The sequence below is a fragment of the Phoenix dactylifera genome, chromosome 2, assembly GCF_051530095.1.
Source record: "Phoenix dactylifera cultivar Ajwa chromosome 2, Ajwa_hap1_PhDact_Kaust_v1.1, whole genome shotgun sequence".
Classification (NCBI taxonomy): domain Eukaryota; kingdom Viridiplantae; phylum Streptophyta; class Magnoliopsida; order Arecales; family Arecaceae; genus Phoenix; species Phoenix dactylifera.
This window is the reverse complement of record NC_143191.1, coordinates 31,850,728-31,982,107: the sequence shown is the minus strand read 5'-3', so window position 1 is coordinate 31,982,107 and position 131,380 is coordinate 31,850,728. Positions and strand designations below refer to the sequence as shown.

Genomic DNA, 131,380 nt, shown 5'->3' with positions numbered 1-131,380 from the left:
CATGTCGCTCACAATAGGGAGGAGAAGACTCCCAGCCGGAGTCTTCTTTCTCCTCCAATATCGCTGGACTTTGGGAGTCCTAGAGCGATCCAAAGACTAGCCAAAAACTGTAGGAATCATTTGCTTAAGGCCTTCTCCTCTTCCATTGATTTTTACCACCGGAAGCGCTAAAGATCGTCGTCGATTCCAAGCCCTCTTCCTGAGGTTCTTCCTCTAATTTTCACCGAGAATAGTCGCTGGAATGCCTTACCGGACTGAGGTAAGAGTCCTTCATCTTCTTCTCCTCCTTTGATGTTTTGGGCCTTTGTTCCCTTTGGTTTGAGCCGGCAATCGCCAGAACTTCTTCTGAAATAGGGTACTTCTATTTTGGTCTTCTTCCACCAAATTCAGCCGGCCAGCTGCCACCGCCAGCTGCCCGCCACCGCTATCTTGCCGGACCACTATGACCACAACCACCAATCGCCCCCTTTCACTTCTATTTTGCCAAGAAACAAGAAAGAAGAGAAGAAGAAGAAAGAAGAAGAGAAGGAGAGTGAGAACCATCCCTCTCTTTTTTCCTTTCTGTTTCTCTCTCTTCTCCTTGTCTCTCTCTCTACTCCTTGTCTCTCTCTCTCTACTTTATCTCTCTAAAGATCTATGGAACCAATATCAAGTTCTGTCGACCTCTATGAACTCGTGTAGACCCCTTATAAAGGGCCCTGATCCGCCCTAGTGTCTGAGCTGCTTACTGGACTGATCATTCCGATCTTGTTGAATATCCTTGAAACCTTCATTGATGAATCATGTTGATTAATCTTGGCCCTGATTAAGTCCAATTCATGGAGCGAATTGTCTAGACTTGACATACATGAAACCACCATATACCTGATCAAGTTTTCTTGTATTATTTGATTAAAATCATCAATTAGAAATTAACTTCATTGTTAATATTTTAAATAGATTTAGCGGAGTTGTCTAGCGAAGTCTGACGGTCTAAGACAAAAGAGATAAGTAAGCCTTATGCTTCTTACTAGTTTTTTAACTTGTAAATAACCCTAATACTCCTTATTAGAGTTTAAAATTTCACATATTTTCTATGCTGATGATTTGTATGAAAATATGAAGATAGTATGAAATGTTGATGATAATATATTTTCTTAAAATTAAGTATCAAGCATACGATATTATGAAACTCATAATTTATTGCAAAATAATGGTATTGTGAACTATAAACTCTATATTTATGAAATTTATATTTTTGTTATGAAAAGAATAACTTCATAATTATTCTATTGTCAAATACTTATGTATGGGCTGTGAACTCTATAAAGCCATTTAGTATTTTATTCATATATGATTCAAGAACATATGATTTAAGAAATATGACTTAAGAAAAATTATTTTAAAAATTATGGCAAAAAGGCTCTCAAATAGCTATGTATGACCGTTGAAAGTGGGATAGATTGACATCCAATTTTCTATGATCTTGCCAATGGATAATAGTAGTTGGCATATGTAATAACCCCAAAATTTTTTTTATATAAAAATGGATAGACTAATCCTTTAAAATTGATATAAGGGATAAAATTGGGAGGAATCGAAAGATAATGGCATAGTTGTAGATACGTTGAAGTGGTAAGGGTAAAATTGGAAAGGAATCAAAAGTTAATGGCATAACAGTAGATATATTGAAGTGTTAGGGGCAAAATGAAAAATTAATAATATTAAAAAAAGGGTGAATAGTATTTTGATGTGACTTAATTGGGAGGGTTGCACTGTCGGTGGAATGAAACCGAGAGAGAGAGAGTCACAGAGGGGAGAGTCTCAGGCGTGAAACAGAGAGGAAAGAGAGAAAGAAAAAGAGAAGAAGAAGAAGAAGAAAGAAGAAGAGGAAGGGGATTCGAGGAGGAAAGGGATCCCGGTTGCACTTCCAGCTGAAGGGAAAAATGTAGGTCTCCTTTCCCTCTACGCAAGGACCTCGATTTCCAAAAAGAAAAAGGTAAATATCCGTCCCTATCTAGTCTTTTGATGACATTAGGCTATACAAAGGGTGGATATAGTCTAGAGGGGGTCGGATAAGGGTTGTAGAGGCGGTTAAAGAAGGAAGAATCGGATTTTGACAAATTTTTCCGGCACTACGGAAAAACTGTGTCGAAGTCCCAACTTCGGCGAATTATTTAGGAGGACAAACGACCTCCGATAGCAATGCATGTTACCTCTTTGGAATTCTCTATGAGTGTAGAATATTAGGTAAAAATTTCATCAAATTTGGAGTCTGGAAAGTGGATCAAACTAGGGATGAAGTAACCGGCTGTCGGTCCGGATTACTGTTCATCCGGGTGGAAAATAAGGGATTTCATGCCATAATAGGGTATTAAGCCTAGATTAAGCTAAAGGAGACCTTGCACTCGTGCAAGGGAGTCCCTAATACACATAAATGATGAGTTAATTAATAGAAAAAGAAAAAGAGAAAGAAAAGAAAAGATTTAGGAAACGGGGGAGTTGAATCAATTAAAGTTCCCTATATTATAATTGGCACGTAGATTATGGCCCTTGATACAAGACTAAATGTATTGTAAATGCATGTCACAGTTGGGCAAGAAGCTAGGGAACAAGAGGAAGAAGTTCCCCACTGCCTGCTGTAGATTTTTGGAGGCGTATCAGGGCTATGCCGGATTGACAGGTGAGTGGGAGCTTGTACTTTGCACCATGAGCACATTCCTTATTCATTTTCATGAATGTTGCCAAGTATGACTTGATTCCACCTGAGCTTATTGATTAATTGTTGTAGTAGATTCCTCTATAATCTTGATTCTCTATGCTTGATTATTCTGTACATGCATTTGAGGGAACATTGAGAGGAATTACGAGGGGTTGATGAGTAATCAAATTGATTCCGAATTGTGAAATGATTTTTTTTGTAAATTGATTTCATTTCCTCTATTTCAAAGACTTGTGAGTGGTAGCTTTGATTATACTCCTTTATGAGTAATTAAATTGGATCTAAATTGTGAAATGACTTCTTTTGTAGATTGATTTCATTTCCTCTATTTCAAAGACTTGTAGAGCCCTTCTCATGGTATATTGAGTTGCATTGTACTCCCGTGATTCCTCACTCCCAACCCTGATGTTAGTTATAATTGGGTCGTGGCCGAGTGAGTGGTAGTCTTGATTATGCTCCTTTTTAGTAGAGTATTGGGATTGTGCATTATGGCATTTATGCATGGCTTGGCAGTATCTGCAGGACACCTATAGTCGATGGGGTTGAACATCGGCCTTTGTGCACATAGTAGCCTTCTGGGTGGGCGGAGCCCAGTCCCTTCCTAGGGGGGACACGACCCTAGGCGTAGGATCGGCCGGTCCTACGACTTATATTCTGCTTGCCGTTGGGCATAGTAAGACCCCGTGAGGTGCAGTATGGCTTTCCGCGGATGTAGAATTCCCGCGAGGTGCCGTTTAGTATGTAGATGTGAGATGGATTTCTGTTCTGGATACTGGCCGGCATTTACATGATTAGTGTGGTGTCTTATCCTGCATATGCATGTGACAGTGGGGAGTTGTTGCTGGTTCGCCTGGGGTGTAAAACCCACCTTCCGACAGCTGTCTAGCATTTACATTATCGATATGGTGTCTTATCCTGCATATGCATGTGACAGTAGGGAGTTGTTGCTGGTTCGCCTGGAGCGAAAAACCCACCTTCCGACAGCTGTCTAGTGATGATTTCAGCATATTGACACCTGATTTGTATGTTCTAGCATTATGATCTGTTGAGCATATTCATGAGTAGCATATATGTTTACTTGATTATTCCATATATGCTTCAGATGAGTTGATATTGATTGTGGTGATATTGATGATTTACTCCATATTCTCTATGTTGAGATCATGTTCATCTTGTTATTGCTCTTGAGATTTCACCTCGAGCCATGATTATATCTTGTCTCATGTGCATAGTACTCTCTACTCCACTCACTGAGTATTCATATACTCACTCCCCAGTTTGATATTTTTGATTGCAGGGCAGGTATTGTATAGAGAGGAGCAGAATTAGTGGTTGCCTGCTAGCTGTGCCGCTCCATAGTATAGTATAATGTAGATAGAGGTTTATCCCCTTTTGGTGTATTATAAACCTTCTGTTGTATTTAGTGTATAGTTACAGTCATAGATCCTGTTGTGGATATGGGTTTGACCATGGATGGAATGGAAACCGGATTTTTATACAGTTGAGTTATATGCCTGTGATGATGTATTGATATATATTGTCCAGGTTCGTTATGTGACAGGTTATGTGATTGCTGCTCTGACAGGTAGCGTTGTTGTATGTAATGAGATAATCCTGACAGGTCACCATAGAAAAAGTGATCATTTTGTGCATGCATCATGCCAAAATTTGTAGGATTTTTTGATGATTGATAGGTAGTAGGGTTCTACGTGGTGGCTGGTGGCCTTATGCTTACCCGCACCCTAGGACCGTCGCGGCGGCCCGCCGGAAACGGGGCGGGGGTCGTGACAGAGGTGGTATCAGAGCAAAGGTTAAACAAGAGTCTTATCAGAGCAATAGGGTGAGTCAGGATTAAGTATAGGATTATACTATGGAGCATAGGATTTTTCTGTATATTAATTTATGAGTCATTTACAATTCAGTAAAATATATTATGGCTCTGTGTAACGACTGTCCTCTCTTTTTGACTCTTTTAGAGACATATAAAGAATACTTCTAAGGAGAATGGAGCCAGATATAGCATTGGATGCGGGTTCCGCACATGTCGAGCCCCAAAGAGAAAAATCTCCTCCTGCTGATAGACGGAGGGTTGATGATCAAGGAGAGGTAGGAAGTAGAGATGCATTAATGGAACAGTTACTGGCGGAGAATCAGGCTCTGAGGGAGCAGATTGCTCGGGGGAAATCTCCTGCCCCGTCAGTAGTATCCATCCCACCTCCTATAGTTGTGCCAAGAATGATGACCCAAAGATTGATTTAAAGATTGATTTTGATGATCACAAAACCTTGAAGTATAAATACTAACGTTTGTGTTGCAAGGAGAAAGATAGTTATTTTGCAAGAAATATAGCAAGTTGGAAGAACACAAGAAGGCCTCCAAAGCTCTCAAGAAAAGTTGGAAGAAAGCTACAATTTATTGACCCAAGTTTCAAGTTCAAAGGACTCAAGTTAGAAGAGCAAATTCAAAGAAAAATCCAAAAGAATAGTCCTCGAGTCGACTCCTGGATAGTACGAGTCAACTCCAGGGAGTAACAAGGCAGAAACACAGAGAAGCTATTTTGGACCCTGAGAGCCGAGTCGACTCCTGAGGAACTCGAGTCGACTCCGATGGTTGGCAGGTCGACTCCAAAGGAAGCTAGAGTCGACTCCCAGAGGAAAACAAGCAAAAAGTCAGAGAGCCAATTTCAGACACTGAGAGCCGAGTCGACTCCCGCAAAATCCGAGTCGACTCCGAGGCAGCGCAACCCCAAAGACAGAAGACGGCATTTTCGTCTCTGAGAGGCGAGTCGACTCCAAGACAGTTCGAGTCGGCTCCAAGGCAGCGCGACCCCAAAAGACAGAAGACTGTTTTTTGGATACTGAGGGCCGAGTCGACTCCGAGACAGTTCGAGTCGACTCCGAGACAGCACGAGCCAAAAGACAGAAGCTCGGGAGTTCGGACTCTGAGCACCGAGTCGACTCCCAGAATTTTCGAGTCGACTCGAGTAAGCAAAGTTGAAAAATGCATCCATGGATTCCTTGGGATGAGCCGACTCCAAAAGTGCAAGGTCAGCTCCAGATTTTGGCGAGTCGACTCCGGGTTAAGTCGAGTCGACTCCCAGTCGAGAAGACCACTTTAATTCAAATCTGGAACAGTTGCCGAGCCGACTCCAGAAAAGCATGAGTCGACTCCTGCTACAGTCGAGTCAACTCCAGATCGCGCGAGTCGACTCCGATCCCAACGGAAACTTTGTCAGGAGTTGCAGACTGTGGACAACGGCTCTATTTTTGTCTCTAACGGCTAGATTTCTGGTTCCACGACATGTAAAGCTATAAAATCAAGAGGAGAGCTAGGGGAGACGGCATGGAAGTGGGAGAGAACATTTAGGGAAGAGATTTCAAAGAGATTACAAGGGAAATCTCCCATAAGCACAAAAGGGCCATCCAAAGCGAAACAGAGAGAAGAAGAGCATCCAAGTGAATCCCATAGCTTCCTCTCCATCCGTGTGCTGCCTCGGTGATCCTCTACTTCGTGCCAAATCAGAAGAGGGTCAAGTAAAGAAGAAGCCGAGCTCCTTCATCTTCAAAACTCGTTTAAGGGCTTCTCTTTACTCTATTTGTTTATATTGTTATATTTGCTTGTTTAAGAAGCTTTGATTTGTTTTAAACCTTTGTTTTAATATCTTGTAACTTGATTCAATCAAGGGATTGAATCAAGGGGTTAAGGTTTGTTGGTGAGCCAAAGGGGAAAACCAACGGTGTTAGGTTGTGGTTGGTGAGCCTTTGGGAAAACCAACTGGGTTGATTGTGAACCCGAAAAACAATCATTGTAAGGTTATGGTTGGTGAGCCTGTGGGAAAACCAACTGGGTTTGATTGTGAATCCGGAAAAACAATCGGTTGGTTCTAGTCGGTGAGCCTGTGAAAACCGACCGAGTTCGTTGTTATCTCGCAAAACAACAAGTTGGGTTGTGAGCTTGTAAAACAACCGGCTGTAATCTGTAGGATTATAGTGAAATTCCCAAGAGGTCTTGGGGAGTGGATGTAGGTGCTGGGGTGCACCGAACCACTATATGTTTGTTGTGTTTGTGATGCTTTTTGTCATTGTCTATCTTGCTCACTTACTTACCTAGATAAATTGCCTGCTTAACTCTTAACCGTGCATCCTTTAGTTGCAAGCATATTCAATTTACTTAATCAAGTCTCATTCGATAAATCAACCTATTGCTAAGTTTAAATTCCACTGTGCAACTATACAACTTAGCATAATTAATTGAAAAGTGTTAGAAGTAGCTTAAAAGTTTTAAAAGACCCAATTCACCCCCCCCCTCTTGGGTTGTATCTATTGGGCAACAAGTGGTATCAGAGCAGGTGCTCAAATATTATTTGTAGTCTTAACCGACTAGAGCCAAAGATCATGACAACCCCACATAACGTATTACTTGCTGAGGGACTTTCCACAAACAGACCTCCACTGTTTGATGGATCTAACTATATTAAATGGAAAGCTAGAATGAAAATCTTTACTCAATCACAAAACTATGAGTTATGAAATGTCATAACAAATGGCCTACACACACCCACGAAATTAATTGAAAGTATGTTCGATAAAAATTTGGCTGAACTAAATGCTAAGGCTATGAACCTTCTCTACTGTGCATTTAATAAAAATATTTTCAACCAAATTTGTATATGTTCATCTGCCAAACAAATATGGGATACTCTTGAAGCAACTTATGATATTTCCGAAGAACCCCATGTTAGTTTACTTGAGGATAATTGCAAGACTAACATTGAGCATGCAGGAAACACTCTAAATCAGGAAAAAAGATTCAAAAGCTTCCTAAAGACAAAGAAGAAGAGGAAGCTAGAAGAAAGGAAGAAAGAGATAAAAAGGAAGAAAGCCTTGACCAAGAAAGAGTCAAGCAAGAAATTAAAAGTTAGGAGCAACAATGATGATATTAGCTCCGAGGAACTACAAGAGGTAACTAACTCGTGCTTTATGGCACAAGAAGACAAGGTAAAATCTGAATCTACTCTTACCTCAAATGATTTTCAAGAAGAATTCTCTTATGATGAATTATTAAATGCTTTTCATGATTTGTATGGTGAATGTAGAAAATTAGCTGTGAAGAATAAAAATTTAAGAAACTAAATCTGAAAATTTCAAAAGAAAAAAATTCTAATGATGAAATACAAGATAAACTAAATTCTGAAAATAAAATTTTAAGGTTAAATTCAGAACAATTAATTCAGAAAAATCAGAATTTAATTAAAAAAATCAAAACTTAAGTAAAGAAATTAACCAATTGAAGTCTTTTATTAACAAATTTACTGTAAGTTCAGAAAGATTAAAAATGATGTTTGAAAGCCAACATGCTGATTTTGATAAATCAAAATTTGGCTTAACTCCTTCACTTAGCAATGAATCCCTAAAGAAAAATGTTATCAATTCACCAAGCAAACCATTAAATAAGATAACTTATTTCAAACATAAAAAGAATGGGCATAACAACTTTACCTATCGTTCTAACATAATTAAATCAAGTAGTAAAGTTATTACAATTAAACAAATTTGGGTTCCAAAAGGAACTATATGTCCTAACTCTCAAGAACCCAAGCAAGCTTGGGTACCCAAAATGAAAATATGAGGATGTAGATTAAGGTGTGCTAAGATACCCATGAAACAAATAGAACTTTCATACAAATGGGTGCTCTAGACACACATTAAAGAGTGAAACTTAAAATACACTTATGAAAAATAATTAAAAAAATTAATAATAATGAAATCAGTAATCCTTGCATCTCATCATTACTTTTGCTTTAGTATTTGATTAAAATATGAATTGCAAGTATTGATCAATTTTGTGATATAGAAAATACTTTTGAAAATATTATCAAATCACTTCATTTTATAGTATGATTTACTCACTATTGGATAAGTTGCTAAGAATAACTCTATGAATTCTCTATATGCTTGATTGAGAGTTTTTATCCATGGCATTATTGTTTATCGATCATAGATATGAAAATGTGCACTTGGTATACCTTTGAATATATGCACTATGAATACCAAGATTAAAGAAACCATTTTGGATATAAAATCAACTCATGCTAGTATGTACTTAATCTCAAAAGACTTTGCCTTTGGCTTACTTAGAGTATCTTCTGAAAGGTCAAAGTTTACTATGCATGTTAACTAAGGAAACAAACAAAAATCAATTTTTAAATCTAAAAATGTTGTTTCCAATACTAAGTTTTCAAAAGCTTACATTGGTTTTGTTCTTGGCACTTAAATTGAAATATTTTCTGCATTGGCACAAACTCACAAAAAGGAATCAAATGAAAAAGGTTTGCAAACTATGAATCATGGCATAGTGTTGAAAACCAATTTTGTATTAAGTTATGCACAGAAGATAATATTGAATGCAATTGCTTCTGCACCAAGAACACCATAAGTTAAAATAGGATCAATAGAATCCTTGAAGAAATGAAGAAGGCAATGTTGTATGATAGTCTGATTAAAAGCTATCATCATTGCTTGTCATATATATGGTATCTATTAGGTCTATTATTGATGAAAACTCCATTTGATCTTCTGAAAAATAGAAAATGATCTATTGCATATCTTTCATATTTTTCAGTAACTTATGATATGCTTGATATGGTCTTTTGAAAATAATGCCAAATCTGATATAGATATTTTTATCTTTGGATATCATTAATCAAGCAATGCATATAGAACATTCATGAAAAGATTCTAGTTGTAGAAATATGAATTCATTTTATTCTCTATGAGACTAATGATTTATTATCAAGATACTAAAATTAGATTATATATGTATATGGTTAATCTTTTACATATAACAATCTGAAAACTTGTTAATAATTAGAACCAAATTGAGTTTTTCAGAAATGCACTCAATAAAGAAAAATTGATAACTACTAAAAGACTAAATCAAGAAAAGATGAAATAGATCTTGATGAAATTCTTGCATGATTAGAAGTAAAGATCACCATTATCATCTGCTTGCTTTATGAGTTTTATATTCTGTCAAATGAATGTGTAGAATACACTCCTATGTGGTTATTTCATTAAAAAGGGATCTATGTAAAATAACCACCTTATTTGAAAACACTCATTACAAATATGATAAAGCAATTTGTGATTTGGAACAAGCATCAAAAGCATGATAGAATAATTATTTAATAGACCAGACTGTGTGATCATTATGTGCCCTTGTGCAAGACTTCAATCTAACTCTAATGAATCATAATTTATTGATAACAAATGAATCATAATCTGAATTTTGATAGAAACAATTGTTTAAGGCAATTTGATCAAAACTTAGCTAGCATGCCTTATTGATAATTATCTTAAGCAAATAGAATCTAAGCTAAATTGATGTTGAAAATAAGAAATTAATTTGACCTTAACGAATCTTCCTATTGCTTCACATGCTTGTCCTTGAACAGTCTTGGTTAATGAAACTATCTCTTTAGTTCAAGTGACATATGTTTGCTTATATTTAGGCAATCTCTTGAGTAAAGTGACTCAACATTCAATGATTATCATATCTTAGGTTGAGTTACCTAGTTAAGAAATATGTTATATGAATGTTTTGTATCTTGAAGAAACTAATGACTTTCTTTCAAGAAAGAAAAGAATTTTGCTAATAATGCAGGATTCTTGAGCAAGAAAATGAGAGATTTCAACTTGAAGGATATCTCCATGTAAGATACAATAAACATTCTCATGCAAACAAGAGAGAGGACCTTCTTCAGCCAAAAGTTCATACATAAGAAATCTAGTAGGTATTTGACTGAAGAATGCAGAATGGATTGGTAATTCTAGATACCTCTCTCATAAATTAATTGAGCAAAGTCAATAACTTAAATCTTAGTATGGCATGGTTAAAATTTTTAATTATTAATTCCTTGATATCATGTCTATATATATGTATTCATTGACTTATGCTTTCAGAAATTGATTCATGGTTTGCTCAAATTAAAATGCACCTATGCCTATATCATAACCATGAAATACACAAGTATATGCTTAAAATTTTGATGTAAAATGACTTGTGAAAAGTTATGAATCCTTGAGCACAATAAAAATATTGTTTGCATGATATACATCTATATGATACATAAGATTATTTCTTCATTCTGCTCTTTCATGTAAATTACTTGAGAATAACAAAAAGAGAGAGAGATAAAGAAAAGAAAATGGATATTATTCAAGAGATGTAAAATCTAAGCAAAGGCAAATACTCCAATATTAAGGAAAAGAAAAAACAAGCATAATATATTCAGCACTTTTGGAAGGGATAAAATCTGTAATTAATTACACTTAAACAGGAAAAGTTTGAAGTGAACATTTGAACCTTTCTATACTGCTCATCATAGGGATGGTGCCAATGGGGAGGCTAGTGGTAGTACCCGGCACTATTTGACCCAACTATTCGGTGTAGGGCATATTAGGGACGGCACAAGAGGGAGGCTAGTGGTAGTACCTCGTGCCCCTTCCAACTCCACCGGATAGGGAGCAAATAGAGAATAGAGCATAAGAAAGTAAAAATGAATGACAAAGTAAATGAAAGTATATAAGAAGCATCAAGTCAAGCTTTAATCACTTGGAAACACACCTTAAGGATGAAATCAATGCAAGATTATATTTAAATAGGGGGAGTTTATTTGAAAAAGAATTGATTTTGATCCTTGACATGCTTATTCTTAATATTTTAATGCATGACTTAACACGTAATATGTTTTGCATGTGGCATGATGCTTTAAATTACGGACTCTCAATATTGTGTAATGCTCCATGCTTGGATAATTTGATTGAATATTTGAAGTACTATTTTTTTTAAGTAATATTAAAAAAGAAATTTCAGTTTTGTCATTCACGTTTATCTTTGAAAGTTAAATAGATGTGCAAAAAGAAGAAGAGAAGGATATTTCTATTTAGGCAAAATGAATTGATCTTGATCTATCTTTCTACTTGCCTAACTTTGATACATAATGTCCTAATACTTGTTAAAATATCCTCCATCGTGTATCGAAACTCAATATTAAATATAAAGATTCTGAAAGTGCTCTAATGTTATTGAAATATGTGTTTTCAATTATAATGATTTAAGATGAGCTACAGTGTGGAAGATACATATCTCAAATTATGACTTTGAAAGTCTCTATTGAAAATCTTTATGAAATTCAGAATCTGATTTTATATAAAAGCTTAAACTCAATATGATTTCTAAATAAAATCTTAATGAAAGAAAAACAGAATTAATTTTGATGCCTTGGTTGATTGCTCCGATACGCATCCGAAACATATCATTACTTATCTTTAGAGTGTACCAATATTGGTCCAAATGATGTGTCTTTCGATGATCTTAATTGTAAACAAATATTTTTAAATATATGATTTTATTTTGATATTAAAAAGATTTATTGTGCTTCATGTATATATTGCTAGAAAAGAATTTCAGTTTTATTAAAAAGAATTTCAATTTTATTCACGTTTATCATTAAAATCTGAAATTCAACAATAGAAAAGAATGATTAAAGAAGAATGCATCTTTTGAGGGGGAGCTTTAGATATTCAGTATCTTTTTATGGATTGATTTTAATGAACCTCCTTATATTGCAAGACTTGCTTTAATTATATAATGAGTTTATACCTTGAGATGAGTTCTATAAAGGTTGTCTTATCTCAAACATTAAGTCTTATGAAAATAAGCTGAAACTTATAGAAAATATTTTTTTTGAGATTGACAATTTTACTGAACATTATCTTCAAATTCTAAACTCTTAAATGGAATGATCAATTGAGGGGGAGAAAGAAAATCTTAGAAGGAGAGATCTTATGGAACTTAATCGCATAAATCTATAACTAAAGGAGAGAGAAAGCATACTAAATGAAAAGTGATCCTAATACTCTCCAATATGTATCATCTGAAATTTAATCTGAAAATCTTTATGATACACCTTGAGGCTTGTTATTTGGTTAATATATCTTATGCATAAATCATGAACCAAATTGCAATTCAAATAGTTGATCTTAAGAGCCTCTAATTTAATAAAAAAGGGGGAGTATGATATGTTGAATTTGCTTGAGTATCTTTTAGAAAATCTATTTTGAAATTCACTAATGAGTCCTAATTGGCTTGCTCTTTAGAACTTCAAATTTTATGCCAATTCATATTTTTATGTATCAAATTGTGCTTATTTTCTAAAGAAATAAAAGAAAGTCTTTAAATGAGCACTAAGATGTATCAAAAATTGCATATTTTGGTATTTGTGCCCCAATATTCTTATTATCATAAAAGAACTTTGAAGTCATTAAGAATTAATGATCCAATATGATGATATGTTTTTTAAGTATATGAGTTTTGCACTTATACTCTGAAAATTAATTAAATTGCTCTCATATTGATAAAATACTTAATATATTGGGCAAAAGATCTTAAATGAACGAGCTTTCATACTTATTATTGAAGAGAGGTTAGATTTCCATTCGTGCTTTCTTTGAATATCATTCGTGGTACTTCTTGAATTAACTTAAGAAAGATTCCATCTACACTTGAGTTGAAAACTATCCTTGGAATCACATTCGATGTGTTCTACTCTGAAATTATCTTAATTGGCTCTGATCTATGCTCATTAATCTTATTCTAATATTATTGCCTTGAGTTATATGATTCATATCCTTGCAATAATTTGACATGCAAATCAGAGTACAATAAGAAAAAGAAATATTTGAGTAGTCTTATCTTTGTGCTTAATGTTTCACTATCTTTTTGATGTTGTCAAAAAGGGGGAGAAATACCTAACTATATGCTCATAATGCTTTATATTCTGTATGTTCTGAATTGAATACAAACCAGCTTAAATTTAGATATGTTGATTATGTTAAGTTGATTAAATCTAAAGCATTATCATAAAGTATGTTTTAAATATATATGTTTTTTACTTCATGCAACTTAGCTATGCACTACTTCTAGAACACAATATATTTTATATTGCATATACTCCAAGTTTTGTCATCATCAAAAAGGGAGAGACTGATGACCCAAAGATTGATTTAAAGATTGATTTTGATGATCACAAAACCTTGAAGTATAAATACTAACGTTTGTGTTGCAAGGAGAAAGATAGTTATTTTGCAAGGAATATAGCAAGTTGGAAGAACACAAGAAGGCCTCCAAAGCTTTCAAGAAAAGTTGGAAGAAAGCTATGATTTATTGACCCAAGTTTCAAGTTCAAAGGACTCAAGTTGGAAGAGCAAATTCAAAGAAAAATCCAAAAGAATAGTCCTCGAGTCGACTCCTGGATAGTACGAGTCAACTCCAGGGAGTAACAAGGCAGAAACACAGAGAAGCTATTTTGGACCCTGAGAGCCGAGTCGACTCCTGAGGAACTCGAGTCGACTCCGATGGTTGGCAGGTCGACTCCAAAGGAAGCTAGAGTCGACTCCCAGAGGAAAACAAGCAAAAAGTCAGAGAGCCAATTTCAGACACTGAGAGCCGAGTCGACTCCCGCAAAATCCGAGTCGACTCCGAGGCAGCGCAACCCCAAAGACAGAAGACGGCATTTTTGTCTCTGAGAGGCGAGTCGACTCCAAGACAGTTCGAGTCGGCTCCAAGGCAGCGCGACCCCAAAAGACAGAAGACTGTTTTTTGGATACTGAGGGCCGAGTCGACTCCGAGACAGTTCGAGTCGACTCCGAGACAGCACGAGCCAAAAGACAGAAGCTCGGGAGTTCGGACTCTGAGCACCGAGTCGACTCCCAGAATTTCCGAGTCGACTCGAGTAAGCAAAGTTGAAAAATGCATCCATGGATTTCTTGGGATGAGTCGACTCCAAAAGTGCAAGGTCAGCTCCAGATTTTGGCGAGTCGACTCCGGGTTAAGTCGAGTCGACTCCCAGTCGAGAAGACCACTTTAATTCAAATCTGAAACAGTTGCCGAGCCGACTCCAGAAAAGCATGAGTCGACTCCTGCTACAGTCGAGTCGACTCCAGATCGCGCGAGTCGACTCCGATCCCAACGGAAACTTTGTCAGGAGTTGCAGACTGTGGACAACGGCTCTATTTTTGTCTCTAACGGCTAGATTTCTGGTTCCACGACATGTAAAGCTATAAAATCAAGAGGAGAGCTAGGGGAGACGGCATGGAAGTGGGAGAGAACATTTAGGGAAGAGATTTCAAAGAGATTACAAGGGAAATCTCCCATAAGCACAAAAGGGCCATCCAAAGCGAAACAGAGAGAAGAAGAGCATCCAAGTGAATCCCATAGCTTCCTCTCCATCCGTGTGCTGCCTCGGTGATCCTCTACTTCGTGCCAAATCAGAAGAGGATCAAGTAAAGAAGAAGCAGAGCTCCTTCATCTTCAAAACTCGTTTAAGGGCTTCTCTTTACTCTATTTGTTTATATTGTTATATTTGCTTGTTTAAGAAGCTTTAATTTATTTTAAACCTTTGTTTTAATATCTTGTAACTTGATTCAATCAAGGGATTGAATCAAGGGGTTAAGGTTTGTTGGTGAGCCAAAGGGGAAAACCAACGGTGTTAGGTTGTGGTTGGTGAGCCTTTGGGAAAACCAACTGGGTTGATTGTGAACCCGAAAAACAATCGTTGTAAGGTTGTGGTTGGTGAGCCTGTGGAAAAACCAACTGGGTTTGATTGTGAACCCGGAAAAACAATCGGTTGGTTCTAGTCGGTGAGCCTGTGAAAACCGACCGAGTTCGTTGTTATCTCGCAAAACAACAAGTTGGGTTGTGAGCTTGTAAAACAACCGGCTGTAATCTGTAGGATTATAGTGAAATTCCCAAGAGGTCTTGGGGAGTGGATGTAGGTGCTGGGGTGCACCGAACCACTATATGTTTGTTGTGTTTGTGATGCTTTTTGTCATTGTCTATCTTGCTCACTTACTTACCTAGATAAATTGCCTGCTTAACTCTTATCCGCGCATCCTTTAGTTGCAAGCATATTCAATTTACTTAATCAAGTCTCATTCGATAAATCAACCTATTGCTAAGTTTAAATTCCACTGTGCAACTATACAACTTAGCATAATTAATTGAAAAGTGTTAGAAGTAGCTTAAAAGTTTTAAAAGACCCAATTCACCCCCCCTCTTGGGTTGTATCTACTGGGCAACAAAGAAGTTTGGCCAGGCGGGCTCTAGATGATGAGGGGATTACCGTACAGGAATTTCTGAGGCTCAGAACCCCAGAGTTTAAGGGGGAAGAAGGTGAAGATCCTCAGAGATTCCTGGAGGAGACTGAAAAGATGATACGGAGACTGCCCTGTTCTGATGCAAGGGCAATAGAACTTGTAGGGCTCACAATAAAAGAAGATGCCTGGGGCTGGTACCAGAGGCACGTGGAGGACAGATTGTACAGTAGGAATCCTCCAACCTGGGAAGAGTTCAGGCAAGCAGTGATGGATGAGTTTTTGTCTTCGGTTGAGAGGCAGAATCGGGCTCTTCAGTTTGAGAGGCTGAAACAGATGCCCGGAATGAGCGTATCTGAGTACGCTCGTGAGTTCACTAGATTGGGGAAGTATGCTCCTTACATCATCCCCACTGAAGCTGCCAGGATAGAAAGATTCAGGCGGGGTCTGATTTTCCCGCTTTATAATGCAGTACTGGCAGTAGAGGTCCCCTCCTTGTCTAGGCTGATTGATAAAGCAAAACAGTGGGAGATCAGAAACAAAGAGGAAAGGGCTGAAAGAGAACAAAGAAAAATGAGTAAGGGGAAAGGGCAAAGCAGCCGAGGTAGATCTGAGGGAGCAAGTCTTCCGGAGGGCCCGACGGAGCAGTCTGTATGCTCAGCTCCACCTGCCCCACGTAAGAGGAAGTGGAGGAGAAGCGGTCAGTCACAGGATGCTTCTCTACCATCAGCACCTCGTCCTCCGGTCACTATGGCCAGAACTGAATCCAAGTTCCAATCATGGCCAGTGTGTGGCATATGTGGGAAGCAGCACCCTGACAGATGCAGAATGGGTCAGGGAGTGTGCTACAGATGTGGACAGCCGGGTCATTTTGTCAGAGAATGCCCGCAGGGTGCCACCCAGCAGTTTGTGCCTTTAACATCCTACCCTTCTGTGCAGATGGACAGGCCTAGTAGTAGGGGGCCTGTAGGCAGAGGCAGAGGTCAGACACCAGCGTTACAGCAGAGTGCCGGACCATCTCAGCCATTAGCTCCAGTAGGCAGAAGGCAAGGAAGGGTGTTTACGGTAAATCCACAAGAGGCACAGGCATCGAATGCAGCTGTGACAGGTATGCTCCTCATTGATAAGATTAAAGCTAGAGTGTTGTTTGATTCTGGAGCTACCCATTCATTTGTGTCCCCTTATTTTGCTAAAAGGTTAGCTAAGAATAAGATATTGATGCATATTCCCTTAGTTATTAGCACACCTATAGGGGATAGTATAGAAGTGAGATATGTGTATCCTACCTGTGTGGTAGAGGTAGAAGGTAAGACACTCCCAGTCGATTTGATTGAGTTGGCAGTGTTAGACTTTGATGTCATATTGGGCATGGATTGGTTATCAAACAATCGTGCCACCATTAACTGCCAAGAAAAGAGTGTTATCTTCAGACCTTTAGATAAGGAGGAATTTACATATCAAGGGGACAGGAGTGAGATCCCAATGAATTTGGTGTCTGCAGTAAAAGCAAAGAGGCTGCTGAGAAAGGGGTGTCAAGGCTATCTAGCTTATGTGATGGACACCCAGGTAGAGTCTGTGGATCTGCAGCAGATTCCAGTTGTTAGGGAGTATCCTGATGTATTTCCAGGGGAATTACCAGGATTGCCACTTGATAGAGAAATTGAGTTCAGTATTGAACTTCTTCCTGGTACAAACCCTATATCGATTGCTCCCTATCGTATGGCACCTACAGAGCTGAGGGAGTTGAAGGTGCAGTTGCAGGATTTGCTAGACAAGGAGTTTGTTAGGCCTAGTACATCACCATGGGGTGCCCCAGTTCTGTTTGTGAAGAAGAAGGATGGGTCGCTGAGATTATGTATAGATTATAGACAGCTGAATAAAGTGACCATCAAAAATAGATACCCACTCCCCAGGATAGATGACCTGTTTGATCAATTACAAGGGGCTGAGTACTTCTCGAAGATTGATCTGCAGTCTGGGTATCATCAGCTAAATATTAGAAAGGAAGATATATTGAAGACTGCATTCAGAACGAGATATGGGCACTATGAGTTTCTAGTGCTTCCATTTGGGCTGACAAATGCCCCAGCAGCATTCATGGATTTGATGAATAGGGTCTTTAAACCCTATCTTGACAGATTTGTGATAGTCTTTATAGATGATATCCTCATATATTCTAAGAGTCAGGCTGATCATGAAGAGCATTTGAAGATAGCACTACAAACCTTGAGAGAACATGAACTGTATGCCAAACTTACTAAATGTGAGTTCTGCCTACAAGAAGTTGGATTCTTGGGACACATAATATGTAAGGAAGGAATCAGGGTGGATCCCAAGAAGATTGAGGCAGTTATGGATTGGCCGAGACCAACAAATATAACAGAAATCAGGAGCTTTCTGGCTCTGGCTGGGTACTATAGGAAGTTTGTAAAGGACTTTTCAAAAATAGCTACCCCATTAACAAAGCTGACTCGGAAGCAGGTTAAGTTCACTTGGACAGATTCTTGTGAACAGAGCTTCCAGAAGCTGAAAGATTGCCTCACATCAGCTCCAGTTTTGACTCTACCCATAGATACAGGCAGGTTTGTAGTCTACTGTGATGCTTCTAAAGTGGGATTGGGATGTGTGTTGATGCAGAATGGCAAGGTGATTGCATATGCATCCAGACAGCTAAGAAAGCATGAAGTAAACTATCCCACTCATGACTTGAAAATGGCTGCTGTCATATTTGCATTAAAGATATGGAGGCATTATTTATATGGTGAGAAATATGAAATATATACTGATCATAAAAGCCTCCAGTACATACAGCAGCAAAGAGATTTGAATCTCATATAGAGAAGATGGATAGAACTGTTGAAGGATTATGACTGCCAAATCCTGTATCATCCGGGCAAGGCTAATGTTGTAGCAGATACATTGGCCCCTTTGAGATATTAGACAAGGTTGGCACTGTATCTTACAGATTAGCACTGCCTCCAAACCTCAGCCATGTGCATCCAGTATTCCATATATCTATGCTCCGGAAGTATGTGCCAGATCCATCCCATGTGCTGTCAGTGCAGGAAGTTACAGTAGAGGAAGACCTTTCTTATGAAGAACTTCCTGTAGCTATCCTTGATACTCGATCAGGAAGCTAAGAAATAAGGAAATATGTATGGTGAAGGTCCAATGGCACCGGCACAATGTTGAAGAATGCACTTGGGAGTCGGAGCAAAGTATGAAGAGCAAATACCCTCACCTCTTTGAGTAATCAGGTAATTTACTCTTTTAAATTCGAGGACGAATTTTTATATAAGGAGGGGAGGATGTAATAACCCCAAATTTTTTTTATATAAAAAGGGATAGAATAGTCCTTTAAAATTGATATAAGGGGTAAAATTGGGAGGAATCGAAAGATAATGGCATAGTTGTAGATACGTTGAAGTGGTAAGGGTAAAATTGGAAAGGAATCAAAAGTTAATGGCATAACAGTAGATATATTGAAGTGTTAGGGGCAAAATGAAAAATTAATAATATTAAAAAAAAGGGTGAATAGTATTTTGATGTGACTTAATTGGGAGGGTTGTGCTGTCGGTGGAATGAAACCGAGAGAGAGAGAGTCACAGAGGGGGGAGTCTCAGGCGTGAAACAGAGAGGAAAGAAAGAAAGAAAAAGAGAAGAAGAAGAAGAATAAAGAAGAAGAGGAAGGGGATTCGAGGAGGAAAGGGATCCCGGTTGCACTTCCAGCTGAAGGGAAAAACGTAGGTCTCCTTCTCCTCTACGCAAGGACCTCGATTTCCAAAAAGAAAAAGGTAAATATCCGTCCCTATCTAGTCTTTTGATGACATTAGGCTATACAAAGGGTGGATATAGGCTAGAGGGGGTCGGATAAGGGTTGTAGACGCGGTTAAAGGAGGAAGAATCGAATTTTGACAAATTTTTCCGGCACTACGGAAAAATTGTGTCGAAGTTCCAACTTCGGCGAATTATTTAGGGGGTCAAACGACCTCCGATAGCAATGTATTTACCTCTTTGGAATCCTCTATGAGTGTAGAATATTAGGTAAAAATTTCATCAAATTTGGAGTCTGGAAAGTGGATCAAACTCGGGATGAAGTAACCGGCTGTCGGTCCGAGTTACTGTTCATCCGGGTGGAAAATAAGGGATTTCATGCCATAATAGGGTATTAAGCCCAGATTAAGCTAAGGGAGACCTTGTACTCGTGCAAGGAAGTCCCTAATACATACATAAATGATGAGTTAATTAATAGAAAAAGAAAAAGAGAAAGAAAAGAAAAGATTTAGGGAACGGGGGAGTTGAATCAATTAAAGTTCCCTATATTATAATTGGCACGTAGATTATGGCCCTTGATACAAGACTAAATGTATTGTAAATGTATGTCACAGTTGGGCAAGAAGCTAGGGAACAAGAGGAAGAAGTTTCCCACTGCCTGCTGTAGATTTTTGGAGGCGTATCAGGGCTATGCCGGATTGACAGGTGAGTGGGAGCTTGTACTTTGCACCATGAGCACATTCCTTATTCATTTTCATGAATGTTGCCAAGTATGACTTGATTCCACCTGAGCTTATTGATTAATTGTTGTAGTAGATTCCTCTATAATCTTGATTCTCTATGCTTGATTATTCTGTACATGCATTTGAGGGAACATTGAGAGGAATTACGAGGGGTTGATGAGTAATCAAATTGATTCCGAATTGTGAAATGATTTCTTTTGTAAATTGATTTCATTTCCTCTATTTCAAAGACTTGTGAGTGGTAGCTTTGATTATACTCCTTTATGAGTAATTAAATTGGATCTGAATTGTGAAATGACTTCTTTTGTAGATTGATTTCATTTCCTCTATTTCAAAGCCTTGTAGAGCCCTTCTCATGGTATATTGAGTTGCATTGTACTCCCGTGATTCCTCACTCCCAACCCTGATGTTAGTTATAATTGGGTCGTGGCCGAGTGAGTGGTAGTCTTGATTATGCTCCTTTTTAGTACAGTATTGGGAGGGTGCATTATGACATTTATGCATGGCTTGGCAGTATCTGCAGGACACCTATAGTCGATGGGGTTGAACATCGGCCTTTGTGCACATAGTAGCCTTCTGGGTGGGCGGAGCCCAGTCCCTTCCTAGGGGGACACGGCCCTAGGCGTAGGATCGGCCGGTCCTACGACTTATATTCTGCTTACCGTTGGGCATAGTAAGACCCCGCGAGGTGCAGTATGGCTTTCCGCGGATGTAGAATTCCCGCGAGGTGCCGTTTAGTATGTAGATGTGAGATGGATTTCTGTTCTGGATACTGGCCGGCATTTACATGATTAGTGTGGTGTCTTATCCTGCATATGCATGTGACAGTAGAGAGTTGTTGCTGGTTCACCTGGGGCGTAAAACCCACCTTCCGACAGCTGTCTAGCATTTACATTACCGATATGGTGTCTTATCCTGCATATGCATGTGACAGTAGGGAGTTGTTGCTGGTTCGCCTGGGGCGTAAAACCCACCTCCCGATGGCTGTCTAGTGATGATTTCAGCATATTGACACCTGATTTGTATGTTCTAGCATTATGATCTGTTGAGCATATTCATGAGTAGCATATATGTTTACTTGATTATTCCATATATGCTTCAGATGAGTTGATATTGATTGTGGTGATATCGATGATTTACTCCATATTCTTTATGTTGAGATCATGTTCATCTTGTTATTGCTCTTGAGATTTCACCTCGAGCCATGATTATATCTTGTCTCATGTGCATAGTACTCTCTACTCCACTCACTGAGTATTCATATACTCACTCCCCAGTTTGATATTTTTGATTGCAGGGCAGGTATTGTATAGAGAGGAGCAGAATTAGTGGTTGCCTGCTAGCTGTGCCGCTCCATAGTATAGTATAATGTAGATAGAGGTTTATCCCCTTTTGGTGTATTATAAACCTTCTGTTGTATTTAGTGTATAGTTACAGTCATAGATCCTGTTGTGGATATGGGTTTGACCATGGATGGAATGGAAACCAGATTTTTATACAGTTGAGTTATATGCCTGTGATGATGTATTGATATATATTGTCCAGGTTCGTTATGTGACAGGTTATGTGATTGCTGCTCTGACAGGTAGCGTTGTTGTATGTAATGAGATAATCCTGACAGGTCACCATAGAAAAAGTGATCATTTTGTGCATGCATCATGCCAAAATTTTCAGAATTTTTTGATGATTGATAGGTAGTAGGGTTCTACGTGGTGGCTGGTGGCCTTATGCCTACCCGCACCCTAGGACCGTCGCGGCGGCCCGCCGGAAACGGGGCAGGGGTCGTGACAGCATATGACCCTACTAGCAGATACGACATACGATCCTGCGAATGGATAGTAGTAGTCGGCATATAACCCTGCCAGCGAATAATAGTAGTCGACATATGACCCTACCAATTGATAATAGTAGTTGGTGTTTGTCGATTACGGCTCTGTCACTGGTATAATAGTGATCTTAATGTTTAGTCTAAGAAAAGTAATTTGATCAATGATATGGTTAAATGGTAAATAAATGACTTTATGACTTACTTTATTATATTGACATTATGAAATATTCTGTCTTGCAATAATTATTATTTTCATATTATGATGTATTGATTATGCAAAACCTTACGCTTGATCCGGTAAGGTAATGAAAGGTTTATTTACTGAGCCATGTCGCTCATGAATCTCTATTATTATTTTTCTCTCCAGACGAACAGGATCAGTAGGAACGAGGGATGATCCAGGCTTGGAGTTCGTGCTAGCAAACTTGGCGATCTATATAGCAGAACTTTAGTTCTTCAGTTGGTGATGAATTTGTAGCTTAGTAATTTCTTAAATTTTGAGAATTATGGATTTGGTATTTATGTTTGGATTTAGAAATTCTGAACTAATAATGGTTGCATTTAATGGATAATGAAATTAGATTTCTATTTATTTTATTTTGTTTGAGATAAATTTGGAAGCTAAATGAAATGTTTAGCTTCATATTATCATGAGTTGTATCCCTCGGTAGTACGGTTATGTCATGCTCCAGATCTGGGGCGTGACAATAGAATGTTCAGAATATGGCAGTTGCATGGTAACAAAATGTGTTTTTAAGGTCGCCAACATAGTTATGTTTGGACGCTAACACCTATCACCATTGCCATGTCACATGCCATGACCATTTTATGTAGCTCAGATGGATCATCACCCTCCTCCCTAATCAACTCCATTGAGTATGTATAACGAAAGGGCATGGGTAAAACAAAACCAACCCGACCTAGTTGTTATAGCTTCTATATCATGAATGTTGCATCACTTATGTTCGATAATTAACAATACACATCATCATACTTCATAAATTTTCGAACACATTTTACGAGCTTCAAATGCATGATATCATCCATGCCCCAATGTCGGACTTTTTAAGCGTATCACTCAGAGATTAAGATGAAAATCCTTAGAATGTAGGTTAGCCTATTCCCCATCCTTTATCCTATATTTATTCCATCCCAAGACCCATTTAGGTTGAAATCGAACCTAGTTTCTTGCCATAACTAGCAATGGTCGTACCACCTGAACCAAGATTCAGCGGTAAAAAACATGGGATTGCCATGCAAGTTGGGCTATCATACAAATATTTCATGACAATTCAAATATCATCATGAGCATGGGAAAGCGGGAAATATAAATGTTTGCGTCCATTTATTTTGAGGTTCGAACAAGAGCGTGTTATTTATTGGATGTATCCGCACTCGTATTATATGAAATATCAGCTGAAACAAAAAATAAAATAAAAAAAAATGAAAACAAAAACAACGAGGCGTCATGCCGCGTGCCCTGTCCAAATATAGGAGGATTAATCGGGACATCAAGTTAAGGCCTTTATCCTCCCGATATTTCTCTTTACACTCTCCGCCCCACGCGCCTTCTTTCGCCAAGGAGATTTCGTTATTTCCGAAAATTTAGGGGCCGAAATCCTTAATAGTGACAGGTAATCGAGCGTGACGGCCTTCGCGAGTCTGCCGCGATCCCTTGCATCCGCAACCCCAGCGCATGCCGTCTTCGAGCGCGGTCTCAGTCCACCGCCCCGCCACTATAAATATTCTCTCATCAGAAGCCGTAAAAATAAAAAGAAAACCTTCGTTTTCTCGTCTCTTCTGCTTCATTTCTTCTTCCTGTGGGTTCATCGGGCGAAGACGGTAATGCCGGGGAACGACTGGATCAATAGCTATCTGGAGGCGATTCTGGACGCGGGGCCGGCGATCGACGCGTCCAAGTCGTCGCTGCTGCTGAGGGAGAGGGGCAGCTTCAGCCCCACTCGCTACTTCGTCGAGGAAGTCATCACTGGCTTCGACGAGACCGATCTCTACAAGACATGGGTTCGGGTACTGCTTCTGATTCTAATAATCTATTGGGTTTGGGTTTTTTTTATAATCTTCTTGATCGAAAATTTTTATTAGATTTATGAAGTGATCTTGTTTTCTTTTCCTCTGTTTTCTTTAATCTTTTTTTTTGTTTGTTTTTTCGTCTGGGTAGGCGGCGGCGATGAGGAGTCCTCAGGAGAGGAACACGAGGCTGGAGAACATGTGCTGGAGGATTTGGAATCTGGCCCGAAAGAAGAAGCAGGTGTCTTATTTTTGTTCTGTTCTGGGATTAAAAATGATTCCGTTTTTGCTCTGTTTGTTGTTTTATCTTTATGTTGGATAAATTCTATGTTTTTATGCGTTGTTTCTAATTTTTTGTTCCGGGGGTTAGATCGAGACTTGGATTATCTGTTTGGTTGATGTTGGTTTTGTCGGTCTATTTTCGTGTTCGATATATCAATTGATTTTTGTAGTGTGAGTTTCTGATGGTTTTATGAAGACTCGCATGGTCTCTTTGATCGCCCGGCCCTAAAGGAAGTTGGTGATCCAATCTAAACCTTTTTCTCCAAGAGGCGGGATATTTGTTTAGGTGGCATCTGTGCTTCGATGTTTGCATGGGTGCTTGGAAGCGTACGAGGCAAAAAATTTCTGTCTTATTACTTTGTTATTAGTATAGACAGTGACTATGTGATCTCTCTCTCTCTCTCTCTCTAGTGGGAAGTATTGCCACATTTTTAGCTGGTGCGTAGACATTGAAATTCAAAGGTGGTTTGTTTTGATGTTGTTGTCAGTGCTGGACCATAAAGACAACTGCAACTAGTTGGGAAAAACCTGGATGGTTATGGCTATGTTGTTAATACAGCATGGCAATGTTGACATAAGAGAAACATGTTGTATTAGTAGTCTAGCTATTGCACTGGCGTTCAAAACAATTCAAGAAAACAATTACAAGAATAGAGATTTCATTGAAAAAATTCCTTTATTCTGTCTTCCACCTTTTATTCAACTGGACTAAGCAACCTTAATCATGACTCGTACAAGAATCAATCCTTTTATTCAACTGGACTAAGCAACCTTAATCATGACTCGTACAAGAATCAATTTTGTTAGCCAACTTTCCTGAGAGAGTACAAAGTAGATGCTAAAATGGTACTATCTAATTAGATCTTTAATTTGACAAATCATCTTTATGTGGAGCATGTGCATTCTACATTTCTCCTTCATTTTTCTAGTTAATTTGAAGCAAGATGTTAGGTATAGATTATGTTAAGATGATCTTAGCGAGTTGTCTTCACTGTGCAGTCTTCATATGTCACATAGGAAATTGGGTGTATTCAGACTTCTTAATACTTGGATATTTGAATTTCTTTTGGCAGTGGATCTATGCCAAGTGTGAGTACCAAGAAAATTTGTCTTTACACTTGCTATAGATAAACCAGTCGAGGAGATATCATGATATGTTATGGTGTCAGTGGTAAGACAAGGTCAGAGTTAAATGCTAAACTACAAGAAATTAGCGGACTGATCATTAAAGTATTTCATCATAGTGTGTTTCTTCTTTTTTCTTATTGATAATTTAAATTCATTTCTTTTTTCTTTCCCAGAAGGATGCTCCTTTAGCAGCAACTTCCACCATGTAAAAGAATATCATAGAATATGACAACAATAAATTAATAAATCAATGTGTCAACTGTCTGTTATGTACTGAGAATTGCAAAGGAAGAAATTAGGAACATGTTGATTGAATGCTTTGCCATATTCATGACTTTGTGTTACTAAAGGTGGTATACTTTAGGTAAATTAAAAGTATATATCATCCTAAACTTGTGAATCTGTGTTTTCTATGCTGAGAAGACATGCTTGTTAATTGTAAATTTGTTGCTTACTATGTTCCATTTTTGGTCGCCTAATGCAGATAGAGGGAGAGGAGGCCCTCCGCATGTCTAAACGCCGTCTCGAACGTGAAAGAGGGCGCAAAGATGTGACTGCTGATATGTCTGAAGACTTATCTGAAGGGGAAAAAGGAGATGTAGTTAGCGATCTATCTGCTCATGGTGATAGCACAAGAGGCAGAATTCCTAGGATCAGTTCTGTTGATGCTATGGAGGCATGGACGAATCAGCTTAAAGAAAGAAGACTTTATATAGTATTGATAAGGCATGGAACTCAACTTAAAGAAGTTATATTTGCATGTTTATATGATGCATTTGCAAACTATATTGGCAGCAAAAATGATATGGGTTCTTTTTTGACACTTAGCATTTTCTAGTATACCTGGATTTTAGCCTTTAAGTGGCAGCACTAAACATGAAACTGACAAAATTTCTTTAGTGTACATAACATTAGAAAAAAATAGAAATTTATATAGGGTTGTCTGAATGCTGCAGTTCTCACAATTTAATTTTTGGAGACTTTTTAAAGGAAAACCTGATTTTGCTTTTTGCCTGTTTTATTGACCCCTCTTTTGTACTTACCATTTGATGGATGTAAGAAATAGATAGTACCAATAAATGCCTAAAAGGAAGATGATGGTGTGGAAGTGGGAGGATCAGATTAAGTAGTTCTCAAGGAGTAGAACTTCTTTACTTAAATGATGAGGAAAAGGGTACTTGTAGATTTTTATGAATGCAGATCAAGGTCCCACAATCTCATTGCTAGATGAGTATGGTACGGTATGCATCCTATACTGAGACAGCTTTCAGCCCTTTTTTTTTACGGTATTGCTCAAAAACCAGGCAGCATAGGTCGGTACTAGGCAATTCTACTCCGTTCAGACTGATTCGCATCGATTCCCATACTGAATCAGCAAAACTGACCTAGTTTTACGCTGGTTTCATGCGGTACACTCCGAACCAGCTGGTTCGGATATAGATAATAGTTTTTCTTTTGTGCATCTCTTTAGAGATTTTTAGCTTAGTATCAGATGGGATGGGGTCAACAATCAATATGATGTGGGGAGTATGTGTAACAAAAAATTTAGGTACTTCATAATTAGTTTTGATATGATATTTATGCTTGAGTTGGCTTCTTTATGTCATAGGTAAATGCTTGTGTGGGTATATTTGTATGTGTTTGTGCGTGTGCACATGCACAGACACGTAACATAATATGACCTGGTATTTTCAGAAGAAAGGGCAATCTTCTTTCAATATATATTTTACCAGAGGTCCAGCAGTTAAAACTTGAAATTATTTGAGAAAATATTGAAGTAGAAGCATCAATTAATTTATTGATAATAATAGTAACAGCAACAATATGATCACATCATCATTGTCATCATCAACATTATAATAATCTTTAAATGTGTAACCTGGATTTGATTCTGTGTCCTCAAATTTGTAAATATTATCAAGGAACTGAAATATGCAATGGGTATTTAAAACAAAAAAAAAAAGATAATACCTTTGGCTTGTGTCGATTCTTCACACACGTTCTTGTTTCTGACAGATATTATTTTCTCTTCATGCAGCATTCATGGTCTGATACGTGGTGAAAATATGGAGCTTGGTCGCGATTCTGATACCGGTGGTCAGGTAGCTCGGCCATGATATTTACCTTGAAATCCATAATGATTGTCCTTCTGAGATCCATTACATAAAAAGAAAATTTTATAACTCTCCCCTTTTAGATAGGAAGACCTGTTGATACTGTTTCCTTTTCTGTGGTATTTAAAATTTAGTGGGTGTTGTAAACTTTTGAAATGACCTGATGTTTTTTGTATTATGTTAGGTCAAATATGTTGTAGAACTTGCAAGGGCTTTAGGGTCCATGCCTGGAGTTTATCGGGTTGATTTGCTGACCAGGCAAATATCAGCACCAGATGTTGATTGGAGTTATGGAGAACCAACAGAGATGCTGTCTCCAAGAAACTCTGAAAATTTTATACATGAAATAGGAGAGAGTGGTGGCGCTTATATCATCCGCATTCCTTTTGGACCAAAAGATAAATATATTCCTAAAGAACTTCTTTGGCCACATATTCAAGAATTTGTTGATGGTGCACTTGTCCACATTATGCAGATGTCCAAAGTTCTAGGAGAACAAATTGGTGGTAGACAGCCAGTATGGCCTGTTGTTATTCACGGACATTATGCTGATGCAGGCGACTCTGCTGCCCTGTTGTCTGGGGCATTAAATGTCCCTATGTTATTCACTGGACACTCTCTTGGGAGAGACAAGTTAGAACAACTTCTGAAACAAGGGCGACAAACAAGGGAAGAAATTAATGCGACATACAAAATAATGCGTAGGATTGAGGCTGAGGAACTAGCTCTTGATGCCTCTGAGATTGTTATCACAAGCACTAGACAAGAGATCGAACAGCAGTGGCAATTGTATGATGGTTTTGATGTGATTGTTGAGCGCAAACTGAGAGCTAGAATTAAGCGTGGTGTGAGTTGTCATGGCCGTTATATGCCTCGTATGGTTGTAAGTATATTACATTTCTTAGTTCGTCTCTCTTTTAGAAGTTTCTAAATGTATTTATTTGTAAGTTTTCACTTTATGCATTTGATTTTACTGTTAAATTGTAGGTCATTTGTTGTTTAGTTCCAATAAATAATCTGTTTGCTCTTTTGCAGATAATTCCTCCTGGAATGGAGTTCAATCATATTATTGTACATGATGGTGATATGGATGGTGAAGTTGAAGGAAATGAGGATAATTCAGCATCTCCAGATCCACCGATTTGGTCTGAGGTCCAGAAATTTACTTCAGAGTCCTTGATCATGAAACTAATATAATGCATCTTCTTTCTATCATAACAGTGACAGAAATATTACTCTCTAATTTAAGTTATTTAAGCCACCATCCCCTCCCCAGGGATAAAAAAATTTAATTTACTCTGGTTTGCTTTTGCTTGCTACTTTTCAGCTTGGTATTTTTTACCTTTGGCAGATAATGCGGTTCTTTACCAACCCTCGCAAACCTATGATCCTTGCTCTTGCTCGACCAGACCCTAAGAAGAACATCACAACACTCGTGAAGGCTTTTGGTGAATGCCGCCCGTTGAGGGAACTCGCAAACCTTGTAAGTGGAAGTTAAAGCTCTTAGTATAGCTATTTATTTTAGCTAGAGTTGTGTAATTAGCCTAATTTTGTCAGTTTATCTATTATGATGATTTGTCCATAGAAGTTACAAATAATTTCATATTTTGATTTTTAGTTGCTTTCTGATATTTTTGTAAATTTATATTTTGCAGACATTGATAATGGGTAATCGTGATGCTATTGATGAAATGTCAAGTACAAATGCTGTTGTTCTGACTTCAGCACTCAAATTAATTGACAAGTATGATCTATACGGGCAAGTGGCATATCCTAAGCATCACAAGCAATCTGAAGTCCCTGACATTTATCGTTTGGCAGCGAAGACGAAGGTATGCTTCTTATGTCAGTCAATTATCAAAATTTAGTGGTCCTTTGACAAGTAAGCTTCTCATTGTGTGTGTGTGTGAGAGAGAGGGAGGGAAGGAGGGAGACTGCATGAATTGATGCAGGCTGTGTCACCTCTAATTTTTTTATCTTGGGTGTGTGTCACCAATTGAACCATAGGAGGCAATATGTTTTTGTGCAGCTGCATGCATCAGTGTCTAATTGTCTATTGACAAATAATGTGGGGTTGCCATCACAGCCCATAGGAGGTATTATTGAAAGCCTGGAATGTTTCATTTGAATGATTGTATAACTATAAGCTATTAATTTTCATTTTTATCGGATGTAAGGAGAATAATGATCCGATCGGGGAGAAGGAAGATTTTCTTTAACTCGCTCAACTTGAATCTTTCAAAAATTACTGGAAGAAGATAGAAGTATTGCGAAAGTAGGGTTTAAAGTTTTTTTTTCTTTCATTGATGATGATAAAAATTAAGGTGCATAGCCTCTATTTATAATGGTGAGGTCCGTCCTTACACAATTTAGGTCGGATTTCTCTTCTTAATCCTAGTAGGACTCTCTTTTCTAAAATAGACATCATTAGTAGAAATCTTCTAAAAAAAGCTATAACTCTTGAAGAGGTAGATCTCGACTTCTATATCAACCCTACCTTCTGTCACTTTGTCTGATTATTTTCGGATAGAGAGCTACATCCGGTCAAAGTCTTACCTAAAAAGAAAACTTTCAGTTTGACTAACTCGTTTCAGCCCTAGACGATGGAATTTGGGCTCGATCGCTAGGGACGCCATCTCCTATAGGACATGGCGTCATATCGTAGATCTCAAAGAACTGTCCTATTTTTTTAAAAAAAAGATTATCTTAATTGGACGTCATATGACTAAGTTATGGCCTCCGAAAGTTTGGCCTACGACTCGACTTCTCGATGTGGCAGATCTTGCTCCTGGACCCTGTCCAGCCCTACTCGTAGTGGTTAAAGTAGTCCACATCGAGTCAAATGATCTTCTTGAATATCTATAATGGTCAAAGTAGTCCAAGTCAAGTCTGGTGATCCTTCTGAATATTTGTAGTGGCCAAAATATTCCACATTAAGTTTGGTTATCCTCTTAAATACTTGTAGTGGCCAAAGTCATCTACATCAGGATTAGTGATCCTATTGAATAGGCCAAAGTGGTCCATATCGAGTCCGACAGATTCTCCTGGATCACATAAAAAGAAAAAAGAGGAAGAGACATTGCTATTTTATGGGAGACAGAGGGAGAGAAAATTGTGAAATTTGCCCTTCTCTACCAGCTGGTCCTCTGATATGGCATTATCTTGTAGCCAGACCTGAAATAAACATATAATCAATGCACATAGTAAGTGCCTACCATATAGAATGGTTCTAGGTTCTTGAACTAGACATATTCTTAAATTTTGAAGACTCATGCTCTTCATGCTTAAACTTGTGAGGCATTATACTGTGTAAGACTGCCCTAATGTTGACCAATTATATGCAACATGTCATCTTTTTTTTGTTTTGTTTTGCCAGAAGAGTTTAAAGAAATTATATTTTTTATGTTTGTGTAAGATCTATACTAAAATCATTTCTTATTTTTCTTGTTTTATTCTTTAGAATTATGCAATATATTTCCATTTGTAACTTAGTTTGGATAATGCAAATAGTGCTTTCCATGTAAGTGCTCTAGAAGTCCTTATTAATAACTGATTGTTGTTGCCTAAATCAACTTAAGAGTCATGGAGCATCTTTTGATTGTCATGATGGAGTTGTAGATTGTTGTCTCAAAGCGTAACATTGGTTGGGATATCATGCAAAACAAAAGAAGAAAACAATGAAAACTTGTAAACCCATGTAGTTCTGAAAGCTAGCAACCATGCAATCTCACTCACTGCAATGGTCTTCACTTAAGTTGAAGCTGAGTATGTGATATATTGTAAGGTTATTATGATGGCTTAGAACCTAAACCTTACCTTGAACCAACTGGCATCTGGTTGGGAATAAGGGCATCCTGGTTACATATGACTCATGTCAGAAATGAATGCAAGTCCTTTAGAATGCTAACAACATTCATAATATGTCCCCTCCTTTCTAGGTGAGCATATGCTCTTTCTAAGGTTCGCAATATCAATATGTACTACTCAGGACCAGCTGTACCATACTGTACCTGTACTCAATCTATACTTGGTATAAGGGATGTACTGAGTATCTGCATACTAAACCGACCTCTGTACCAAACATACCAATACTATACCAACATGGTACCGGTATAAGGTCTAGCACCAAGATTGCAGACCTTGGCTTATTCACTATAAATCCTTATTACTCTTATTACCAAGTTAGGTTTCTTCAATCGTGCTACACACCATATAGTTTCATTGACCAGACAGATTGATTTTTCTGCAGGGTGTTTTCATCAATCCCGCTTTCATTGAACCATTTGGCCTCACCTTGATAGAGGTTACAATTTGATCTCTTCTATTATTTTAATATATAAATGAATTTCGTTTAACAGCATATCTACATTCTTTGCTGGACCAGGCTGCAGCTTATGGTCTTCCTATTGTGGCTACAAAAAATGGAGGTCCTGTTGATATACATCGGGTTGGTCCATGACTTTTTTCCTTTTTTTTTTATGTACAAAATTTTAGCATCTGTTCTCTTACATTTGGTGAAACATAATTTAGTTCTTTACCTAAGCATTTATACTGAATTTTGCTTCAGGTTCTCGACAATGGTCTCCTTGTTGATCCCCATGATCAGCAAGCTATTGCTGATGCACTTTATAAGCTTGTTTCTGATAAACAGCTTTGGGCACGATGTCGGCAGAATGGGTTGAAAAATATTCACCTATTTTCTTGGCCGGAGCATTGCAAGACCTACTTATCACGGTTAGCTACTTTCAGGCCAAGACATCCTCAATGGAAAAGGAGTGAAGATGGGTTTGAAAATTCAGAATCGGACTCACCGGGCGATTCTTTGAGGGATATTCAAGATATATCTTTGAACTTAAAGCTATCTTTAGATGGTGAAAAGGCTGAAGATAATGGCACCCTAGAATCTGAAGAGAGTTCTGTTAATGAAAACTGTAAACTGGAACGTCTTGTATCAAAACTGTCAAAGAGTGTCATAAGAACCAATCATAAGGACACATCCAGTGAAAATTCTAGTAAGCTACCACTGTTGAGGAGGAGAAAACAAATTTTTGTTATTGCCGTGGATTCTGTTACTCATGCAGATCTTCTTGAGATTATTAAGAGTGTATTTGAGGCTGCACATAAGGACAGGATGTCAAGTTCTGTTGGGTTCTTATTGTCAACATCGCTGACAATATCTGAAATACACTCTATTCTCACCTCCGGAGGCATCCCTGCTACTGATTTTGATGCTTTTATATGCAATAGTGGCAGTGATCTCTATTACTCATTATCAAATTCTGACGAAATTCTTAGCTCTTCCGAGCTTCCTTTTGCAATTGATGAAGATTATCATTCACAGATTGAGTATCGCTGGGGTGGAGAAGGACTGAGAAAGACTTTAGTTCGTTGGGCTGCTTCAATTGTTGAGAAAAAGGGAGAGAGTGAGGAACAAATTGTCATTGAAGATGAACAACGTTCATCTACCTTCTGTCATGCATTTCAAGTGAAAAACCCAGCACTGGTAAGTCTGTTATTTGCATACTAGAGTTCTTTCTGAGAAAAATTGACGCAGATCTTTTAGCAGAATAAACTTGTAATATTATTATTTAGTGTATAACACTGGTATCTTTTAATTTTTCACAGGTTCCTCCTGTGAAGGAGCTTAGGAAGTTGATGAGAATTCAAGCACTCCATTGTGATGTCCTATATAGTCATGATGGTACCAAGTTGCATGTCATTCCTGTTCTGGCTTCTAGATCCCAGGCACTAAGGTATCAATAAAATTTTAACAGTTTATTTTTTTTTAATTTTCTGTTGAATGAAATATCTTTATTTTAATAAGTGTCATAAAATAATTTTTTAGATGTACTGAACCACTGTTAACCAGTGTGCAAACAAGCCAAGTGGATCCAAGTACTAAATTGCTCTGTCTCGGCTGCTCATTATGGAAAGGGCTAATTTGAGCTCAAGCTAAATTTGATGATGGCTGTTAAAAAGCTTGGATATTCGTGAACTGTGAGCTTGTTAATGAGCCCACCCAGATATTCTATTTATGTTTGAACTTGGCTTGTTTCCTCATAGAACAAGCTCAATCAAGCCTGTTACTGTGCCAAGCCTGAGCTGTTCATGAGTAGCTTGGTTCATTTGGTCGCATTTGATGATGCTAACATGTTACAGAAAATGTCATTGATGTGGATGAATTTTTTTTGTGCATAGATGTGCATATAGTTGATAGGGAAGCGTGTAAGAAATTTATTAGCAATAGAGCATTGGGAAAAAATGTATTTATATATTATTGCAATTTTACTGGTCCTTTATTTCTACCCAAGAAGAATGGAGTGCATGCAGATCTGTCTTTCACGTGACTGCATAGGACTACTATAAGCTGTTGATCTGTAGTTAATATTCTACAAATTCTGTTGATCAGTACCAGGTGAAGACCTTTTTTGGCTTGTTATATAGCTTTCTTTGTCCATATTCTCTGCTCTGCACATTTCTCTCTGGCACAACTAAATTTATGAAGCACTTTCGAATTTATCTGCAAGACTGATTTTATTCCCAGGTATTTATATGTTCGGTGGGGTATGGAGCTGTCAAATATGGTGGTATTTGTTGGTGAGAGCGGTGACACAGATTATGAAGGATTACTTGGAGGTGTACATAAAACTATCATACTGAGAGGTGCATCTAACCTTGCTCCAAGTCAGCTTCATGCGGCTAGAAGCTATCCCCTACGAGATGCCGTAGCATTTGACAGCCCTAATGTTGTCCAAACTGAGGGCTGCAGCACCAATGACATACAGTTAGCTCTGAGCCAGCTTGGAGCACTGAAAGAATAGTATGGAGCACTCTTACCATGGAATTACTAGGTAACGAAGTTTATTTTATTCAGCAAGTTGCAGGAATTGTTTCTTTTCTGCTTGACCTGTTAATATATATGTTTGTATTCAGTGCTGGCATTCCATAAAATTTAGTGACTACCCAAACTCAAGGACTTTGTTATGAAATTTTATTCAGTGCTACTGTAGATACCCATCATAGACATGAATTTCTGTCAAGCCAGCTCAAAATCAAACTTCTTGACCTGTTTCTTCTGCTGCTTTCTCTCCTACAGTTCTCCGATGTTTCACCTGAGAGGACCTTTCTGGCTCATGTGTTGCTACCTTTGATGATCTTGCTTCCAGTTTGTAGTCACCTTCTTAATAAAGATCAGAAGAAAATCTCGAGGGTCGTAGCCAAAATGCGAAGAATGCTTCTTCATTGTTGCCTGAAATGTATTTTCAGCTGGGGGTTAAGAGAGTGTTTCCTTGCCTCTCGAGTCAAAATACAAGAGGAGCCTGATGACATTATATAGAAACTTTGGCAGAAACCAAGGCTCTTCTTGTCAGCCTGCATAGAAATCGAAGTTGCCATTATCAGCAATTCCATCTATATACAAGCACCTTGATAATTATTGAAAGCTTCTCTAAGCCAGTTATATAATAATGTACTAGGTGCACTGCTGCTACGTGTTCAGTAAATGATTTCATTTTTTCCTTTATAAATCAACGTTTAACAGCATTATGACTAGCCGAGCTTTTCGAATGTTTGGTTCTAACACTTTGCGACATCAGCAACTGTATGATATTGGCAAATGCAATACTTGAATGACCATGTATGCTTAGCTTTATGCTTATCGCTTTAGCTTCAAAGAGTGAATCCTATAAAATAAGATCTCTTCTTGCTGTTTCTTTTCATATCTTTTCATATGCCATAGGTTTTCCCCTTCTCGATCCTTTGACTCTAACCTATATCGAAGTTTTTCTAATTTCTTGTTGGTTCCTGTATCTAATCGAGGCTATTTTTAACTCTCTTGCTTGTAAGCCTAAGGATCTACTCTAATGTCAAATTATATAGCATTCATGACTTCTAAAAAGTGAGATCAGCACTCCCAATGTCACAACAAACCCGCACAAATAGTATGCACCATGGTTTTCAGATAACTGGTGCTCATGTTCGCATATATAGCCGCATGAGCTGCAGCAGCCCAATGGTTTATTTGTCGACAGGGTTGGACTTTGAGGTCTCCTGTTCTTGAATGGCCATGGTTGAGTGGTTCGAAATGCTAGTCTCTACTCTACAGAATGTCCCTCAGGGTAACACTCAGAAAGTGAGCACAGGGACAAGCGTAATGTACTCCTTTAGATGACCAAGTAACTCTCCAATCAAGTTAAAAGGATGCCCTCATAACTGATAAGTCGGGTTCTAAGAGTCGCGAGCTCGACGAAGTGGGATCTCTAAAACTCTTGCCTTCTGCTCTGTGACCTAGTTAAATTGATGCTGAAGGCGCAGGAATTGCTGTTGAACTCTGCCTTTTTTTCATCAAATCACACATTGGAACAGGAATTAAACATTATTGAACGCTACAGGGATTGCGAATGACTGACAATCATGGAAGACTCGAGCTTGGCTCGATAAGTGGTGCATCTCCTCCAATTAAAAAAATCAAAACGAGCTCAAGCCTCATACTTAAACTTGGTATCGTTGAATTGAATCAGATGGCTTGCAAAAATAAGCATGGCCTCAGGAGGAACTTGGTTGGAAGGAGGTTTAGGCTTGAGAAGTGGAACATTTCTCTCTTGAGAGTTTCCAATGGTTTTAATTCCCATTCAGGAGGAACTTGCCTTCTAAATCCACCAAAGCAAGATTTGGCTCACTTTTTGGCAGCCATAGCTTGATTCTAAAGCAGTGTTTAAATTATTTATCGTGAATGATTCTAGCCTCGAAGGAGTTAGACCCAAAAAAAAATAAAAAAAGAAAAGAGTTTGGCCAAGTCTTGCGCCCCAGCCTACAAACCAAAGTGACAAATTTAGCAACCAAATAGACCAATGTTAGATCCCATAAGATCTGAAGCGTTCAAAACGTAAAAGCGAACTTTTGTAGAATTCTCTCAGGCTACATTTTCTTGTCGAGATTTATCCCGAGATTAACTGAAACAAGTTGTCTGTAGTTAGTTTATACAAAACGTTGGTCATCCGTTTTCAGCATAGATTGCTCGATAAGTAAATGACCACGGTTGCGGTTGGCCATCTGTACCAATGCCTGCTTGCTTCCGTGTTCACGCTGCCTTACATTGTATGTCAAGTCTTTTTTCTTATTAGTGGTAGAAGCACGCATGACATGTTCAAACGACCAGTGTTAAGGAGGCTAACCCTTGCAAGACACTCAATAAGTAATCATCGAGGAATGCACAAAGAGCAGTTTTTAATTGTGCAAGCTTCCAACATTTGATTTCTTAGACTAATAATCAAATAAGTAATATGCAACTAATGGCATCTATTGTAAGCAACCGCAGGAAGTCTAAATTGCAATTCTTTTATTTCCTATTCCTGTTTAGGGGCTTTTGGTGGGAGGAGATAGTGGCCGGCTTAGGTTTTTAGTTTTAAGTGTATCGATTACATCCTAAATTAACCTTAATAATAATCCTAATAACACTAAATGGCAGCCATGGATATCCACCTTATTCTTGGTGTTTGTTGTAGGCATTTTGTTTTTGTCTCTATAGGTTTGGTTCCTTATAGCGGCAGTTTCTTTTTTTCCTTAATTCAGTCTGATTTGTGTAGTGTGTGCGACTGTCAGAAAGTAAGAATTAGTCTGATAACATTCATGATTTACAGCGATATTTCTCCAAAGTGCATCATTAAGGACGACATTTACTAACCATGTCTCAAATTATTAATTATTAAATGATCTTTTCTTATCTTAAAAAATGTTTGAAGAGAGTATCAATTTATCAAGCTACTAAATTTTGTGCCAAATGACCTGAACGAATCATACCTTTACTAAGATTCGAGGGATTAGGGATATTTGGCGAGTGGTCTTTTTTTATCAAAAGAAAGGTGGTCCAAGTTATAATTGTAGCTATATTTGGTGGAGGTTGAGATTCATTTGGATAGTTAATAAGAGAATGCTAGTTCATGACAGATACGAAGAACATATGCATATCTACTATCTCATTGTGTGAGGAACTTTTTTTTTTTTTTTTTTTTGAGAAATCTTGAGGTGCTTCTTTTTTATCGCAATTTTTGTTCACGACTTTCTATTGCAAAAAAGAGTCTTAGAAAGTGTCATCAAGCTTATTCATAGATGTCAAGGGATTACAATCATCTTTCCCAGTAGGCTTAAGTAATATCAACTTCGCAAATCTTTAAGCCTGTCCGTCATACATAACAGTAATGAAAACTGATCACAGACCATTAACCTCCTCTATGTAAAACGCATCAACGTTGGATTGACGACATCCATACTTAGGTGTGTTATTGACATGTGATATGCTTCTATTCCAATGTGTGGGAAATGGTACCAACAAATGTCACAACTATACTACCACATATCATAAATGCATGACTAAGTATAAGCAAGAGATCAGCCTGCAATATAATAGCATGTTGAACACGTAACTATAGTTCTTATTAAGGTCACATTCTGACAAAAAGAAACATAGACAGCTAGCTTATCTAATGTTGCAGCCCCATTGGAGAAGTTGGGTGCAGAAAAGGACGTAGCCAACCAATTTGCCTCGGCATTCCAAGTGAGTTCCAGCCTAGCTATTACTTCTAGCAAGCCAGATTGGACCATTTACAAAGTTTAAAAGGGATGGCAAGTTCCAGCCCGCTGCTCCGCGATGTCTGTAGACTTTTGGATGAGGATGGTCTATCGATGTTTGCAAACTCTTGGACAAGAATGGTCTATCGTGGGCTAGACATGTCTACAGAAAAAAAAAAAAAAAAAAGTGGGGGGCCTTGTCTCAGCAAGTTCTCTTCCCTAAAACCCTTCAGAGATCTCTTAGATCAAATTAAGAATTCTTAATCTCATGTGCTAGGTAAAATCACAAGATTATCATGATTTATTATTACGATCTGAGATAATTTATAATTCTTACCTTTGCTTGCTTTTCTCATCTTGCAAGTACATGTGCTTTGGCCATGACACCTGGTTGGGTGCACGTAGGCCCAAGCTGCAGCAGACATGATTTAGACCTAGTTTGGACTCAGTATGCAGACTTACAGCTGGTCGATTTGGTTTTTCGGGTTGACCTAATTTGGGTACCCAATTATGGGAGGACAAGCTTTCCCAACCCCCAACCATCATTGGTTTAATGCTACCTCAACAACATTGGGTGCTTAATGAATGGAGCCTACAAAAAGAACCAGCTGTGATTGGCGACGTGCAACGCTGCATGGTGCATGCAGTATAGAATATAATTTTTTTTCTACGTCTAGATGTTGCGAGATTGGACAGAATGTTACAAATTAGCTCAATTGTTTTGTTGGAAAAAAGTACAAAAAATAAGAAAAATAAAATTAAGAAAAAGAATTCCTGGTTTTGATATATCCTATAGGACCCCTCTAGAACCGCTACAGGATCATTTTCGAAATAGCATAATATTTGTTATAATGCCCATCATCAACTGCCATTACATGTAATAACAAACAAATATGGCAAAAAGCTCCAAAACACGGGGTTTATACCAATTCAAGGGAGATTATTAGATAAACATAGCAGCATTCATTTGGTTATATCAAATCCTCAAGACAGCACTTTTTTTGATCGACAAGAATATTTGTATTCATAAATTTTATATTTACTTGAACAATCCATTATCCGGTTGTTTATCATGGCAGCATAAAAAAGTTGGCATCTGTCTAAATTTGCATCCACTTCCGACCACGATGCTATCTAATTAAAGTGCTAATGGGATCCAAAAGAAAATGGCATAGCTTCCCCTGTAGCAATTAGATGCAATGAAATTTTGTGATCGAAAATAAAGCTTCTCTGTCTGACGGCAGCACTCTCTCTACAGCAGATTTTTTTTTTTTTTTTGGCTGAAAACGAAAGTACCATACATAACATATACGGATACAGCTAAAAAAACCGAAAAAAAGTACATCACGGAGTGCACGGGGCAACTCCACCTCCTCCACCTAGAGGTGGTCCTCCGAATGGTTGGCAACAAAAGAGACCATCCAATCTGCAGCCCCGTTGGCCTCTCTAAATGCGTGCTTCTCTTAAAGCACCAATCCATCAGAAATCATGGCTCGAATATCTCTCAGCAGCAGGTGGTAATCTCCGACCCCCCGAATACCTGCTGGATCCATTCAATGACTGTCGCAGAGTCGCTCTCCACCAAGATCTCTTCCCTACGCTAGACATGCCGAACGTAGCACAACCTCTCTCAAGCCACTCGCAGCTTCGCCTCAGACACTGAGATATCAAACAAGTGGCAGCTTTCAGCAGTAATTAATCTGAAGTCGGGCCCCTCTCTACAGTTTCAACCACCAGTAGAAGGGTGTTTCTATGGGTGCCATTCCAACTTCTTTGCCGTCTACATCTTGCTTTACTCCGGCCTGCAAGCGAGTGCGGACCCGGCGACTGAGAGGTGAAACCGAGAAATCTGGTCAAAAATTAGTCCGTCCATCCCATAATAAATGAAACAGGTGGGACGCGGTAGTTGGTAGCTGCACTTAAATGACCTAAAAGGACCAAACTGCAACCACCCCAGGCATCCCCTCTAAACTCGTGAACAAAAGGCCTCTCCCTCTCTCGTCCTTGTCCCACATAAAGAATCGCACATGCCACAGCGTTATTAGTACTCCCACCATTCGAGGAGAAGGATAGGGAGGAGTGGAGGAAGGAATAGAGCCATGGAGGGGGAGCCTGAGGTCCAGCGGTTAAGCATGAAGGAAAGGGCGCCGGAGAGGAAGAAGAAAAGAAAGCAGAAGCAGAAGAGGAACAAGTATGGGTTGGTGAGCTACGAGGAGCTGCCAGAGTATATGAAGGAGAACGAGTACATACTGGGCTACTACAGGGCGGAGTGGCCTATAGTTAACGCCCTCCTCAGCCTCTTTTCTTGGCACAATGAGACCCTTAACGTCTGGACGTAAGAGCTCATGGCTCTCCTCTTGGTATTTGATGTTTTTAACTTTGCTTTCGATGAGTCTCCGTAGAGATGGTTTTAACTGGACTACTTGTGGATTTTGTGTTGGTTTAGGCATCTACTCGGGTTCTTTCTGTTCTTGGGATTGACGCTGCAGCATCTGAGACATCATATGCCCCAGGTGGCTGATCTCCTTGGCCATCTTCCTTGGTTAGTTCTTTTTTCTTCTTATCAATTGACAAATTAATAATAATTGTGGACGTGCTTGTGATATAATGCTTAATTAGATCTGCAAGTTTAGTATTCTTTGATTTGTCCTTCTTTATATATATATATATATATATATATATATATATATATATATATATATATATATATATATATATATATATATCGGGAAAAAGCAAGGATTTTTGCATAAAGTTCGGATATCATATTAAGTACCTTTCTCTTTGATAAGTACATGCACATCCCTAGTGAATAATTGGACTATTTGCAAATTAAATTCTTGACATTGACTTCCATCAATTTTTCTTAAATGAAATCTGTTGCTAAAGGGAAGGTAATCAATATGCCTTTTGTTCATCTTCAAAAATATGGACCACGCTCATGGTTGATTTGATGTTGTGGATTAAGTTGGAAAATGTAATACATGAGAATTTAAAGGAAACAGTTTTTGAAAAAAATCTGTTGGAGAGGAATCCAAGGATTATTCCGTATTTTTAATTCAACAAGAATATTAGGGTTGCACTCGGAGGAGGTCTAAGTTTCAAATCCTAGGTATTGCTCAAAAGAAAGAGAATTAGGGCTGCCTTTTCTTTAGGGCTAGTGACAAAAGATATGTTTATAATTATCAAAAAATTGAAGGGCTATGTATATTAAAACGACCTGCTTCTGTTTCTGTTGACGCTAAATTCATTACTTAATCCTGTTCCCTATCTTTTTTTATCTTTTTAATTGTGATATTTTTTCTCTGTGGAGTGTTCTATACTCGAGTGTAATGTATTGTGTTTGTATACGTTGGTGCAGGTCTGTTACAACGACTGCAGTGGAAAACATCTCCAGCAATCTCTTCAGTGTAAGTCATTTCTTTGTCTTTTAACTTTACATTGAAAGAAATATGAGGGAAACGAAAGTGCCCAACCAATGAATAATTTAGAGTCTAAAAGGTTCCCAACCCACAGCAGGTTTGGAGCTTCTCGCAAATTCTGGAAAGATTTTGCATCATGATTATATTAATCTGGAATTGATATAACTTTTTTCTTCCTTTTGAATATAGTTTTTTTTTGCGGAAAACATGCGCAAGGCAACTGCAGCAACAAACAAAACCAACAATGTCCAAATTTTGTTTGTGCTTATTTCATCAATAATTCATCAATAGGTTTTCACAATTCATTAAATATATAGATTGTCTAATTAAGTTCTCGAATAACCTGAGAGTTTAGGAATATTTGGAGAACAATTAATCAGCAAAATGTTCGTGAACACTTCATCTCACTAGAGGAAATATAAAATACTGTAATCATTATGCTGAGCAAGCAAAAGATCTATTTCAGTTCACAAATCACCACATCCAAAGCACTAAGATTACGTAGTTTTGATTGCTATGTCCATCCATTGAGCTAGATTTTAAGTCTTTGGAACCTCTGTGTCCATGAGCATATTTCTAGCCATCATGGCTTACCCATAAAAAAACAACGAAAAAGTACCAAGAAGATCAGAAAATCCAAAACCATCTAAAGTCTCCATGGTTGAAACTTAGCATACATCCTTGTTCATGCACAGATGACCTAATAATCCATGGATGTCCTTGGCAGGGAGCAGCAGCATCCGTCAAGCTGAAGGCAACCATATCCCCCAACATCTCTGCTGCCCCCTCCTCCATGCAGCCTCCTACCGCGAGGTGGCCCTTCTTCGTCTTCCTTGGTGGCTCTATGTTTTGCCTCCTCGTAAGCAGCTGCTGCCACCTCTTCTGCTGCCATTCTCACCGCCTTACCCTCTTCCTCGCCCGCCTCGACTACGTCGGCATCGCTGTCATGATCGCCGCCTCCTTCTTCCCCCCCATTTACTACATCTTCCAGTGCGATCCCCACTGGCAGCTCACCTACCTCACTGCCATCACCGCCATGGGCTTTGTCACGGTCTTCACCCTTCTCTCGCCGCAGTTATCGACCGGAAAGTTTCGTTCCTACCGTGCACTGCTCTTCTTGGCTATGGGCTTCTTCGGCATTGTGCCTGGTGTGCATGCTGCTATCGTGAACTGGGGCGAGCCTCGGCGGAACATCACACTGGCTTATGAGTTGGCCATGGCGTCGTCATACATCATAGGAACCATCTTCTACGTCAGCAGGGTGCCTGAGCGCTGGAAACCGGGCCATTTCGATCTTGCTGGCCAGAGCCACCAGATATTCCATGTGTTTGTGGTCGCTGGTGCATTAGCACATTACGCTGCAGCGCTAATCTTCCTTGAGTGGCGCGACGAGGTGGGGTGTGGAGGAGTTGCGTGATATATGAATTGTTAGCAAGTTGCAAGTTGTGATTATATTAATTTCATGATTGATCGAAGTTATAGGTGGAACAAAAGAGAGAAGGTTGTTGAAACATTTGTGAAAGCTTATACTGGAAATTAAAGATAAATTTGTTTGCATTTCTTCTTGCTGAATCAACATGCAGTTCCTTCGAAATTCTCAAATCAAGCTAACATGCATGCAGAGAGAGGTAAGTGTTTATTAACTTTACCTCTTCCAAAAGGCCAAGATCAAACATTTATCAGAAATGAGGCCATGTATACATGTTTGAGGCCAGGAACAGGCTTAGCCAGGAGATTTTGTGATTTGGTGGTGACTAAGACTTCTTATCCGACAGACCTCTAGATTGCCGATTTCGATTTGTAGCAGGGTTCTTTCTCTTCTGTGCATTCTGTTTTGTTCTGGGACTGGGATTTTGTTGTATTTTCCTGGGTTGAGGTTGTCAGCACCCACCAGCGGAAGTTTTCAGTGGATTTCGCGTCTTTTCTTTTCTTTTCTTTTTTCATGTTTTTTGATGGAAGGGGAGTTTGAAAAGCCACCCAGTTCTATTGATCAAAAGAAAGAATGAAGAGGAAGAGCAAACACAAAGTGTTTCAGGGCAGCTGCAAAGACTGAGAGTACAAAAAAAAAAAAACAGGGCAGCTGGAGTAGATTAACAGAAAAACCCATGTGTGCGGTGCCCATGATTGCCGTGCCAACGAAACAATGGAAACACTGTTTTTTTATAACACAAACAATGGAAACACTTCAGCGGGAAGAAAATCAATGGAAACTCTACTTTTATTTCTCTCTTCCTCTCATCGGACCCGAACTAACAGGGGTGCACCCCCCCCCCCCCCCCCCCCCCCCCCCCCCGAAGTCAAAAAAAAAAAAAAAGGGCTGCTAGCGTAGGATGTGGAGGGGCAGTATTGACGGTGCCTGCACCGGGGCAACTGTCGTCAGGCCCGTTGGGTGGCTCCGGGCTCTGTCCGTCGAGCTCCATTCTGTCAGCTTGGTCACGGACAAACCGACTTAGTAGGCCTTGCCAGATAATTACTTCAATGTTATCATGGAGTTGGTAGCGGTCCTTCGTATCATAGCCGTGGTCTTTGTGGAAGCGGTAGTACCTGTCCAAGTACTTCCGCGACCCGGTCGCATTTTTGGTGGAGGTCGGAGGTAGCTGCGACCCTCGATTTCCATGAGGATCTCTATTCGAGAGGACGTGAAGGAAGTATACTCCACAAAGCTGAGAGAGGCGTACTTACTAGACCTCTAGGAGATCTACTCCTCGATTGGCGGGGCCCCTTGTGGTGCTCCGCAACTTGACCCCGGAGCATATGGACTTGTCGCCCCACTTTCTTGACCTTCCTATCGAGCTCAGCAAAAAATGAGGTTCCTACCGGCTGAAGGCTTTAAACAACCGCAATAAGAGTTTGGACTTGCTAAGCGAGCAGATAAAACTGCTATGGCTGGACCTGAGAGATTTGGTCTGCTGGTGTGGGCACTGCAGGGGGTGGACTTTGAAGGGAGTGGCCGGGCACTGGCGCCTAGCCACTCGATGCGTTCGAAGCTCCGTGACTCCTTAACCTCATGGTCATGACTCAGGTCCTTCCTCTAGTGCCAGAAATGTTGTGGTTCAAATCTAGCCCAAGGGTGACCATGCCGGAGGAGTTGGGGGAGTTGCCGGAGTGTGGAGAAAATCGAGGAGAGCCACCTCGTGCGACCGACAGTGTACCTGCACAAAGCCTCACCAGTGTGTCCGGTGAGGGCCCTCCGACGCTCAAGTTAGTATGGAGCTTTGTAGGTCCAGCCAAAAGTCCCTTAAGCGTTACCTGTTGGGGTTCTTTATAGTTCTGATAGGAGTACTTAGGTGGTGGAGGTATGGCCCGTTTCCATCATGAGAGGGAGTGGTGCGTAGCTTGAGCTTGCTTGTGGCGCACGGTGGAGTCCATCATTGAGAATAGCGAGACGTTAACAGTCGTAGTAGGGTATGACCCTTTCTCATCATGAGTGGGAATGGCGTGCAGCCTGAGCTTACTTGTGGCGCACGGTGGAGTCCGTCCTTGGGCACGCACATGGGTGCGGCCGTTGGTGAGGCCGAGCTCGTCGAGAGGTCACGTCACGCATTTGGCAAGGTCGGCTAGGCGGGTGCTAAGGTCAGCCTAGCATCCCGAGCTCCGAGGTGTGCTCGGTTGAGCGCCCCGAGCTCAAGGGTCGGAGCGTATTACTGGAGAGAGCGCTCGAGCTTCGTCGGACGTGTCGGCAAATAAGGAAGGTGCCCCGAGCTTGGCTGGGGCTTGTCGGCGAATGAGGAGGGCGCCCTGAGCTTGGCCGGGATGCGTCGGCGAATGAGGAGGGCGCGTCAGCGAATATCCGAGGTTGAAAGAGCTTTCGGTGGAGTCTGAGATCGGGCTGATTCTGGGCCGGATCGTGAATATGTCCGATCGGGGCCGAAATTAGGTGCCCTCTTTGTTGTGGGCTGAAAGATTCATTTCGCTCCTCATCAATAGTGATGTGGAAACTTAGGTATTTCTAGTCCCTATTGGAAACAGCACTTTTCGCTTTCTTTTCCCAAATTTCTAGTTTGGATCGGATCGGGCCAGGATGGCAGGATTGCATTCACGCGGCGTTGGCCCGAAGAGAAGGGCTTTCCCCTTCCCTGCACCAGTGACGTCCCTCTTGGCAGCCTTTTATGTATATATATAATATATTTCGTTCTCTTTTTAAGTCCTTTGACCTCTCCTTCTCGAAAGGGGTTTGTAGAAACAAATAAATAAGATAAAGTTCCTGCCCGGAAGCAGGTAAGTCGAGAAGATCTGTTGGTTGCCTTCAGCTGCCTTCTCCTGTAAGTCTTGTCCACCCATTTCCCACAAATACGTCAAAAATCCGCAGTGCATATCAGCTGGCTGACATCAAACCAGCTACTATTTACCCCATGCTATTAACTTGAACATGATCCAAGTGGGCATTTTTTTTTATTTTTTTTTGAATATAACAATAATTCAGTGTCATTCTGGTATTGAACTTTGCAATCTCAACAATTAACATTATTTGAAATAGGTTCGATATTAAAAAACTTCCTAAATGTCTTCCCCATATATATCATGTATTGTTTTTCCTTGTATTTTTTTTTCCTTTCTTGCTCATTCTATGCCTAATAGCCTTTGCTACGAGGAGGAAAGAAAAGCCTACACAAGAAGTGTATTTAGACCTCCTTATCACAAGAAAGGGGTGGCTAATAAACCATGGTCTTAGGACCCAATTGTAATTGTCGCAATAAAATCTATAGTTACCAGCAGTCGATTTAAACAACTTGGGACCGAATCTCACCTCTCACCATAATTTGAGGTATTCGAGAGAAAAAAAATCATCTACCAAGCGAGGAATCGGAACTATTAATATTGCCTTGCTCCCAGTCATCCACCTTATCCTCAACCCAGTTGCTGTTTGACGTTTCTAATTAAATTTTTTTCCCCCACATCCATGGGATACGCATTAACTTCACCTAATTGAGCCCACTTACACGTCACATGCCACTCAACCAGTATCCAGCAATAAACTTTCTAAGCGCGGAATTAGAATAAGAAAAGACAGCATGTTATTCTCGCCAAGATCAACTGGCTACTGCCAAAGTACATACCAAACGCACTCTCGAAAGCTGAAGACGCCAAACACAAACAGCCAAACAACACTCAGACAGACTCAGGTCCAGATACCATAGTTCGCATCCTCACGGTAAACTCAGTTAATCGCCCTGCAACTCATCCGGACCTCGCCGCCGCTCCCTGCCGGCGGCGCCAACCTCCCCATCCTGACCATGGACGCTTTGAAGTCCTCGAAGAAGAGCAGGAGGTCCATAGCATAGGCCTGGACGAGGCTGACGACCTCACCAGCTCCGTTCACCAGCACCTGGTCCGACGGCAGGAGCCCTTCGCCCGAGAGCAAGTTGATGTAGTACTGGTTGTCGAAGGTGGCGGGCGTGGCCAAGTCGAGGTGGGCCAACGTCCCATTGGAGTCCGAGCACAATTGCTGCAGCGATTGGAGGAATTCTCGGTCGACATTGCCGGAGCTGCCGCCGCCTCCGCCGAGGCGGGAGCTGAAGGACGAGCAGCGGGCCTTGCCGATGGTGTGCGCACCTGCGGGGGCTTGCATTAGATCCGGAGCATGCAATTTTTTTTTAAGAGGTGAGAGACGGGGGAATTTTTTTTTTTTTTTTGGCCGTGTACCGGAGAGTGCGGCCATGTCTTTGGGAGAGAGGCCGAGGTTTTGGAACTTTTGGACGAGGGTGGCGACGTCGGAGGTCGGGGCCGGGATGCTGGCGTTGGCGGCCGAACGGCTGGCGGTCAAACCGTCCTTCCTTCCCACCTCCACCTCCCACGTGGGCCCACCTGACTGGTACACGCCGTGTATGATATTAGCATACTAATAATAGTTTAATTCATATGCAGCAAAGTTTTGGGTGGAAGAGAGAAAGAAGCTAGGGCGAGCAAATACAGACTTGAAGGTGAAAGTGTGAAGTTCTGTACCGGTGTGTATTTAGTTTTACGTTGATTATTTACCGGATAGATTTTAGATACTTATATAGAATTAAAAAATTCAAATAATATCTTTTTGCTAGCTATTTTGGATGAGGTTCTGTATGTTTACAAATGATATCAAAGCAAACTCAGCCTATAACTTATGAGGACTAGAAAATACTGCGAGATACTTTTGATTAGATTTGAATGAATTTAAACCTTTAGCTCGATAAGAAAGTCCGAGCTTAAATAGAGAGAATATATAAAGACTTGTGCGGGCGTATATTTAGTCCCACATCGGTTATTCGCGGAGCCAAAAAAAATATCTTTCAGTTAATCATTTTGAGTGAGGTCTTGGGTTGTTAAAAACGAGCTTTGTTGATACCTATAGGTAGGAGCGAACAAGAGTGATCTTCTCCAGTAAAAGAACTAAATGGATAATGTTGCCTGAACAAGAGAGATTTTCTCCAATGCAGGAACTAAATGGATAATGCTGACTATATACAAGAAAAACAAAAATGGTCCTCAAAAGAGGACGTTTAATTTTCTTAATGGTTGAGTTTCTAACAATTTTATTTGGTGATATCGCTGAATTCCTCATAGTTTTCAAGTCGCCAGCAAATAACGTACGCACTTACCAGCACGACAGAGTCTCGAGCTGCAATGGCGAGGATATCAGCACAAGATACTGTCTGAGGACATGCTAGCTCAAGCTCAGACTTGATCCCATCGACCACGTCGAAGCCCCTCAGGGAATTCAAGTTGGGCCCAGCCGTCTTCTCTCCTATAAAAGTTGCTGTATCATCCAGAAGCACCGAAGCATCGCAGCCCTTGATATATATCATTTAAGTCACCAAATCAATCTTTAGTAAAGCACAAGTTTGCATCATTAATTAAACTTATCCTTTAGTTACACTACGTCCGTGGAAGCATGACGACGTGCAGTCACTTACATTAACAAAACAGTCATGGAAGTGAAGTCGGAGGAGGGAAGCAGCCATTCTTGGGTCATTCGCCACTGCTTGTTGTACCCCTGAAAATATGATCTCTTCCGCCTGTGGGCAGCTACTTTGGTACCCATGAAATTGGAGCGATCCAATAGTACCATGGTCGCCGTTGCCACCACTGCCAAAACAATCTTTGGTCAAGGCATTGGGTTTGCTAGCTAGGGTTAGGACCAGGAAAGCACAGGCTAAAACAGAGACCATGTTTTCTTCCAAGGAAAAGACTAGAGCAAAGCAAAGGCAACCAATGCAGAGTTACCAACTCTTTTGGTTATCTTGTGAAGTAGGAGGGTAACAGATCTCTCTTATATATAGGGGAGGGAGGGAGATGACGAGGTCCACAAGATGAGGATCAAGGCTAGTGTGTTTGACATGACCGCGTTAACCTTTTGAAACGATCAAACGGAGGACCATGCAGTATAATCCCATGCACCTACTAAATTGCTAAAAAGGTAATTTGCATATAAATGTTAGTACGTTGGTAGAATATATCGCGCTCGAGCCATTCCGAATGAACCAATCTCTATATATGTGGAAAAAAAATTTATTACTTGCTTAGAAATCGAACTGTATGCTAAATGTAGACCGAAACGAGAGCTTCGACCAAAATTACTGGTGCATTCAAGTATTATCCCCAGTTGTCTTTTATCACTTCACTCTTTTAGAGCTAAGTACGTGAGAAACTGAAACCGATATCCTTCCTATTTTCTGGTGCTTGTCCTGGGAGTTGACGCCTTCAAATAACATCTCAGCTTTTGGGAGGTTGCAGCAAAGCGCGTAGTTGGTGAAACCGTCGTCCGCCCTGAACCAGGACTCAGAGACTCTTTGCTGTAGGAAAAGAGGGGGAGGGGGATCATGTGATCAACTATTTGAAGTAATCCGTGAAAGCTGATGCTGTGAGGAGTGGGAAATCCCCCAACCACGCCTATAAACGTGTGGGGCTTGAAAATAGGGCGAGTGTCAGCACACTGACCTATTGGGTGGTCCAAATTCTATCTACTGTTACTTTTTCCTTTTTCATTTTATGGTGGCTTAAAGATACGTAAATCGAGTATCAATGTTATTAAAGTATATATTCAGAAGATGATGTTCCGACATGTCAAGTTTTCTAAAAGAAGTGACTGAAACCATTAAACTGAAGGTTAGACGTAGGAACCTTTTTGAAGAGCTAGGATGGTATCACCCCATGCGAGCGGGTTGGGGGTGCAGGGTTTTGATTCCGGTTGGAATCAGCCCCCAAACAAATAGGATGTATATGGGAGAGGAAAAAACAGGAATTAAACCCTCCTAATCTAATAATAATAATAAGGCCTTGTGATGCATAAAATAGTCCGGAAGTTAGCAATCATAATGCATGTGAGCAATCAGAAAATTATTGACCTGATCAAAAAGGAATTAGTGAGGTGCAATCCAACTTATTATTAATTAAGCATCTGTGTACTTGTTATATTAGTCACATATATGTCCATATAACAGGATCCTTGCACAAAGGGCAGTGACTGTAAAACTATATAAGAAGGCACAGTAGGCAGTATCAGCACGATATTTTTGGCAGAACATTAAGCAGACCTACAATAAGCTGTAAATCCTCAGGAAAAGGGCAGGCAGCTCGTCCATTCAAAAGACATCAGGATGGAAGCGTCCTGGAATAGAGCTGCTTTGCTGAGCCTGTCTGAGATGCATTGTAAGTGCGTAGTTATTGACCTGCCATGCGACGAGTCATCGATGAGTTTTGCCTGAAGGGCCTTCTCTAGGCAAAAGAAGCATGCCCGCATGAATGGCAAACTTGCTTACCTCTAGTGTTCTCAATTGCTCTTGACACTGGGACACCAGCTGTTTCAGGTGCTGCACCTCTTGGCTTCTCTCATCGTGCTCTTTCTGACGCTCATGCTGAATCGCCACAGCTCGCTTCAGAATAGCACTCTCTCTAAGCAGGACTTCAACTTGCTCCTTCAGCATCATGTTTTCCTATTTCACGTAAAAGAAGTTTTCGGAAGCAAAACTGATATTTGACTATTTAAGAGTTCCTCTGGTTTGGTAAATAGATATTTTGAACAGCTAAAAGAAGAGAGATGTCAACTAGAGCGGAAAAAAAAATCAAGAATATCCTGCCTGCAATCTCTGTAAAGAAGCATAAAAGTACCTTGTGAAACCTCTGCATTGCTTCAGCACCCGCAGCACGGCTGATAATGGACTTCTCGAGAACTTCCAGGACTCTGGAGGTGCGAGCCCTTGCATCATCCATGTCAGTGGCATTCATCATTTCTCTCACAAGCAGTTCAACCCATTCAGAGCCATTAGTTGGAAGACTTTCTGCACCATGGGCATTTTCAGCATCCCCATCTGCACCACTATTGTTCATGATACCTGCAAAGTTTCTCAAGTCCATGTAAGATGAATATATCTCCTATTCATTGGGGGTCTTCGCTTGGTAGCACAGTGACTGACGAGCATATTTGCAATTTCAATGTAATCATATTCCAAATATGCCCAGCAAAGAGCGATAACAAAAAGGACCCATAACATGACCTTCGAGGATAATCTACTGATATAGCATGGTATCAAGAAACAAATATGGTATTATCCTCTTTCAGAAGTTGTCATTGATGAACACGCACCAAAAATCTATCTAAACTTAAAATATCACAGATTTATTCAATGAAACAATATGTGAAATTAGACTTTGACAGTTTTTTCCCTCTATAGCAATGTTACGGAAAGGAAAATGTTTACAACAGCATATACAGTGCAAGAAGATAAGATTAGTTCATATGTAACAATGCAGAGAAAACATAGACCTCCCAAAAAGCTTCAACAAAAAAATACAAGCACATAACCTTGAATGTACTAATAAATAAGTTAAACACATCGACTATTGAGTTTTTGACAACCTATCATAGTGTTTAATTAATGAATGTAAGAAAGAACATAAGAATGGCCGTAAAAAGGCACCGGCCCCCACTGGGATTTTGCTTTCCTTATCTACGCGCGCACTGCGTCAGCACTGGCGAAAAAGAGGTCGGCTTTACAGAATAAGAAGGGGGGACACCAAAGGCCTCTGCCCTTCCATCCCTTGGATAGATAAAGAACATAAGTTAAACACATCGACTATTGAGTTTTTGACAACCTATCATAGTGTTTAATTAATGAATGTAAGAAAGAACATAAGAATATGCGATCATGCATGAATTTCCAGATATAACTATTTCAGATAACTTTACTTTTAAAAAAAATGTTTTAAAAAATCATAAAACAAACCAGAGATTCCAAATGTTTAAAACAAACATGTAAGTTTCTGCATGAAACTATCATTTCCACAATCACAAGTTTTAGAAATGCCAAATAAATAAATAAATAAATGAAAAAAGGAACATGCTGGCTTTATACTACTAAGTGCACTAAAATTGGAATGTCCAGCAATTTATTTTATTTTGCCTTCTTACAACTAAAAATTCAAGCATAAACAGTTAAATAGTCAACCATGCTAGGGCATTTAGATGTTTATCAACCTAACAAAACATGATGTGAAGCCCAGGTAAGCCACCCATAATAAGAAATACCATAATGGTTGGCCAGCACCAAAAATGTCACTAATTTCTTTCTCATGATTAGCCTGTTACTTAGATGCTCTTTAATCGTGAGTAAAGATCATACTATTAAAGCTCCAAACCCAAAACTCAACCATCTATTATTGATCTTGCATCCCGCAAATACAGCTGGCATAATTTGTAAAACACACCACTTAAAAGAACATGAACAGAAAGATCTTACTAGTAAAGTTCAAATTCCAAAACTCCATAGTAAGCTCCTATAATAAGCAATGAATGAATCTTTTCTCCTAAACAAAGTACTCCACCATAACCTCCACCTTCATTGGTAAAAGCTGGACCTCCCAATGCTTAAAATAACCAGGGAAAAAAAACAGAAAAGGAGAAGATGAGTCTGTGCTCCTTTTCTGCTGCCATCATTTTGCAGATACATTCCAGCATCATTTTTCTTTATACCTTTATTGAGAAATAGTACAAATCCCACTCAAGGAAAGATACACAGGATAGATATCGATACACATCAAATCTCCTTCGAAAGGTGATTTAGAAAATAGACACTGCTACCCAGTGTGAAAACAAAGAACATGAAGAACGACAATAGACAACAAAAGATACAAATACAGCAACAAAAAGAAAGAGGTTCTCACTTAAAACCAATAGAACCACCTCCTAGATCCAAGAACAAGAAGTGAACTTAAAATTCACGAATGCACATCAGCAACAATAGCAGGACCTTAGTACATATTTGACATTTAACATATCCTTCTACATCCACTGAGCATCTAAATTCTCTTCTTTTTTCTGCTGTGCATATGCATTTCATGAAGTTTTCCAGATTATATCTGGTCTTGTTCTCCTAATATCTTCTATTTTTCAAAAAAGGGTAAATAATCAAAACTCTAAGGCATTAGCACCACTAGGTAAGAAAAAAGTAGCAGACCACACTACAGGGCAAAGTCAAAAGCCAAAAAGGAAGGACCTAAAGCCTTCCCTGGTATTGTTTGCTTTTGTTTCATGAAAACCACAAGCATCATATAATCACCCAAATATATCAGGACATGAAATTTTCTAGATATCCTTAAAATCTGCATAATCTGCATAATTTGCACATCTATACAACAATGATAACCATATTGAAGTCTCTTATTGCTGAACAAACCAAATGAGGTTTGACATGTCGATCCTTACCTGCTACACAATTGGTGCACATTTCTATCAAGCGAATAGGCTCAAATATAATTAACCAAATCAAATATTGATGCTATTGCAATTAAAAGAGGCTGACAATACTCCAACAATGCTTTAACAAAGACAAGTTTCTATATCAAAGTCATGTGAATTCAGAAAAGACCAAACAAAGAGAAAACTAAAACTCCAACTAAGTTTTCTTTATATAAATTTTAGATGGGGACCTATTTATAGACATCAGGTAGAAACCTGATAGTTGATACACTTTATAAAACATACTTGAGATTTTCGAAATGTTGTCACTAAGCTCATGAAAGAAGACAGCAGCTAATGACTCTTTGACCTGTGCATTCCTCCTCCATCATTTGGTTTTGTTGACCTTCCACTTTTATCCCCCTATGAAGCCTTCAACATCTTCCACATCACTTGACTGCTCATCTACTTGCCTCGAAACAGGATTAACAAGGTTTTCCTTAATGCAATCCCTATTGCACTTTATTCCTATCAGATTTTGTTTTCTTTTGTAGAAATATTGGGAATGGCTAGGTTAATAAATAAGTGGAATACATTGATTGATTGATTGATTGATTACATTCAGGTTTCTTTAAATTCAGTCTGCATTATTAATTATGCTTTTGGTTAAGAAGATTATTGAAGAATAGTTATGATAATACCTTTTTTTCTTCTCTACTTCTACTTTGAAAGTTAACTTGCCATGCAAATATTGAGGGACAGGGCACCCTTATGGAGGCGGAATCTACTAGTGCTTAAAAGGCAGTTTTTTGGTGGCTTCTGCTAATGATTTTATAATTTTCTCCAAGCTTTTCTACAGCACTTTTTGAAACTTAAGGACTCTCGAAGAGTATGCAGGATGAGGGGAACAATCTCTTAATGCAGCCAAAAAAACCCAATCAACTATCTCTTGCATAGGCAGCTTTTAGGGAAACGATTATTGAGTGCATAGTGTACTGTCCCAGCTAATGTAGGCACCATTTAGGGAACCTATTGTTGTAACACTCAAAGCTCAAAGACTTTAATCTCCTTATTGATACTCTCTACAGGAACCATACTGGTTAGAGACAGAACATGTTAAATTTAGCTAAGAGGCTTTCCCTTCAAAAGTTTGTTTCTCCAGTCACCACTGATTTATTGTTTGAGAGCTACTTAGGTGCCCTGATTGATGCTTGATAATTTAGAGAAAGCTGATACGAAAATTATCCATTGAAAAGAGGATAAAAATTCTAGCTTGCCCCAAATTACCTAGGAGCCCCATTGGCTGAGAAAAGGATCTTGGGTCTATAATGTGCAATGGGCATCAATCAGTCAACAGGCTTCAATGACACAAGTAAAAAGAAACGAATCTTACCTCCAATATGGGAACTGATTGGTGAAAAAGACCAGGATTATGCCAAAATTTCTGCGAAACCATGTCCACAAAAGTCTGACCTGGTCTTTGGACCTCTATCCAGGCCGATAATTTCGCGTATGCCACCAATCCGAAAGAAGATAACATTCTTGGGTGTTCGTGACTCTAATGGAATTAAAATGTTAGATCTGCTGCTGAGTCTGCATATTTTCTAACACCTCCATTTGACCAAAGTTATAATCTCTAGAAATTGAGAGGCATTTAGAATATCAAGGTGCCCCCAGAATCTAAACTCTCTAAAAGCTCTGAGTTATGCTGAATAAGAGAATGGGCTTGAAACTATAATATGTGTCATCCTGGATGAGTATTTCAACCAACTTCAATGGGCATGACACTTTAGTAAAATTTTGATGGACAAAATATTATAAAGGACATCAAAAAAGGACATTTGTGTCATTTATCACTAGGGATATTTAATAGATTAAGGTACTTTACTATGGCAAAGATCAGATGATGGAGTATTTGTTGAGCTTATCTTTCTATTGGTAATGGAAATTGAGCTGATGAATTCTCCAAAACTGAAAACACGATATTAGCTGGATTACTATCTAATTCAACTACATTGTTAGTTATGTGGATAGACTGTTGCAGCATCTATTTATAGGAGGTGTAACGACCTACAACCTCACCCAAAGAGGCTAACTATAAGGTGTTATTTGGGTTCTCTGATCCTGTATAAGTACCCAAGACCTTCTCCGCACACAAGTGATGTGGGGTTAAACATATGCTCGAACATGTTCTCACATACTCCACCCACTTAAGCTTTTGCATCCTTGCCAAGCGAAGGATCCAAATTCAATCACAAATTTGATCAAATTCAATCATAAATACCATGATCGACCTATGGTTAGCTCCAAATAGGCTCGTGCTGTAGTGACCCCTAATCTACATAAGCCATGGGTTGGATCCGCTTTGATACTATTTGTAATCACCTAGAATCTCACCCAGAAAGGCTAGCTACAAGGTATTATTTAGACTCTTTAGTTCTATGTAAATATCCAAGATTTTTCCAGCACACAACCAATATAGAATTAAAATATACGCCGCATAGGTTCTCACAGGAGGAGAGGATTGGTAAAGATGCAAATATTTATTCATGCTAGAGAATGCACTGTAAGTGGAAAAACAACAACAACGACGACAAAGAAATTGGGACTTGGGCTCTTATTCTGAATATTGATACAATCTAGATTTATTATATCATTTCAAAAATGAAGTTGCTTCAAAATTTCTAGTATTCTCAAAGAATGTCTCTATATATACCAAAATCTTTTCCTGATAAGTAATGTTAGCTTTAAAAAAGCGAAGGAATGGTCTTGTTGTCAACTTTTATTAGGATATGATTATACAAAGCCTAAAATAAATGAAATTTACAAAATATGAGTTTGTTCCTCTCACAGGACCTGTTTTGGGAAAAGTACGCATCATAAAATTCAAAAATGGAAAAAACAGTTTAATGTACAAAGGGTCTCACACTCTTTTCAATAAACCAGGTCTCGCACTCTTTTTCATAAACCTGCTTTACATAGAATCATGTTCCAAGATTCATCATTGTTGGTATCGGACCCCACAGCAATACCATTCTGGTAAAGTATTTGCCACACCCAATACAGGGTCTGTTTAGCATACCGAGACTTAGTAGACCCTGTACCGAGTCTGGGTTCGGTATTAGTATAGTATGCTAGGCTTGATACAGGGCGGTATGCACTAGTATGGTGAACCTTGCATATTTCTACTTTGTTTTAATAAAATTCACAAGACCACCACTAAAACAAATAAAATAAACATGTTGTTTTCGACTAACAAAACTTGATCGTGAAGATGGCAGCATTCCTTTCACTAGAGGAGAGTTCTATAAACATTAAAGTACACAATAAAGATACTTGCTCAATATTTTCCTTTCAGCAAAAGGTTGAGCAATAGTTAAGTAATTTTATAGTTCAAAATCCAAATATCTTAGCTAACTTAGAGCCTTGTTGAACAAGAAATGAAAAGGAAGCCAGACACATTAAAGATGATGGACAGATCCTGTAGATTTACTAAAAGAATATAGTAATTTAAGCTAAAAATATCATGAGAAAGCAGCTCTATTTCATCGATAGCTAGAACAGGGCAAAAATGGGCAACCAAGTTGAGGTTTTAACACATTTAAACCCAGCCATAGAAGGACTGTAATTTTGTAGCCTTGAAACTGATTATACATGATTGGACTCAAGATCACCAAGGGAATAAAATCACACATTCTAACATGTAACAAGACAAAAGTAAGACATAATGTTGCCTCAAGAGCAATAGAAGCGTAACTACGCAAATATGCACAATAGATTCTTAAGGTTGCTAAATTCAGATCTTGTGTAAATGATCAAAGAAATGGAGCAAACTAAGAAGATCTGCATATAATTCAGAAGGAATATTAAGACAAAGGTTTCTCTTTCCATACAGAGCAACACCAACTTCATGACCCTGATCCTTAACTAACAAAATTACAAACAGCATGGCAGCACTCCATCATCTTCTTAGATGAGGTTTTGGCATCCATTATTTGTGATGAAAGCTGCATTCTTGTCCCCTTTATCAACTAAGTCCTTGGTACTCTAAAATACATAATTTGATTGCCAACCTCCAATGAATCCAATGCATATCTTCCCAAGAACTATGGCCTGCATATTAGAAGAGCTATCACATCTTCCATTCACAGCATAGATGGCTTTTCTTACATGATCTGTTTGTGAGACATCTCCCCCTCGCTTGGCATTTGAAGGCAAAGAACGACAGATTCAAATCAAGGTGATCTTGGCACCAAGTTAAATATTGTAAAGTACAATTCAGGACCAGAGTAACAATTTATGCTTCCAATTGGATCTTGTCTCCTATGAGATGATTTGGATCTAATCTTAAAGTGGATGTTTAACATTCAGATTTTGATAGCGATCTACATGGATAAAGCTTAGGATGAAGGTTTTAACAAGAATTGTGGTCATGATTAGGGCCATGACTAGGATTAACATTCCAAGTGGTGGTTCTCAGCCCTAACCTGCCTGAGGTTAACAAGCATATAGAAAATTAGAACCACAATGAATCTCAGCTGAAACACCCTTCCTATCTATCTGAAGAAAGTAAATTTACAAACTTCAACTCTAAGGAGGGTAGGTTACCATGCTAACATGCTGAGGAATGATCTTGATTTTGTTCATTCGTAAATTAATATTATTCAATTTATAATCCACAAAATCGGTTAATAAAATCCAATCATAAAAAAAAAAACACAAAAAGGGTAATTCTTAGTTCTGTACCTCAACCAAGAAGTTGTTCGAATAATGAGTCAGAAAGGTTAGCGTAAAAATTATGAAAGAAATAGAAATTTTGAAATGATTTTCAAGATTAGATTCAGAATTAGAACTGAGAAAATGTTTGGAAGGAAGTCGATCTAGTTGAAGTTTGGGCTCCAATTCACAGCTAAAGTTCCTAGTAGAAATTGAGTCTAAGATCAAAATTGAAGCAAAAAACTGTACGACAATATTTGACAATTTGATAGCTTTTATTCCTTGTAGAGCACAAGGTCCATATAAAAAACAAAATACATAAATAAATGAACCCCCAAATTACACATGTTTAAGTTCTATCAGTATCATTCCTACAAAGTGATAAGTCACCGAAAAAATCTCTGGTAAAAAAGTAGAAAAGGTATACTCAGAACAATTTTCAAGCAACTATGATATTGCACTATTTTAAACAAAATGCAAAGTAAGACTATATTTCAGATACCTAAAGGTAAAAGTCCTGAAAATCAAGATTGAGATACATGAAGAAAATACAAGAGTAATGGGGTGCATAATAAGGAAAAAAGACATAAATTATATATATATTAATTGGCCAATAAAAGCTATGTCACATGAGAGCCTGGGAATTTGAACGCATGCATACCTTCAGATGAAATATGAACATTTGTTTCAACTCCATTTTCAGGTTTGCTCACAACAGAACCTAAGTTGATATCTGCTGACTCCAGACAGAGATCGTTTAAACTCTTTATAGCAGAATCCAGATCATTTCCAGATGCCTCAAGTGCCCTTTCAAGAAACTGCAATAATTTTGTTGCCATTTATTAGCTAAAGATAGACATCATAAGCCATCAATCTAATTTTATGACTTGTCTATATAATCAGAAGGAAATTTCATCTGATTCACGTTAACAAGCATTTAAAGTCATCAGGAGGAAAAGCTAGCTAAAATAGGCAAAGACTATGTGCAACGGAATCACACATAGTAGCTGTAAGATACCAAAATTAATGGTTAACTTATGAAAAATGAAAAAGAATTTGTCATAAGCAGCAGGATGTATTTTAGATGGAACTTCACAGAACTAAACACCGTATAAATGAAAATCGACTGAATTCACAACAGACCTGGATTTCACGCTTGAACATTTTCCCAAACAAGACGGCTAGAACATGCAATATGGCTGTTTGAAAACCGAGCTAATTCTATAGCTGGTCTACTATGTAAGCGGTAGGTTGGTCCTTTGGGGCCCTCTATCAAATTTGCAGCTGCATGTCTCGGAGAGGAACAACCATAGGATCAAAATCAATAGCATATAAAGGAAAAAAGAGGAGCTCCAATATGCTCAAATCATCGTATAGACTTGTTGGGGAAGCCAAGCACTATAGGATCGCCTGCTTTTGGGGAGGGGGGGGGGGGGAGAGAGAATAGGGTTTCGCCGACAATTGTTTATAGAAGGATGCCACGAATCCCATGCAAAAGTACACGCGTAATATATCCGCTAAACAGGTGGTAGTGTTTTGCTAACCTGCCATTAATGTTCTTTGACTTAACGACAAAAACAGCTACTTTAAAAGGAAACTGAAATAATGAAGAATTGGAAAAAAGAAGTCATTTTCCCATCACCAATCAAACATTCTATAGCTTCCAACAGTCAAAGTACATCTTCCCTTTCTCAGGACAGTAATCATGAGAAGTTCATATAAACTGAAAAAACAGATAAGAAAAGAAGGCTATAGCCTGGCAGATGCACCCTTCTTCCATTGGGAGGACAGTCCATGTTCAAACCTTGGGAGGTGTTTCCCAAGCATTTGGAATGGATACTTCTTCCATCATTTCTGTGAAAAGATTGCCAGTGTTCTTTAAACTAAAAGTAGACGGGGAAAAGGAATAGAAAACAAATGTTCCATCTATACAGCAGAAAACAGACCAGAAATAATATGCCTTGAAGCATTCAACATCTATCAAAATTAGAACATCCCATTCATGGAAGGTACCTTGAGCCCTTACTCTACCATTATTATAAGGGTATGGGATGAAGGAGTCTCTATTCCGAATCATAAGGAACTGCTGCCCGAATCATAAAGAATTGCTGGAGGAAGGAAAGTTGCATGCAAAAGATCTGTAGGGAGGCTCTCGAAAGCTTCAGTCAAATCAGCCCTTCTCTAATCAAGTTGCAATATAATACAAATTCCTTTCTCTAATGTACTCACCCAAATGACACCTCATAATTATTCTTTTTTACTATCTAAAATGTAAATTATTAAATGTAATTTGTTCACCAGCAATCAGCAAGTGCCGCTTGAAAATATGTCAGCAACCAAACAAAATAAACCAAGCAACCATCATAACGGATGATAAAAGACATCAAATCCCTTGCAAAGGGTATAAATTCTTTTTTCGTTTCTTCCTTTTGAATCAGCTGATATAAAAGCAGACATCACAATGCAAGTATACTTCTTTCAATTTGTACCCTTGGTTTCATTTTTTTCAGCAGCAAACAGCAAGCACCAGCTCAGAAAACGAAATCAAGTAAACCAACCAAACCAGTCAGCAAATAGAAACGGCGCATGAGCCCATGGCAGCACAAACATAATGCCTCAAGAAGACTTTTCCAAGAAAAACAATTAAATAAATGATTTACATAATCAGTAAATACATCCTTGTATGCATGATCATTTCACGAATCAAGCACAGTAGAACTAGAGTGCAGGCTGAGCTTATCAGCACCAAATCATTCTCATCATAAACGATTTCCTTTTTCGCATGAATCAAAAATCTAGAACGCACCAGCTACAGAAGCGATCGTTTTCAGAGAAAAGAAACCAGAAGAAAGATAAAAAAGAAGGAGAGAAGGGGCTTCGAACCTGTGGGTCCATGTCAGGGAAGAGAGACCGCAGGTGGGCGAGATGGGCCGTATTAATATTACCGCTAAGGCGGCTGTTGTTATTGTCGTCGTCGTCGCTCCGATGGAAAGCCGGGGAGCTGGAGGCGGAGGAGGGCCGGGGCGGGGAGAGTAGGGAGGCGGTGGGAGAGGAGGCGCCGGCGGAGCAGCGGACCCTCTTGGAGGCGGGGGGAGGGGTATGGAGGAGCTCCTCGAAGACAGAAGAAGACCTCTTGCCGCAGACTAGGGCAGACATGATGGTCTCCACCTCGACTCGGCCTTACAGTCCTCCTCGGGGCCGATCCCTTGGCTCGCCGCGGCCGCCGCCTCCTCCCGATCGTCCCTATGCCGCTCCTCCCATCCAGCGGCTGCAATCTCGGCCGGAATCCTTCTGCAGGCCTCTCCGGATCGATCCACCGCGGGGGCGGCGAGGGGAATCGGGGTGTTGGTGGAGGAGAAGAGGGGGAGATGAGAAGGAGAACGCGAGGGCGATTGGAGGCTGTGGTTTCTCGGGCGAGGGTTCCGAATTCCGAAAGGATGCGCCGTGGTTGGGACATGGGACCCGTTACATTACATATATGTAGCGATATAGGCCGGCAAGCGAAAGGGACGGAACTCTTTCCGAGGTTGAGCGCGCGTGAAAAAATCGTGTTTCCTTGCAATTTTAGGTGACTCGGTCCGGAAGTGACGCCCTTGCGCGTGGAGTGGGGCGACCAAAACCAACTTGGGGCCTTCATGTCCAACCAGCGCAAATATGGATAACAAGGTAAAATGGAGGAGAATTCTGCATGCGAAGCTCGTTTTTATGAGTTTAGGACAACGACAACACGTTATTTTCGAGGCTGCTTGAAACTACGGATGCCTTAATCTTTAGCCATGCCATATTAATGGCATGGAAGGAATACAAGAGGTGGATAGAGAGTCATATTAGATCCATGCAGACTATTGTGAGTGTTCGTTATAGATCCTTTACGATGCATCGTTTGAATTGTAGATGACTATATATGCATGCATCGCCACCATATCCCTCGTATCAGAAATGGACGACAGTTGCACAATATCCCTGCCATGCATGTTTGCAACTACCTACATGTTTTGCATCCCAACGTGATGGTCAGAGTCTCCAAAATGACCAAGAGCTTTTTCGTTTCTAAGATGGATGATGTGGCAGCGATCTATGCATGCATCGCGCTCTACATGCAAAATATGCACCGAAAAAGATTTGAACTCTATTAATAAATGACTATGAAGGGGGATGCTAATAAACCAACCCTCCATGTATCAAACTATTTTGTGAATAGCAATACAAGTATGATACATGGAAGGGAGGAGAAGGAGGAAAACAACATATTAAACAAATTAATATTCTCACAATCTCAAGATCTTCATATTAGTGGCACATTTATACAATCAACACCTCTTTCTCTTGCGATCTAAACTTTTCAAACTAAAACAGCAAGCCGTACTCAGTTAGCATTTCGAAGTTGTATTCGATCAGTAGACCAAAGTACATGGCACCGGACCAACACACATAGCTAGTAGGTTGAATACCACTAGAAGGGTGTTGACCTCCTATCAAGTATCAAAAAAAGAAGACAGATACACTAATGGTGCAAACCAATACAACAAGGATGTAGGTTGAGTAATTGTAGGGTAGACCTGTTGGAAAAATTTAAATGCGCACGCGGCTTGAGATTCGGCCGCGTGCGTGTTTGAATTTCGCGAAACGCCCGTTGGGGCGTTCGTGAAATCACCGCGGGCACATCTGCGGAAGGTATGGATGCGTCTGCAAAAAGACCAAAAAGCTCCTCTAAACATTCTTATAAATACCCCTTAATTTTATCTCTTTCAGAATACAAAAAATTAGAGAAAAATACCAAAAAAATTCTGAAGAAAAGTTCTTCCTCTTAGCCACTTCAGATTTTATTTTTGCAATTCTATTCTGTTTATTTTATTATTTTTATTTCGTTCTTCGCTGGATCTAAAAGTCCGATCGTATTCGATTTGACTTCTTCCGAGATGTACCGAAGAAAAAGTTTAGGATCGTCGTATCTCTGAGGAGGATTGTTGGAAAATCCGTATGTGGGAGCAAACACTTCTTTGGGACAGCATTTACGCGCTTCGATCTGCCTTCAATCAGGCTATTTCCTCTAACTTTTGTTTTAAATTTAATATTAGTAGATCTGTAGGATTTACAATTTTATGATTTGAATTTATTAAATGAATAGATTTATTTTGTGCTAGAATAAATTTTTTTTGTGATAAAATAATTTATTCTGATCTCGAATAATATATATATATATATTATTCCATTTAAGATTTTCTATTAATTATAATTATTAGATTTGTTTGTTTATTTAGGTGATATATTGCTAACAATCCAAAGAAGTACTTGTTTATTTTTTTATTAGCAATATATAATTCAGTAAATCATTCTAAAAAGGTAATAATTTGTTTAACCTCCAAGAGATTTATCATACCTCTATTTGGACTCCTCAAGAAGTAATTTTCAGATCCCATTCAAACGAAAACTTCAAAAATTGGTTAATACATAATAATTAATTCATTGAATTGACTTATTAGATCTTAATCTATTATTATAATAGGATAATAAATTTTATAATTCATTAAATTGATATTTTAGATCTCAATTACAATAATTGATTTACTATCACAAAATTAGTAATCAATTATTCTAATAAGGTAATAAATCTTATAATTCATTGAATTGATATTTTAGATCTCAATTACAATAATTGATTTGCTAGCACAAAATTAGTAATCAATTATTCTAATAAGGCAATAAATCAATTCTAATATATAATTCATTGAATTGACATATTAGATTTTAATTACAATAATTGTCTAGCTAGCACTAAATTAATAATTAATTATTACTAATTCGAAAAATTCAAATAGAAAATTTGAAAATTGATTAATCCAAAATAACAAATTTAAGTTTGCACTTAGGCTTTTGTAAAAATTGAATTTGTATGACTTCTAGTGATTATATCCACTAACTAATAGTGTTAAAGAAAAACTTATCAAAAAGGCATACGTGCCTAAAAAAAGCTGGTACTTAAATGAGCCTAGTGCTCCACCACCGATCTGGAGCTGATCTAGCTATTATTTTTTGGATATATCAAGTAGACATTCAAAATTCAATACAAATTTTAGTGCAATCTTTTGACATAAACTTTTTTGGTTATATTTTGACATAATCCAACTACTTCACGACCTGCTACTCGCCAAAATTCAAACCCAAACCGGAGTTCATCCTCCTCCCAAATTGAACCTTTTGCCTCTACCAGCACACCCTCTAGGACACCTGATGAGATAAACTATTCATTGCATCCATAGAATCCTAGATGCCCTTTCTGAAAGACTATATGACATTTATTACACAGCCAAAAGTGCCAAAGAACTTTGGGACACCCTAGATAGCAAATATGGTCTTTATGATGCTGAGGTAAAGAGGTTCAAGGCCTCCGACTTCAATAATTTTAGGATGGTGGACTCAAAGCCTATGAATGACCAAATTCATGATTTTAAAATTCTGATCCACCAGCTTAGGGCTAATGGGACCATTTTGGATGAATCATTCTAGTAGCATGTCTAATAGATAAACTATCTAATTTCTGGTCTGATTTTGCTAAGACTCTAAATCATACCCAAGAAGGTCTCACCCTAACCCAAGTCTTGAACTCCATTAGAATTGAAGAGCAGCATAGGCTCAGAAGTAGAACCTCTACTGGACACAAAAATGATGCTTATAATGTAGAGGCCCTACCTAGAAAAAATTAGAACTGACCCTTCAAAAATAAGCATTATAAAAAGAAACCCTACCACCTTAGAAACCCTAACCACCACAATGGAAAACCTATTCAATCCTAGGAGCAGAAGAAGAAGAAAGAGGAACATGGTGTTCGTTTCTGTTATATGTGTGGTCGGACCAACCATTTGGCTCTCCAGTGCTTCTATAAAAAGACTGCACCTTTTCAATCCAAGAAGAAAGGTCCACACACAACCAGTGCTCAAGTCAATATGGTGACTTCCGGCGCTGGCTCCTCTGAGACTGCTTTCAGGTCTGCTTCCTTCGCTCCTGAAGTTAACATGACGTTACAAGCACTTGATTGGTGGATTGATACCGGAGCTGGTATTCACATTTGTTCGGATCTCTCCTGGTTTTCTTCTTACCATGTCTCAAGTGGAGGAGCTATGATCATGGCAAACAGCTCGGAGGCACGTGTGTTAGGAGTGGAACGTGTAGACTTAAAGTTTACTTCTGAAAAAGTTCTGTCCCTACATAGCGTCCAACATGTTTCGGTCGTTAGGAGAAACCTAATTAGTGGTTCCTTGCTTGTCCAGCAAGGTTATCGTCTTATTTTTGAGCCTAATAAAGTTATAAATTATCATGGTGTAATGTTTATTGGAAAAAGATTTCTAAATGAAGGATTGTCTAAGTTAAATATAATAGTTTCTTCAATAAATGAAAATTCTTTGACCATGAATATAGAACCTCCTTCTATTTGGCATGGTAGATTAGGTCATGTAAATTATAATACAATTAAACAACTAATGAACCTAAATTTAATACCAAAAAGTGATCTTAAGAACCATGAGAAATATGAAATTTGTGTAGAAGCCAAACTTCCTAGAAAGCCTTTTAAATCTGTTAATAGGGATTCAGATCTATTAGAGTTAATCCATAGTGATGTTTGTGACTCTGGTAGAACCTCTAGGGGAGGTAACAAATACTTTGTGACCTTCATAGATGATCTGTCCAAGTTCTGTTACATCTACCTAATTAAAACTAAGGATGAGGTGCTTAGCAAATTTAAGATTTTTAAGATTGAAGCTGAGAACCAATAGAAAAAGAAAATTAAAATTCTTAGATCAGATCAGAGAGATTAATATACATCTAACTCAATTTTGTGAAGATCATGGAAGCATTCATGAAGTGACTGCTCCCTATTCTCCCCAATCAAATGGAGTAGCAGAAAGGAAGAATGACTTTAATGGATATGGTTAACTCAATGCTTATAAGCTCAGGAGTATCAGAGAATTTGTGAAGGGAAGCTCTAGTTTCAGCCTATTATATCCTCAATAGGATTTTCTCTAAAAATAGTGATCTAACCCTATATGAAGTTTGGAAATATAGAAAACCTAATCTTAGCTATTTGAAAGTGTGGGGGTGCTTGGCAAAAGTGAAAAAACCTAATTTTAAGAGAAAGAAAATAGAGCCCAAAACAGTGGATGCCATATTCATAGGATATGCAGCCAATAGTAATGTCAATAGATTTCTGGTGATTAATTCAGAAGAAAATAATATTAGTAACATCTCTATTATAGAAGCCAGAGATGCAACATATTTTGAAGACACCTTTCCACTTAGGACTAGAATAGATAGTAGTATAACTAGTAGCTCTAGTAGAATAAAGACAAGAGAAATAGAATTAGAAGCAGAACCTAGGAGGAGTAAGAGATCCAGGATAGAGAAAACTTTTGGAGATGACTTTTATACCTTTCTTATAGAGGACTCTTCAACTACTTTTGAGGACGCAATGAAATTCTTGGATTCATCCTTTTAAAAAAAAGCTGTAGACAATGAGATGTAGCCAATTATCCAAAATCATACTTAGAAACTGACTGATCTTCCTTCTAGTTGTAAAACTATAGGGTGCAAATGGATTTTTAAAAGAAACTTAGGCCTGATGGCTCTGTAGATAAATTTAAGGCTAGATTGGTTGCCAAGGGTTTTACACAAAGATCTGGGATAGATTTTTTTGATGTCTATGCATCTGTAGCTAGGATTATTACTATCAGAGTTCTGATAGCATTAACCTCCATCCATGGATTAGTGATTCATCAAATGAATGTGAAGACAGCTTTTCTAGATGGAGATTAAATGAAAAAATTTATATAGACCAGCCAGAGGGATTTATAATCTCAGGCCAAGAAAATAAAATTTGTAGACTAGTCGGATCTCTCTATGGTCTTAAACAAGCACCCAAGCAATGTCACTTGAAATTTGATGAAACCATACTGACATTTGGATTTGAAATTAATAGTACAAACGAATCTGTATACCAAAAGAGAGTTAGAAATAAACTTGCGATCTTGTGCCTCTATGTAGATGATATACTGATTTTTGAGACAGATGTTCAGATAGTTGATGAAGTAAAGCAATTTTTAAATCATAACTTTAATATAAAAGACTTGGGACAAGTTGATTTAATTTTAAATACCAAAATAATTAGAAGTGTAAATAGTATTAAGTTATCCCAAAGTCATTATGTTGACAAGATTCTCAATAAATTTAATTATACCGATTGTCAGCCTGTCTCTACTCCTTTTAATCCCTCTACACATCTTAAGAATAACTTAGGAACTCCTGTCCTTCAAGGCCTATATGCTCAAATTATAGGCTTACTAGGATTTCTAGCAAACTACACCAGGCCAGACATAGCATATGCCATGAATAGACTTAGTAGATATACTGTTAATCCAAATAGAGATCATTGGACAGCATTAGAGAGAATTCTTAGGTATTTTAAGGGTACCAAGTCCTATAGTTTGCACTTTAGTGGGTTTTTTGCTGTTCTAGAAAGCTATAGTGATGCCAACTAGATCAGCGATACCTTAGATGTTAAATCCACCACATGATATGTCTTTCTTCTAGGAGATGCTGCTGTGTCTTGGAAATCCACCAAATAAATTTTGATATCTAGAAGTACCATGGGGTCTAAAATGATAGCTTTAGACACCACTAGCATTGAGGTTGAGTGGCTCAGAAATCTACTAATAGACCTTCCTATAGATGAATCACATTTACTACATGTCTCCTTACATTGTGACTGTAAATCTACAATAGATAAGTGCAACCAAGAAAATGTCAATGTAAAAATGAACAGGCACTTAAAAGTGCGTCATAAATCATTAAGATATAAATTGAAAAATAACGTTATTGCTTTGAATTTTGTAAAATTAGAAAATAATTTAGCTTATCAGCTTACAAAAGACTTATCTAAAATAGTAGTTCTAGAGTCGTCGAGGGGGATGGGGCTTATCCCATAAATATAGTTCACCACGGTGGGAACCCAACCTTAAAAGGTTCAATGGGTAGAAACAAACCGAAGTGTGACTAAGAGGAGCATTGTTTTATGTTTCTTCGTCCCTATGATGCTAGTGCTCATAAAAATAAGCGGTAGGATGAGTTTGTTTGTATAACTCTTAATGAGTCCGAGACCTAAGAGGTAGGAGCTTCTTTTTTAGTTTTCTTATTAGGACTTACCTATATGTGCAGTCGTGAGGCCGTGATTAGGAAAAATGGGTGATTCCCTAAAAAGCACATGAAAGATACCTACGCATGGCCATATTAGCGCAACCCGCTTAGAACCCTGATCGGGCTATATTATATGTGCTGTTGACTTAATTTGAGCTATGGATCGAGTTCAAGGTTAAGACCACTTTGGCTCCACAGATGTAATCAATTGTCACTAAGCGAATGTTCAAACCGAAAGGTACCTACACCTATTACATAATATAAGATATCCAGCATTTTATTTTGATTTTAAAATTATTTAAATTTTTGTGGGGAACTGTTGAAAAAATTTAAATGCGCATGCGATCCGAGATTCGGCCGCGGGCGCATCCCGAAAAAGACCAAAAAACCCCTCTAAACACCCTTATAAATACCCCTTGATTTTATCTCTTTCGGTACATGAAAAATTAGATAAAAATATCAAAAAAAATATGGAAAAAAGTTCTTCCTCTTAGCCATTTCTGATTTTTATTTTTGCAATTCTATTCTGTTTATTTTATCCTTTTTATTTCGTTCTTCGCTGGATCTGCAAGTTCGATCGGATTCGATTTGGCTTCTTCTGAGACGTACCGAAGAAGAAGTTTAGGGTCGTCGTATCTCTGCGAAGGATTGCCGGAAGATTCGTACATGAGAGCAAATACTTCTTTGGGACAGCGTCTACGCGCTTCGACCTGCCTTCAGTCAGGCTATTTCCTCTAACTTTTGTTTTAAATTTAATATTAGTAGATATATAGGATTTGCAATTTTATGATTTGCATTTATTAAATGAATAGATTTATTTTGTGATAAAATAGATTTATTTTGATCCCGACTAAAATATATATATTATTCGTTTAATATTTTCTATTAATTGTAATTATTAGATTTATTTATTTATTTAGGTGATATATTGCTAGCAAGACCAAGAGGCGCAAGAGCTATCGGCCTAAGTGGAGTGGAATCCAAAGATAATGGTTAACTAGCATTTATCATCACCCATGACATGGAAGTCACACTACTCAAAATGTGAGAAGAGTAGTAGCACTATCTATCATGCATGGCAATAGTGGCTCATGTAGTACATAATAATAAGGATAGGTATCAAAATTGAGTAGTGGAACATATATTACTACTATTCAAGATACGAGTGGAATGATAGCATTGCCTACTATATATGGCAATAGTGATCTATGTGATACATAATAACAAAGGCAAGTATCATGGTTAAAGGGTGACACCTATGCCAGCAGTTGATGAGAACCACTTATAAATATCAGATTATATGTTGAGAAAAAGTCTTTGGCTAATCAAATATCCATTGCTATCTTTATCTTTTTCTTTATTTTTATTCTCACATTTTCCTTTGATTTATTTGCTTTAGTTGTCCTAGTTTATTCTTAGATCTTATAGTAGAATCTAGCCCCAACTACAACTACCTCCCATTCTTTCGGGCGGATGATGTTACGGCAGTAAAAAAAAGCCTTAAAGGTCAATGTATTTGGAGCTATACTACCAACCGTTCATCCTCTCTGCTTTTCAATTATTGACATCGATGATATAACTGCATAAACTTGCCAAAGTCTTGCGCACTATGTTTTCCTCTCAGCAGAGAATCTAGTGGCCAACAATAATATTGATAGATTCACAACCAACAATTGCTGGTCAGCTGGTTGACATTCCCTCATCCAGGATTTTGTCAAGGGTTCAAACCCTAGTTGTGACACATTACCCACTATTTTTTCTCAAAAAAATTCAAAAGAGTGAAGAATTTATATTTTAAGCATTTATATCATGGAAGGAACATGTCACATGCACGGAAACATCAATTATCCCTTTGAGGTAACTAAAGCATCGGTTTAGCTTTGGAAACCTAGGGACACTCATGGAGCATCTGGATAAAAAAATGACAAGTTGCTAAACTGTAGTGATAGCCAACATGATTGAATTTTTGACTCCCATAGGCCTTTATAGAGATTGATCATCCTTGCGAGAACAAAAAGAAATAGAGATGTCTGTATTGCTGCAGGAATTAGCCCTTCAGGATCTTTTTTGAGCAATTTGTTGTTTGATGTATCAATTGCATCCTTTTCTGAGTAGTTATTTGATTGTTTTGTGGTGTATTGAACCATATTTTGCATCCAAGAAGAAAAATGTCTGGGTTGTTAAATAGTTGAAACTTGATGATTTTTGTGTGTGTATGTGTATGTCTTTGGATTAAGAATTTTGGTGACCTTGAGCATCCAACTATTTTGTGGAGAGAATAACAAGTGCTGTTAAAGATGCAGATTAAGTTAAGAACTTCAGAGGAACCTATAGATACTTATTTCGACGATAATTAATGAACAAGTTACCAAAAACATGGATAATTTATCCTTGCCTCATGTTTATGTCAAATTTCATCATAATAATATTTATGGGATTTTATTCAAAATGGAGTTTTCATTATGTATTTAGCAAAATGCCAATTTGGTAATTTTATAATCATCCATCCCCATTCCCTCTCCTCGTGTATCGCAACAAGTCCCGGAAACTGCACCAATCCCCTACTTCCGTTGGTGTTCACAAAATAGGAACTCCACGGCATTGCTCATTTTCCAGTCTCTCAAAGCAGGTGCGTATTCTGTACGAAAGTTGCCCATCAGTTCACCAAAGTTTATCTAGCAACAAAAAATCAGGGATGAGCCTATACTAAATAATTTTTATATACCAAACAAGGCTTTTTTAGGGGCCTTTTTATTAGACTTCACCATAGAACACTGCATCATCTTGACCTTCAGCACATGCCATTTGACATTCCTTACCTTGCTTTTTAGCAGTAAGTTTGCTGAAATGAAGGATTCCATCATAGACATGGTAAACGAAAGCTGTCGATCAGTTCACCAGAGTGCATCAAGAAAAGTAGCAGTCTTTTGTAGCCAGGTTGCCTATCTTTGTAACGTTGTAGATGTCAAACAACCTTTAGTGCAGTAATAGAAAATAAGGTAGAGCATGGTTCATGTAACCGATGCTTGGTTGCCAAGATGAAGCAAATTGCTACAGAAAGCCGTGGATTGCTGGTAAGAGAATGATCAGTGCCTTTGTGCCCCTCCTGAGAAAAGGGGATGACAAAATTCTATAGCTCGAGTTATTGTTTGGACTGTTTCACCAAATGTGACATTCCTCGTACCGGATGAATTTCAGACAAAAAGAATGAGAGAGAATCGTAAACTGAACACTGAAAACAGAAAAAAAAAATTGAACACCAGATGGTCACAAACTCTTTTCCAACTTGGTTCACGAACGATTTTATTGATGTGAAGATCCTTGAGCATTTCCCATTCATCAATGAACAACTGAGACAGCTACGACAGTGCAGGCCTTTTTGGTGCAATTGATAATAAGAAGAACAATCAAAACAAAAAACAAATGGTGAGCTGGGCAATAATTCGTAATGAGATAGTTATTCTGTACCATCCCATGAACTATTAGAATCCTTGGTTGTTATTCTACAATCCCACATCAGGGTTATGTTTTGTTTGTAGTTCTTTAAAGTACAAATTAAATTAGCCCTTTCTCAACCAGGGCAGCCCAAAACGTAAACCTTATGTTTCTTGTGTGCTCCACATCAAGAGCATTGTTGTGGCACTGGAACTTCTTAAAAAGCCCTCTTTTCTATTGCATATTGTAGCAATAGGTGGTCCAGTACTCCTAGTGCCTGATTGTCTTTGAATTACAGCACCCCAATAGAAAGGCTTAGGGAGAGAAGTCCATGCTGAACCACTTTAGAAGCCAAATTTCATTAATTTATTTTTTTCCTATAGACGAAATTATGTTTACAACAACATGAAAGGAAACTATTGTACTCAGGATGTAGATGATTAGATATCCCTCCGTAGAATGTGGATGTGGATCACCAAATTATGAAACAAGCATTCAAGAGAATTTACAGTAGCCTCATTTCATCTCTCTAAGAACCGGTTAAGAACAGTCCTCCTGGAAGGAACTTCGTCGATATCTTCCCTCTCTGGCTTAACAACTGTATTGAAGGTGCAACGGATAACAGAATTAACCTGTTTCCTCAGTCTTGCATTATCTATAAACATATCAGTCAACATTTTTCTTATCTCATCATCTCCATTAATTGGATTTTCACCGTTTGTAGCAATTAGATTTTCAGAGGATTCACCACTTTGAGCCTCATCCATATCTGAAACCGTCTGTTCCTCATCCCGTGCAAGGAGTTGTGCCTATAGAGAATCAGCATTTGTTCACTAATTAAAACAATGTACAATTAAATCTCTACATCAACGTAAGCAACCACTTCTATGTGTGCGAGAAAGAAAATCATAGCAATTTAACTGTTAGCTCACTGTTCTGCAGTTCAAGTATTAAAGATGATAGTAAGTCGTTTACAGCAGGAGATTCAGACCAACATTTTTTTATATAAAAAAAAAAAAGTAGCAAAGTTAGGACTTGATGCATCAATTAACAGAATATGCTGGCACTCAGATCCAACTGTCAGAAAGTAAGGATCCTATACAAATTCTCATGCTCTTTGTATTGGCCTCTGCAGCTGTTTCATTGTGAAACTTCATGATGGCCTTTCTTTCAATAATTTTGATTAGCTTTGGTTTTGATGATCCAGAGGATGCCACAAACAAGGTCATCCAAGTTATCCAAAGGATGCCACAAACAAGGTCATCCAAGTTAATTAAACTGATAGAAAATAAAATATTTTCTCATATAAATTTTATAACAAAATCCAGACCCTAAATTCAGAAACCAACTCATGTCATACAAAGACAAGTAAATACATATCCACACGACATCATGTTAATAATTATACCTTGACCTCAACTAACAAGTGTTTGATAAGCTTTGCTAACATGTCTAGTCTTGATGGATCCATAGAATGCCACAAGCAAGGTACTCCAAGTTAATTAAACTGATAAAAAATAAAATATTTTCTCATATAAATTTTATAACAAAATCCAGGCCTTAAATTCAGCAACCAACTCATGTCATACAAATACGTGCAAATACATATGTACACAACATCATGTTGATATTTATAACTTGACCTCAACTACAAGTGTTTTCAACTCTCATTCCATTTATTTGGGGCTGCAAAATTCAAGGTTTTGATCCACTGAAATTTGAGAAAAATATTATGACCAGCTATCAGCAGGATGACAACCATGTGATTTGGTTGCCTGCCTTGGCCAAAGATTATTGGACCGAAGAGGGGCTTGTCATGAATTTAGAAGGCCAATTGGTTGGTAGGTAACATACATATCATGTTGCTAGTGTTACATAAACCCATCCAGCCAACAAGCAGCCATTCAAGGTTCCCTGGACTTACGAATGAATCTAGACAAACGGGCAAAGCAAAGGGTAAAGGCAAGTTTTAATATTGGGAGTTCATCTCTGATGCACAATGTAATATCCGGGCCCAATTTGAGGCCAATAAATTTTTGGGCCCGTACTGAACATTGGGCCAGGATACCTAATGGCCCAACTGGGGCCATTGTTGGCAGCCATTTGAAGGCTGCTATCTCATACCCTAAGGATGGATGTGACTAGGGTAAGGCCAGCTGGGAAGCTGTGGAAGACCCAGCTGTTAAGCCCTTTATGAAGAGGAAGCTGGGCGTGACACCTCGCACCCCCCCCCCTAAACCACTTAAGAACCTACTGGTTCTTCCTTCAAAAATCTCAAGAACCTGTAAACCGGCAGAAGAGGTGTTGGAGTGGAGACACCGGAGCACGGGATACTGCAATCTCCTTCTCCTCTTCCCGCAGAACGGAGTCTCAGAATCGTTAGCCTACGCGTGGAAGCAGGGATCGTCGCTTGTACTCCCCAGAAGCTAGGTACGCCCCCTGCCTTCTCTTCTCTTGATTTATTCAGGATAACAAAGAAAGAAACAAAGAAAAGAAGATGAAGGGGGAGGGGGTTACCCATGCGCGGCCAGGGACGTCACCGACGGCGTGAATGCTGCCGGTCTCGGCTCGGCCACATGTACAGGCCGCAGACTGGCTGCGAGCACGGCCACGGACGAGCCCATTGGCCGCTGGAGTTAGCCGTGGGCGCCGCCGGCCGTGGCGTGACCCCGAGCTCGGCCTCTCCCGAGCCTCCTCATCTTCTCCCTTGTGATGGGAAGGGGAGGAGATTAGAGTGGAAAAAGGGTTCGGAAGAGCCTTCGGGAGAGAGAAGAAAGGGAGGAGAAGGGAGAAGAAGAAAGAATGAGAGGGTTGAGAAGGAAGGTAGAAGAAGAAGAAGAAGAGGAGAGGAAGAGAAGAAAAGAGGAAGAGGGGACTCACTGGCTCGTTGTCGCGTGCGGCGGCCACCGGCTTTGGCCGCGAGCGCCGCCGGCACGAGCATCGGCCGCAGGCCGGCCGAGGACGCGGGCGTCGAGCGTCGGCCGCGAGCGCGGCCGAGGGCGCCGCGGGTGACGGCCGCGAGAGCCGATCACGGGAGCCGGCCTGCCGTGGCCCGACCTCCCCCGAGCTCGCTTTCCTCCCTTCACGGGAGAAGAAAGGGGGGAGGAAAAAGAAGGATCGGGAGAGAAGGAAGGAAAGAGAGGAGGAGGAGAGGAAACTTCGGGAAGAGGAAAAGAAACAGAGAAGAAAAGAAAAAGAAAAGAAAAAGAAAAGAAGGAAAAAGAAAAGAGGAAGAAAAGAAAAGAAGAAGAAGGAAAAAAAAAAGAAAAAAAAAAAGAAAAAAAAAAGAAAGAGAAGAGACCCCTAACGGGTCCGGCCTAACGGGACGGATCGGGGTTCGGGTCCGAAACCCGTTAAACCCAATAATAAGAAATTGGTTTAGCCAATTGAACCTGAACCCGAGCTTAATCAGATTGGGCTAAGTCTGGACGAGCCCAAACTGCAAATTGGGTCAAATCCAAACCGAATTAAGCCCAAATTGAATTGGGTCCGAACCCAATTAAGCTGAATTGATCTCAGCAGACCTAATTGATTATGAATCAGGCCCAATCCAAGCCCAATTCAACTGACAGAAGGTCAAATTTACCTTGGGCTAATCCTGACTCAGGCCCAAATGAGTCACATTGACCCTGAACCAAAATTAAACCCAATTAAACTTGGGACTAAGCCTATTGACCCATTTTGGTTTTAAACTGAGCCCCAAAGGCTCAAAATTGGGTTAATTGGACTTGGGCTAAATCCTTGGATGGGATCCAAGTAAGTAAGTTCATAGTATGATGAACTAAGAGATTTTATAATAAATAAATGGGGAATAATGTAATCCCTATGATGTTGTTTTAGGTGATTAAGGATTTGTCACCTGGACTTGAGCAATTTGGAAAGCGAATTGATGTAAGTAATCTGTCTTAATCCTATCGTAGATCTTGTATTACATTTTATAAGATGAACCAGTGTTTTTCATACAATTTGAATTGTATATATGATTTGTGAAGAAAGTAAGTAACCTGTTCTAATTCTGTTTTGGATCATGTCATGTTATTAATGTTTCCTCAGCATTTTTTTAAGTATATATGTTTCATGCTTGCATGATCCCAGAAGCTATGGCTATGTATGCAACATGATGATACTGATATTTTAATTATGCATGTAAGTTTATAAAGTCTTAGCTAGCCCAGAGGCACTATAATGGGCTCAAAGATGCTACTGTGAATGACTGAGCCGCCAGTGGCTGAATAGTAACTGAGCTTGCCCAGCCAGTGGCTGAATAGTAACTGAGCTGCCCCGCCAGTGGCTGAATAGTAACTGAGCTGCCCCGCCAGTGGCTGAATAGTAATTGGGCCTGCCCCGCCAGTGGCTGAATAGTAACTGAGCTTGCCCCGCCAGTGGCTGAATAGTAACTGAGCCTGCCCCGCCAGTGGCTGAATAGTAACTGAGCTGGCCCCGCCAGTGGTCGAGTCTGACTTCGCAGTAGCATCCGAGAGAAAAAGGACCACGGCATGCCGGGGGCACGATTTCATATGCATATATTATGAAAATTTCTGTGATTTGCACTACTGCTTTGTTTAGATTGCATACCTATTATGCCATGATGATTATTAGATGAATATGCATGTCAGCTTCTCAAATCCTGATTTACATGTTTAGCCTACTGGTTGATCCGGTAGGATTATGCAGGATTACTTACTGAGCCGTGTAGCTCATATCCGTTCATTTACTTTTTCTTTCAGATCCTTACCACTGATAGCTGCCAGAGACACGTTAATTTGGTATCAGGGCTTCTTTCTTTTGGGGTAAAGCAAGTATACTTTTGTGTACATAAACTACATAGAAGCTCTGTATTTGGGTACTGACCAGCATGTTGTACTAAGAATGCTTTCATAAGAAAAGATTCGGTTGGTTTGACTACCCTGCTACCCAGGTATGAGGCTGCGTGCTACTGTGGGCGATAGTCGGCAGTAGCACGGCCATGTCACGGATCCGGGTCCGGGGCGTGACACACAAGATGCCAAAGAACCAGAGTGCAATACATTCATGTGGACAACAATACATGTTCTTCAAAACATTTCCCTAAATAAAAACCCACAATCATAGGGTCATGCTTTATTGAAAAGAATTTAAATTTATGCACAACTTCTTGTAATTCACACATCTTGGAAGATTAATGAAGTTAACAAATAATGAATTTATATTTGGGTGGGATCACTAAAGATGAGTTTGGGCCAAGTTTCAATCACAAGTTCTGCTGAATATGGTAGAATAAGTGCCTTTTCATCTTAGTTCTGATTGGAACTGGGTTGTTTCCAAGGGGGCATTTGGTTGCAGTATAAGTGGAAGGATATCCCTTCTTGCCAAACACCTTAGAATAGGAGCTTATACTGTGGCAGGGGATATTCCCTACCATTTTATAAGTCTATTCTACCAAAACGGTGGAATAGACTTGTATTGTGGAATAGGCTTGTCCCTATTCCCTACAATTACCATTTTGCCTTCAGCCACTCTATATAAACACTCAAAAAGATGAGGTGACAATTTGGTTATTGTGATAAAATCCAAACTATCATGAAATTCAGTGCAGATCAAATGCAGCTTACTCCCTTCACCGATCCCTGCACGTTGTTCCTCTACCAAGCTCCAAAATACGCCTATTCCATGGAATAGGCCTATCCCTTCAACATTGCAAGGGAGATATCCTTGCCAATGCCTATTCCACAATCAAAAAGAACGTAAAAGAACAATAAAAGGTCTATGTCAAGTTGGAATTGGTTGAGAAGCATGTCTCTGTTCAAATCTTAAGATTGATATAGGGAGCTGTGATCATCTCAAAAGGCACAAATATGCCAAGAAGCTAAAAGAGATGTAGTCCCAAATGAGAATTTGGAACTCCGGGTCCAGTTAATGAATGCCCCCAAGGCATATGCTAAGAAGAATACCTCATTATCTTAAATGGCATGTAATATCTAATTGAATCAAATAGATTAGAGTGAAACACTATAAATTTTTTGCTAAAGAAACACTATAAATTTTCTATAACATCTTATAATTCCTAGCATAAATTACTCAATCTTGTTTCCCGATATTAGGAACTTCTAATCATATGTTTCATCAAATAAATCTTAACCACTCATTTGGTGACAAAAAAGGAATAAGTGCAATAGTTATATTACCAATAAAAATAAAACATGTCCTTAGTGATTAATAGGTGTGGTCACCTTAACAAATGCCCGTAGGCCATCCACTAATATTTCCCTAAAATAATAATAATTTTCAATTGATAGTATCCAATTTTTAGCAGCTGCGGTCTTCCTCTAAGACTTCCCTGGTTGCTTTGGAAGCTCTCTGGAATCTTGTTCCTGTAGCCCACCACAAATAGATCCACCCCTTGAACTTGTCTCTATTGCCAACCTAATGTAATCAAAATATTAATCCAATAATAAACATATCATTCATTATGTAATTCCATTTGGAATCCTTATGCATATTTTAATAAAAAGAAATAATCATATAGGAAAGTTTCTATTATCTCCAAATATAATTTTATCGAGATGCTTCCTACATGCTTTTGTCAAAGTGCCCCTAAATTTTTCAAAAGTTCGCTTTCGCATTTCTGAAATGGTGTCTACACATCCTCCTGATGTAACCAAGATCCAGGCTTAATATCAAGTGGTTTTTCTAAAGATAATGGAATAGAAAACACACTTATTATAGCACTATGTTTGTGCTTTCCATTATTAATGGATGCTCTATTAAGTAGAAACTATGGTATGTTGTACCGGCCCGAACCGAGCGGTACAGAGCGTACTATAACGTACCAGTTCGGTACCGGTATCCGGTATGAGTAGCATACCAATGCTCGGTATGTCAAAAAAATTTCATACCGTACCGTACCGATATTGTGCTAGTGTGGCACCGGTGCGGGGTCCGGTACCGAGACAGCGAACCTTGATAGAAACACACTCCTCTAATTTGATTAGAGGTGATCATTATCAACTTATATAGATGCTTGTCCATTTGAACAAACTTTCTTAATTAGACTGAATAATTTGATCATATCATTAGACAAAAAAGCACTAGACACTTTCCTCACTAAGTTAATTTATTAAATCCTGAGAGAGAGAGAGAGAGAGAGAGAGAAAAGAAAGTGAACAGGATCACCAATATGAAATAATTACTTAAATAAAAAAACTATAAACAGATGCTGGAGTCACCATGAAAGTTAAAAAAACATTATTTGACAAGATTATCACTAAAGAATCAAAAAGTTACCTCCGCAAGAAGACCATCAATTCTATTATCTGAAGTTGCCAGAAGATCTAGAGCATCGGATAGGGATGAAGGATCAATAGTGAACCTGTCTTCCGATTCTGAAAGAAAATTAACATTGCACTCTTGAAGTCGATCACGAAGAACCCCACATTCATTAAGAAGTTTTTTCCTTGCTGATTCCGCATGTGCCCACCTTTGCTTTTCCTTATGAACAACTTTCTGAGGAAACATAGAAAAAATGGAAGACAGCCATTTCAGAAATCTGAAGACATAACAATCTAGAAACCAAGGCTTTAAATAACATGTTATCCTTACAATGTACCCAAACCAAACTGTTATTGACCCTTATAATGGTTATAATGACTGTTATTTGTATCAAAAGAGCAATTTTTCAAATTTTTAATATTAAATAATCACTGAAACAATGGCTGTTATAACAGTGTTATAGCAAGACATAATGGGCAATACCAGCAAAATAACACCATTATCTTTCCCTTCACTTTTCATTAGATAATATAACATTATACATTTTGACCATACAATAACTTTTGGCGGAGATTTTCAGGCAAAAAAATTTGAATTCTGAAAAAATACTATTTTACTTTAAAGAAGGTACAAGTGAAAATAATGGTCATGATTTACATTATAGTAGTCCATTATAATCAGAAATAATAGGAAATAACAAACAATAACAGCCTATATATTTTCCACATCTAACATAATTGGGGTTGGCTGAAACCATTTTTTACGGCTGTTATAACAGTTATAGCACCATTATTTGAAACCATGCCTATTACTAAAGCTTATCATAATGCAAAAGTACTAATCAACACAATAAAGTAAATTTACAATCTTATCAATTGAAAAGGCAAGAGAATATTCAGCTAATTTATATGGGTCGGACTACACACAAGGATATCAAAAAAAAAAATTGCCAGTCAACGACCTCAACAGACATCAGATTTGTGGAAACAAATAGTCTCTGATTAAATGACCACGCAAAGAATAAGTGAAGATACCCTATAGGACTGCATCCACCTCTGAGACAAATTATCAACCAAAGAGCCAAAGTCGAACATGATCTGTGGTTACTTATAATACTTGAGTTTAGCATCTGCAATGCATATTCAGATAATTTCTCTAGTATATTTTCTATTTTCTAAGATTATGTTTAAGGGTAACATAATTACATGATAGGAGTTCTAAGGGAAAGGTTCCAGCACATGCTGGGCTTTCATTTTTTTTCCTTATTTTTTTTTTTGGTGTTGCCTTAGAGGCTGCAGAACCTGGACTTCTTTTTAGGCAGAGCATAGGACAGGAGGCCCCAGAGTCCAACACACACATGCTGGTCTCCAAAGCTTTCCCATTATATAGAGAGTCAATGAATTTGATACCACATATATCCCTAATGGTGACTGAAAAATAAATAATCATCTAAGTGCATTTGTTAGAGCTAGAAACTTTTTCAACCCTGACATCTAAGGCAAAACTTATAATAGGTATGATCTGGAGCAAGATTTCTCATGCAGGTCAAAAACTAGCTCGATATCTAGGACACTAATCGGTGCATGCCAGCACTTCCCATACTTGGCATGTATCGGCATGAGAGCATGCCAAGTGCTAGCATGCAGCTGCTACCATGCCAATGCCACATAACAGGAAGGCAATGATAAATATATACATTGCCATATTAATCGTGCCAGCTGGCCCTTTAATCTATGATTTGAAGAGATCCACATTACAGGGAGGTTTGATGTAGCATATCATGTGCAAAAATTCCAAGATAATTGCAGCATTTCCATTTTTGACATTTGTTTTAAACAGCATGTGCCTAATTCCATCTTCATAATTTATTCCCATTTTTATTCCACTACTAAAAGGAGATTAAAAAATCAATGTGATATATAAGTGGATAATGTTCCTTATGTAAAACATCTGACAATTTCCTTTGAGCTTAAACTGCCACTTGTTTAGCCCTTCTTCAGGTATAATTAGCACCATACCTCTAATTCAGTCTTTTCTCTTAGAGATTGATTTAGCTTTTGCTTTAACTCTGCTTGAGAACTCCTGAGAAATTTCACCTCTCTGACAAGAACTTTGATATCTGCTTTTGACTTCATTTCTAGTTCTTCTAGGTGCTTCTGCATTGTCCCTAATACTTCTCGTTTGGTATCTAATTCCTGCAGCAATAATGCTTTCTCACCATCAGCAGTTGTTTTTTCTGACTCTGCACAAGTTTTTACATTCTGCTACATTTAGAAACAAAATGGAAAAAAATCAGCACTTGTGAACAAATCATATATTAAACAAATAGGAATGCATATAAAGAGGCAAAAACGAACTTGCTCAATCTTAAGTCTAGACTTGATCTCTGAGTACTTCCTGCGGCATTCATCCATATCCCATTGCATTTGTGTTACTCTTTCTCTTTCAACTAAAATGGCTTGTTGCAAGTTTTCTTTACCTTTCTGCTTAGTCACTTCCAGTTCCACCTCTAAATCCTTGACCTAGAACCATAAATATCAATTACAGTAAGACAACACCTTATGGAGGTCCAGAAAAGGTACCAAAAAGATCTTGAGTTATAAGAGGACTAACTTCTAAAAAAAATCTAAATGCAGGATTTCTATCAAGGTTTAACAAATGAGAAGATTGAATTCAAGAACCCAATTTGATAAGGAGAAAGAAGTTCATGAAAGACCTCTCAAATTTAAATTTAAAAGGATAAGGGACATGCAATATTGACATGAGATGCCAAGCAGATCATAAAAATAATTGCTCAAGATGCACCTTTGTCATAAGGTATCCATTCACAGCCATTTCTTGATTCAGTCGAGCTATAAGATTTTCCATATCTGATTTTGCTGTCCCTAATCTTCTTTGCATGGTGACAAGAACTCTATTCAATTTATATCGTTGATCAAGTGGAAGGAAAATTTGTGCATCATTTTGAATATGTGTCTCCAAGCCAGATAGAGCTTCCATTCCATTCTGAGCTTCAGAGCTACTAGGAAGATCAATAGAGCCATCCCAAATCAAATTAGTCATCCCAGGAAATGATAATTCACTACCTCGTATAGAACTTATGTCACTTCCAGTACTTTCAGCAGAGAGTTTTCTAGTATGACCATAAAACTTATCATGATCCTGTTCTGAAGTGGACTCTAGTCTGTCCCTGGAAAGAAATATTTCCTGTGAAGTTCCCCCAGAACTATCCCTCTCTAAAACAAGGTTCTCTCTTTTGCGGTGCAACCTACTTGTAAGAAGCTCTTCTGACTTATCCAGGATTGATTCTCCAATGATGCCATTACCAATTGCCCCTCTTGGAACAGTTAAATCATGAGTCATTGCCAGATTTTCTGTTCTAGTGGAAGAAATTTGAACGTTTCCTTGCCTTGGGGTTCCCAGGTCTGATGCTTCATATATATCACTATCAATGTCTGAAGCAACAGAGTGAGACTTAGATGCAACTTTTGCACCATCAGCAATAGAAGCACCTGAACTAGGTCTAAGTGGAATTGAAGAGGCCAAGGAGATAGCATCACCTGAAGAACTTGTTTCCAAAGGATCATGATTCGCATCCCTAAACGCTGAATAAAACAGTGTAAGTAAAATGTAAACATATATCAAAGAAACAAAATTAGCTTGACTATAACAAAAACAAAATACATCATAAACAAGTCTCAGTAATCAGATCAAAAGCCAACTAACTTGTATCAAATGTTAAATTAGATATTTAGGAGACATAACAAAAATTAGTCTATATCAGGACATGCCATTAGGAATCCATAACCAAACATATTTTACATGAATGCAAGCCCAGAAAGAGACAAAAAAATGTTTTACCGTTAAGAAACTGACACACAACATATCACAAGCACGCACAACATGCGCACAACATATGCATTCAAGTACAAGCACAAATGCATGCATGTTCACAGGCAAAGAAACACATTGACACATACATGATGATACATAAATATTTATATACATAGGAGTGATAAAACCTACATGACCTTGCAGCAGCTTCTAGCTCAAGAAAACTTGCCACCGGAGCACTTCTAGATAGGTCAATGTCACAAAGTAGCTTTCCCATCCATTCCTCCAAAACATGCCTCCTCTGAAACATAGCTATCCAGTTTGAGAATCATTAATCACCTAGCAAGGAAAGCTACTACGGGACACCATAAGAAAAATGATTTTAAAAATGGGAATCTTATATTTATACATGTGGTACTGAAGATGATATCTATCGCCTGATACATTTAATAACTAAAATGAAAAATATAACATTTGTGTTTGAAATAATTTTAGACCTTTTGAGGTAGTAATCATCTTTTTTGTGCTTCTGTACAAGAGTATTGACATCTACTATATTAAGAGCAGCAAAGAATAATAGTGATAGCATGATGATAATAAGGTACAATTTCCAATGAAATAAAAAATATATATGTGTTTGAAAATATGTTAAATTATCTCAGAAAAATATAATTTATGATAGACAATAGCAAGTGCTTCCTATACATCATGCGAGGAAAAAAAGTTTGAAGTACAATATTATTTAAAAATTTCTTAATTAATACATTAAAAAGATTTAAACAAAATATGGAAAGGAATGCAATAGATATTAAAATCATCTCAATCAACACAAAGCTATGCCATTAAGAAGAAAGCAACGGAGCCATCCCTCAAGCAACAGAGATGCCATTATGAAGACATTTAAATCACAGTGATATGGAAGAGTAACTCCTATTTTAAATATCCAACTTCAATAATTCACTGCCGCGCAATTCCCTTGCTCTGTAAGAATTTGCACCACACCTCAAAACAAAATAATTCAAATATCAACATTCCATTCATATGAATAAAGATGTTCTCCAACAAACTGAACAAATTGATGATCTCACAAGTCAAACCCTGCAATTTACTTGATAGAACAAGTTAGCTTACATCATAACCTTGCTTGATTAAAAACAATATGAAGCTAGCAACTCAATATAACCTAGCTTACATCATAACCTTGGTCTTTCTCTCTCTCTCTCTCTCATATACATGTCATGGTATCCAAAACCTTCAATTCAACTAAGCCTTAATCCCAAACTAGGCTACATGAATGATGAATCCTTTCCCTCCATTCCGCTCGGTTTAGGGCCACATTTTCTGAAAAATGTTGAGATATCAAGTCCTTCCTTCTTCATACCATGTGATTTTCGGTTTACCTCTACCCTTTTTCAGTCTTTCTACATGTATCAAATCATTCCATCACACTGGTATTTTCATAGATCTACAATGTATAATTTCAAACCATCTAAATTGTCCTCTTAATTTGTCCTCAATTGCTACTATCTCCACCTTTTATGAATGACTTTATTTATTCTATCTTTTCCTGTATTACCTCACATCCATCTCAACATTCTCATTTCAGTTACACTCATCTTGTGCACATGTTGTTATCTAACTATCCAACATTGTGTGCCGTAAAACATAGCTAATCGTTATGGCTATCCTATAAATTTTTTCTTTCAACCAGGCAGCTATAATCACATAATATCCTAATTGCACTTCTCCAATTTATCCAACTTTCTTTAATCTTATAGATAACATATTCATCAATCTCCCCTGATGGGTAATGGACCTAAATATCTAAATGGTCGCTCATAAAATTTTCATGATTCTCAATTTTCACTCTATCTTTATCTCTATTTCTAATTTTACTGGAATTGCATTCTATATATTCAATCTTGGTTCTACTTAACCTAAAAACCCTGGATTCTAATACACTCCTCCATAGTTCTAACTTACGATTAACCCCGAACTTAGTTTCATCCATTAAGACTATATCATCCGCGAATAGTATGCACCTACAAATATCTTCCTGAATATCCCAGAGTCAGGGATCTGATTAGTCTAGACGGAGGCAGTTGGGACGAGATGATGATTCGGCGTGCTTTTGGGGAGTAGTTGGCTAAGAAGATTTTGGCTATCCCAATCCCAGGTGAGGAGTCAAGAGAGTTTGATGTGGGCCCCGACTGGCCGCGCTAGGGTGAGGACCAGGGACCTGTAGTTGCTGATGGGCAAGGAGTCTACCCGGCAGATCGAGGGCAAGTGGATATGGAGGATGCGGGTGCACCCACGAGTGGCATTGTTTATATGGAAGGTGGCTTGGGGAAGCCTGCCGACTCGGGGAATTCTGATGAGCAGAGGAGTCAGGATCTCTTCGATGTGTAAGGAGTGCATTGACACAGATGAGACTATCAGCCATGCTCTTCTAGGATGCCCTCGGGCGAGGCAGGTTTGGCAGCAGGCACCTTTTTCCTTACCACTGGATGTGGTGTCGACGGAGGACTTTCTGGACCACTTGAGGGGGCTGGTTGGCACTCCGAGTACTATGGAGCGAGGCATCATCTACGTCTATATGGCATATCACATTTGGTTGGACAGGAATGCCCGCACCTTTGCAGATAGGAGATTCCTGCCGAGGGCCGTGGTAGATAGAGCTTTTCGTCCAGCGACTGAGATCATTGCCACCATCAAGGTACCACCTCCGGGGTGGGCTAGGGATATTTGGAGTGCCCACTTCGCTGCTACACCGCCCCGAGTGACATTTGTCTCTTGGGAATCCCCACCCCCTGACTACTTCAAGGTGAACTTTAATGGCAGTGTCTCGGCTGGTGGAGATAGAGGAGGCATTGGTTTCGGAGAATCCACGCTAGTTATGGCAGGTGGGCGGAGTACTTACGACATGACGGCTATTGGAGCCGAGCTGAGGGCTGCATGAGAGGGAGTCACCTATGTGAGGAAGATTTTGGGGGCAGATAACATTATCCTGGAGGGGGACTCTACTATGGTGACTAAGTGGATTCATGATGTCCGGTGCAGGAGGGATGGCCACCCTATACTCAGGGATATACAGAGGCTGGAGTCAGGATGCCGCTCGATACAGGTTGCCCACGTATTTCGAGAGGCAAATAGGGCTGTGGACTGGGTCGCCTCCTTTGCTCTCATCATTCTGGAGAGATGCTATGGACAAAGATTGCAATCACCTCATTGTCTTTATGTCATTTTCTTTCTCTTGATGCTGAGGGTAGCGCTCATGCTCGTTTGACGTGAGCTACCGATGTATCAAAAAAAAAAAGCACAAAATGGTAAAAACTTGGAGAAAATCCTTGGTATAAATATATATGACTGAAAACCCATTAATATTGCTACAGGGAGGGAATGCTGAATCATACTGAATCAACCGATTCAGGGTGTGCCAAATAAGCCAGTTCGAGGCGTGCCGAATTTGATCGGATGAGAACCAGCATGGTTCAAATGTTTAAAATGAGACAGCATGGTTCCTTGTTAAACATGCACTCATCTATTAAACCACCCCCCCCCCCCCCCCGAGTCGAGATCCGTGAGAGAGCACCTACCTCCCACTCGCGAACACCTCTCCTTCCCTCAGCCACTCATGAAGTCATAATTGCCCCGCTCCCTCTCTCTCTTCCTCTCTCGATCAGGTTAGGGCTTCCCTTGTGCTCCCCTTCCCCCCTCTCCCCCTCTCCTTTTCTCCCTCTCCACCTCTCTCTCCCATCATCTTCGTTTTGGAACAGGAAGAAAGGGTTTCAGCCTTTTCTTATTTTCAAATTTTGAATTAAAGTCGGCAAACCATACGCCTTCAGATCGAGATTTGAAAATAAAAAAAGCCAAAGAACCCTAGCACGGTACGATACAGACCCGTACCATACTGTGTTGGTCACCGACTAGTACGGGCTTTAGTACCGGTTCGGCAATCCTTGCTACCAGGAGTTCTCATACTAGTAACCAATCTACCATACATGTTCTTAATCACATTAATATATCTAAGAAAAACTCCTTTCTTTTCTTACACCTACCATAAGACTTCTATAGACGCTCTATTATATACTTTATCTAAATCAATACAAATCATATGAAGATTTCTGTACTTCTCCACTAACCTTCGAAAGAGAAAATAGCTTCCATAATCAACCTTCCTAGAATAAAACTAAATTGGCTCTCTGATATTTTAGTGCCACACCTCGATCTATGCTCAATCACCCTCACCCAAAGTTTCATAATCTGGCTCGTGAGTTTAAGACCATGATAGAAAAATTTTGATTATCATCTTTATCTTATAAATCGGTTCTATAGTGCTCTTCCTACATTTATCAAGCACCATTTTGTCTTTAATATCTTATGAAATAAATTAGTCAACAGATTACTTCCACATCACATACATATTTCCAAATCTCAATAGGAATTTCATCAAGTCCAATGGCTTTTCCTATTTTAATATTTTTCAAGGCATTCTTTACCTCAGGTACTTTAATTCTGCATGTATATTGGAGATTTCTATCCTTAATGGAACTAGTAAGATATCCTAAGTCGCCTACATGACTTCTATTAAATGGCTTATTAGGATAACTACAGTATCATTCTTTAATCTCATCCTCAACTAAAACTTTTTTATTTTCATCTTTGATGCATTTAACCTGAATCAAATCTATAATTTTTCTTTCTCTTAATCTTGCAATCTTACAGATATCTTTTTCCCATCATTAGTTTATAACTTACGATATAACTCCCGTATCTTTTTCTTAACTTTCCTTCTTAGCCACCTTATAGTTTTCATGTGTTTTTCCATTTATACACTTAGGTGGTCTTCTATAAAACCCTTTTAACCAAGGTTCACATTGTAGGTGCATATCGCCTCATACCAAGCATTACCATACCATACTGAGACTTGGTACGAGAGGCGTATCGAATCTTGGTATGTCAAACTGACCCATATTGCGCATACCAATACTATACCAACATGGTCCTGTAAGGGATCCAGTACCAAGATTGAGAACATTGCTTTTGGCCTTAACCGTCAATTAAACTTTCTCATTCCAGCCCAAGTTTCCTTACTAGATGGCCATGTTTTCTTTTATAATCCTGATACCTCTACAGCCACTTGCTTAATACTATTAGTCATCTCTTCCAACTTATTATTGATTTCCCATCTAAATCCCATTTTCCTTCTTTCAACATTCGATTCTTAGATGCCATTTGTTTCTCCCCTCACATATTCCACATAGCATCCAATATCTTGCTATTGCAAAAATCTACAATATTCATGATTCTTTCGCTTCTTCACCTTTATGCCTCATCTCTTCAGGCCTTTCGGCTCGTGTGAGAGATACCACATAGATAAGCTAGCTAAGCATCCAAACAAGCCCTAAAGCTTAAAGACAATATATTACAACACGAGAAAAGGGTAGCCTGGAAGTGAATACATTTCACTCTGATAATGTCTCAACATCACATAATTAAGCCCAACTAGTGAGTTAATGTAGTTGTAAATAGTGTTTCTAAACCCAGTGGCCCTAACGGAACTACTGCAATAGCCAAATCACAAGCTCCTTGGTCAATTGTGGATCAATTGATAATTGATTCGCCAATTCAAATCCTTCACTAATTCCCCTCTCGCTCTCCAAACATCGAACAAACACTAATCCCACATTCTTTCCTATTTCATCTTCTCATATTGAACAAACTCCCACTCCAAGTCTCTCCTCTCCCTAATGCACATTGGCTCCAGAATTCCTCCTAAAAGATGAACATGACGAAGAAGAGGAGATTGCTCCACCCAATAGTTGGCTATACTAATTCTGTTTGCACTGGATCCAGCCATGTTGCCTCCATTCTCACCAAATTTGGCTGTGCTGCCTTTATTGACATAAGATAATATTGCACTACCTCTATTGCCACAAGATCTGCCTCCTTCGGACGAGATCTGGTCCAATTGCCTCCCTTCCCATGATGTTCAATCTATCACCTCCTATGACCTCCACTCCCATAAGATCTGGCTGCACTGCATTCCTTCCCATGAGATCCAACAATCCTGCCCCCATGTCCACAAGATTCTGCCATATGACCTCAAACAACCAGACTACCTTCCATTGTCCCAAATCTCCCGCTGAAACTCCTCCCCTTCACTACCTTTGATGGCCCAATTCAATGCCATGGACAACCTGAACACAATAACCACCATGCTACGGGGATGCTCCCTTTGCTTCACCGAGAGCACGTAAGAGGGTGAAAAATGTGATGTATGATTTTTTTTCCTTTTTTTTTGACAATATACTGTGACAAGGTGAATCTGGGTCAGTCACGTAGTTCGAAATTGGTTTAACCATCCGAACTGTCAAGTCAAACGAGTTTCATCTGACCCAACTTGCAAAGGCTGGTGGATGATGGGTCAACCTATGTTAGTTGATTGGGTGTTAAATACTTCTTTTAACCTTAGTGATTTAACTTGCAAACAAAGGATATATCAGGTTGAATCAGTCTAGATACCTCCTAATCCAGATTCAAATATATTAGGAGTTTGAGTCTATATTTTAACCCAAACCCTATCCATCAAAGCAAAGTATGTCGTACCAGGCAGTACGAAACGTACTGTACCATACCATACTTGTTCAATACCGATATCCGATACGGATAGCATACCGACGCTCGGTATGCCAAAAAAAAGATAACATACCGTACCGACCAAGGTTCGCTGTACCGGTCGATACCGGTCGGTACCGAGCGTACCGTACCCGTACCGATGGGTACCGGTATCGGTACACCAATGTCGGTACGGTCGGTACTGAGCGTACGGTACCGTACCGACACTCGGTACGCCTATACTAATGCAGCACCGGTACGGGATTCGGTACCGGTACGGCGAACCTTGGTACCGACACTATGCTAGTGTAGCACCGGTACAGGGTCTAGTACCGAGACGGCAAAACTTGCATCTAAGAATTGGGTGGAACCTCGGTCCAAGTAGGGTCAAATAAGGCTCGAATCCGAGTGAGGTCAAGCACAAATCAGGTTTAGATCTAGGTCAGGTCAAGTATGTACTGAGGCCGAGTCCAAGTCACAAGAAGGAACCATTAATTGAAAAGCTTAATTCCCTCTGTGCCCTCAAAACTATTCACTAATGGCATAGCCTCAAAGTTTAATTAATAAGTTTTATAAAAATGTAAGATATGTAAGGGTAAAACTAGACAACATATACTAGGTCAACTATTAGTTCTGAATCAGGTTCAGGAACCTGTCATGTCAGGTTCATAAAAATCAAACTCATATATAATTTGGTTGAGTTGGTCGTGCGCGGGGCCCGGGGGGTGGGGGGGGGGGGGGGCGCTTTTAGTTAAGGACCCATACTCAATCTATGGCCTAAGGGTCAGAGATGAAGTCAGTTAAAGTCTAGGTCAGATGCAGGTCTGTGAGTTTTTAGTAAAGCCTCATTTAATTAAAATGTGATTGGATTTCTAATTGCTGATATAATTTAGCTGAGTAATTCAATGTATATGCAAAGGAAAGGCCTAAATATAAGTAGTTAATCTAATTATTTTGGCTTTATTGCTAATGCTTACAACTAACATTTGATAGTCGAATAAATCTTTAACTCAATACACTACAAAGATACAAGAAACCAAATACCTCAAGCAATTCCTAGGATGTCCAATCACAATATTTAAAAAACAAACATATTTTATGCCAGTGAATGTCCTATAGTGAAGACTACAGCACCCTATAAAATACATCTTATATAGATTTCAAATAGAAATCATCTAAAGTTAGGTCAAAACACACAATCTGATCTAAACAATAGGATGCACAAACTAAGAGGAATGAAATGCTATACCCACCTCTTCTAAGAGCATCCGACTGGAATTTATTCTCAAGAAAGCATGCTTTGGTGGGGCTGGAGGAATATCCTTTTTCGGAAATGCCTTATTAAGCTACAAAAGAATGGGAACAGTTTAAAGCAAATGAATTGAATAAACTTGAATCTGAATGTACATACAATTTATTATATCTGCATTAAACTTGGTCATTATGCAATTAAGTTACATAAGTGATATTTTTCCATCATGAGGCACTTAGCAAGAAAACCATTAAAGCAACACAAACTATAAAAGACAAAGGCTCACATGAAAAGCGTAGACGACAGTATCTGCTGGAAGCACATATATATGTGAAATTCTACATTTACCAAGCATTGGTCTCTTATCACATCAAATAAATATGACAAAATTTTAGTTCAGCTATTAACAAAGAAGTGTTATTTGTAAAGCAGATTTTTAAGAACAGAATAGTAATTATGAGAGACACAAAGTAATATAGAGGGTCATCACACACATTTTGAGGATCCTGCAGCAAACCATGGAATAACTTTAGGGTGAAGACAACACAGAGATTTAAATGAAAGTCCACATGTGATCTAATAGAAGTTAAGACATAGTTCATGGAATCTCTAGTTACATATATTCTTGGAGTTGTGAAAAGAGATGTTGAGAGCAAAGTTCCTAGAACCAACCCGAGCCACTCAGTTCGGGGCGTACTGACTAAAGGCGAAATTAGGTCGGTAAAGGGGTTTTGTTCGAGACTCGGAAGATACCAGTCCAAATCGATTTAATCCGAGTGAAACCGCCCAGTTAAGCTCAGTTCGACTTGATTCGAATCAATTCCTGCTGATTACAAGTAATAATTAAAAAGGGAGAGGAGAAAGGGCCTTCCAACCACTTTCTCCTCTCCATTTTAACTTAGGAAGGCTTGGAAGTTGAGGAGGCGAGGAAAAGAAGAGCGCAAAGGGATTCTGCAAGAAGGCAACTCGGATCAAGGTAAAATCTTCTTCCCTCTCTTCGCTCCGTCTTTCTTTTAAACTTAAAATAGACCAAAATTGCTAAAATGTGAGATCACATGCATTTTCTAATTTTGGCATGATTTCATGATATAATATAGGTTTAATAGCGATCTATGCATTGAAGAAGAAATTGTTATTTTTCATTGAACATAAATTGGTAGCATGTTTGGGTTATGCATGTTACTTGCTATCTTTTATGGTAGTAATTTGTTCAAATTTTGACATGGTTATGGCTACCCAAATTTCAAAAGTGGTGATTAAGGTACAACCATGGCAAGGTACACGGTACCGACTGTACCGACGTACCAGTGGGCATTGGTACCGGTACGTTACCGAACCAAACCGAGCCGAACCGGTACTGTACTGATGAGGCTAAAAGTCAAAAAAAAATTGGAGCCGGTACGGACTGGTCGGTTTGGGCCGGTACCGGATCGGTACGCGCCGGTACGGTTCGGTACGCGCCGGTACGGTTCGGTACTGAAATATGTAGCTGTACCGTACCGGTAGGGTCCGGTACCGGTATGTACCGGCTGGTACCGACCCGTATCGACCGGTACGGCAGACCATGAACCATAGGCTGAAAATATATATATAATACCCTTGGTAAGGTTATACATTAATCAAATTAAAATTAGTCTTCTAGCCTTCTAGGTATTGCATAATTAAATAGTAATTTTAACTCAAAATTAATTAAAAATATTTAAGAAATCAAAAATGTTTAAAAGTAGCATTTTGTATAGATAATTTTGAAATATTCTCAGGAGGAATTCGGCCATTTTTTGTATTACAATGTAAATGATCAAATTTTTAGATATTAATAACTCAATAATTATTAATTCAGCTAAAATTAATGAAAAAAATTGCAATGTGTATAGGTAACTAAAACATTACTCAAGGAAAAAATGAATGCTCTTCCTCACTATTTTATATTTTCATATAATATGTTTGTTGAACCAGTACCAAGATTGTATCAAAAAGAGCTGCCAGTATGGTACAGTATTAATTCGATACCATACCGATACATGATACACCATGGCATACCACTTAGCTAACCTGTACACCATTTTTCTTATTTTTTATTTTTTTATTTTCTCAATTTTTTTTGTCTCCACTTAAAATTTTCATAATTATTGTTGTCTAATTTGTAATTTTATCATTGGTTTGATGTCGTTTTTACCATGAAATGGAATTGAAGTGGACCAGTTAATGTATTTTTAAGTAAATATATATACAATATAATAAATGGAGTACTTTAATATATTTAAAGTACAAAATATGTACTGATATCTAAAATCTTGTAGAGTGTCGATGTCCCTTGTAGATATCGGGATCGCATTCGTAGTCCAGCCTAGCACAGCAATCCAAGACTCCAAAAGCATTGCCCCATAATCCTGCATCTCCCATAATCTGTACCCGTTGGATAGCTATCCTGAGAGAAGTAACCTGAGCATCCTACATCAATACTCTTAAGACGTATTCGAAGATCCTGGTAGCAAAATCCAATCCATAGAATGCTTGAGGCTATGGAGGATAGTACCCACTCGAATATGATGCCACAGATAAACCATATCCATACCGATCATAACCTGCTTATGTGGAATAGAATCTAGTATACGACTTAGATCCAGATACATCCAGAGATCCTACTTCACATGCCAGATCATCTGCAGCAGTCGTGTCATGTCCCGAACAATATCGATGGATGCATCTCTTATATGCAATGGTATCCTCATGAGATCTATCAGATCGTGCATCGTGGTCCCTATCATATGCAGCATGAGTAAACTAGGACTCACTGGTAAATTGAAGACCATTCTGGAGCTGAGTCAAAAATCATCGTGCCATCCTGGCCACTAGATGCATCATCGCTTGAGTTGTCGGCATCGCTACTATCGTAGAAAGATCTAGTCTCGGAATCTAAGTGAATAAACTCCTCAACTCTCTCCAATGGATGTGCAACTATTTTTCCTTTTTTCTTTTTGTTGGCCTGAGTACCTAGCTTCTTTTCTTGAATGCCTCTCTCTGTCAGGCTCTGTTGGAAGGATCGACTATGCCCTCCACCTTGACTAGACTGAATATTGTGGTGGCCTCTTCTCGAAAGCTCTTGATCAAATCACTAGGAGAATCATCCAATTTCGATGAATTGCAAAGATCATCCGTAAATCTACAACATATCATGAAATCATGCCAAAATCAAAAATTTTGGCATAATCTTCCCTTTCTTATTTCCTTGCTGAGTTTTGACTAAACACAAAAAGAAAAGCGAGGGGGAAAGGGGCATTACTTGTTCCTATCTCTAATCTGGCTTAGATCTGCAAGTCCCTACTATCTTTTAAAAAAAAGTGAGGAAGAGGCTGAGGGGGTGTGGGAGGCCTTCTCAGCCTCCCACCTCAATCATTTAAGAGGGAAGGGGCTGAATAGGGCAAAACTAAGCTGAACCAAAGCATACCGCCAGGTTCGCCATCTCGGTACCGGACCCCATACCGGTGCTACATTAGCACAGTGTCGGTACGGTACGAAGTTTTTTGGACGTACTGAGTGTCGGTATACCATCCGTACCGGTTACCAGTACCGAATTGGTACGATATGCCCCATACAACCCGGTTCGGGCCGATACAGCATACCATACTACCACTCTAAACCACCTGATTCGGAACAATTTTTCCTCTGTTTCGAACCAAATGGGGGAATCATCCTAATTCTCCCTCTAATTCCCACTCAGTATAGTTCGATACATCCCAAACTAGACAGTTTTGGATGGTCCAATGAACCATAACCATATGCATCAAGTGAAATTAAATTATAAAAGTCACTAATAAATCTTTAAAAGATAATATTTTTATTTTTAAAAAGTGTGGACCCACTTTATGTAATTCGTGGTAATGAATGAAATGGTTTATAATTTGTGGTCGTCAAACTTGCAAAAATGGATTCAAGAAGGAAGAAAGAGAAGGATGCTGATATTAGTCAAAAGTATGGGGTAATAATCTCGAGTCGGCACTGTTGGAAGTGCAAGTAGGGCAATGCAGAGTGAGGGGATGGAGTGATGAGATTAAAGCAGCATTTGGCCGGTAGTTATCCCAATGTGACTGTATGCAAGAAATGTTCATAATAGGTTCAACAATTATAAAGTACTTTCATGACTTTGAGAAGGGCAAAGAAAAGCACAAAGAAACAAATAGTCGAGGGCGATCATTAGGCAAATGAGCACCATTAGCGATCCAATGGACTATGAGACATCGGATCCAGATGATATAGAAGTGACCCAGATTCAGGTTGTTATATGAGACAATCAAAATAATTAGCAACAAAGGAGGTTGCTAGGCATAGAGCAGTTTGGGTCCTCACAATACGAGGGGTGTTCTAGTTCCAAATCCACCAAGGTGGATTCACATGCTGATGACTGCAAAGGCCGAGAACAAGCAAGCAAATTTAAAGCACACTGATGAGTATATTAATATCATTAAGGAGAGGATGGATTGGTAGATAGGTATGGTGTTGCATCAGGCAAATAATCCAAGTACAATCATGAATGCTTGTTTATACGTATAAAATACTATTATGCAATCCTTTGTCCGTTAATTAAATCAATTATCTGCCTCAATCCAAGGTTCCACTATAGTGCCTCAGGAGCTGTTGACTAGCATGCACTAGGTCATCTACAAGATGGATCTTGATGCTGCCATTACTAATAGATGCCTCAAGGAGGAAAGTTAAATTTAAGGGAATTAATACAATTCCATGTATAAGCAAAGATATGATGCCATAAGTGGTGTGTTTCATAGACTAAAGCTTTTAGAGAGGACTCCCCCACAACTTCAGTGAGAAAGCAGCTGTGACAAGTAAAAACAATATGAATCCAAGTATTTTAGGACACCGACTCTCACTAATCAAATGTTTGATGAAAAATGTCGACTAAAATGTAATTTACTTGATTCCATTTGAAGCTGAATAATGTTTCTATTTGGCACTATCATCCAAAAATATCAATAGGTTAGCAATCCAAATCCTCCCACAAATAGTCTCCTCTAAGGGCTCGTTTGGTTCGCGGGAAGCATTTTCCCTCCTAGGAATATGATTCCTAGGAAACAAATTCCTAGGAAGAGGATGCCTAGGAAAGTACTTTTGGCATGTTTGGCTGACCATGGAAAAGTGACAAATTTTCAAAGGGCTTATGTTTGGTTGGCCATCCACTTTCCTGAAAAAGTTATGTATAATTACTATTATGCCCTTAATAAAAATTAGGTCTTTAATGCCTCTTTAATGCTGAAGGGCCTTTTTGGGGAAAAAATAAAAATAAAGTGATTCCCGCCTCATGGAAGAGTAACTTTTCCATGAAATGTGGGAATCATATTTCCATGGAAATACAACTTTCCTATCTCTCTCCTTTGAAAACTCCAACCAAAAAAGAGGCATCTCATTACTTTTCCGTTGACCACACTTTCCCCCCTTCTTTTTCTACGAACCAAACGAGCCCTAAAGGATGCTAGTGCAGCTAATCAACCTTTTTCTAAATACATAGCAAATAGAGGAACCGCGCGCCTGACACGTGAGAGATGAAATGACTTGGTGTACATGTATTACAATTTACGACTCAGATTGACATGCATTCATGAGGAGGCAGAGCTAATGTTGAAATATGATGACCCACTTCATAATGACTTCGTGAACATGACAAGTTCCCCATGATTAGTTGGTTTGAGGGCTAGCAACAACAATCAAAGCTTAATAGGCCAAGATCGCCTTCTTGACCAACTATATCATACCAAAAAAGGCTGGGGTAAATACAAAGCAGAGGACAGACGGACACATGCTACACGCATAATGTCTAGCAACCAAAGAGGTTAGGAAGAGCCAGTCTAGACTGCAAGACTCTATGTCTGAGACTTCCATCGAAAGATATAACAAAAAGATGCTAAGAAGAGATCACCATGGCATCCCGTCCAGCTAAGGGGGTAGATCCAGTCAAGACCTAGTTAAGCCACCCAGCAAAGCCGGTCATGCAAGGCAACCATGAAAAGAAAGTAGTTCGTCGAAGTAGCGAAAAAGGAAAAAGAAACAAAGTCAAAAATCCACCGAAGAGATTGATAAGGAGCCTCTTCACTCAAATTCTAAGGCTATTGAGCCAATGAATGGTTGCCTAAATCATCTCGCAATATGAGAGATGATGCTAATGACAGCCTGAGCAATGATGTATTTGGTGACAAGGGTAGCAGTGGATATGGTGGGGGTGCATACAACTCACAACCACATGGTATGAGACCATTCACTAGCAAGTCTCATTTTACTCATGCCATGCAGGATGTGAACCACGATGCATGACGTAAAGCCCGCAATGATACAACAAGATACAAGAAATGGACCACTCGAGGTGGTTTAGGATCCAACGCTGCTACAATTAATGATCTAGCTTGCGAAGTAGGATCTCTAGACGTCTCTGGATCCTTATCATACACCGGAGCCTATTCTGTGCAGCCAGCAAATGACCCGTATACACATCCTTCGTCTGATATGTCATATTTGAGTAACTATTGCCCTCCACGGTCTTAGCCTGATCACATGTCATATTTCGTTGCCATGATCTTCTTGCTCAGGTGGGATGGCTGACCCAGTACCGAATATAGCTATCCAAAAGGTCTAGATTATCGTATGCAAGGATGGCCTCATTATCAAGGTTAGAGTCCAGTCCAAGACTGCAACTATAGATGAAATGTCAAACATGTACGGGCGGCATAGATATTCCACGAGGGACTAGATACAAATACATATCATGTAATTGAAATATATCTGATATATATATATATATGCATTTTCTATTTTTATTTTTTACACTTGCATCCATCAAGCAATCATGGGACCAATACAAGATAAAATAATAATAAAATATGCTTAAAATCACACTCTAAACCTTACAATAGCCATAACCAAAACATTGAAAATAAAAAAATTATAAAAAAAGCATACCAATACCGTACTAGTACACTTCTACATATCAAGTTCCGGTACAATATGGCTCGGTGCTATACTATATTGGTACTATGCTGTTATGGTACTATATAACAAGATTGTAAGCCTCAATTGACAGAATCGCTTAAAAAAAGAACATAGATTGTCACCTTAATTATGTAAATTGGTCTTGAACTACTCAAAAGGGTAACAAGTTTAATTCCCCTTGACTTAATGTGACTAAATAATTTGAGAGCTGTGTTTGTGATAATTGATTAAGCACTAGCAAACTTGCCATATGCTAAATGGCAATTTGAGGTGGGCATGTTTCGCAATATCCCTTCCATAGCAAATAGCGTCACTAGTAAAATGCCTCTAGCATTGATGGCAGAAACAGTATATTAAACATTGTTGACAAGCTCGCTTTGATGAAAGAAGAGAAGCTACACCCAGTATCATTATTCTTCGGCAGCAAGATAACCAAATAGACGTATAAGCACTCTCATTCTATTTCATAGGTATATTTGCACAAGGTTCATATCGAGAAACGGGGAAGGCTTGATACATTATGAACTGATTTTAGGAGGTGGGTTTGGGAATAAGTCACATGACTACATATCTACTAAGAGAAGAGTTCAAGCAAGGGATCATGCTAAAAGAATTTTGAGTTGGGACATCTAGCTGGTCATATAAATCCCCAATGCGGTTAATTAGCTCTATGACCCAATCCAGACTTCAAAGACCAAGTTTGATCAATGGCTTACTCTTTCACATCCAATTGCATGAGTGATTCCAAACAAGAAAAAGGACATTTTGGCATATCAAAAGTTGCAGATCATCCTGCTTGCTGTAATGAGATGATTCAAATGGAAAAGGCGAAAATATTATTGGCAGATTGAAGAAATCATTGGAGATGGGTCATGTACACCTTTTTAGGCATGGGATATCTTCCCTTTTAAAGAAGATTACTCGAAGAGAACACCAAAAAGCATCCTTGCACTGAAGCAACAACTCGTATCACAGTTGGCTCAACCAACACTTCAGCTTATGTGTATGTTGATAGCCTAGAGAAAAAGTGGCGGATTACCATTCTAGGTCTAAGTAAGAGAAGGAACAAAAAGAGATTGCCAATATTCAAACTCTTAATGGGTTTGAATGGTGATTCTGGCCATGTAATGTCCACCTATTCTGCATATGAACTAATTGATTGGTGATGCCCACATTACCTCTCAAAGCAAACAACAGTGGGTGTAGAGCGACCAGTACAACTAGAGGAGTCCAAGCCCTTAAGTTCCAAAGTTCATGCTATAGGTGATAGTCAAGTATTTTGCTCAAGACGCAGAGTTTGAATGAGGATTTAGGATATATCTTGCCTTTTTAAAGCCTTTAGCTCCAGATTGAGGACTTTGAAAGCAGAAGGTAAGTAAGCTAGATGCTTGCATCTTGTAAGCATTAAAGGCCTAAACCAAGATTCACACATACTTTTTAACATTTTGACAACTCAGCTGTGCCATTCTCGCTCCTTGCATGGGAAGACTAATCCCAACAGGAAGATACAAGTGAATGTTCAATAGTATACCGTACCAGCCTGAACTAGGCGGTACGAGGCGTACTATACCATACCGGTTCAATACCGCTACCTAGTACGGGTGGCGTACCGACACTCAGTATGCCAAAAAAAATTCCGTACAGTACCGTACCGATACTATGCCAGTATGGCACCGGTACGGGGTCCGGTAGCGAGACGGCGAACCTTGGTTCAATAATATCAATTGGTGTGCTGGAATTCGAGATCAAAGTATTTTTCACTGTTGATCACGATGGTCATGGCATTACACAGTTATAGAGGAATCTCTCTAGTGGCTGTAGTCCAAGGTTTTAGGGCCTGGTACTTGTATCGGTACCTGTCTTGATGAGGAACAACTGCAGTGCAGGATTTGATAGTTTTAACAAACAAAAGTAGTTCGTTCTAGCATGGCACAGATTAGTGGTGAACCTAACATTCCATTTTGAGTTTACTTAAGGCCTTTGGGCCAGACCTAATTCTCAGACAGCGATGTTGCAATTCTGGCAGCATGTTTAAATAGGGAAAACGCATAGTATTGTATCAAACCATCTCAACCTGAGATTTTAAGATGATCATGCAACAGGAGTACGATATGCATTATTTTGTTCTTGGTTTATCTTTCAAACAGCAAGATGCGTTATATTTTCTTAACCAAAAAATCTCTCCAACTACGAGGTTATAAATTTGTTACTGTGTCCTTCTCTTCTATGCTCGAAGGTCCAACAATGTTGCAATAACACCATGGTGTGGTATCTTTTTTCTGTCAGATAATATCAAATTTACACATAGTACAAATGAAACTAGGTGCATGTTTCACAAATAAAGGACCGATGGAACATATTCCAAAGGGATGATCACCCTCGAGATCAGATGGCAAAATGAATTTTATACTTACAGCAGAATATAATTTCAAGAAGTCACTGAATCGTCTAAGTACTCCGTGACTGGTGCTAACCCCTTCTGGAGATTGTATACCAATATGAATCCTGTAAAACTGTCCTTTACGGATGTTAAAATAAAGATAAAAGAGCAAAAACTGAAACACAAACTCTTAGATCTATTATTTTAAGATGTCTGTTAAGTAAACATTTGAAGAGCTCATGCTTACAAAAAGTTGAAATGTACAGATATAACTTCATCATATTCTTGCCATGGTACTAAACATTTATGATTGAACAGAAAGATACACCTCACTAAAAACAATACAATGCTCTTATAAAAATAATATCTCCTGATGATAAATAGATAGAGCATCAAATACCTGAAATAAAACCCATTATTCTTTTAGCATATACAACCACAGTAGGCAGTTCAATGATATGAAATTCTAGGTTGCCTAATGGTAATAACCAATCTGCAAATCCTCAATGCCAGTAGTTTATGTGGCAAAGCTCTCATAATATGTAATCCATCATATAATCCTTGTGAATTGGATCAAAATTGCCACCTTCAAATCACAGATCATTCGGTCCCCTTTAATGTCAGCACTAAATTGACAAGGTTGTCATTAGTTAGAAACGGATGGCGAAAAATATAAAATTTTGAAAAAATTTACCATCACGAAACACCAAACTAGGATGTTCCCTTAGGACCAGTTCTTCTCAAACAAAAATTTAAAGTTAATAAAGAAAATTCAGCAAATCATCACATTTTAATGAGCATGAATTACCATTAACTACTTGCTTTCCATAATTCCAAACAAAGCCATATATCTTCATGGAGCTAAAACCACCTTAAGCAAATTTACAGAACCAGAAAGTAAAACTTGAAGAAGAATACAGCAAACAGTTGTTGAATCCGACATATTTTTATCTTTTAGATGAAGAGAATTAATTTATGTCTCCTATCACCACATGATATGCTTACGTCATCCTCTCCCACAAAGTCAATATTATAAAATGGTTAATATAAGTGTTTTATATGTATCCAAGAATTATGGTGAGAACGGAAATGAAGAAATTACAACTATAGGATTCAAGAAGCTGTCATGGGATGCTCCAGGATCAGTTTGAACAATCCAGGAAGGAAACATGACACAGAAACTCCAGCCTGTGTGAGGATTGTGAGGCCATATTGTGTTTCTCCCATCCTACATTCACAAATGTATGCCATATGAGCAAATAGAAAAATATACATATGTAAGAACTAAATAATAATTGAGCACTACAAAATACAGTCCTTATTTGAATAATAATGACAAAGAATGGCAAGATATGTTACATGTTCTCAAAGGCAATCACATGGCATGGTAGACATACAAAATTGCAATTCTTTGAATGCAATTTGGAACAGCAACTTGAAAAGGAAGTTTCAATTCAAATGGTGGTTTAGTATTTTCGTTATCAATCAAATATTATATCCTTGTGGAAGGAGTCATTGCAAATGGGAAACACAACTTCACATGTGACTTGAAGCATTTAAAGAGCATGTGATTATCAAAAAAGAAAAAAAAAGGAGGAGGAATAAGAAAGAAGCAATATGTTTCATTACTAAAACCGAACTCCTACTATGTGTGTCAAGGTCCATGTCGTCCATATCATGCCACTTTTCTCTTCTACACTTACATAACAAATAAACATACCCCGTGTAGTTCAATTCTCACTATGAGGATGAGAAGCAAGAGAAGATCACCTCCGAAAACTAGGAGCTATTAATCGAATTGCCTAAACATTATACATACACACACACACACATGTGTGTGTGTGTGCACTATTCTCACGTGCATCGCACATGCCAGAAACTAGTCTAAGAATATGAAAAGAAGCATAACATGGCTTCCATTTAATAATCGTCAAGTACAAAACTGTTTGCTCCACTTTATAGGAGATCCTTATAATTGATACTTTGATATGGCTTTAATGCACTGAAGGGCCTGAAATGAGAAGGCAGACAACCTCAATTAAGGACTAAGGCCGTCATAAGAACCAACAGCCAAATGATGAGATCACATATAGAGATTATGCCATGGTTATTACTTATTTACTTTCCCAAATAAAGAAAATAAACAAACATCAAGAGGAAGGGGACATATGACCTCAGTGCACTAAGTTGATCTTTCATATTGAAATGATAAAGTCAGTAAGATTGGGATTTCAATCATTTCTTGCAAAGCTAAAACTGCTATTCAGGATATGCTGGAGCATCCCAAAGGAAAGAATGACAATGATTATGTAAAGGACAAGAGGTCGCATATTGGAAAGTAAAGGTCCCTAATTTCTTGGTCAGTTAATTTGGTACAGGAAATGGTCAGTAAGCCTTGAATGGCAACTCTGGACGAATCATGCATTAGTCACCATTGGATACACGCAGACTGTAGAAGCAAAAAATCCAGTCCTCTGCTTTTTAGATGACTAAATGCAGGGAATATATAGCAGTAAGGTGCCAAGCACATACCATGGATGGTGAATGCTCTCTTAGTGAAGCGAATCACAATGTAAAGTATGCAGTTTTCAGACATATAATGATTTAACATATTTGTTATCTTACTACACTTTTTGGTCATTAGCTCAGTGGTTTACTTAGTATTGTTGCAACATTCAGTTGACACATCCCTTGCGCTTTTTCCCTCATAAGACTGGCATTTTCATGAGTAGACAACATCAAAACTTGGGGGAAAAATCAAGCAATGATGTGTTTTGCGAATGCTTGTGATGACTGTGGTTTGTGGATGAATATCAAATATAATTGGTGCTCATGGGCGGATGAGACAGTCTATTATGGAAAAGCTGTGTTATTCTTGTTGTTGGGGATTTCTTTTTGTTTTATTCACCTTTTTCTTCACTATCTAGACAGATAGTTTGTGACATGTGGTTTTCCCTATCACCTTGCCTAAATGGTGATTGGTGCTGGTGCCATCTTTGCCTTCCTCCATTATTACTTTGCCAGGAAAAACATGAGAAGGATTTGAACCGGTTTTCCTTTTTTTTGCATCTTCTCTTTCTTTCCCTCTTTTACCTTTACATTGGATAGGACCACCGTTTTCCTTATTACTGTCTTAAAGTGGTGGACAATGTTCTTGCCATCTTTCTCAAAGGTCCCATCATGTAATGTATAAGGAAGTTTCAGGCTGGAAGGTTGCGCAGAAAGCGCTCATATTCCATCACTTCAATCGAATGCTGCAAGGAGGCTCTGGAGAAATAGAACAAAGAGTAGTTGGATGGTCAAGATGGTTACAACTTCAAGATCATGGAATAGAGCCCAGAATTTCATAATACTTACAAAATTGAGCAAGAAACTAGAGATGATGAAGATGATCGCAAGAAAGAAGATGGCCAGAACTATAAGTTAGTCTTTTTTCATTGATCTGTTAAGAATAAATTGCTGACGTGTTGAATTGGATCAACTCACCATTTTTTGTGCTGATATTGTCGCATACAAAATTTAATTAACTCATTCAAATCAAGCAATGATATAGCTTCAAGCTACAAATGCATTGGCTTTAAGATTATAATCAATATTTTATTAACGTCGTAAAAACTATCCAACCTAGAAAAAGCCGGAATCACAATGACGTAGAACGAATGATCCCAAGCAAAAACCCTAGATTAACCCGTGAGAAGATTCAAGATCAAAAATTTACGAAAAGACATAAAAATTCAATAAATCATCGCAAAACATCGAAGCCCAGCTCAGATTTCCATGATCGGACGAAAACTCATCGAAAAGAACCTCGAATTGCCACGAAAAGAGAATCTATCACGAATATAGGAGGGGAGATCACAGGAGGAGGAGCTGATACCCATTTCTTGGGAGGAGGGCTCCAGTCCATGCCCAGGGGCAGGGGCGAAGTGCCATCGTGGCGGTGCTTCGGGGGGCTGTTCTTGAGCATCTCCCTGCTTCTTTGGCGATCGCAGAGGAACGAAGTGGGAGAAGGATCGAACTTGTGGGTGGAGAGAGAGAGAGAGAGGAGACTGAAATACGATCAAGGAGAGGAGGAGGATGGATTTGGGGCGAGGCGAATCGATCGGTGCCCCTCTTCGAGTGAAGTCTCCAAAGCGCACACCTAACCGTCCGTCCTCGCACCGTCTTCCCAAGGCGCGTGCTTTGCACGTGTCGGTCGGTCGGTCGGGGGGGGGTGGGGGTGGAGGAGACCCCCAGCCACGAAGGGATGTGTTTAGTTTATATTGAATAAAAGAAAAAAAAAACATGGAGAAAATGGATGGTTTTGGTTATGCATGGCAGAGGAGCGACGCATTAAAGAGTTAGAGCTAAAAGCAAGAAGGTAGGAACTCATAGATATGCCATTTTGCTTTTAAGCTATATTATTTTTTAAAAAAATAAAATACTTGTCTAATACTCAGGGCACTCATTCATATATTTTTCAGTCAATTTATCAGCCATTTGTAATATTTGCAAGTAATAATGATAGACATGTGCAATGCATTATAATTTTTTTTTATCTTCAAGTTAATTCTTACATGAAGCCCTGCAGCATCTTCTTTAGCTAATTTGCCATTGAATACAAGATATCCAACTTTTGCTGCAAGCAATAATTTTTGTTCATGATAAAAAAAAAAAATTCTTCGACATCCCCACTAGCCTTGTGAAGAAGCTATGATCTTTACTAAATAGATTTATTGGTCAGAGATTTGCCACATTGTTTCTTTAGAATTCTTGTAAAATACTTCTTTGAATTAAGATGATGAATGATGAATTTTCATCATAAGATGGAATGCTTTGTATTTGGAGTAAAAAGTTATCATGCTCCAATAACTATAAGTGGCAGATTACTATATCAAATTCTTGACAATACATATTCGCAATGCCCGCATATTCTTATGGTTTCTTGCGCATTTACAATTCACAATCTATTTAGTATTGGCATTGTCGATTTCAATCATTCATCAAATAATGCTCCCTTAAATTAATATAATGTAAGAAGTTGCTTTCCGGATGATAAAAGGCAAATGTTGCAAAGTACTTTGCAAAAATTCTATATACTTAATCTACACCATTTATCTAACCCATAATGATGGCCCAACAATTGGGCGTATCGGCCATGTGTGCTGCTCTTCCAGTCCCATCACTAATTCTTCCTATTTCCTCTTCCCCGGTCCTCAGCTTGCCTCTTCCCACAGCAACCCATATAACCCCTTCCACGACTAAAGCATATCCACCTTCTCTCTCTCTCTCTCTCTCTCTCTCTCACACACACACACACACACATACACGCACACACACACAAACAAACACACACATTCACATTCCAAATCTTGTTGCCTTCATTATTCCTACCTCACTGGCCGTATCACCCCCATCTCTACCTTTCCACGTCTTCATTCACTACATACACCGATATCATTCATGTTCTTTATCATGACACTATTATTTTTGTCACAACCCAAAATTTCATCCAAAATGGCTAGCTGAAAAAATATTTTTTGGATTTCTTAATCCTGTATAAGTACCCAAAATCTTCTTGGCAAATAATCGATGTGGGACTAAATAGATGCTTGCACGGGTCTTCATATACTTCTTCTGTTCAAGCCCTAATGTCTTCATCAGGCTAAGGGTTCAAATCTATTCAAATTTAATCGCAAGCACCACGATCGACCCATGGTCAGCCTTCATGAACCCGTGCTGCAATGTCCCCTAATCCACATAGGTTATGGGCCGAGTTCGCTCTGATACCATTTGTCACAACCCAGAACCTCATCCAAAATGACTAGCCGGAAAGGTATTTTTTGGTTCCTTAGTCCTGTATAAATATTCAATATCTCATTGGCGAATAATCGATGTGGGACTGAACAAATGCCTGCATGGATCCTCACAATTTTACCAATCAATTGATAGCCACCATCTCTATACCTTTGCTTTATTGTTGTTGTTATTAGTTTTTATAGATGGCTAAAATATTCTTGTTTTTATGGGCTGATTGTTAAGTGCACATCTGTACACATTTTTAGCACTCTTTTATACCAAATTTTCTAAAGTTCTCCTGCATATAACTCTTAAAAATATGTATTTCTTTATTTTGGTTCCTTGTTGTAATTGAAGGTCCTTCTGGGCTAAGCCCACCTAAAACCTGGGTCACTTCCTATCTTTCCACTACATCATCAGATTCATTCCTATTGTTATGGACAGAAGTTCATCTCAACCAATTGTGATCAGCCACATTTCAGCCATGGATCCCTTCTCTTTGCACCACTCTCACTTTATCACAAAAAAGAAGATCCTTTTAGCATCCAATCCCATGAATAATAGCTGAAGTTGCATGGACGACTTGAGATAAACCTAGAAGAAAATGCTCAAGAATCCTTTATTGATAAATTGATAAGAACCTAAGAGATTTGGTGTCAGACATGCATGGAGGCAAAATGTTTCTACATACTGGATTAAGATAGTGGAGAAGTTAAAGAAAATAAGATTGTTAAAAGTCACAAGAATAAATGACAAGGGATGATCGACCAATTAATTGACAAGAAAAGATACAACTAATGTTATTGTTTTCTGAGGGTGCGCTTGGCTACGTAAAAAGCACAAGAGGTTTTGCATATCTTGGATTTCAAAGAAAAAATGAAGCACCACAATGACACCCATCGTATCAAAATTGTTATTTTTAGAAGTCACCACAAAAACTCTAAACTGTAAAAAAGAAAGTAGGGGTGATAAGAGATGAGAGTACAGATTAATTTACATATCAAATCTAAAATTGTTCAAGTGACAATAGAAATGATGACTCAATCAAATTGTTTTCATGTTCGTTTCGCCTATTCTCAACAGATATGAAACTAATTCTTAATAATGACATTTATCCCTATTCATGGCTGAAAACACTATTCATATGAACACCGATTAACCAATGTTGTTCTTTCCTCTCGTTGGTCTTCAATATCATTTTGCCGATCCAGCACAGTTCCAGTGTTGTTGGTGGTTATCCATGTCAAATTCAAATGTAATGCAATCAGAAGATTTGAGATACATAGATAATAACCATATTATCTTTCATAAATAGCTATTGGAAATCTAAGACATAAAACTGGTACATGCTAAATAACATAAATACTGTAGCTATACAACCAAATATTCTCCCATCTTGAATCAGATATCTGCATCATGCTTGCAATTCTAAGATCGCCAGATCATGGCATACATAATTGTAAATGAAATTTCATCTGTTTATGAATTGCTAACATCTCTAGGACCAAAAATTTGCATTGCACTAAAACTCATAATATAACTCTCAATCAAAGCAGCGTTCGGTTGCTGGATAACTTTGGACGGAATAAGAAGAAAAATTATTCGAGCATTGCAGGAGGAATGAGCTTATTCCCTTCCTTTTCGTGGATAAGTAGCTTTCGAAGTTTGGTTAGGGGAATAAGTGGGAGGAATAAGGCAAAGGAACAGAGTATATGTCTTGCAGATTTTATAGTGATCTGGATGTTTATCACAAAAATAAAATAATCCTCCCACCTGCGTATACTTAAGAATGGGTAAAAAAAATGGAGAGACAATGTGGTAATTAGCTTTTGAAGTTTGGTTGGGGGAATAAGCAAGAGGAGATAAGGCGAGGAACAAAGTATATGTGCTATAGATTTTGCAATGATCTGGATTTTTATCACAAAGATAAAATTATCGTTCCACTTGCGAATGGGTAACAAAAAAAAATGAAGAAACAATATGGTAATTGCCTTATGAATAAGTTATTCAACCTATCTTCTACATAAACTTATCGGTAAGTAGGAAGGATATCTTCTCATATCTCGTAGCAAGGGAACAGACTATCTCGCTGGGCCACAAAAAAATCTTTTGACCAGATATGAAAAGGAATAGGGAGAATAGCCCATATCACCACAAGGGTATAGACCATCTCGCTGGGCAAAAATACTATGGGCTCGTTTGGTTCGCGGAAAAAGAAGGGGGGAAAGTGTGGTCAACGGAAAAGTAATAAGATGTCTCTTGTTTGGTTGGAATTTTCAAAGAAGAGAGATGAGAAAGTTGTATTCCTATGGGAATATAATTCTCACATTTCATGAAAAAGTCTTTCCCATGAAAAACATGAGAAAGTTACTTTCCCATAAGGTGGGAATCACTCCATCTTTATTTTTTTCCAAAAAGGCCCTTCAGCATTAAAGAGACATTAAAGACCTAATTTTTATTAAGGGTATAATAGAAATTACACATAACTTTCCTAGAAAAGTGGATGGTCAACCAAACATAAGCACTCTGAAAATCTGTCACTTTTTCATGTTTAACCAAACATGCCAAAAGTACATTCCTAGGTATTCTCTTTTTAGAAATCTTCTTTCCATAAATCATACTCCTAGAAGAAAAAATACTTCCCGCGAACCAAACGAGCCCTATGTGACAGGATGTGAAGAGGAATAGGGTTATCCCTGACTAGTCATACCAGTATAGGCCCAAAGTTAATTTGAATGAAAATATTTTTCACTGATACATAAATCATAACTATTGCAGATGTTTCTGATCTATTTTGATATTCAGTAGTTAATTTAATGCTGATACTTGTTTCTGATATTCAACTGTTACAGTTGGGAACTTGGATAGGATCCGGTTTAATTTTTAAGCCTTACATGCTTTATCTGTTTTAAAAAAAAGATTTTATAGGGCTCCAATCTTATGACAATAAAATTGAATCCTTTCCAAAACATTCATCCATTTCTATATTCTCAAATGACTTTGCTAGTCTTAGTTTGGTACGTGTTATAACTTGCCAGAAAAGAAAAAATTTAGAATTTATTAAAAGATTACAGAAAGAAACCTTCAAATATATATAGTGATGTAAAATACGTGATTTGCCTGCTTAATAAGAGTGAAAAGATAGAGGAAAATGGGCAACAAGTTCTAGCAAAAAGGACAAAAAGTGGCAATCACAAATATAAGCAACATCAATTGGGCACCATCACATGTTGGAGCCAAACAAGAACAAGTTCATGAACACAACGAAAATGACGTTCTTAGATGGCATGCTTTAAATTGCCCCTTCTCAATACTGACATTTGTATTAATAACATATTCTAAATCTAAAATACATTAGTGGACGTAGTTTGGGGTCTCTAGATATAATTCCAAGAACCAAGCATCCTAGAAAACTTCTCAATTAATATTTTCTAACAACCATTTTGGTAGAGAGATGTTACTCAATCAAACAAAGCGTAGACTTATGTACACGGACTTTGTATCTGATCTAACCATCGTCCAAATTTTGTGGGTAAAAGTGGTTTCCTCAATAAATGACCAATGAAGCTTTAGAAATAAAAAATTGCTGACAACAACAATGGAGCTGAAGTTCACCAAGCCTCTAGTAGAATTCTAGTGCATTAGAAATATTGAAGTAAAAAAGAAGATTGAAATAAAAAATTTATAATTTATTAGAAATAACTTGGATTAAGCATTTTGTGTTAAATCTGTAAATGTAAATAGGATCATAAACAGAACCATGAAAGGGTAAAGTATCTGGATCAATGGATGACTGAACGATCAAAGCTTTGTTTCTCCCTCTTGACCCCTGTTCAAAACACACAATGATGGAGACAGGTTTTATGTTCTCCTTATAGGCAGAGTGTGAGACCCATTCCCGTTCATATATCCTTCCATCAAGGATAGGAAGCTCCCACTTCTCTAGGAGTCAGTTACTATAACCATCTAGTAACTAACCATGTTATGGTCATGTGGGTCAAAACTAACATTCTCCCACTTGGCCTATATGACTATAATTTGGTTAGAATGATATAAACATTAGGCGCGCATCATTCCAATTCACAGTCAATTTAGTCATCATAATATCATAATTAAACAACTTGCTAATGCGACTCAAGGCGATTCCATATCAACAAAATGAAATAGTTCCTTCCAAATACCACAACACTAGCAAATTATTTAACCACAGTCCATAAATGAGAGGTCAAATATTATGTCTTTGTCAGAGACATTTTCTGTGATCATACATTCAAACTTATACATGTACATATATTTGAAGAACAGAAAAATCAGAAACATAATCAATTATATCTAAGTGTCAAAGAAATAAACATAATATAATCCTCAATTAACATTATGGGTTACAACAAAGACCCATTCTTTCAACATGCTCTTTAAAGGTCTTCGGTTGTAAACCTTTTGTCAAAAGATCTGCAATCATGAGCTCTATCCTCATGTTTGCTATAGACACATCTTGTTTTTGAACTTTCTCCTTGACAACAAAATATTTAAGATCAATGTGCTTGGCACCATTAGAATATTTGTTGTTTCTGGAGAAATGGACGGCTGCAGTATTGTCACAAAAGATTCTCAGCAGCCTGGCAATAGAGTCAACAATCTCAAGTCCCGAGATAAAGTTACGCACCCACAAACTATGAACCGTGGCCTCAAAGTATGCCACAAATTCTGTTTCCATGGTGGACGAAGCAGTGTTTGTCTATTTAGCACTTTTTCATGAGATTGCTCCTCCAACTAATAGAAACAAATAGCCAAACGTTGACTTTCTACTATCCACACATCCAGCAAAGTCTGAATCCGAATAGCCAATCACCTCAAGGCTATCTGATTTTTTATATATAAGCATGTAATTCTTTGTTCCTTGCAAGTATTTCATCACCTTCTTTGCAGCTTTTCAATGATCCATTCTTGGATTACTTTGGTATCTGCCTAGCATTTCAACTGCAAAACTGATATCCGGTCTGGTACAAGTCTGAGCGTACATCAAGCTACCAACTACAGAAGCATAAGATATATTTCCATCTGCTTACGTTCCAATTCATTTTGTGGGCATTGCATGAGACTAAATTTATCCCCTTTCTGAATTAGAACAACATTGGCTGAACAGTTCTCCATACCAAATCTCTCTAGAACTCTGTCTATATATATGCTTTTAGAGACAATCCTAACAATCCATGTGATCGATCATGAAATATTTCAATGCCTATCACGTAGGTTGCCTCGTTCATATCTTTCATTTCAAAGTTTTTTGAGAGAAAAACTTTAATGTAATAAGCCAAGATCACTACTGGCAAGCAATATGTCATCAACATATAGAATTAGAAAAATAAACTTGCTCCCACTGACCTTTAGGTATATACACCGATCAGCAGTGTTTTCCTTAAAATCGAAGGAAGTGATGGTATCATTGAACTTGCGATACCATTGTCAGAAAGCTTGTTTAAGACCATATATTGACTTCTTTAATTTGCAAACTATGTGTTATTTTTTTTAATGGAAAACCTTCGGGCTAGTCCATATAGACTTCTTCATCTAAACTCTCATTCAGAAAAGCAGTTTTCGCGTTCATTTGATGCAACTCTAAATCATAATGTGCAACCAAAGCCATAATGATTCTAAATGAGTCGTTTTTAGATACAGGAGAAAAGGTCTCTTTATAATTAATGCCTCATTTCTAAGTGAAACCTTTGGCCACCAGTCTGGCTTTATGTCGTTCAACATTACCCTTTGAGTCGAGATTGGTCTTAAAGACCCACTTACACCCAATTATCTTACAACCTTCGGGCAAATCAACGACATCCCAGACTTTATTCTAATCCATTGATTTCAACTCATCTTTTATGGCATCAATCAATTTAGTAAAATCAACACTTTCTATGGCTTGTTTGAAAGAAACCAGATCTTTTCTTGTCCCTATATCAAAATCAAATTCTTGTAGATAAACCATATAATCATTTGGAATGGCAAATCTTCTTTCTCTTTGAGATCTCCTTAATGTCATCCCTTGTGATTCTGCTACAACTTGTTTAGTGGTGATAACTTCATCATGGAGTGTTTGATCATTAATTTGTTGTTCATTATTATTAAGCTGCGTGACAACTGTATGAATAACAATTTTCTTAGAAGTCACGGGTAAAGAAATTTGCACCCTAACTTCTTGAATTTTCATATTTTGTGGTTTATCACTCTCGCTGGTTTCACCATTCTTAATGTATTTGACATTACCGGTCTCTATAATTTTCGTACTATGGTTAGGACAGTAAATCCTATACCTTTTGGATTTTTTGGGATAACCTATAATGTATCCACTAATCATTCTAAAATTCAATTTCTTTTCATTCGAATTATAAATTCTGGCCTCCACTGGACAACCCCAAACATGCAGATGTCTTAAACTCGATTTTCTTCCTGTCCATAACTCAAAGGGAGTTTTTGAAACTGCCCTACTAGAAATTCGGTTTAATATGTATACATCAGTCTTAAGAGCTTCTATCCACAACGATATGGGTAACGAAAAATTACTTAACATACTCCTAACCATATCCATCAGTGTACGATTACGTCTTTCAGCTACTCCATTCTGCTGCGACGTTTCCGGCATAGTGTATTGAGCATGTATGCCATGCTTTTCTAAGAGTTTAGCAAATGAGCTAGGGTGTTGTCCTGTTTCATAATATTCACCACCTCTATCAAACCTGACAATTTTCACCTTTCTATCTAATTGTCTTTCAACCTCAGTAATATATACCTCTAGGACATCCACTGCCTGAGATTTTTCATGTAACAAATAGACATTACCATAATGTGAAAAATCATCAATAAAGATGATAAAATACTTTTCTCCACCAAATGATGGAGAGTCAAAAGGCACACAAATGTCTGTATGGATAATTTCAAAAAGTTCTTCACTTCTTGTGGCAACTTTCTTTGTGTGTTTGGTTTATTTTTCCTTAATACAGACCACATACATACCGAGATCAGAAAGTCTAAGTTTGACAAAATTCCATCCTTCACTAATCTCTCTAACCTTTCTTTGGATATATGACCCAATTTTTTATGCCACAAGTTAGAAGATCTTTCATTTATCAGATTTCGTTTAATTCCAATATTATGATGCAAGGTCAAAAGAGTTTCAGCAAAATGGTTATCAAGATTTATTTTATATAAGCCATCATATAAGACACCAGAACCAAAGAAAATATTGTCTTGAAAAGATGCAAACTACCATTCCCAATTTTAAAGAAATATTCTTCAACATCAAGTTTAGAAACAGAAATTAATTTCGAGAAATAGAAGGAACATAAAGAGTCTGAAGCAAATCTAAATGACAACCAGTGTTTAAAAACAAACGATAAGTTCTAACAGCTGTTACAGGAACTCTAACCCCATTCCCCAAAACTATAAAACTCTCATTTGGATCTTGCATTTGGGTTGTAAGGAATCTCTACATCGTATTTGAAACATGAACATTAGAACCTGAGTCAAACCACCAAGTATTAGAAGGAACTTCAGTAAGGTTTTATTCAAAACATACATAAGCCAAAGGTTCACCTTTCTTTTCAAACCTGTTAGAAACCCGCCCATGCCGCAGAAAAATTTCAAAAATTTTAGATGCAGCGGAAGAGGCATGCGTGGGATCAACCGTTCATCGCATGAACGTTGTTTAAAACCGTTCGTAGATAGATAAGGATTAAAATTTTTTTAAAACATTAGAAGATCAGATCTTCACCTTGTGCGGGTAGATGATCACCGCAAACTGATGATCGTGGTTTTGGATGAAGATTCGCTTGAAGCCGTTCAAGTGCCCGGCCTCTACGGGTATCCACACGAAGCAGGAACCGATCCAAGCTTTCTATCTTCCCGGGGTGCTAGCTCCCTTGCAGAGATAACTTTTGATGGCTGATGTCCTCCCTTTTAATCAACCCTTGATTGTGCTTGGGAGGAGGAAGAAGAAGGATGAAGAGAGGAAGAAGATCAAAGCCCCTGCAGCCTTCTTTCTTTTCCCTGCGTTGGAAGGAAGAAAGGAGGAGGAAGAGGCCACCAAACAATCTTCCTTTGCTTTCCCTTGCTTGCGGCTGAAGATGGAGAAGGGGGAGAGGGAGGCCACGGCTGCAAGGAGAGGGAGATCACATCACATAGGGCGCCGACCCTTGCTCCCCTTTTAAAGCCATCTAGGGCTCCTACAATTTAGGAGCCCTAGACTAACTTCCTAAGAGGGGGCGCCGGCCCCCTCTCTTCATGCCGCACCAAGAAAAGGAGAGGGGCTCATGCCCCTCTTATTTGGTTAACCTAATCCTCCTCCAAGGAGGATTAGGTGTCCCTCTTGTGGCTTAGTCCTAATACAATTAGGCTTAAGTCAAATCATGAATCAATTGGGTTCAATCTATGCTAGTCCTAATCCAATTAGAACTTGAATGAACCATGACTCAATTGAACCCTTCAATCCTAATCCAATTAGGAGTCATGTTGATTCATTAGATTAATAATTAATTAGGACTTAAGAAACCCTAATCCAATTAGGACTTATTTAATTTTAGTCCTAATCCAATTAGGACTCTTATTTGAATTCGAAGTCCTAATCCGATTAGGACTCTAGAAATCCTACTCCAAGTAGGAATCCAAATTTAATTCAAAACTCCTAATCTAATTAGGATTGTAGGAATCCTACTCCAAGTAGGAATCCTAGTCCTACTCCAAATAGGATTTCCAATCCAAGTAGGATTCTTGTTTTAAGTCCAATTAATTATTTCCCTCTGTTCCTTCTTCAACTTATTATCAATCGAATTGATTACTTGTGATTCCTAATCACGATTCAACCATCGGATCGGTCAATACCTCTAGTGTGTGTGACCCCATAGGTTCTACTCTGACTGGTAGTGAGATATATTGTGATCTCTATCACAATATCATTGAAAACTCCTTTCAATGGATTGGAACGATTCCAACTCTACTCATTAGGATTTATCGATCATCGAGATAATCCCTATGAGTCCCACCATCCACCAGTGACACCTAGCAGCATATAGTGGCTACCCAGTAGAATAGAATGATGAACCTCTAGGTGCAGTTATCATGTGATACAGTCCTACTATCGTGGATCCCTACAGGACGGAGGTCATGGACAACTCGTCAAACCCCATCGCCTGTCATATGTCAAGATTTATTCGACTTAAGTTCGAGAGCGGAGAACTCTTTCTCCACTGTTCAATCTGCCCCGGCCGAGGTCTTACGAACTCAGTCTTATAAATCACATAGGATCTCTCCTTATCTATCAAGGTCGATAGATTCCTTATAGGTGCATACCCTACTCCTACAGTGAACCTACTGCAGCCAATTTATACTGCATGGACCCATATGGCTAGAGACCATGTATATGTGCAGTCAAACTACAATAACCTCACTGTGAGTAGCCGAAGCATCGCAGGTCAAAGGACCAGTCACACTACTGCAACATCAAGCAAGTCACTGACGAGTGGATAGACATCCAAGTGACTTCTTGTCTTGGTCACGCTCAGTACCCTTGTTCTCTAATAAGCACCTGCACTATTACTTCAGTGTCTCCACACCGTGGACTCGAGTCTCGTCCATCCATAGGGAAAGTAATGTGTGCACTGATCTCATCGGATCGATCACCGTCCTCGTGATGATCCATCGATCAGGAGCGTTTAGAAATTAATCACTAATGATACATGGCTCAAATTCTCAACTCTTGAGAATATGCATCATCATCTTATTAATTTTTTGGACGATTCATAGACACAATAACAATATGAATGAAAAAGATGCCTTTCATTTATTCAATAATAAATAGTCAAGTACAAAATTATGTCCCTAGAATTAACAATGTGTCAGCCAGATTGGCTTCTAGGGCATACATCTAACAATATCCCACTTGCACTAAAGCCAATTGGTCATATATCTTAGGCCCATCTTCTCAAGGTGGGCTTCAGTCTTTTGCTGACTCAGCTGCTTAGTGAATGGGTCTACCACGTTGTCTGCGGAGTCTACTCTCTGCACCTCGACATACTTCTTCTCAACATAGTCGCGTATGAGGTGGAAGCGCCGCTCTATATGCTTGGACTTCTGATGAGACCTTGGCTCCTTAGTAAGAGCTATGGCGTCATTATTATCGCAGTAGAGTGTTATGGCATCTGATGTCATCACGTCCAACTCTGCAATAAATTTCTTGAACCAGAAGCCTTCTTTAGCAGCTTCAGAGGCGGCGATGTATTCAGCTTCCATAGTAGAATCAGCAATAATCGGTTGTTTAGAACTTTTCCAATTCACCGTACCACCATTGCACAAGAACACATATCCAGATGTTGACTTTCTATCATCGATATTAGTCATGAAGTCTGAATCTGTGTACCCTTCTACCTTTAACTCTGATGATCCTCCAAAGACCAAGAATAAATTTTTAGTTCTTCTCAAGTACTTAAGAATATTCTTCACAGCTGTCCAGTGTTCTTCATCTGGATTCGACTGATATCTGCTTGTGACACTCACAGCAAGGGCTATATCAGGTCGTGTACATAGCATGGCATACATGAGGCTCCCTATTGCTGATGCATAGGGGATCTTGCTCATGCGTTGAATCTCTTCAGATGTGTTGGGGCACATCTTCTTGGAGAGATGAATTCCATGCCTTAGGGGTAAAAGACCCCTTTTAGAGTTTTCCATTCTAAACCTTTTCAACACTTCCTCTATGTACATCTTCTGTGATAGGCCAAGCATCCTTTTAGATCTATCTCTATAGACCTTTATTCCCAAAATATAGGATGCTTCCCCAAGGTCTTTCATGGGGAACTCTTTTGACAACCAGACCTTGACCGAGGTTAGAATGGGAATATCATTTCCTATCAGGAGGATGTCGTCTACGTACAGTACGAGAAATACGACAGCACTCCCACTAACCTTTCTGTAAACACACGGTTCCTCTTCGTTTTTGATGAAATCAAACGTTTTGATTGCGTCATCGAAACGAGTGTTCCAACTCCGAGATGCTTACCTTAGTCCATAAATGGACCTTTGCAACTTGCAGACCTTGTGATCTCCATCACTGGAAGTGAAACCCAAAGGCTGTTCCATATAGATATCTTCATCAAGATATCCATTCAGGAAAGCAGTTTTCACATCCATCTGCCAGATTTCATAATCATGAAATGCTGCAATGGCAAGCAATGTTCGGATGGATTTTAGCATGGCTACAGGTGAAAAGGTCTCCTGATAGTCAATGCCTTCGCGTTGACTATACCCTTTCGCCACTAGCCTTGCTTTATAGGTCTCTACCTTTCCATCCAAACCTATCTTGCTTTTGTAGATCCATTTGCATCCAATAGGTACAATACCTTCTGGTGGATCTACTAAGGTCCAGACTTGGTTGGAATGCATGGAGTCTAACTCTGACTTCATAGCTTCCAACCATTTCTCAAGAATCGATATCAGATATCGCCTCGTCATAGGTTTTGGGATCCTGTGTGTGATCCCTATCTCCCACTAGGAACATTTCCTCGGTATCCTCTTCTAGTATACCTAAGTATCTATCGGGAGGATGGGAGACCCTACTAGATCTGCGAGTTGGTTGAGGGACATCGTGTACTGGCTCTGTATGAATGGGTTCGATAGGATCCATGACTCGTTGCTTTTCAGAGACTTTCTCTTCAAGCTCAATTTTTCTCCCACTGCCTCTATCAAGGATAAACTGGTTTTCCAAGAAGATGGCGTGTCGGCTCACAAACACATTGTGATCCTCTGAGACGTAAAAATTGTATCCTAATGACTCTTTAGGATATCATATAAAACGAGCACTTATGGTCCTAGCCTCTAGCTTGTCCGCATGTAGTCTTTTGACGTGGGCCGGACATCCCCAAATCTTGAGATGACCAAGACTTGGTTTCTTACCATGCCATATCTCATACGGTGTGGGTAGGAACGGATTTAGAGGAAACTCTATTCAGTAGATATACTGCGGTAAGTAAGGCATCTCCCCAAAGAAACATAGGTAAATCAGTGAAGCTCATCATGGACCGGACCATATCCAATAGAGTCTGATTTCTTCTCTCTGACACCCCGTTGAGTTGAGGTGTATCCGGAGGAGTCCATTGTGAGACTATGCCATTGTCCTTGAGATAGTCCCGGAATTTTTCACTAAGGTATTCTCCTCCTCGATCTGATCGAAGAGCCTTAAGAGGTTTTCCAGTTTGTTTTTCTACTTCATTTCTGAACTCTTTGAACTTTTCAAAAGATTCAGATTTGTGTCTCATAAGATACACATACCCATACCGTGAATAATCATCGGTAAAGATAATGAAGTACGAATAACGTCCCCTAGCTTGCACATCGAATGGGCCACACACATCTGTGTGTATCAGGGTAAGTATTTCAGTGGTCCTCTCCCCATGTCCTACAAAGGGCAATCTAGCCATTTTTCCTTGAAGACAGAACTCGCAAACTGGATATGACTCGGAAGTCAATGAGCCGAGAAGCCCATCTTTATCCATTTTGTTCATTCTGTCCTCTCCAATATGGCCAAGAGCCTTCAGCTTAGCAGCTATATTTGTCATTTCAAGGATATGCTCATGCATCTCATGAGTACCATCAAATTTCATGGTGGTAAACTTAGCCATTAATATCCCAACCAGAGACTTATCCACAGATCGAAAACGTTCTTCCACAGTGTTCAATAATGCTCGAGCACTGTCACATTCAGAAAGCGTTGACTTGATGTTGTTCCCCATACTCATCCGCATAAACATAATGCTCAGTCTGTTCGATCTTTTCCAGGTCTTATAAAAAGACCTTTCTTCCGAGCTGCTCAAATCAGTAATGTCAGCCGGTTTCTCAAATCGGAGTGCTAAATCAAGATCCAGAACACCTAGGTGAAACTGAACTTGTTCATTCCACTCTGAAAAATTGGTTCCATTAAAGATCGTAATAGATGAAGCTTGCGAATGAAGCGAAACAGAAACAGATACTGCAATAAGAAAACCGACAATAAGAAAATGCTTACAACATTAATACTTTGAGTTAGCAATAATGATGAATAACATAAATAGTGTTACCATAATACACCTTTGGGCAGTAATTATGTAACACTAAATTACTATTATGGTGATTCCCAATTCACCTAGGAATAATTAATGATGTAGGTCCAAAATTCAAATAGGTATGTTGCCTTTGAGCATCCAATACCTATTAAATCAAGGATACTCATTAATTATCCTAACTGAGCAGATCAATCATTCAAAAGTGGTGCACCTTTGGGCCAATCCATAATGTCTCATGATTGAAAAACTGTAGGTTAGAATTTGCAAAGTCACTATTTTAATACCTAGGATTAGAGTATTTGATGACTTGATGTCTATTAAACATTCTAGTTGGGTTACTTTGGCAACTACCAAACTATTTCATAATATAGACATCAAATTGAAATAATGACATTGCACATAATTGACAATTCATAATATGATATTAAAATAAAACTTATATTTAATATTTTACTAATCTACACAATCAGTACATATGTCATATCATGCTATCAAGTATACAAAAATGTAGAATAAATGACAAATTTTTATCATATCACCCTACAAGGACCTCTGCATAAATAATATATTCTATAAGGACAAATTAAAATATTTTGAGGACCTCTACATAAATAATATGTTTTACGGGGACTAAATTAAAATATTTTGATTTTTATAGCCCTGGAAGGATGTCAACATAAATAAAATGTTTCACAGGGCTTAATAGAAATATTTTTTTTTTAACAGCACTCGAAGGACTGATGCATATGTTTAACATTTAATAGGGACTGAATTAAAATAATTCCTTCTTCTAATAGCCCTGGAAGGATTGTTTGCATAAATAAAATGTTTCAGAGGGGCTTAATTAAAAATTTTCCTTTTATTGGCCAAACGAATTCGGGTTTCGGGTCAAAACCAAAAAATCTGAACCCGTTATGCCCTTTTTTTTAATGCTTACGGGTTACCGAATCCGGGTTCAGGTCAAAACCCAAAACCCAAAATCCGTTATGCCCGACCCGTCTTCCTCCTCTTTTAGCGGCGGGCTAGGGTTCCGCCGAACCCAGCCCGCCTGCCCCATAAGCGCCGGGCGGCGAGCGCGCCGCCTGCCTCCGGTGAACTCGCCGCCCGATGGCGAGCCCACCGGTGGTCGCATGCCACCAGGGGCAACGCCGGCAGGTTGGGGTTTCGCTGAACCCAACCCGTCGGCCCTTCGGAGTGGCGAGGAGCGGCGATCGGCGTTCATGCCGTCTGTCGCCGGATGCAACACCGCCCGGGCGATCGCGCCGCCCGTAGGAATCCGCCGCCTAACAGTGTTCATCCGGTAAGTTTTTTTTTAATCGGGTGGGAGTGAGGCCATGGCCGGCGGCTACGCCAGATCCGGCGTCAGCTCTCGGCGCCGTATGTCGGTGTTCGACATTGGGACGATCCAATCCCACCGGTCCAATCCCAGTGATGGTCATCAATGGCCGTAGGGACAAGGCAATGCATCTCGGCCGCCCACCATCGATGACTGTCCATAGCTTGATGGACTGTCAAATAAGAGGCTTTCTACCGTAATGTTCTACCCTTTTAACCGTGATCTGGTTCTATAATGAACCACGCTCTGATACCATATGTTAAATCTGTAAATGTAAATAGGATCATAAACAGAACCATGAAAGGGTAGCATACCTAGATCCATGGATGACTAAACGATCAAAGCTTTGTTTCTCCCTCTTTACCCCTGTTCAAAACACACGGTGATGGAGACCGGTTTTGTGTTCTCCTTATAGGCAGAGGGTGAGATCCGTTCCCGTTCGTGTATCCTACCATCAAGGATAGGGAGCTCCCACTTCTCTAGGAGTCAGTTACTATAACCATCCAGTAACTAACCACATTATGGTCATGTGGGTCAAAACTAACACTTTGCGCTCAAGTGAGTTTGGCAAATAGAATAAGCTAATAACATGATATGATAAAACTTCTAAAACTAATATAGTATGTCCACTAGGTATAATACTATTATGATACATGGGCTCAATATACCCCTTTACCAACACATGATACAGAAGTTATGATGACTCCAACAACATAATGTACATTACTGACCTAAATGTAAAGTATCGGTCCAGGGTCCAATACCGAGACTTAAAACATTGATGAAGTTTATATACCATAGCCCAGGCTAAATTCTGGTGAACCTTTGCCATTGTTGCTTGAGTAAGGCGTAGAGCATCAACTATCTGTCCACGAAAGAAGTTTCGAATCAAATTGAGAATAAATTAGTGAAGTCCTTTTCCAATCATGATAAAGATTAAATGACACTCACATAAATCAAGAAATTGCAAATATTTTATATTGGAACATCTACCTTAGTATGATTCTTATAAAAATGCTCATTAGAAGATTTAGCATGAAAAATTAATTGAAGCAATAAATTCTTCCCAAACTTCTGCTTGCAAAGGAAAATAAGTAAAATTTCATGCAAGAGTGGGTGGTTACTTGTATCCAAACATGAGGCGAAGATGACGAAATTGGCAGAAGCTTCAGTTAACTCACCAAGCACTGACAAAAGAAGATGAACATCATTCTTCATCTTCAAGGCTGTCAGATTATGCAACAAAGGAACAGGCAATACCTGTTCAAACAAGATATTCTCCAAGCTAGGCTGCTTACGAAACTTGTACAAGCCTGTTACGTACCCAAAAATAATGGCAGATGCAATGTTTTCTTTTGCTTCAATTTGTAAAGCAACTCCAACATCAGCAAGTGCCAAGGATGGTGCATCATTTATGCCATCGCCAACCTTAAGAAAAATATTGTGTAGCTAATTTTAGATGGTACCAATATGATCAAGGGTATGTCCAACTTAAATGCTTATCAACATAGAAACACCATGACCAGCTTGCAAACTTGATATGATGCTTGATTTTTGCTTTAGAGTTAAGGATGCTTTTAAAATTTGATGTTCCAATTCCAAACATCTTGCGAGCACTTGCCGCGGCCTCTTCCCTGTTGCTTGGCAAGAAGACTGTCTTGCTTCTCTTTTCCTGTAGCCTTCCAAACCTAAGGAATAGGTCTAAGAATATATATCTGGGTTTCTAAGTAGAAAATTATGCATTTTGCAAAGATCTTGAAGCCAAAGATCTTCTATAACTTGTAAATTTATCAAGATTCAGAAAAATTAAGTGGCCCCTAACAAAGCAAAAGCTACTGAACTAAAAGAAGGAAGGGGAAAAACTTGTTGAATTGGCTGATATGAATACAATTTGCACTATCGAACAATTCAAAACTGGCATATGTGTATATGAGCTTATTATTTAGATATACCTATTCCTTGTAGATTCTGCATCATGGATGTCATTATAGATGACAATCATGCTACCTGATTCTCAAGATCCATCAATTCAGAGGGTTATGCTTTACTTTAAAATGTTCATGGACCTAATTCGTATCAACGGCAACTAAAGAACCACCAATTTCTAAGGCACCAAAATCAGGTTCTGTCAACTGTGTTCTTGTGCTAGAGAGGTCCAAATTCAGTAACTCTACTTTGGTTATGATAGCCTCTGCAATATGATGTGATGTTTTTTTTCTACTGCAGCAGCTAGACAAAGGATTTCAGATTCTTTATAAGCCAAAGAAGCAACAACTGTTACAATAGGTTTTCCCACATAAGGGTTCATGTCTGTTAGTTAGAATGAATATTTTGGCAAAGGAGAGAAATATATGGTATTAGTGGAGGAAGAAGAAGTGCAACGGGGTAGAGGAAGAACCAAAACAGAAAACCAAATTTTTTTATTACATGGAAAAATAGAGGAAACATGGAAAAATAGAGGCTTTTCAGAGGAAACCGCTCTAAAAACAACTTGTACAGTTTTTATGCCAACAAACACACTTCTAAAGACGCCTTCTTAAGGCTTACAACCAACTAATCCCCTAATCAATCAGATAAACATATCCAAACAGAAACTAAAAAGATAAATTTCATCTAAAAAACAATCTTATCTAGAAATTTAATTATGACTGAAACTCCTCTGAAACTCTACTGAAACTCTACCGAAACTCTGCCGAAACTCTTCCGAAACTCTGCTAAAACTCTTCCAAAACGTGGATAAGCATTGCCTAATATTTAGCGACAATTTCTGAATCAATCTTCAACACTCCCCCTTGATTCAAAATTGCATACACCTACGTTTCGAAATATGCATACTTTTCACAAGGCAGCGATTTTGTGAATATGTATGTCACTTGTTCAATCATGCCACAAAACTTTAGAACTATCAAACCACTTGCAACTAAGTTTCGAATGAAATGGAACCGAATGTCAAGGTGCTTCATTCTTCCATGAAATGCAGAATTTTTGGTTATCGAAATTGTTGACTTGTTGTCACAGGAAATTTCAGTTGCTCCTCTTGGTTCTTGATTAAGATCAGCAAGGTTCTTCTTAACCACCCGGCTTGGCATGCCGAAGATGTTGTTGCCACATACTCAGCTTCTGATGAAGACAATGCCGTTGTTGCTTGTTTCCGTGAGCTCTATGGAAAAAGAAGAGCAACGGGGTAGAGGAAGAACCAAAACAGAAAACCAAATTTTTTATTTCATGGAAAAATAAAGGAAACAGGAGAAAATAGAGGTTTTTCAGAGGAAACCGCTCTGAAAACAACTTGTTTAATTTTTATGCCAACGAACACACTTCTAAAAATGCCTTCTTAAAGCTTACAACCAACCAATCTCCTAATCAATCAGATAAACATATCCAAATAGAAACTAAAGTGATAAATTCCATCTAAAAAATAACCTTATCTAGGAATTTAACTATGACTAAAACTTTTCTGAAATTCTGCTGAAAATCTACCGAAACTCTGCCGAAACTCTTTTGAAACTTTGCTGAACTCTTCCAAAATGTGGATAAACATTGCTTGATATACAACGACAATTTTTGAATCAATCTTCAACACTCCCCCTTGATTCAAAATTGCATACACCAAGCTGCGATCTGAAATATGCATTCTTCTCACAAGGCAGCGATTTTGTGAATATGTGTGCCACTTGTTCATTCATGCCACAAAACTTCAGAACTATCAAACCACTTGCAACTAAGTCCCGAATGAAATAGAAACGAATGTCAATGTGCTTCATTCTTCTATGAAATGGAGGATTTTTGGCCATCGAAATTGTTGACTTGTTGTTACAGAAAATTTCAGTTGCTCCTCTTGGTTCTTGATTAAGATCAGGAAGGATTTTTCTTAGCCACCCGTCTTGACATGCTGAAGATATTGTTGCCACATACTCAGCTTCTGATAAAGACAATGCCGTTGTTGCTTGTTTCCGTGAGCTTTATGGAAGAAGAAGAGCAATGGGGTAAAGGAAGAACCAAAACAGAAAACAAGATTTTTTATTTCATGAAAAAACAGAGAAAATAAGGCAAAATAGATGTTTTTCAGAGAAAACCGCTCTGAAAACAGCTTGTTCAGTTTTTATGCCAACGAAAAGACTCTAAAGATGCCTTCTTAAGGCTTACAACCAACCAATCTCCTAATCAATCAGATAAACATATCCAAACAGCAACTAAAGGGATAAATTTCATCCAAAAAACAACCTTATCTAGGAATTTAACTATGACTGAAACTCCTTTAAAACTCTGCTGAAACTCTGCCGAAACTCTGCTGGAACTCTTCCAAAATGTGGATAAACATTGCCTGATATCCAGCGACAATTTCTGAATCAATCTTCAACACTCCCACTTAATTTAAAATTGCATACGCCAAGCTGCGATCTGAAATATGCATGCTTCTTACAAGACAGGGATTTTGTGAATATGTGTGCCACTTGTTCATTCATGCCATAAAACTTTAGAACTATCTAACCACTTGCAACTAAGTCTCGAACGAAATGGAACCGAATGTCAATGTGCTTCTTTCTTCTATAAAATGCAGAATTTTTAGTTATCGAAATTGTTAACTTGTTGTCACAGAAAATTTTAGTTACTCCTCTTGGTTTTTGATTAAGATCAGCAAGGATTCTTCTTAGCCACCCGACTTGACACGTTGAAGATGTTGTTGCCACATACTCAGATTCTGATGAAGACAACGCTATTGTTGCTTGTTTCCGTGAGCTCTATGGAAGAAGAAGAGCAACATAGTAGAGGAAGAACCAAAACGGAAAACCAAATTTTTTATTTCATGGAAAAATAGATGAAACTGGAGAAAATAGAGTTTTTTCAGAGGAAACCGCTTTAAAAACAACTTGTTCAGTTTTTATGCCAACGAACACACTTCTAAAGACGCCTACTTAAGGCTTACAACCAATCAATCTCCTAATAAATAGATAAACATATCCAAACAGAAACTAAATGGATAAATTCCATTTAAAAAATAACCTTATTTAGGAATTTAACAATGACTAAAACTTCTTTGAAACTCTGCTGAAACTCTTTTGGAACTCTGCTGACACTCTTCCAAAACGTGGATAAACGTTGCTTGATATACAACGACAATTTTTGAATCAATCTTCAACACTCCCCCTTGATTCAAAATTGCATACGCCAAGCTGCAATCTGAAATATGCATGCTTCTCACAAGGCAGCGGTTTTGTGAATATGTGTGTCACTTGTTCATTCATGCCACAAAACTTCAATACTATCAAACAACTTGCAGCTAAGTCCCGAGTGAAATGGAACCGAATGTCAATGTGCTTCATTCTTTAATGAAATGCAGGATTTTTGGTTATCGAAATTGTTGACTTGTTGTCTCAGAAAATTTCAGTTGCTCGTCTTGGTTCTTGATTAAGATCAACAAGGATTCTTCTTAGCCACCCGGCTTGACATGCTGAAGATGTTGTTGCCACATACTCAGTTTCTGATGAAGACAATGCCGTTGTTTCTTGTTTTCATGAGCTCTATGGAAGAAGAAGAGCAACGGGGTAGAGGAAGAACCAAAATAGAAAACCAGATTTTTTATTTCATGGAAAAACAGAGAAAACATCGAAAAATAGAGGTTTTTCAGAGGAAACCGCTCTGAAAACAACTTGTTTAGTTTTTATGCCGATGAACACACTTCTAAAGACGCCTTCCTAAGGCTTACAGCCAACCAATCTCCTAATCAATTAGATAAACATATCCAAATAGAAACTAAAGGGATAAATTCCATCCAAAAAATAACTTTATCTAGGAATTTAACTATGACTGAAACTCCTCTAAAACTCTGCTAAAACTCTACCGAAACTCTGCCAAAACTCTTTCGAAACTCTTTTGAAACTCTTCCAAAACGTGGATAAACATTGCTTGATATCCCGCGATAATTTCTGAAACAATCTTCAACACTCCCCCTTGATTCAAAATTGCATATGCTAAGCTGCGATCTGAAATATGCATGCTTCTCACAAGACAGCGATTTTGTGAATATGTGTCGCTTGTTCATTAATGCTGCAAAACTTTAGAACTATCAAACCACTTGCAACTAAGTCCCGAATGAAATGGAACCGAATGTCAATGTGCTTCATTCTTCGATGAAATGCAGAATTTTTGGTTATCGAAATTGTTAACTTGTTGTCACAGAAAATTTTAGTTGCTCCTCTTGGTTCTTAATTAAGATCAGGAAGGATTCTTCTTAGTCACCCGGCTTGACACGCTGAAGATGTTGTTGCCACATACTCAGCTTCTGATGAAGACAACGCCGTTGTTGCTTGTTTCCATGAGCTCTATGGAAGAAGAAGAGCAACGGAGTAGAGGAAGAACCAAAACGAAAAACCAAATTTTTTATTTAATGGAAAAATAGAGGAAACAGGGAAAAATAGAGACTTTTCCGAGGAAACCGTCCTGAAAACAACTTATTCAGTTTTTATGCCAACGAACACACTTCTAAAGACGCCTTCTTAAGGCTTACAACCAACCAATCTTCTAATCAATCAGATAAACATATCCAAACAAAAACTAAAGAGATAAATTCCATCTAAAAAACAACCTTATTTAGGAATTTAACTATGACTGAAACTCCTCTGAAACTCTGCTGAAACTTTACCGAAACTCTTTCAAAACTCTGCTGAAACTCTTCCAAAACGTGGATAAACATTGCTTGATATCCAATGATAATTTCTAAATCAATCTTCAACACTCCTCCTTGATTCAAAATTACATACACCAAATTGATAAACCAGCCAATGAAATTGTGCTGCCAAGGCTAAGATAATTCTCACCGTTTCAAACCGTGCAACCGGAGAGAATGCTTCTTCAAAATCATTACCTTGCTGTTATGAGTACCCCTTTGCCACAAGTCTTGCTTTGTGCTTCTGTATTCTTCCCTGTGAATGCCATGTTGCTCACAAAACTGGGTAAACTCCATAGACAAAAACTCGCCGCCTCTATCTGTACGAAGAGTCTTTATGCTTGTATCACCTTGCTTCTTGACCAATGCTTTAAACTTCTTGAAACTCTCAAAAGTTTCTAATTTATACTTCAAAAAATACATCCAACTCATGTGGCTGTAATCATCGGTAAACAGCAGAAAATACCGACTCCCACCAAATGATTCGATGTTCATCGGTCCACACAAATCAGCATGAATTAATATAAGACAACTAGAATTCCTCCATGATCTTCCAGTTGGAAACGATTTCCTTGTTTGTTTACCATAGATGCAATCTTCACATAAATCCAATGAATTAATCTTTGGTAGTCCAAAAACATACCTTTCTGACTTAGCAATCTCATGTCTTTCAAATTCAGATTCCCATACCGCAAATGCCACAACTTTGATTCAGCCTTTTGATCAGCCACAAGAGCATAATTCTCCACATTCGAAACTTCAAGTGGAAAGATGTTATTTTTTGTCATGCGAACATTCACCAAAACTTGTTCTGATTTTTTATCTCTAATAACACATGAATCATCTTCAAACAGCATTGAATATCCACTAGTCATTAGTTGCCCAACACTTAACAGATTGTGCACCAAACCAGGAACAAAAGGAACGTCATAGAGTAATTTTACCTTGCCATGGCTCATCTTGACTACAACAGTCCCTTTTCCTTCAACTTGTATTTGCTTGTCATCCCCAAGCCCGACTGTCCTCTTTTGGGTTTCATCAAGCTCCTTAAACATTGATTTCATGCCGCACATATGATTGGAACAACCGCTATCCACAAACCACACATCATTAGAGACTTCATCGGCATCAACATGGGCCATGAACAACCTATTTTCTGCTTCTTTTTCTTCTGCATAATTTGCTTGCTTCTCTCTATGCCAACAATCTAATTTTACATGCCTGAATCTCTTGCAATGAAAGCATTGAACACTGCTTTTATAGCTTCTTTGTTCATTGGGGAACGACCTTGTTTCTCCTTGCCCATCAAATTGTCCTCTTCCTTTACTTCTGCCACGGCCTCTGTCTCTGAAACTGTGAGATACAGGGCTGAAGTCTGCAGCCCCAGCCGACTTCAACCCCGATCCTGATATGGGAGGAACCGGACAAAGGATCGCGATGGCGATCCTCTCCGGCTCCTCCGGGGACATTTGGGGCAAGGCACCGCGGGCATCCCGCGGCACCCCCCTCTCTGGTCACACCGCGGCCAATCGCGGCCGTGGATCGCGCTTGACCGCCGCGATTTTTGCGACGAAGAGCCGTTACGAGGGGGTTAATAAAAACCCCCATTTTCTCCTCAATCGGTCACCTCCTGAGCCCCCTCTTCTTCCTCTCCTCCCTCTCCTCTTCCTCTCCTTCCTCTGCTCCCGCTTCCCAAGTCGCCTCGGCCAACCACCACCACCACCCGAGCCTCCCCTGTTTCGAGATCTCCTTCCTCTTCGGAAAGTTCCGTCGCCGTCGCTGCTTGACACCGGATTGAGCCTCCCTTGGCCGAGACCCACTACCTCCGTCGACCGCCGGTGAGCTTTCCTCCTCCTTGTCTTCGTTCCGTTGCCATTTACCCTTGATTTTCCCCTATGCTTTGGCCCCAAACCGAGACCACTCTCTGTCTCTTCCTCCCTGTTTGCCACCGCAACGGCCGCCAGCCGCCATGGCGGCCAGCTGGCCGTCGACCGAGGGGTGGCCTCCGGCCACCCCGCCGCCCCCTTCCTCTTCCGCTCTCCCTCTCGGTTTTCCCTGCCGGGGGGGGGGGGGGCGTTGGGGAAGAAGAAGGCCCATGTGGGCCGAACTGGGCCAAGGCCCAGTTCACTGTAGGCCCAACTTGGGCCCAGTTGGAACCTGAAAAAAAAAGAGATGAAACCCAGTCCAGACCCGAAATCCAAAACCGAAACCCGAAACCCGAAACCCAAAACCCAAACCCGTTTAGCCAATAAATGAAATTTTGCAGATAAGCCCTTAACAGTATATTATTTCACAAAAGGGTATTCTGTAATTTATGTTTGGTCCCTATAAGAAAGATTATTACATAAGGATCCCCAAATATATTTGATTGGTCCCTTCAGTAAAGTTTTATTATAGAATAGTACCCTATAATTAAGTATTAGTCTCTGCAATGAATTGTATTACATAAATAATCTATTAGAGACCAACTTTGGGGGCCCTATTTGGCCGGATCTATGCGGGCCCATTGGGCCGTGTCCGATATGGGCCCTATCGGGCCATGCCCATTATGGACCAACTCTGGGCCCTGTTGTGCTGAATCCAGTAGTATTATTTTTTTGAATTTTGCTTAGTTCTGAAATTAACAAGGGATTAATTAAATTTAAACAGGTGAACCTGATCCGCCTATCTGAAGTTGGAATTAAGCGAGAAAAGGTAAGTAACTTAATACTTCATGTGTGATTTATAAATTATTTGATAAACTGATTAAGTTTTGACATATGTTTTGTATGCAGTAAATTGGGTCAGGCATGTTAAATTTTATTTGAAAATCATGTTATATGCTCTGAAATCCGTGAAATATGATTGGATAATTTATGAAATCTATTTTTATATATATGCATTCTCAGCATGGCTATGATCTGTTCTGTTCTGTTCTGGCCCCGCCAATGGGGATTATACGTTGGACCTGTCGACTTGTAATCTGTGAGGAACCGGTTTCGACACCGCGCCATCGGTGATTAGAATAGTAGTTTCTGGACACCGTTACCACCGGTAACTAACAATAGTGGTTTCTGGCACTCTGTGCAACCCATGCCACTGGGTTACGTGGGCGTAGCCTATCATGTTGAGATTCTGGTATCAGAGTTTTTGGAAAAAAATGATAATAAGTTTTAAAAATAGTAAAATAAAGTTATTTATGATTTATTTCAGTCATTATCCTGTATTTTGATCTGATATGCTTTGACCCCACTTTGGGGTATTTTGTTGCTTACTGGGCTAGTGTAGCTCATTATTTTATTTTCTCTATTTTTCAGATCCAGAGGCTTGATCGCACAGGATTGGGGAGTGCGTTAGATTTTTCGATGATTTCTTCCGTTATTGGCATTTTAGTTAGATTAGTTTGGATATTTGAATTTAGCAAATGTTATTTTAGAATTTTGTAAGATTGCTTTTGAATGACTTTAATTATTTATGTTAATTTTAAGCATCTGTGATTAACCCTCAAATAAGTTTGAACATCTGTATTTGCTCCGATATGTTTCGATGCCTTGTACGCCTGTGTGGGCCGCCGTGCGGGCGTGCGGCGTCTGCCGCGCCTCGGGCTCGGGGCGTGACAGAAGCCATCTCTTCCACGTCCTCTACCTGCTGCCTTTTCAACCTCCTTTTGTTTAGATGCCTCTCCTTTTACTTGGAATGCCTTCTCTTCACGCTTCTCAAGCGATCTATTCAACCTTGCCTCATGCGCTTGCAAGGAACCCATTAGTTCATCAAATGAAAATTTAGACAAGTTTTTGGACTCCTCAATTGCAGCAACTACATGATCAAACTTTGGAGTTAAACTCCTCAATACTTTTTCAAAAACAATTTGATCTGTAAGGTTTTCACCATAGAATCTTATCTGACTAACGATGGCACTAACTCTAGATAGAATACCTTCCACCAATTCATTATTTCTCATAAGCAAAGTTTCAAACTCATGCCTTAGAGTCTGCAGTTTTACAACTATTACCTTCAATGACCCTTGGAACTCTGTCTGCAACGTTGTCCATGTCTGCTTCGAGGTAGTGGCTCCTGCAATCCTTGAGAATATTAACTCATCAATGGCTTATTGAATGAAGAATAGTGCCTTGGAGTCTTTCTTCCTATTCTCCTTCAACTAGTTCTCATCATCAGGATCAGCGTACCCGTTCTCTACTAAGTCCCATAGATCTTGAGACCTGAATAGAGTATTCATTTTAATGCTCCAATACTCACAACACTCTCCTTTAAAAACTGGAATTTGGGGTTGTGAAAAGGCTAAATGTGTTTTCATTGGAAGCCATGATCAGAACACTGCTTTGATACCACAAATGTTGGGGGAAGAAGAAGAAGCAACGGGGTAGAGGAAGAACCAAAACAAAAAACCAGATTTTTTATTTTAGGGAAAAATAGAGGAAACAGTGGAAAATAGAGAGTTCTATTTTTCAGCTTGTGGACACCGATTT

The 131,380-nt window shown here is 38.7% G+C and overlaps 5 protein-coding genes across 17 annotated transcripts; 2 read left to right on the top strand and 3 right to left on the bottom strand.

Annotated features, from left to right (window-relative positions):
- Window positions 1-23,729: 23,729 nt before the first annotated feature.
- Window positions 23,730-35,318, top strand: LOC103711479 (putative sucrose-phosphate synthase 1). Its single transcript, XM_008797624.4, has 14 exons — window positions 23,730-24,228; window positions 24,380-24,469; window positions 26,123-26,364; window positions 27,677-27,740; window positions 27,937-28,635; window positions 28,788-28,904; window positions 29,104-29,235; window positions 29,408-29,584; window positions 32,002-32,055; window positions 32,137-32,199; window positions 32,320-33,255; window positions 33,378-33,505; window positions 34,297-34,603; window positions 34,849-35,318. The coding sequence occupies exons 1-13, from the start codon at window positions 24,046-24,048 to the stop codon at window positions 34,571-34,573; spliced, it is 3,162 nt and encodes a 1,053-aa protein (XP_008795846.2). The 5' UTR covers window positions 23,730-24,045; the 3' UTR covers window positions 34,574-34,603; window positions 34,849-35,318.
- A 4,950-nt stretch (window positions 35,319-40,268) lies between these two features.
- Window positions 40,269-43,297, top strand: LOC103711480 (heptahelical transmembrane protein ADIPOR1). Its single transcript, XM_008797625.6, has 4 exons — window positions 40,269-40,653; window positions 40,765-40,860; window positions 41,680-41,728; window positions 42,468-43,297. The coding sequence occupies exons 1-4, from the start codon at window positions 40,418-40,420 to the stop codon at window positions 43,155-43,157; spliced, it is 1,071 nt and encodes a 356-aa protein (XP_008795847.2). The 5' UTR covers window positions 40,269-40,417; the 3' UTR covers window positions 43,158-43,297.
- Window positions 43,298-46,732: 3,435 nt separating this feature from the next.
- Window positions 46,733-49,932, bottom strand: LOC103711512 (peroxidase superfamily protein). Its single transcript, XM_089928895.1, has 3 exons — window positions 48,628-49,932; window positions 48,313-48,504; window positions 46,733-47,549 (listed from the first exon to the last, which is right to left on the bottom strand). Exons 1-3 carry the CDS (start codon window positions 48,880-48,882, stop codon window positions 46,899-46,901), a joined length of 1,098 nt encoding a protein of 365 aa, XP_089785021.1. The 5' UTR covers window positions 48,883-49,932; the 3' UTR covers window positions 46,733-46,898.
- Window positions 49,933-50,073: 141 nt separating this feature from the next.
- Window positions 50,074-61,572, bottom strand: LOC103711481 (uncharacterized). Its single transcript, XM_008797626.4, has 5 exons — window positions 60,987-61,572; window positions 58,765-58,921; window positions 50,822-51,045; window positions 50,473-50,646; window positions 50,074-50,382 (listed from the first exon to the last, which is right to left on the bottom strand). The coding sequence occupies exons 1-5, from the start codon at window positions 61,257-61,259 to the stop codon at window positions 50,296-50,298; spliced, it is 915 nt and encodes a 304-aa protein (XP_008795848.1). The 5' UTR covers window positions 61,260-61,572; the 3' UTR covers window positions 50,074-50,295.
- Window positions 61,573-72,055: 10,483 nt separating this feature from the next.
- On the bottom strand, window positions 72,056-104,240 carry LOC103711483 (PX domain-containing protein EREL1). 13 transcript variants are annotated; one of them, XM_089928888.1, is made up of 13 exons: window positions 103,926-104,202; window positions 103,275-103,315; window positions 102,957-103,213; window positions 101,151-101,276; window positions 100,083-100,181; window positions 90,677-90,769; window positions 82,998-83,106; window positions 82,532-82,576; window positions 81,777-82,426; window positions 81,329-81,493; window positions 80,990-81,232; window positions 78,987-79,205; window positions 72,056-72,532 (listed from the first exon to the last, which is right to left on the bottom strand). In XM_089928888.1, the coding sequence occupies exons 4-13, from the start codon at window positions 101,217-101,219 to the stop codon at window positions 72,245-72,247; spliced, it is 1,980 nt and encodes a 659-aa protein (XP_089785014.1). In that variant the 5' UTR covers window positions 101,220-101,276; window positions 102,957-103,213; window positions 103,275-103,315; window positions 103,926-104,202; the 3' UTR covers window positions 72,056-72,244. The 13 variants fall into 13 exon arrangements, with proteins under 13 accessions (XP_089785014.1, XP_008795852.2, XP_088572030.2 ...); XM_008797630.6 differs by lacking the exons at window positions 102,957-103,213; window positions 103,275-103,315 and having other exon boundaries at window positions 80,990-81,235; window positions 103,926-104,240; XM_088715904.2 differs by lacking the exons at window positions 102,957-103,213; window positions 103,275-103,315 and having other exon boundaries at window positions 103,926-104,240.
- Between the last annotated feature and the right edge of the window lie 27,140 nt (window positions 104,241-131,380).

Coding starts and splice junctions, on each gene's coding strand:
- LOC103711479 (XM_008797624.4), top strand. CDS start 24,046: ATGCCGGGGAACGACTGGATCAATAGCTATCTGGAGGCGATTCTGGAC. Junction 27,741..27,936: donor ATTCTGATACCGGTGGTCAG/GTAGCTCGGCCA, acceptor GTATTATGTTAG/GTCAAATATGTTGTAGAACT. Junction 28,905..29,103: donor ATCCACCGATTTGGTCTGAG/GTCCAGAAATTT, acceptor TACCTTTGGCAG/ATAATGCGGTTCTTTACCAA.
- LOC103711480 (XM_008797625.6), top strand. CDS start 40,418: ATGGAGGGGGAGCCTGAGGTCCAGCGGTTAAGCATGAAGGAAAGGGCG. Junction 40,654..40,764: donor GAGACCCTTAACGTCTGGAC/GTAAGAGCTCAT, acceptor GTGTTGGTTTAG/GCATCTACTCGGGTTCTTTC. Junction 40,861..41,679: donor CTCCTTGGCCATCTTCCTTG/GTTAGTTCTTTT, acceptor ACGTTGGTGCAG/GTCTGTTACAACGACTGCAG.
- LOC103711512 (XM_089928895.1), bottom strand. CDS start 48,882: ATGGTCTCTGTTTTAGCCTGTGCTTTCCTGGTCCTAACCCTAGCTAGC. Junction 48,505..48,627: donor TCCATGACTGTTTTGTTAAT/GTAAGTGACTGC, acceptor ATATATATCAAG/GGCTGCGATGCTTCGGTGCT. Junction 47,550..48,312: donor CTCGAGACTCTGTCGTGCTG/GTAAGTGCGTAC, acceptor GGCGTGTACCAG/TCAGGTGGGCCCACGTGGGA.
- LOC103711481 (XM_008797626.4), bottom strand. CDS start 61,259: ATGTCTGCCCTAGTCTGCGGCAAGAGGTCTTCTTCTGTCTTCGAGGAG. Junction 58,922..60,986: donor TCCCTGACATGGACCCACAG/GTTCGAAGCCCC, acceptor AAATTATTGCAG/TTTCTTGAAAGGGCACTTGA. Junction 50,647..50,821: donor CAATGCAGAGGTTTCACAAG/GTACTTTTATGC, acceptor TACGTGAAATAG/GAAAACATGATGCTGAAGGA.
- LOC103711483 (XM_008797628.6), bottom strand. CDS start 104,015: ATGCTCAAGAACAGCCCCCCGAAGCACCGCCACGATGGCACTTCGCCC. Junction 101,277..103,925: donor GCCCTCCTCCCAAGAAATGG/GTATCAGCTCCT, acceptor TTGTGAATGTAG/GATGGGAGAAACACAATATG. Junction 72,533..78,986: donor TTGATGGTCTTCTTGCGGAG/GTAACTTTTTGA, acceptor GATTCTCTATAG/GCACAACTCCTTGCACGGGA.